Here is a 144179-nt window from a genome sequence, read left to right as displayed (position 1 = left end):
AATTCTGCCACTGATTTGAGATAATTTTAGATATTTAGGTAGGCTGTCTTTGAAATGAAGTTTGGGGGTATATCATTTTGTAATTTGCTGTACACTGTTTCTTAGCTCTATATCCAAACAAGTGGCAAAGGGGTTAAAATCCAAGTGGGGTTTGTTTAGAAGACAGAGAGTAGCAGATCAGAGCTAAACACATTGACAAAGAGAAATTTAACATACTTGCTCTCTGAGTCTTAGATATTCTACATATAGGTGCACAGAAAATTTGGTAAGGTTAATAGTAACATTTAATGAATATGAGACACTGTCTTAATTAACTCATTTAATATTCTCAAAAGCCCTGTGAAACAAGTTTTATTACCCACATTTACATATGAGAAGACTGAGACAGAGGTTAAGTATCTTGCCCAAGATCACTCAGCTAGTGAGTATTATAACCAAGATATAAACTTGGATGGTTAGGCCCCAGAGCCCACAATTTTAACCAATATAATATGCTTTACTGCTTCTATTTATATAATGCATTTGCTCATTTAACCCTTAACTATTTGCTTTTATAGCTGCTGCTGTTCTTAAAGGGTTTTTCAGAGTCGGAGAGGAACAAGCTGGCTATGTTGACTGGTGTTCTTCTGGCTAATGGAACACTTAACGCATCCATTCTTAATAGCCTTTATAATGAGAATTTGGTTAAAGAAGGTAATCAACCTTTAGAAAAGGATGATCTTTAGTTGGCTGAGGGTGGGGTAGATAAGAGCCTGAAAGATGAACTGATATGAAAGTTAAGATATAGTTTATGTAGATTGGACTTGTGTGATAGTCTTAGTTTTTTAACTAGTATCCTTAAATTTAATTGGTTCATTTCAACTCATTAATTATTTAATGTATACCTTTGGCATTTAGGCTTAACGACTTTCTTTAGATATACAGCAAATATCCAGGGTCTAGACAAAATGTGATTGATTGTAAAGTAAAAATAGAAATGCTGTGGAAACCCAGAGAGATATTAATCCCAACTGGGAAACTTGGGAACATCTTGAATAGAGAAAATGGGGAAAATGGCAAGCTGAAAAAGAAAATAAGTTCCCTTTTGTGATTTCCATAGTTAAATTATTCTGTACAGTAATTTAAAAGCTGACTTTTTTTTTTTATTGCTTAGAGTACTGAGTTATTTAACATGCCTTATTTTTATTCTCACAACAACCCTGTCAAGCGTAAGAATTGTTACTGTCATTTTACACATCAGAAAACAGTTTAACTTGACTAACAGTACACAACTAGCAAATGGTAGAGTAGAGAAATTGGAGTGCAATGGTAAGCAGTGGCAGAGGGAAGTTCAGGGGTAAGCTTGGGGATAAAGTGAATAATCCTGTGTGGTGGAACCTCAGAGGGAGGAAATGGGAGATAGTCATTGAAATCCAGGAAGGTACTTCTGTTAATTAAGTAAGCTCTGTTTTTCTGCAGGGGTTTCAGCAGCTTTTGCTGTAAAGCTCTTTAAATCATGGATAAATGAAAAAGATATCAATGCAGTAGCTGCAAGTCTTCGGAAAGTGAGCATGGATAACAGACTGATGGTTTGTAACTTTTCATTCTTCACAGTCTTGAAAGCTTAATAGGCAACTTTCCCATTTTTAATCTGTGAAAAGAGAAAAAGTTTTTCTTAATCTGATTTGAAGACCATTTAACCAGATTAAATTCTCCTTTCAGGAACTTTTTCCTGCCAATAAACAAAGCGTTGAACACTTCACAAAGTATTTTACTGAGGCAGGCTTGAAAGAACTTTCAGAGTATGTTCGGAATCAGCAAACCATAGGAGCTCGTAAGGAACTCCAGAAAGAACTTCAAGAACAGATGTCCCGTGGTGATCCATTTAAGGATGTGAGATATTCTTATTTAAACTATCTTTATATGGCTAAGTTTCTGGCAAAGAACATTTTTACTCATTTGAGAAACTTTAAAGTATTTCACCAGTGAGTTTTAATAATAGCTATAGAATGTTATGCTGGGGCTTTGCCTCAATCTTTTTCATATTCATTGCCTTATGGGTACCCAGAAATCATAACACTTGGGGATTTTTGTAAGGTGCAAGCCAATAGACAGACCTTCTGTTTCCATCTTGGTCTTTTCCTAGGTAGTTTGCCTATGTGTAATACAGGGTTTGAACTAGAAGTCCATACCTTCTCATTCTAAAAGTTCTGTGATTATATGTGGTCTCCTGGTCATTGCTAGTGGCATGGAAAGGTGTTTATGCTTTTGTGAAAGGTCTAAGTTTCACGTGTGTAGTATCTACATATCAAACTTATTTCTGTACTAAATTTGGATTCTTTTGCAGATAATTTTGTATGTCAAGGAGGAGATGAAAAAAAACAACATCCCAGAACCAGTTGTCATCGGAATAATATGGTCCAGTGTAATGAGCACTGTGGAATGGAACAAAAAAGAGGAGCTTGTAGCAGAGCAAGCCATCAAGCACTTGAAGGTATTAGAACTGTGCCCTGATAAAACATTATTCTTGTAAGTGGGGATAAGTGAACTGTCAGTGTACTTTTCTAAAAGGATTTATCACATCCTGTGCTTTCTGGGGATAAACCACCGGTAAGTAGACAAATAACATATTAACTATTGATGATAACCTTTTAAAAAGTCTGATTTGGGCTTTCTTTGGCTCACAGGTTAAAAAGAAATACATGTTTAAAAGTAGATTAAACCTGTAATTTGGTCTTTGCTTCTGAGAGAATATTGGAAAACAGGAGGATTCTTTTTTTTCCCTTTAAAATATTAACATTGTATTCACAATTATCTGGAATCCTTGGCATAGTATTGCTTTTTTGATTTAAATGCTTAATTTTTCTGCTTTACTCTTTTTTTTTTTTAACTTCCACTAAATAGAATATAATTCACAGTGATTATAAAAGATGAGTTATGTTATGTCTTAAGAATTTATAATAGATGGTCATTGTACTAAATGACTAAATCTTTTCTCCCTTCCCTTTAAAAGCAATACAGCCCTCTACTTGCTGCCTTTACAACTCAAGGTCAGTCTGAGCTGACTCTGTTACTGAAGATTCAGGAGTATTGCTATGACAACATTCATTTCATGAAAGCCTTCCAGAAAATAGTGGTGCTTTTTTATAAAGGTAATTTAAATTTTGAATTTTGTGAATACATTTGACAAATATCCTAGAAAACTCAAAATAATTCTAATGAGTAGTTCTCTGAACATCAGCACCCTAAAGTATTTTACTCTAATCACTGGACTGAGTTGTCTCTGATTTAATTAGTTACTTTTGAGTGTGCATTACCTTTAAAACATTTCTAAAGCTTATTAACAAGTTAAAATCTAAAGCCTTCTTGATGAGGCCTCAAACTTTGCCTCCTATACTCCCCCAGTCCTCTTCCCCAGACAGATGATTTTGTTGCGTCCCATATTTTAAACTTAGAGGTCTACCTGCATACCTGCGTCCCCAGGTTTTGTTTGTTTGTTTGTTTTAAAGGATAGGGTAATGAACTCCAAGTACCCTGTGCTTCAGTGATTATCAGCTTGCGGTTAGGTTTCTTTAAAGTGTCTATACCTCCCCTTCCTCCACTCAGATTGTTTAGAAATAAATCTTAGAAATCTTCATTTAATTCTGGAAAAGTTAGTAATTAACTTTTAATTTTATCTATAAAACACATGGACTTTTAAAAATCACAGTACCATTTTCACACCTAAAAAAAAAAAAAAAATTAAGGAATTATCTATCAAATATCCCTGATCATTTATCACAAGATTTCTCAACCTTGGTACTACTGTCTTGGGCCAGATAACTATTTTGTAGGTGACTGTCCTGTGCACTGTAGAGTGTTTAACAGCATCCCTGGCATCAGCCCAACAGGTGCCAGAAGCACCTCTCCCCAGTGTAACAACCAAGAATGTCTGTAAACATTGTCCGATGTCCCCAAGGGATAAAACTGCCTTCAGTTGAGAGAATCACTGGTTTAATAAGGTTGATTTCCTGTTTGTAGGTTCATACATTGGCCACAAGTTGATAAAAAGTTTCTTAATATAGTGTTCTCATTTCATCTTTTCTACTTTAAATTTTAATTCATTGAAGAAACCAGTTAAGAGAGAGTTCTGAATACAGATTTATTTTGTAAGCAACAAAAATATTTGCTTTGCAGTAAGATCTTTTTTTACCATGAAGGCATTTGCACCTTAGGGCAGGGGGTCCCCAACCCCCAGACCGCGGACCGCTACCGGTCTGCGGCCCATCAGGAAGCGGGCCGCACAGCAGGAGGTAAGCAGTGGGCAAGCGAGCGAAGCTTCATCTGCCGCTCCCCATCGCTCGCGTGACTGCCTGAACCATATCTCCCACCCCCACCCCCCATGGAAAAATCTGTCTTCCATGAAACCGGTCCCTGGTGCCAGAAAGGTTGAGGACCGCTGCCTTAGGGGTTTCTAACTCTGCCTTAGTTAGAGAAGTACTGTATGAAAACTCCACGAATGTAAAGGTTGCTCTCTTCTTTATAGCTGAAGTTCTGAGTGAAGAACCCATTCTGAAGTGGTATAAAGATGCACATGTTGCCAAGGGGAAAAGTGTCTTCCTTGAGCAAATGAAAAAGTTTGTAGAGTGGCTCAAAAATGCTGAAGAAGGTAAGTCTTTTCATTTGGGCAGGTTTTCTTTTTTGGTAAAGCCTGAGAACTTATTTTAATGTGACCAAGAGTATGTCCATACATGTTGCCTTCTTTCATTCAGGTACCATTTTGTACCTGAGTACAGATTTTTGTTCATTTATGACAGACCTGCAAAAACTTATTACTTTAAAGTAGGTGAGGAAAACTAGACTTCAGGTATTTTGATGGCTTGGCCATAATACTGTCATTCTTAGGAAATTAGAAAATTTTGAGAATAGTTAATATTTATGAATTTTGAGCTTTACAAATGAATACATTTAATATCCCCTCATATGAGTAGAGCATTATTAATAAAATTCCTTAAATAAAGTTATAAACGGAAGTTTTGCTTTCTGATACCATGTAATGCTTGACTGCACTTTTCCCCTTTTCTAGAATCTGAGTCTGAAGCTGAAGAAGGTGACTGAATTTGAAACTACACCCTCAGTAAAGCAAACAAGAATTGTAGATAAAATGTCATGTCTCATGTGTCCTGGTTCTTACATCTTCCTACCTCCCTATATCAAGCATGATATAAGGGCTTTCATGGCAAATTTTATTTTAACTGTTTCTATGGTTACTGGAAATGTTGGATTTAGTTTCTAAAACCATGTTTTAAGTAGCTACAGGAGCTATAGATTTGAATCTAATGTTGCATTAGTCTTTTCAGTTATCTTCTACCTCCTGTATTTTCTACTGTAATAATGTAATTTAAGGCCTTCCACAATGAACAGTTCACTTTTTCCCTGGGTTTTCTATATAAACAGTTTTCAAGATATGATTTGGTTAAAAATAATTTGTTATAAAAATTCTGTTTGCAAATTAAACTGTAAAAGTATCCAAAGTCTCAGAAGGCAGTGATTTGTGTGATATTTTGGTATGCCCAAAGCCCTGCTCATCAATGAAAATCTCATATACAATAATTAGATTCATTAACATGAATCTTGAGTATTTGGACCACTGCTTGCATGTTAATATTTTCTTGCATTTTTAACCCCAGATGTACTTGAGCTCAATTGTTTGCTCTCTGATTTTCATTCCTTAAAATGAAGCCATGGAGAACAAACTTGAAAGTGAGGTGTTGGGAAATTGTATGTGGCAGAGGTGGTGGGAAGAAAAAAGTTGAGCTTTTACCCATTGAGAAACCTCTGCATTCAGTTTGCTTCTTTCTAGACAAAACAAATGAATATTCTTTTCATACCGCCATTTTCAAATATACCTTGGAAAAGCCTTGTCATTTAAAGTATTTTACAGTTGTCATACACTTAGATTGGTAAGAAAGGACTCATAAAACAGTGTAAGTAAAGCAAATGACTGTACTAAACCCAGAAAATTGTTGAAAGAAAAGTGGTTAGCATGTTCTAATTGGGATTCTAAATATAACTCATATTTCCTGTTGGCTTAGAGTATTTGTTGCAAAGAATGAAGTGCAGTGATAATGATTATCCTACTTGGTCATACTGGGCCAGCTTCATTCTCTTCACAGATTCATGTATGACTCAAGCATCTGCCTATTAATTTACCCCAGTTGCCAATATTTTAAATTGCCATGAGCCAAATATCTCTTCTGTACAGTTGATCCATTTATTTTAATGGCTGCCTTTTCATTTCCATCTTAATTTTCTTGCTGCTAACCATCTTTATATGTAGTCATTAGAAAACAAAATGTGGCAACACGTTTTGGTGGAAAGATTTCATGTTAAAAGTGAACATTTTGAAAGCTTTTTTGATTGGTGAAAGAAACGAGCTTGGAATAATGCTACCAGAGACTGAGTGGGAATTGCCCCTTTCAGAGGTACCATTCTTAGGAGCTAAAAATCAGGTGTTTAAAAGTTTATCTTGAGGGAATAACGTGTAATACAGTTTGAAATAAAGGTATAATAACCTTATGAAGAAGAGCATTATAACTGATACCGTTGCGAAGGGGGTGAAATTGTTAAATGAATGACTGATAAAGCTTTCATGCGCAGACAGAATGTATTCACTAGGTTTCTACATAGTGATCTACTTTTACTTTGTAATTTGTAGTCCTTAAAAGACTTTTTTTTAAAAAATAAAGTCCATCCTTACACTTAGGTTTATATAGGTTAATCTTCTTTTTTAATTTTTAGTTTTTTTGTAATTTCCATGTTAACGCCTACTGGTAACTGTATGTTATGCATTCAGACATCTCTACTATATAAGCATTAAATAATTGCTCTTTTCATCCCTATGACCCCCAAACTGTAAACACCTACACAGAATTCTGATGCAGCAGAAACTACATTAATGTTTCTACAACCAAGTCATTGCATGTTACTGCAGTACAGAGTGCACCTTATTATATACTGTGTATAGTGAAAGTGTATAGTCTTCCAGAACTACATTATGATCTCTGATCACAGTTTTTTCCTTCATGGCAAAGTAGTGTTTACTTACTACAATATTATAGTAAATGGATAAAGTAACCTGTGACAGTATAGTGTAAAGAAAGGGAATGCTATCTAAAAAGACTTCGCAGATTTTCATTTTGAATTTTAAGTGGCAATTTTGAATTTCAGCTGCCAGTGCCAACCTCAAACCTGTAATTCTTAATATAGTTGTTAAGATTGTACTTGTAATTATGATCAGAAAAATGTTAATTGATTTTCCTAACTTGGTGTCAGTTTCTAAGGATAAGTCTCCTCTTAGATGCCATAATTAAATGTGTTTAGAGCTGATGATAAATTTCTTAATCTTAATTATTCTGGGAGTACTGTCCTAGAGACATTATGTTCTTTATGAAAATTCCAAATGCCAAAAATGCCACAGGGTATTTTGACATAGCACAGCGATGGTGGGGAGAAGAAATGCATGTGACTGAGAGATTGACTTCTAATTCAGTGTTTCTTAAAGCTTTTTTTCATCAACCCCAGCCCCAAAGCCTTTTAAACTTTTTTTTTTTTTTTAAATAGTGCCCCAATGAATTTTTTTGGCCACGCCACACAGCTTGTGGGAATCTCAGTTCCCCAACCAGGGATTGAACCCCAGCCCTTGGCAGTGAAAGCGTGGAGTCCTAACCACTGGACCGCCAGGGAATTCCCCCCAATGAATTTTAATATCATAGTATGCTGTATATATATTATATCTGCTTTATACATGAAAAGAGTAAGGGGTTTTTTTGGTCCTGTTTGGGGGTGACACCACCCCCATTTGAGAACGCGTATCCTAATGTATCTTTTTTAAAAGGGGAGGGGACCTAGTGATGATAGACATTTACGTTGGCAGATGTATCTTTATGTGTGTCCAAATCTTGAAGCAGTATTTTTTTCTGCCAGGGTCACTAGAAAATAGAAGAACTTTGTTGTCTGCCAGTCACCATCTTTTAACAGCTGTGCTGTATACCCTTTCCACCATAGGCATCAGACAAATCATTTCCCATTGGCTTTGGAGGTCTTGCCAGATTCTTACTTGACTTATAAATGTATCATAAATAGAATCATTCAGGTTCCTTCTCATCTATAAAAATCAATTAAAATCCTAGGTGAATGACTTACTTTAATTAAAGTTGTTCATTATAACACATTGATAAATGGCATTGAAATTTTACTGATGAGTCGACTGTCATATTCAAGTAGGCTGCTTGCAGGAACTGATAGAACTATTGGTTGATTTAAAATGTAACATAGATGCCAAAGTTCTAGTGTACATGATTACCTAGACTACTGAATTATCTTTGTAAAAATCTCCTCAGATGCTATTTACAGGTGCCATGTAAAATAGGCTAATGTGCATTTCTGAGAATTCTGGTAAACTTGCCTTGCTATGATTTTTCATGTAAAGTATTAGTCCTCTAGTACTGATACAGGGTATGTCTATTCACCAGCCTACTGAAACCTAGTGGTTTGAAATATTATTAAGAAATAAGTTTTTAAGAAGACTTTAAGTGGGCTCTAGAAGATGTGATAAGTACTTTTGACTTTGAAATAATGAATTTATAATTGGCCTCTGTCTAAAGACTTGAATTGCAGTGGATTTGTACCTAAACACAATCTTATGCGTAATTGTATGAAATTTGGTATGGATCAGAAAGGCTTCCAAACTCCCTTTCTTTCCCTCCCCACTTTTTTTCCTTCTATTTAACTATGGGCTATTAGCAGCCATATCAAATCCAATCATTTTAATTTTCCAATGCACCTACAATCCTTTTATCCTTATTCTAAGATTATCATTTCACCTCTTAATGAATTGAAAAAATGGTGAGGATACTTTACAAATTCACTCTACCACTGTCAATTTAGTAACTCTTAATAACCTTAGTTAAAGTAAAAGCTCAACTGCTTGTGCCTACTACAGTGCCGTAGAGGAGACGTGGCAACAACTCTGCTCAGTCCTTTGCTTTGTAGACTTTACCTAGAGGGACCAATATCTTATTAAACTATGATATGATTAGAATGGTTACGGTTGTATTACTGCAGGTCTGGGAACTATGCATCAAATGTGTGTAATGAATTTGGGGTGCTACAAAGTTATCAAATATAACTGAGCTGTTTCATTTCAGGGAATTTCCAGTCAGTGTAACCATTTTAAAATAGGATGAAAATAGTTTAAACCATTTTTTTAAGCTGGAAATCCTGAAGGCTGTGCTTCAAGTTGACTTAGAGGTAAACCTATTGGGGAAATAAGTGACCCCCTTACAGACTGAAGCCTCTATTACTTCAGAAAGATGTTCTACATTTTCTGGCATCCTGAGAATAAAATATTATCTCTGTAAGTACACCTCATTTCCATTCTAGTTAGGACTAACGGATCCTCACGTGGCAAAAAGCTGAAGAATGGAGAAAACTGGATAGCCGATAATCCAGATAGTTCTTGGCACTCTGAACAACCTCAAGTACAGCCATCCAAGCCAGTAATTATATTGCTGCATTATTTCTTTGTGAAATTTGCTTCTTGTCTGTACCCTTGAAATTGAATAAAATTTCATGAGACTCCTTATTAATGTAAAGAGAAAAGCAATGACTTGCACTGGTTGTTGTATGCTAATAACCTTTGAGTGCTGGAGTTGGTCAACACTCAGTCCTTGTCCTTACTGTTTTGCCTTTGTGTTTAAAATACCGTCAAAAGGCCTGTGCCCTCAGAAAAATTTTTTTTCTCCAAACAACGTTTGCTTTTGTTTGGCTCACATGTACTTCAGACTCCTATCCAAACACATACATGTTCAAAAAATGCCAGTGTTTCACTTCGTAAAATGTAATGCCATCTACCCGCTCCAGAAGGCTTCAAGTCCCTTCCCTTTCAGCCCTCACATCTAATAGATCAAATCCTGTGTATTCCAATTATGAAATCACTTCTCTCCAGTGCCATCAGCGTCTATTAACAGCTAGAGTAGTGTTTAAATGCAAGTGTAGTTTTAACAGTTTTAAGGCATTTGCCTTTGCCTGGAGGGCCCTGCATAATTCTTTAACTTAATCTGCCTTCCCCTTATTCACCACTATATACCCAGTAGCCAATATTTGTCAGGTAGTAAGCATTACGTTTTAGTTGAATAAGTGAAGTAATGAGAACAAATCCAGTGTTTCCTGGATTAGAAGTTGAAGGTATGAAAAAATGAACTGAGGGGGATGTTTACATGTAGAATGAAGGCTGTTGTGTGAATTACAAATATTTAAATATTTAGAAGCAACTTTCTTTAGACAAGATGAATCCAAGATTTCTGTTCTGTGGTTAGGGTTGCTATGACTGATGTGGCCAAGATGGATTAGAGGCTGTCAGTCAACAAACAGATGTATGCTGCTGGGTGCTCCGCTGATTTCAGGGCTGTGGAGGTGAGCGGGGCTGGATGCCAGAATTCAGGCCTACAGGAGGAGGCAGGTAATGGAGAGCGAGGTGAGTGCAGAGCAAGGACGCTGGAGGCGCTAGCACATTGGAGAGAGTCCACTTCAAGGGCGGCTGTCATCTACCATTCAGATACCATGAGGGGAAGCTACACTGGACAAAATACGGTTTGCCAGCCCTCAACATCAAAACAGTGCACGCCTACCTGAAACACAGTCTTGGAGAAAGATGTCTCACTCATCTACGAGCTGTGCAATTGAGGCAAATAAAACTCCTGAGCCTTCTTTTCTGCATCTGTAAAATCAAATGATGCACACCTCATGGAGTGGTTGAGACGTTTGCAATGAAATAATCTATTTAAATAAAATAGAGGTGCTTGATGCAGTACTTGTCACATAATCACTCAGTGAATAGTGGCTATTATTTTTATTTGGCAAGGAAGGATATGTTCATGGGGAACTAAGAGCCCTGGCAGGTTTCTTGTTTGATTTGAACTGGTAAAAGGTAAGGGAAGTTCCAACAACCATCAACATCATGCCTGCTTTAGCAACGTGTAGAAAGACCCATGATGACAACTGGAAGCCTCATGGCCTAGTAAGAATGGATGTCATGTTTTGTAAGTGTGGTCAAGCATTCAGAGTAAACGTCCTCCCCAAACTTCATTCTCACCTTTTTAACTCTTACATTTAACAATGTAAAAGTTAAAAAGCTACAAAGACAACAAGAGAGAAGAGTTAATGGCAGATGAAAAATAATCAGCTGTTGGAAGAAGGAAAGCAGATAGATGACCTACTGGCTTGGTTTTAGCTTTCTCTGTTCTAAGCCCCTGTAGCACAGCAGAGAGCTAACAACAATGAGAAGCAGATTGATACTATAGGGCCCAGCAAAGTCTCGGGTGTTGGGACCACTAGTTTTTCTAAGGATGGGAGTAAGGACTGGAGCTGAAAATAGATGAGCTTACTGGGCTCTGTACAGAGGAGTAGCCACCTTCTCTATCCCTTCCCCTTAACTTACGCCACCAGCTCTCTGCCCTTCCACAAGTTCAGCAGAAAATGGGTTACCATCTGGAGAAACTGGGGAGAAATGACAGGAGCTATGGACTGGTTGATACCAGATACAGATGAGAGTAAGCACCGTATTAAAATTCAGAACCAAAAAAAGTTAATAAAATGGGCAGATCCCTAGCACTATACCCCTGTGTGGCAGACATATCATGGTCCCCAATATTAATTCTCTGATTTTTTCTTAGAATCCCCAACTTTTAGCTGGACACGTCTGCTCAGAAAACATCTGCCAGCCTCCCTTGTAAGTAAGTGTGGCCATATGATTAAGCTACAGAGGGTAGGATGGGCTCCTTCGAGTGCCCTTAGAGCAGGGGTCCCCAACCCCCGGGCCGTGGACCCCTACCGGTCCATGGCCTGTTAGCAACCGGGCCACACAGCAGGAGGTGAGCGGTGGGCGAGCAAGCGAAGCTTCATCTGCCGCTCCCCGCCGCTCCCCATCGCTCCCCACTACTCGCATTACCGCCTGAACCATCCCCTCCCCACCCCCGCAAAAACTGTCTTCCACGAAACCGGTCCCTGGTGCCAGAAGGGTTGGGGACGGTTGCCTGAGAGGAAGAGGCTATGTCTTTTTTCCTTCCCTATCTCCTTCCTGCTAGCTGGGAAATGGGCACAATGACTAGAGTTCAAACAGGATCCTTGGACCGTAAAGATGAACTATTTGTGGAGAATTGCAGAGCAACAAAATAGGAAGAGCCTGAGTTCTTGACACACACAGCATTCCATCCCTGGACAACCTACATCTGGACTTCTTTCAGATAATAAAGAAAATTATCTTATTTAAATCATTTTTATTTTAGGTCCCCTAACACATGCAGATGAATGTAATCCTGAATGGTTATTTAAAAATATAAAGGGGGACTTCCCTGGTGGCACAGTGATTAAGAATCCGCCTGCCAATGCAGGGGACATGGGTTCAAGCCCTGATCCAGCAAGATCCCACATGCCGTGCAGCAACTAAGCCTGTGCACCACAACTACTGAGCCCGCGTGCTGCAACTACTGAAGCCCACGCACCTAGAGCCCGTGCTCTGCAATGAGAAGCCACTGCAATGAGAAGCCCGTGCACCTCAAAGAGGAGTAGCCCCCGTTTGCTGCAACTAGAGAAAGCCCACGCACAGCAACGAAGACCCAATGCAGCCAAAAATTAAAAAAAAAAAAAAAAAAAAAAAAAAAAAATATATATATATATATATATATAAACATAACAGACTTGAGGAGAAAATCCAAATAGATCAATCATCTCAGGAAAAGAAATCAAGTGGTAGTGTGTGAGAGATGATGAAGCTATCATCTCTCAGCTCCGGACCCTTTCATCCTATGTGATGCTGGGGCTGGAACTCTGCCGACTACATTTCTTATACGTCATCTGGTTCCCAGTTAGGCTCTGCCTATAGGGGGTTCTAGAGGGAGACTGGAGATGGAGGAAGAACTTGCTCCTTCCTGTTTGCTTCCTGTTCCTGTCAGTGTCACCACAGCAATGGCCCTCACCCTGGCAGTGGCACTTGGTTCCATTTTGCAGTATTCCCATACTATCAGAATCAGTCTTATTATGGTCACTCTCAGAGATACCAGCACCAGCCAGTTGGCATTTTCCTCTCAAAGGTCTGCCCCCAGCTCTGTGAAGTTTGTTCTCTGAGTTCAAGGCTCTAGTACCAGCCAGGTAAGGGCACCTCCCCAAGCTAAATCCCAGCTCTTTGGGCTCTCTTCTAAACCTTTAAATTTTAATAATCCAAACATCTTTCCTTTTTACCCCCAGCCATAGAGATGATTTCTACTTCCTGCAATTACTACCTCTGTGATACATTAGTATTCCCTCTTTGCCTTTTCAATTCTCTAGTTCTTGCTTTAAAATACTTTATATTAAATCTCTCTGTTAAAACAATTAGATTTTCTCTTGTCTCCTGGCTGGAAAGAATGGTACCAGGAGTGGTCCTAGAAAATTCTGAAAGAAGGGTATTTGGGATCTGGTTTGTACTTGAATACACTGCTGAGCTTTTTGTCAGTGGGAAACAGAAGGTGAGGAATCTATGGCATGGAATAGCATCCCAGTTAATCAAATTATTGATGAAGCACTTACAAATGAAGTGTTTGAGGGACCAAGTGCCTGCTGCATTTGGCGATTTTTGCAATAATGGTTACTACAAGGACTGTGGCTTGGAATGGCTGCATCTGAATGCATGAGACACCACAGAGGCCAGAAGGCAATGAGATCACATATTCAAGGTGCTAAAAAAAAAACAAAAAACAATGCCAACCAAAAATTCTATATCCAGCAAATTTATCCTTCAAAAATGAAGGAAAATTTGAGACATTCCCAGAAAAATAAAAACTGAGAAAATCTGTTACTAGAAGACCTGCCCTACAAGAAATACTAAAGGAGTCAGTCCTTTAGGCTGAAATGAAGACAGTGGGGACTTCCCCGGTGGTTCAGCGGCTAAGACTCTGCGCTCCCAATGCAGGGGGCCCAGATTTGATCCCTGGTCAGGGAACTGGATCCCACATCCACAACTAAAATTCCCACATGCCACAACTGAGATCCCGAGTGCCGGAACTAAGACCCAGCACAGCCAAATAGATAGATAGATAGATAGATAGATAGATAGATAGATAGATAGATGATAGATATTTTTTAGAAAAAGGACACTAGATAGTAACTCAAACTTACATAAAGAATGTTGGTAAATGTTACTACATAGGTAAATATAAAAGATAGTATAAATGTATTTTTTGTTTCTAATTCTTTTTTCTCTCCTAATGTATAATACAAGTACCATAAACCAATAATAGTAAAACTGTTGATGAACTTCTGATGTCTAATGATGTAATTTGTATGACAATAATAGCACAAAGAAGACTAGAGAGAGCACAGCTACATAGGAGCAAACTTTTTGCATACTGTTGAGCTGGATTCCAAAAGGTAGTCCCCCAAGAGGGAGCTGCCGAGAGCAGGTGTTCAAGGAAAACAAGAAGGAAGCTTCATGGGCTTTTACGACCTAGCATGACTTCTGCTATAGTCTATTATTTGAAGCAGTTACCAGTGCCAAAGAACATGTGAAGTGGGAGATACTGTGGTAGATATTTTTGGAAAAGTTCTGCCACACCTATCTTACAGAAATACTTGTGTTTGTTAAGAGGAAAAAAAAGCAAGCGGTGCAATCTCATTTGTAAAGTTTAAAAATGTGTACAGATGCAAATGCATAGAGAGAGGACTAGAAGGGCAATGGATATCTACACTGGTTATCTCTGGGATGGGGATGAGGAAGATGGGTGAAGCAGGACTTTTATATATATATATATATATATATATATATATATGTATATATATGTGTGTATATGTATATGTGTGTGTGTGTGTGTATTTTTTTTTTTTTTTGGCCACACCTCCTGGCATACGGTATCTTAGTTCCCTGACCAGGGATTGAACCCGTGGCCCCTGCAGTGGAAGGGCAGAGTCTTAACCACTGGACCACCAGGGAAGTCCCTCATATATTTTAATCTACATTATTTTATATTATTTTGAATCTTCTATTAATGAGAATTGTTAATTTATTATTTGAATAATAAAATATAAAAGTTGAAAATATCAGTTTTTAACAGATAATATAATCTATGGATGCCTTCAATTTACCAGACAAAAGACTAATCTAAGGCAACATGTATATGACTGCTAATACACTGATAATAACATAATACCACCAATTAAGGCTCAGGGATTAGAAACACAGGGGTGTCAGAGGAATCTGAGAAATATGAGGGGAGATTTTCTAGAACCTACAATTCAAGGTTCTTTGTAAGAGCAGAGCAATAAGAGTTATTCCATGCCTGGCTTACCAAATTAATAAATCTAGCAGTACAGTAAATTTCACAGGATGCAGGAAAACTAAGAATTTATGGCAGGCAATATAGATTTACAAATGTTGTAGTTGCTGATCTACATGCAAAATGAAAATTCCAAGTTTTGCTGTCTGGGATAAAGCACCAAGTATTTTGGTTGTTTGTTGGTTTTAACAAAGTCCAAGGGACCCGTCCTATGCTCATCTTTCTCTCCATCAATATCGTATAGCTGGGATTTCTGCTTCTGGCAATGGCAGGATAACTTATTCCAAACAAACTCTCTTACTAAGAGCAACTAGAAAACCTGAATAAAATGTAAAATGTAAAATATATAAGTTGGAAACATTGGGGACTTACAAACAGTGATGACTTGAGGGGCCAACATCCCTGAGGAGGGAAAAGGGAGGTCCAAAGAGGGAACCCCTCAAAATATTAAGGCATTTACCAATGGTGGCTGAGAGGTCGAGCAGAATTTTAAGTGGCTGCATGGGGCTGGGGAGAAAAAGGGTGGTGAAGGCCTGCCAAGGAGGACCTCAGATGTTTCACTTGGGATCCTGCAGCAGACCCACTGGTGCCCCGCCCACTCCTCCTGGACCTCCACATCATAATAAATGGAGGTTAACTTCCAGCTGCCAGCATCTCATTTGCATTGCTGTGTCTGTGAGCCTGACTGTGAAACGCTAATAATGTATTCTCCCCACCACAGGAGTCCTCAACATTGCCCCTTGGGAAGAATATTCTGAGGCTCATTTTCTACACTGGCTCCCAGACTTCCACAGAATTAAGCTCCAGGTATCCACAACAGGAACTTCCTGATAATGCACCCTGTTTTAGCTGCCTTCCCTTCCCTGACGCACTTCACTCTCTTACTGGTGTTTTTTGGAATCACCTCCCAAATAAGCTACTTGCATTTGAAATCATGTTTCAGAGTTTCTGCTTCTGGGGAAATCCCAAACTAAAGCAGTTGGGCCTAGAAATGATCCTACAAGATGAGGTCCTCAAGATGGGATTCCTGATTGGATCACTAACAGACCAGATGGTAACAAGGACAACGTGTCAGGTACTGGTAATCCTTGCATAAAGACGCTCACCTGTGATGAGCTGCGACAGGATGCAAGTGGAATGGGGTTGTGCTGGCTTCTACAACATCACTGACGGTGGAGAGACGGCAGCAGTAATTACACAGACTGAGAGGTTTGTTTTGTTGTTGCTAAGTGCCATAGATGAACTGAAGGAAGAAAATCACAGGTTCGGGTCAGCATCTATCAACTCATGGCCAGAAGCAGAAAAACCAGAAAGGCCCCTGGTAGCATTTAAAGAGAACCTCATCTCCTGCAGCCAGTGACTATGCTAAAAATCGGGCACAGTACTCAACTGTGAGAGTAGCAGAACGCTAAAGAAACCTAAGTTTACAGCCTTTCAATGCTACAGTCTGGACCCTGGTACCCTAGTAGGGGAGTGGGGCTCTGTGACCTGGGATGGGAGGTACTTGAGAACCTTGAAGCACCAGAGTCCCTGAACCCTCTGACATGGCAGAAGCGGCCCACTCTCTCATGCTAGGGGAGAGCGCCTCAAGCTTTTCCTGACGACCATAAAAAGGCCTCACTTAAAGCCCTCAGAAAATGACTTATTTTTCTCTTGAAACTCCATCCTTGCCTTTCCTGATTGCTTCTAGGTGAAAACCAGGATTTTGGCATGACCTATTTGGAGAAATACTATTTCCGTTTTGGGAAGAGAGGTATTTATCAAAAGCTCGGCAGGACCTGACTAATATGTACAGCAGGAACTGGGAGAACATGACTGGAATTGAACTTGAAGGTATTGGAGCAGTGATGGGGGAGGGGCAGGATACAAGGCTGGATAAGGGCGAGTTTGTTGATATGGGGGAATTTTCCCTTGGCTCAGGACTTAACTCCAAGGGCACCTGGAACTTGTCCTAATATGCTGCTGGGATGACACCTTTAAACTCAGTAAAACTAATGTCCTATAATAAAATAAGGAGATGCTGGAACTGCCTTGGCAGAATATTGAGGAAAGGGCCAAAAGTCTCAGAGTGATAACAGATATGCTAAAATGAATTTATTGTTAGACGACCATGCTCCATAAGAGGGCCCCCAGGACATTCTCTTCACTAAATCAATAAAGAACAAGAGACCCAGCATCACTGAGAAGCTTAGAGGTGGCTCTCCCCTGTAGGCCAGGATTATCAGTAGGGGATGCTGGTATGAAACTGGGTTTTTTTGTTATTTATTTATTTATTTACTTACTTACTTATTTATTTATGCTGCGCCGGGTATTAGTTGTAGCACATGGGATCTTCATTGTGGCACACGGGATCTTCGTTGAGGCATGCAGACTTCTTAGTTGCAGCATGCAGACTTCTTAGTTGCGGCATGCAGACTTCTTAGTTGCGGCATGCAGACTTCTTAGTTGCGGCATGCAGAGTTCTTAGTTGCGGCATGCATGCAGGATCTCATTCCCCAACCAGGGATCAAACCTGGGCCCCCTGCATTGGGAGCGCAGAGTCTTACCCACTGGACCACAGGGGAAGTGCCTGGAACTGGGTTTTTTAGTGTCAGTTGGGATGAATGAATTCCAGAATAGCAGAGGCCAGGGTGCGACACTTCAGCATCAGAGGCAAAGTGGATGTAATTATTGTAACATCAGCAAATTCAGGTTGGCAAATAGGGGAGCCCTGACCTGCGTGGATCTGTGATTAACTACCGCACCCCTCCTAGAGTTGAGATGTACATAATAAACAAAAATGTTCAAGAGCAAATGAGCAAGGAACTATACTCAATATTTCATAGTAACCTATAAGGGAAAAGAATCTGAAAAAATATATATATATATATGTGTGTATATATATATATATATATATATATATATATGTATGTATAACTGAATCACTTTGCTGTACACTTGAAACTAACACAACATTGTATATCAACTATACTTCAATTAAAAAAAATTTTTTTTTGGCCACGCCGCACAGCTTGTGGGATCTCAGTTCCCTGACCAGGGATGAAACCGGGCCATGGCAATGAAAGCCTGGAATCCTAACCACTAGGCCACCAGGGAGCTCCCAATTTTTTTTTTTAACGCATTAGGGGAGCTGCTATGTAAAGGTATTCTGCTATAAACTCTTTTGTATAGCCAATAAATAATCCTTGAATTATATTTAAAAAATAAAAAACAATAAAATAGGGGCTTCCCTGGTGGCGCAGTGGTAGAGAGTCCGCCTGCCAATGCAGGGGACACGGGTTCGAGCCCTGGTCTGGGAAGATCCCACATGCTGTGGAGCAACTGGGCCCGTGAGCCACAACTGCTGAGCCTGAGCTCCTGGAGCCTGTGCTCCGCAACAAGAGAGGCCGCGACAGTGAGAGGCCCGCGCACCGCGATGAAGAGCGGCCCCCACTTGCCGCAACTAGAGAAGGCCCTCGCACAGAAACGAAGACCCAACACAGCCAAAAATAAATAAATTAATTAATTAATTAATTAATTAATTTAAAAAAAAACAATAAAATAAAATTTGGCAATCTAAAAAACAAAACAAAACAAAACAGCCAATGAGCAGAAGCCTGACGTCAGCTACCACGATGGAAAATCACAATTCCCTCCCCAGCTGCCAGATCTGAGCTGGCTCTCAGACCAAGAGCCCACAGACTGAAGGGAAGACTGTGTTCCCTTAAGGAAGAACCCTGCAACACCTCAGCTAGTACACACAGTGCCAATTTTCCTATTCTTTCTCCAAAGACCATTACCAAAGTAAGTGTAAGCTGGGGAAACTGGAATACCTAGCACTTTTTAAAAAAATTTATCATTAAAAAAAATTTTTTTAATGTATTTATTTGGCTGCATCGGGTCTTATTTGCAGCACGTGGGCTCTTCGTTGTTGCACGCAGGCTTCTCTCTAGTTGTGGTGTGCAGGCTCTAGAGCGCACAGGCTCAATAGTTGCAGCACGCACGCAGGCTTAGTTCTTCCGCGGCAGGTGGGATCTTAGTTCCCCTACCAGGGATCAAACCCATGTCCCCTGTATTGGAAGGCAGATTCTTAACCACTGGACCACCAGGGAAGTTCCTGGAATGCCTAGCACTTTGGAGGGCCTTTTGGGTCAGGGTCTGCTATAGACAATGCTTGTGTCCCCCCGGCCCCCAAGTTCGTATGTTGAAATTCTAGTCCCCAATGTGATCATATCTAGAGATGGGGCCTTTGGGAGGTAATCAGGTCATGAGGGCGGAGTCATCATGCCCTTATAAGAGATGGCAGAGAGCTTGCTTCTTCCCTTTCTCACTCTCCTCTCTCTCTGCCATGAGAGGACACAGCAAGAAGGTGTCTGCAAACCAGGAAAGGGGCTCTCAATGGGAACCAAATAGATTGGTACCTTCATTTTGGACTTCCCAGACTTCAGAATTATGAGGAATAAATTTCTGTTGTTTAAGACACCCAGGCAAGGGTATTTTTGTTATAACAGCCCAAACTGACTAAGACAGGGTCTGAGCTGATATTGATCCTAGGGAAACCAAAATGTGCAGATGGGGACTCCCCAGGTAGTCCAGTGGGTAAAACTCTGCGCTCCCAACGCAGGGGGCCTGGGTTTGATCCCTGGTCGAGGAACTAGATCCCACATGCATGCTGCAGCTAAGCGTCCACATGCCGCAACTAAGAAATCCGCATGCCACAACTAAGAAGCCCGCATGCCGCAACTAAGAAGTCTGCATGCCGCAACTAAGAAGCGTACATGCCACAACTAAGACCCGGCACAGCCAAAATAAATATAAATTAATTAATTAATTTTAAAAAAAGGAAAGTACATTTTGTAAAAAAAAAAAAAATGTGAGGATGGTTTTCTTTCCCATTTAATGCACCCATTTGGCATCCGCAAAAACAAGATGGATCATGGTGGGTAACAGTAGATTACCCTAAATTTAACCAAGTAAAAGCCCCAATTTTAGCTGCTGTATCAGGTTTAGTCTCTTTATTAGATCAGATCAACACAGCCTCTGGTACAGGATGCAGCTGATCTGGCAAGTGCAGTCCTTCTAATCCCATCAAGACAGAGGATTAGAAGCAAGTCACACTCACTTGGAACTGCCAGCAATACCTGTTCACGGTCTTGTCTCAAGGCTTAATTAGTTCTCCTGCCTTCTGCCACAACATCTGCACAGTCCACAGAACGCCACACCAGCCCACTTGATCAATGACATCATTCTTTTTCTTTTTTTTTTTGGCTGCGCCACACAGCATGCAGGATTTTAGTTCCCTGACCAGGGGTCAAACCCATGGCCCCTGCAGTGGAAGCACAGATTTTTAACCACTGGACCGCCAGAGAAGTCCCTCAATGACATCATTTAAATCAAACCTGAGGAGGTGGCAAGTACTCTAGATGCTCAGGAAAGACACATGCAAGTCAAAAGGGTGGGAAACAAACCCTAGAAAGATTCAGGGTCTGCCACATCAGTGAAGCTTTCAGGCATGCAGTAGTCTAGGGCATGCTAATACATTCTCTGCAAAGTAAAGGACAAGCTGCATCTTCTACCACTGAAACAGAGGAGCAGTGCTTGGTAGACCCTTCATGTTTCTGGAGATAGCAAATATCTCACCTAGGATATTGCTCTTACTCATTTATCAGATGACTGAGAAGGCTGTCAGTTTTGAGTGGGGCCCGGAGTAAGGCTTTGCAGCAAGATAGGCTGTGCTATAAGCAGCCCTGCCTCTTAGGCGAGGGCACTGGCATGTGTTGGAGGATGTAGGGAATGAAAAGTGTCCACCAAACTGAGAAGGTACCTTGAGATTGAAAAACAAAAAAAGCAAGTGGCTCCATATAATCAATGAATCAGTTTATTACAGGGTAATCTACTCACAGGGAGGGTAGGATCAGACAGATGAGAAAAGGAAGGATTTGAAGCTGCATTCTGCACCGCCGAGGGGCCATGGGACCATTTTATAGTTTAACCCAGGGTACGGGGCTGCATTCCTAAGTCAGGATTTATGAATAGGTAACTAGACTTATGGGCACCAGGAATACATCAGCGAAGGTCTTCATCATTGTTTGGAGATTAACCAAGTATAGAGGACACCTGGACCTAAGGTTCATTAAATAATATCTATTAACTACAAAGCCCTTGATGACAGAGAAGAGATTTACTGCACAGTAGAGCCCTAGGTAGGGTCAATGGAAGGACAGGAGGAACTAAACAGGCCCAAGATGGCATCAGTTACGCTAACAGCCATACAGCATGGTACTGGAAGTTTCCATGTAGAGAAGGATGTTGCGGGAAAGCCTCCACAGGAGTGCAGCAGTATAGATCTCTCAGGGTCTGCAGCAAGGCTATACTGTCTGTAGCAGAGAACTGATTTGAAAAGTTACTTTTCACCATTTGAAAAGTAGCTTCTGGCATGCAACTGGGCCCTCACAGACAGCGAGTGCCTGACCATAAGACATCAAGTGCCCACCCTGAGCCGGCTATTCTCAGACACCCTCACCTCCAGACCCACACACAGTCATGAGATCGGGTGGGCGGCAGCCAGCTGTTAAGTCTGCAACTGTGAAGTCTAAGACATTACCCTTCCTGGGTAATCCAGCAAGCCTGACACCCTGTCGTAGTTTTATACACACACAATGAAACCTCTGGATTAGAGAACAGAACGTTTACTCGCACAGCATCTTGTCAGTGCCGGTTCCCCGCACCCCAACTCCCCACAGGCTGATGGGATGAGGGCCAGATGTATCTGCATGGGCAGAACCCTGAAACTTTGAGACTCAGAGCTGATATACGGCGGGAGCACATCTGTGGCCTCTCTCTCGCTCCCTTTGCTCTGGGAAGAAAAAAGACGGTTCCTAGGTTTTTATGGCTCTTAGAATATAAGCAAGTGGCTCCAGGGCGGGTGAGCCTTTAAAGCTTCTGGAGCAATTGACTATCTCTAATTTCTAAAATATGTCTGTCATTCAGTAATTCCTTAACCCAGAGTGACAGTCAGGAAGCCCGGACTGTGCAGAAGCATGAAGGTTTTCATGGAGCATTGTCTTACAGCACGATCTATGGATGGGATCCATTTCAAGCAGGTCGAGGGAGCACAGGTAGGTCACATCATGTACCTACGTTGCAACAGCTCTCCTCCCTCGTCTCACACCTTTGGGTCTTTGTGTTGTGGAGGGAGGGGGTAAGCAGGTGTCGCAGGCCTGTCGTGGATGGGTTACCTCATTGGTTGGTGTAGCTGAAAATGGACTGCTTCTGCATTATAGTCCCACTCAGGGGTGGCTCTGAAAGATAGCGGTGAGGGAAAAATCTTCCAGTGGGCAGAGCTTTGAGCAGTATACCTGGTCATTAACTGTTTTAGGGACAAAAGTGGCTTGATGTAAGGATATATATATGTACTCACACGAGGGACAAATAAATTAGCGTGTAAGTGAGGGGCCTGAAAGGAATAAAATGAAAGATGGGAGTCAAAAAGGTCTGGAGAAAAAGCATGTGGATAGACCGATGGGACTGGGCTGGAAAGGATATCCACTGAGGAGGGGGCACTGAAACAATCAGATGGTTAGGATGATTCATCTATTAAAGGTTGGCCACCCCATTTCCTACACAATGGGCCCTTGGAACTATGATGACAGGGATGGAGACTATGAATGGGCCCAAGAGGAAGCATGGGCTTCCTCTAAGACTGATATCACAGGACTTCCCTGGTGGCCCAGTGGTTAAGACTCTGAGCTCCCAATGCAGGGGGCCCGGGTTCGATCCCTGGTCAGGGAACTAGATCCCGCAGGCTGCAACTAAGACCCGGTGTGCAGCCAAATAAATTGAAAAAAAAAAAAAAAGACTGATATCACTTCTCCACTGTTGTAAGTCTGACCTGTCAGCAGCAGAAACTAAGGCTTCCTTTCAGTATGGTACTTTGCCTTGAGAAGACCAAACAGCCAGCTGGTGGCAAAGTGATGATATCAGACTGCACACCAATTCCTCCTAAGTGGAATTTGACACATATTCCAAACATGGGTTTGCCTTCCTTGCCCTTAGTGCTTTGGCCGACACCACTATCCAAGGGTTTACAGAATGTCTGCTTTATCAGAATGGGATCTTGCAAAAAGTCACATCAGAAACACTTTATGATGGGCTTCCCTGGTGGCGCAGTGGTTAAGAATCCGCCTGCCAATGCAGGGTACACGGGGTCAAGCCATGGTCCGGGAAGATCCCACATGCCGCAGAGCAACTAAGCACATGCGCCACAACTACTGAGCCTGCATTCTAGAGCTTGTGAGCCACAACTACTGAGCCCGTGTGCCACAACTACTGAAGCCCACACGCCTAGAGCCCAGGCTCCGCAACAAGAGAAGCCACCGCAATGAGAAGCCCGCGCAACAAAACGAAGAGTAGCCTCCGCTTACCACAACTAGAGAAAGCCTGCATGCAGCAACAAAGACCCAACACAGCCAAAAATAAATAAATAAAATTGTTTAAAAAAAAAAGAGGGCTTCCCTGGTGGCGCAGTGGTTGAGAATCTGCCTGCTAATGCAGGGGACACGGGTTCGAGCCCTGGTCTGGGAAGATCCCACATGCCACGGAGCAGCTGGGCCCGTGAGCCACAACTACTGAGCCTGCGCATCTGGAGCCTGTGCCCCGCAACGGGAGGGGCCGCGATAGTGAAAGGCCCGCGCACGGCGATGAAGAGCGGTCCCCGCACCGCGATGAAGAGTGGCCCCCGCTTGCCGCAACTAGAGAAAGCCCTCGCACGAACTGAAGACCCAACACAGCCAAAAATAAATAAATAAATAAAGTAGCTATAAAATTAAAAAAAAAAAAAAAAAAAAAAAGAAAAAGAAACACTTTATGACAAGAAGATGCTACCGTGGGCACACAACCATGGGGCTCACCAGTCCTACTATACCACTTCACTCACTAGCTGTTGATCATATAGAATATCGAAATGGCCTCTTAAAAGTACAGCCAAGGGGGTGGAGTCAAGATGGCTGTGTGGGAAGACGCCGAGTTAGCGTCTCCCCCCAACTATGATGCCTGCCAGCTGCTGGTGGGGGACCCTGATGCCGAAGGAGACGGGAGGAACCCCCAAGTGTACCGGTAGGATGTGGGAGAACTGAGCAGGGAGGAGAAGTGGAGGCCAGACAGGATCGGCGCCCCTGAGGCCAGGGAGATCAGGAGAGGCAGGCGGGAGGGGCCCTCTGGGAGGAGCAGAGGGCGTTTGCCCTGCCCACTCCAGTCAGGGGAGCCTGCTGAGCTCCCAGGCTGGTCCCCTACCCTCCAAGGCCCCCCCCCACCCCCTGCCCCCGGCCACATTAGTCCTGGGGGCATAGGAGGAGAGAACGGGAGAGGCAGGCGGGAGGCGCCCTCCAGACGGAGGAGCAGGAGAGGAGAGGAGGGCGTCTGCCCCGTCTACTCGAGCCCAGGAAGCCTGCTGGGTGCCCAGGTGAGGTCCCCTGCCCTCTGAGACCAGGGATGGGGGGCACGCCTGGGCACCTTCTGTTCCTTGAGCCTAAGCCCCACCCCCCACAGCCCCCAGGGCCTATTCCAGCCCTCTGGGTCCTGAGCATTGGCCCCACCCACTGCCCAAACCTTGCCCTTGCTTAGGCCCCGCCCTCCAGAGCCAAGGCCTCCCCCCCCCTTTTTTTTCATTTTTCTTTTTTTCCCTCCCCCTCTTTTTTACTATCGTGGTACTGTTGTACCTTCCAGTTGTTAATTCATCTACATTTTAATTTTTATATTTTTCTAACATATCTGTTAGTTTCCTAGTCTAATTTTATTTTTTACTTTGTTATTGTTCTTTTTTTTTGGCCATCCCACACGGCTTGCGGGATCTTGGTTCACGAGCTCAGGGTTGGGCCGAAGCTCCTGTGGTGGGAGCTCTGAGCCCAAACCACTGGACTAACAGAGAACCTCAGAACCCAGGGAATATTCATTGGAGTGAGGTCTCACGGAGATCCTCATCTCAGCACCACAACCCAGCTCTACCCAACAGCCTACAAACTCCAGTGTTGGAAGCCTCAGGCCAAACAAACAGTAAGACAAGAACACAATCCCACTCATAAAAAAAATGAGACAGCAAAAAAAATATGTCACAAATGAAGGAGCAAGGTAAAAACCTACAAGACCAAATAATGAAGAGGAAATAGGCAATCTACCTGAAAAAGAATTCAGAGTAATGATAGTAAATATGATCCAGAATCTCAGAAACAGAATGGAGGCACGGATTGAGAAAATACAAGAAACGTTTAACAAAGATCTAGAAGAACTAAAGAACAAACAGAGATGAACAAAACAATAACTGAAATGAAAAATACACTAGAAGGAATCAATAACAGAATAACTGAGGCAGAAGAACGAATAAGTGAGCTGGAAGACAGAATGGTGGAAATAACTTCAAAGAAGCAGAATAAAGAAAAAAGAATGAAAAGAATTGAAGACATTCTCAGAGATAACTGGGACAACACTAAACGCACCAACGTTTGAATTATAGGGGTCCCAGAAGAAGAAGAGAAAAATAAAGGGTCTGAGCAAATATTTGAAGAGATTATAGTCAAAAACTTCCCTAACATGGGAAAGGAAATAGTCACCCAAGTCCAGGAAGCACAGAGAGTCCCATATGGGATAAACCCTAGGAAAAACACACCAAGACACATATTAATCAAACTAACAAAAATTAAATTCAAAGAAACACTATTAAAAGCATCAAGGGAAAAACAAAAAATAACATACAAATGAATCCCCATAAGGTTATCAGTTGATTTTTCAGCAGAAACTCTGCAGACCAGAAGGGAGTGGCAGGATATACTTAAAGTGATGAAAGAGAAAAACCTACAACCAAGATTACTCTACCCAGCAAGGATCTCATTCAGATTCAACAGTGAAATCAAAAGCTTTTCAGACAAGCAAAAGCTAAGAGAATTCAGCACCACCAAACCAGCTTTACAACAAATGCTAAAGAAACTTTTCTAGGCAGGAAACACAAGAGAAGAAAAAGACCCACAAAAACAAACCCAAAACAATTAAGAAAATGGTAATAGGAACATACATATCTAATGACCTTGAATGTAAATGGATTAAATACCCCAACCAAAAGACACAGACTGGCTGAATAGATACAAAAACAAGACCCATATATATGCTGCCTACAAGAAACCCACTTCAGACCTAGGGACACATACAAACTGAAAGTGAAGGCATGGGAAAAGATATTCCATGCAAATGGAAATCAAAACAAAGCTGGAGTAGCAATACTCGTATCTGATAAAATAGACTTTAAAATAAAGACTGTTATAAGAGATAAGGAAGGACACTACCTAATGATCAAAGGATCAATCCAAAAAGAAAATATAACAATTATAAATGTTTATGCACCCAACATAGGAGCACCTCAATACATAAGGCAAACAACCATGAAAGGAGAAATCGACAGTAACACATTAATAGTAGGGGACTTTAACACCCCACTTACACCAATGGACAGATTATCCAAACAGAAAATAAATAAGGAAACACAAGCTTTAAATGACACAACAGACCAGGTAAATTTAATTGATATTTATAGAACATTCCACCTAAAAGTAGCAGAATACACTTACTTCTCAAGTGCACACAGAACATTCTCCAGGAGAGATCACATCTTGGGTCACAAATCAAGCCTCGGAAAATTTAAGAAAATCTAAATCATATCAAGCATCTTTTCTGACCACAACGGTATGAGACTGGAAATCAATTACAGGGAAAAAAACTGTAAAACCCACAAATACACGGAGGCTAAACAGTGCACTGTTTAGAAAATACATAGAAAATCCTAAAGATGCCACCAGAAAACCACTAGAACTAATCAATGAATTTGGTAAGGCTGCAGGATACAAAATTAATGCACAGAAATCTCTGGCATTCCTATACACCAACAACAAAAAATCAGAAAGAGAAATCAAGGAAACACTCCCATTCACCACTGCAACAAAAAGAATAAAATATCTAGGAATAAACCTGCCTAAGGAGGAGAAAGACTTGTACTCAGAAAACTGTAAGACACTGATGAAAGAAATCAAAGATGACATAAACAGATGGAGAAAAATACCATGTTCTTGGACTGGAAGAATCAATATTATGAAAATGACTATACTACCCAAAGCAATCTACAGATTCAATGCAATCCCTATCAAACTACCAATGGCATTCTTCACAGAATTAAAACAAAAAATTTTACAGTTCATATGGAAACACAAAACACCCTGAATAGCTAAAGCAATCTTGAGAAAGAAAAACGGAGTTGGAGGAATCAGGCTCCCCGACTTCAAACTATACCACAAAGCTACAGTAATCAAGACAGTATGGTACTGGCACAAAAACAGAAATATAGATCAATGGTACAGGAGAGAATGCTCAGAGATAAACCCACGCACTTATGGTCACCTAATTTATGACAAAGGAGGCAAGAACATACAATGGAGAAAAGACAGCCTCTTCAATAAATGGTGCTGGGAAAACTCGATAGCTACATGTAAAAGAATGAAATTAGAACACTCCCTAACACCATACACAAACATAAGCTCAAAATGGATTAAAGACCTAAATGTAAGGCCAGACACTATAAAACTCTTAGAGGAAAATGTAGGAAAAACACTCTTTGACATAAACCACAGCAAGATCTTTTTTGACCCACCTCTTAGAGTAACAGAAATAAAAACAAAAATAAACAAATGGGACCTAATGAAACTTAAAAGCTTTTGCACAGCAAAGGAAACCATAAACAAGACAAAAAGACAACCCTCAGAATGGGAGAAAATATTTGCAAATGAAACAACAGACAAAGGATTAATCTCCAAAATATGTAAAGAGCTCATGGAGCTCAATATCAAAAAAACAAACAATCCAGTTCAAAAATGGGTGGAAGACCTAAGTAGACATTTCACCAAGGAAGACATACAGATGGCCAAGAGGCACATGAAAAGATGCTCAATGTCACTAATTATTAGAGAAGTGCAAATCAAAACTACAATGAGGTATCACCTCACGCTGGCCAGAATGGCCATCATCAAAAAATCTACAAACAATAAATGCTGGAAAGGGTGTGGTGAAAAGGGAACCCTCCTGCACTGTTGGTGGGAATGTAAATTGATACGACCACGGTAGAAAACAGTATTGAGGTTCCTTTAAAAACTAAAAATAGAACTACCATATGACCCAGCAATCCTACTACTGGGCATATACCCAGAGAAAACTGTAATACAACAAGAAACATGTACCACAATGTTCATTGCAGCACTATTTACAATAGCCAGGACATGGAACCAAACTAGATGTCCACTGACAGATGAATGGATAAAGAAGATATGGCACATATATACAATGGGATATTACTCCGCCATAAAACGAAACGAAATTGAGTTATTTGTAGTGAGGTGGATGGACCTAGAGCCTGTCATACAGAGTGAAGTAAGTCAGAAAGAGAAAAACAAATACCGTATGCTAATGCATATGTATGGAACCTAAAAAAAAAAAAAATGGTACTGATGAACCTAGTTTCAGGGCAGGAATAAAGATGTAGACATAGAGAATGGACTTGAGGACACGGGGCAGGAGGGGGAAGCTGGGGCGAAGTGAGAGTAGCATCAACATATATACACTACTGAATGTAAAATAGCTAGTGGGAAGCAGCAGCATAGCACAGGGAGATCATCTCAGTGCTTTGCGATGACCTAGAGGGGTGGGATAGGGAGGATGGGAGAGAGGCTCAAGACGGAGGGGATATGGGGACATATGTATGCCTATGGCTGATTCACTTTGGTGTACAACTTCACAGTATTGTGAAGCAATTATACTCCAATAAAGATCTATTAAGAAAAAAAAGTGCAGCCAAGACATCAACTTAGGGGTAACAATCTATGAGATTGGGGCACTATCCTTCAAGATGTGTTATATACTTTGAACTAATGACCATCATGTGCTATTGTTTCCCCACTGGATAGAATGCATGACTCTGGGCCAGCAACCCACTTGGGAACACTCCTGAACTGGAGGTTTTGTTCCAAGGACAGGAGGAAACTTCCACAAGCGGACACCAAGTAAGAGTTCCACTAAACCTAAGGCTTTGACTGCTGCCTGATTATTTGGGGCTTCTTATGCTGGCTGACCATAAGCCAAGTAAAGGTGTTAGTATATCACAGGGAAACGGGCCTGATTATTATGAAAGATAGGGCTGCTGCTACAGGGGCAAGGCAGAATATGTCTGGAACTTTAAGGACTCACTCTTGGTATGTCTATGACTTGATAAGTCCAAGTGGGCAACTGTAGCAACCATGGCCTTACAAAGGCAAGGTAAGCAGAGACTCAGTCGCCTCAAAAGGGATGAAGGTCTGGGCATCCCATCGATGAGAAGCAAGCATTCTCAACCAGCAGAGTGTGAATCTAGAATGTGTGGTAGACGAGAGGGTGACTGGCCTCAGGACCAATTATAGCAGTGCAGGCTTTATAGCTTATTCTAATCAACCTCCAGTTACAAGCATTTGGGTGTTTGGTGTGTGTGTGTGTGTGTGTGTGTGTGTGTGTGTGTGTGTGTGTGTGTGTGTGTGTGTGTGTGTGTGTGTTTTAAATTATGACCAGCCACCACCTGGAGGATGCAGTGCCAGGACAGAGTAAACTTAATGTAGGGCCTGAGTGGATGTCAGCAGGGCAAGGAATGGAGTGTAGTATACAATCCTGGTGTCTTCCCTCATCCCAACAGGCCTTACCTGGTCCCACTTCTCCTACAAAAACCTGCATCTTTTTGCCTGAGGTTTTTGCCTGAGCCAGAGCCCACTCTGCCTAAATGCAGAGTCCAGAAGTACCAAGAATTAAGCCCACCCCCTGCTTCCGTGTTTAGTCAGTGCAGCCTAAATCACCACTAGGAGTTACTTAATAGATTTCTCTCTCTCTGGTCTCTCGGGTAGAACAACTTTAAGACATGTTCTACACTGGTTCCCAGAGTTCCTCTGTGGTATTAAACTTCAACTACCTACAGTGACAACTGCTTGACAGTATACCCTGTATTGGCTGTTTTTCGTTTCCTGTCTCACCTCCCCATTCCACAATTGATGGCATCATCTCCCAAATAAACTACCTGCAATCCAATCTTTGTCTCAGGCTCTGCCTCTGGGGGAACCCAAACTAACAGAGACTACCTGAGTACATACCTTAGAAGTAAGAGTAGACTTGTACACAGATTAGCCCTGAAAAAGATTGAATCCCAGTTTCAAATCAGCTCAGTACCTGATTGGATTAAGATGATTTGTCTTTCCTCTACAGGCATACCTAGGAGATATTGCTGGTTTGGTTCTACACAACTGCAGTAAAGAGACTATCACAATAAAGCAACTAACACTAATTTTTTGGTTTCCCAGCAATGCATATACAAGTTATGTTTACACCATACTGTAGTCTATTAAGTGTGCAATATCATTATGTCTAAAAAAGCAATGTAGGGACTTCCCTGGTGGTGCAGTAGTTAAGACTCAGCGCTCTCAATGCAGGGGGACCGTGTTCGACCCCTGGTCAGGGAGCTAGATCCCACATGCATGCCGCAACTAAGAGTTCGCATGCCGCAACTAAGGAGCCCACATGCTAAGGGTTCGTGTGCTGCAACTAAGGAGCCCATGAGCCGCAACAAAGGAGCCCACCTGCCGCAACTAAGACCCATCACAACCAAATAAATAAATAAATAAATATTTTTTTAAAAAGCAATGTACACACCTTAATTTTAAAACTTTATTGCTAAAAAATGTTAACCATCATCAGTGAGCATAATCTTTTTGCTGGTGGAGAGTCTTCCCTCCATGCTGACTGATCAGGGTGTTGTTTGCTGAAGGCTGGGGTGGCCGTGTCAATTTCTTAAAGTAAGACAATGAAGTGTACCACATCAATTCACTCTTCCTTTCACAAACCACCTCTCTGTAGCATGCGATACGCCGTTTGATAGCATTTTACCCACAGCAGAACTTCTTTCAAAATTAGACTCGAGGGCTTCCCTGGTGGCGCAGTGGTTGAGAATCTGCCTGCTAATGCAGGGGACACGGGTTCGAGCCCTGGTCTGGGAAGATCCCACATGCCGCAGAGCAGCTGGGCCCGTGAGCCACACTACTGAGCCTGTGCGTCTGGAGCCCGTGCTCCGCAACAAGAGAGGCTGCGATAGTGAGAGGCCCACGCACCGCGATGAAGAGTGGCTCCCATTCGCCGCAACTAGAGAAGGCCCTCGCACAGAAATGAAGACCCAACATAGCAATCAATCAATCAATCAATAAATCTTTAAAAAAAAAAATTAGACTCGATCCTCTCAAACTCTGCTGCTGCTTCATCAACTAAGTTTATGTGACATCTAAATGCTTTGCCATTTTAATAATCTTTATAGCATCTTCACCAGGAGTAGATTCCATCTCAGGAAACCAGTCTCTTTGCTCCTCCATTAAGAAGCACCTTCTCATCCCTTCAAGTTTTATTGTGAGATCGCAGTGATTCAGTCACATTTTCAGGCTCCACTCTAATGCCCTTGCTATTTTCACCACGTCTGCAGTTATTTCCTCCACTGAAGTCTTGAGCCCCTCAAAGGCATCTAGGAGAGTTGGAATCAATTTCTTCCAAACTCCTGTTAATGCTGATTTTTTGACCTCTTCCCATGACTCACAAATGTTCTTAACGGTATCCAGAATGGTGAATCCTTTCCAGAAGGTTTTCAATTGACGGCCCAGATCCATCAGAGGAATCACTATCTATGCCAGTTATAGCCTATTATTTCTTAAATAATAAAGAGTTGAAATGTTGAAATTACTCCTTGATCCATGGGCCGCAGAATGGATTCTGTGTTAGCAGGCATGAAAACATTAATCTTGTTGTCCATCTCCATCAGAGCTCTTAGGTGCACTGTCAATGAGCAGCAGTATTTTGAAAGGAATCTTACTTCTTCTGAGCAGTAAGGTCTCAACAGTGGGCTTAAAATTTTCAGTAAATCTGTTATAAACAGATGTGCTGTCATCCAGGCTCTGCTGTTCCATTTATAGAGCACAGGCAGGGACTTCCCTGGTGGCACAGTGGTTAAGAATCTGCCTGCCAATGCAGGAGACAAGGGTTCGATCCCTGGTCTGGGAAGATCCCACATGCTGCCAAGCAACTAAGCCCGTGCGCCGCAACTACTGAGCCCGTGATCTAGAGCTTGCACGCCACAACTACTGAAGCCTGCGTGCTCTAGGGCCCACGTGCTGCAACTACTGAGCCCACATGCTGCAACTACTGAAGCCTGTGCACCTAGAGCCCATGCTCCACAACGAGAAGCCACCGCAATGAGAAGCCCACGCACTGCAACGATGAGTAGCCCCTGCTCACCGCAACTAGAGAAAGCCTGCACGCAGCAATGAAGACCCAATGCAGCCAAAAATAAAAAATAACATAGAAAATATAGAGCACAGGCAGAGTAGATTTAGCATAATTCTCAAGGGTCCTAGGAGTTCTGGAATGGTAAATAAGCACTGGCTTCAACTTAAAGTCACCAGCTGCATTAGCCCCTAACAAGAGTCAGCCTGTCCTTTAAAGCTTTGAAGCCAGGCACTGACTTCTCTCTAGCTATGAGAGTCCTAGATGGCATCTTCTTCCAAGATAAGGCTGTTTCACTTACATTGAAAAATCTGCTGTTCAGAGTAGCCACCTTCATTATCTCAGCTAGATCTTCTGGATAACTTTCTGCAGCTTCTACATCAGTACTTGCTGCTTCACCTTGCACCTTAATGTTATGGTGACAGCTTCTTTCCTTAAACCTCACAAATCAATCTTTGCTAGCTTCAAACTTTTTTTCCTGCAGCTTCCTCATCTCTCTCAGACTTCACAGAATGTAAGATAGTTAGGGCCTTGCCTGGATTAGGCTTTGGCTTAAGGGAATGTTGTAGCTGGTTTCATCCTCTACTCAGACGACTAAAACTGTCTCCATATCAGCAATAAGGCTGTTTCGATTCATGTGTTCACTGGAATAGCACTTTTAATTTCCTTCAGGAACTTTTCCTTTGCAGTCATGACTTGGCTGTTTGGTGCAAGAGGCCTAGCTTTCGGTCTCCCTCAGCTTTTATTATTTTTTTTTAATTTATTATTATTTTTTTTAAAATACAGATTTTTTTTAAATTAATTAATTAATTTATTTATTTATGGCTGTGTTGGGTCTTCATTTCTGTGTGAGGGCTTTCTCTAGTTGCAGCGAGCGGGGGCCACTCTTCATCGCGGTGCGCGGGCCTCTCACTGTCGCGGCCTCTCTTGTTGCGGAGCACAGGCTCCAGATGCACAGGCTCAGTAATTGTGGCTCACGGGCTTAGTTGCTCCGCGGCATGTGGGATCTTCCCAGACCAGGGCTCGAACCCGTGTCCCCTGCATTGGCAGGCAGATTCTCAACCACTGCGCCACTAGGGAAGCCCCTCCCTCAGCTTTTGACACGCCTTCCTCACTAAGCTTAATCATTTCCAGCTTGATTTAAAGTGAGAGACGTGCGACTCTTCCTTTCACTTGAACACTTAGAGGCCACTGTAGGGTTAATTGGTCTAATTTTAATATTGTTGTATCTCAGGGAATAGGGAGGCCCAAGGAGAAGGAGAGATGGGGGAACAGCTGGTTGATGGAGCAGTCAGAAAGTTTATCAATTAAGTTCTCCATCTTACATGGGTGCGGTTTACGGTGACCCAAAACAATTACAATAGTAACATCAAAAATCACTGATCGGGGCTTCCCTGGTGGCGCAGTGGTTGAGAGTCTGCCTGCCAATGCAGGGGACACGGGTTCGAGCCCTGGTCTGGGAAGATCCCACATGCCGCAGAGCAGCTGGGCCCGTGAGCCACAACTACTGAGCCTGCACGTCTGGAGCCTGTGCTCCACAACAAGAGAGGCCACGATAGTGAGAGGCCCGCGCACCGTGATGAAGAGTGGCCCCCGCTTGCCACAACTGGAGAAAGCCCTCGCACAGAAATGAAGACCCAACACAGCCATAAATAAAAATAAAAAATAAAAAAAAGACTCACCAGAAGGCCTTTAAAAAAAAAATCACTGATCACAGAGCACCATAAAAATGTAATAACGAAAAAGCCTGAAATACTGTGAGAATTACCAAACTGTGACACAGAAACATGAAGCGAGCAAATGCTGTTGGAAAAATAGCGTCAACAGACGTGTTTGACGCAGGGTTACCATAAACCTTCAGTTTTTAAAACATACTTTGTTTTAGACTTACTGTTATTGCACAATTAACAGACTACAGTGTAGGGTAAACATAACTTCTTTTAAAATTTATTTTTATCTTTGGCTGTGCTGTGCGGCATGCGGGATCCTAGTTCTCCAACCAGGGATGGAACCCGTGCCCCCCTGCGGTGGAAGTGTGGAGTCTCAAACACTGGACCACCGGGGAAGTCCTGGTAAACATAACTTTTATATGCACTTGGAAACTAAAAAACTCTGTGTGACTTGCTTTATTGCAACACTCACTTTATTGCAGTGGTCTGGAACTGAGCCCACAATATCTCTCCGAGGTATACCTATAATAGGAAATGAAGCAATCCTACCCCTCCCAGCCAGGGTGGCACAGAGGCCTAGTAGAGAGCCAGAACTCCCAACTCTGCCCAGCAGTGATGAGAAGTCCCTCTCCAACCCTGGGTGTCAACAGGAGCTGGGTGTCCACCCACACCTAGCAGTAACGAGGTAGTGCCCTCTCTTTTCCGACCAGGGTGGTGTCAGAGGCAGCCTGGTAAAATAGAATATTTAAATAAGACCCGGAGTCTCATAACACAAATGCCAAAAATGTCCCAGTTTCAATAAAAAAATTACTTGTCATACCAAGAATCAAGAAAATTACAACCTGAAAGAGAAAAGATAAACAACAGATGCCAAATAGCGTAAGTGTTGGAATTACCCGACGATGATTTTATTTTATTTTTTGGCTGCGCCACACGGCATGCAGGATCTTAGGTTCCCTGACCAGGGATCGAACCTGTGCCCCCTGCAGTGGAAGCTTGGCGTCCTAACCACTGGACTGCCAGGGAATTCCCACAACAATTTTAAAGCAGTCATCACAATGTTGCTGCAGTGAGCAATTACAAACACACTTGAAACAAATGGAAAACTAGAAAGTCTCAGCAAATAAAAAGGAGACATAAGGAGGAACCAAAAGGAAATTTTATAACTGAAAAACATAACTAAGGGGAAAACTCTCAATGGATGGGCTAAACAGCATAAAAGAGGGGAATGAGGAATTGGTACTCCTGAATAATATAAATTATCCAATCTGAAAAATAAAGAAAATAGATGGAAAAAAAAAACTGACCTGAGGGACAGGGATCTGTGGAACATTAACAAATGATCTAGTATTCATGTCACTGAAATCCCAGGAAGGAGAAAAAGTGCAATGCTGAAAATGTCGTCAAAGAAATATGGCTAAAAACTTTCCAAATTTAACTACAAATTTGAGAAGCTGAGTACACTTCCAAATAGGATAAACCCAAAGAAATAGACACCAAGACACATCACAGTCAAATTTCTGAAAATCCAGCCACCCATTGCCTATCTCTGTAACTAAAAGTTTCATTGGAATACAGTAAAACCCATTTACAATGTGGTCCAGCTCCATAGAAAGTTGGTTTTTTCTTTGAACTTTAAAACTGAAAACATATACAAGAAAAAAAAAATAGTGAACCCTCACTGACCCATCACCCAGTTTCAACTATTATTATCTCAAGGCCAATCTTACTTTTTCTATACTGGCCCCCTTGCCCCCCAACTGCTTCCTCCAACCTCCTTGGATTTTCTTTTTTTAATTTTATTTATTTTTGGCTGCATTAGGTCTTCATTATTGCACGCGGGCTTTCTCTAGTTGCGGCGAGCGGGGGCTACTCTTCATTGTGGTGCACGGGCTTCTCACTGTGGTGGCTTCTCTTGTTGCAGAGCACGGGCTCTAGGCGCACAGCCTTCAGTAGTTGTGGCACACGGGCTCAGTAGTTGTGGCTTGCGGGCTCTAGAGCGCAGGCTCAGTAGTTGTGGTGCACGGGCTTAGTTGCTCCGCGGCATGTGGGATCTTCCCGGACCAGGGCTCAAACCCATGTCCCCTGCATTGGCAGGCGGATTCTTAACCACTGCACCACCAGGGAAGTCCCCTTCCTTGAATTGTTTTTTTGAAGCAAAACTAAGATGCCACAGCTTTTCTGGGAATTCTTTTCTGTGACTATTGAAACAATTTTCTCTCTTCTACTGGGAGACTATAAGCCAGGGGCCGCAGGCAACCATTCCATTCTTGCAACCATGTGGAACTTTCTAGTGACTTTCTATCTCATGCAGAACAAAATCTTTACTACAACAATCTACAAAATCCTATGTGATGTGCCCCCCTAGATCTCTCTCTCTAACCTCATCTCCTAACACTTTTTTCAACACCCATTCAGCTTAAACCACACCGGTCTCCTTGGTGCTCACTGAACATACTAAGGATGCTTCTGCTTCAGAGGCAGTTATTGTTTCCTCTGCCTGTATAGTCTTTCCTGGATTATCTACATGGATCTCTCCCTAAGAACTCTGCTTACAAAAAACCAAACCATGTACATGTACAGCTGATTCACTTTGTTATAAAGCAGAAACTAACACACCATTGTAAAGCAATTACACTCCAATAAAGATGTTTAAAAAAAACCCAAAACAAAACAAAAACAAAAATCTCTGATGTCATAGAGCTTACCTTTCAGAGGTGTAAAAATAGATGCCTACAGAGAAAAATAAAGCAGAAAAGGGGCATATGGATGGTGTTTGCAAGGGAGATTGTGGCAATTTTAAGTAATGTAGTCAGGGAAGCCCTCACTGAATTAAACACCTGAAGGAGAAAGATGGAGACACGTGCATATCTATAAGAGAAAGGACTGTACTTGCCAGGCTTCAGGAATAAGGAGGCCAGTGAGGCCACAGCCCTGCATTAGGAGAAAGTACCTAGCAATGTGGTAACATGGAGTGGCATAGCATACTGTAAAGGTGATTATAAGGACTGTGGTGAAACTGATGGGGAAGCCTTTGAAGGACTTAGTGACTTGATATTTAGTTTTAACAGGCATACTCTGGCTCCTATTAATAGACTGGGGGTAGGTAGGGTGGGTGAGACTACTTACTGATGGTGCAAATTCTCCACTTCTGCCCTTAGGTCACACCTTTTACATAACCTTGTTATACCCTCCCATGCAGACTCTGGGGTCCAGTCATGTGACTTTCTTTGACCAATAGGATGTCAGCAAACTGGCTCTGGGACACCATTCCTGAGGAGGCAGGATAAGCCTCAAAGCCTGGAACTGCCTCTCTTTTAAATTTATGAAAATACAGGCCCTTAAGGGTTGTATCATCTACTCTAACGTATCTTTCAGTCAAACATGTAACCAATGCATTCTAACCCTCAGAGCTTAGGTTAGAAATTAGTACAACTGAATATACAAGTCACCACCTTCAATGTCAAAAATTACACAACTAAAAATTTAAGACTATAATACAGTACATAATTTATGGTACCTAGGTTAAGTAATTTGAAACGTATCAACAATTTAGGGTTTACTCTTACAAAAATTCAGAGAAATCCTCTGCACAGGGAACCTTGATATAATTTTTAAGTGGGAAGTAAATTAAAAGACTATTGCGGGACTTCCCTGGTGGTGCAGTGGTTAAGAATCTGCCTGCCAGTGCATGGGACATGGGTTTGATCCCTGGTCCGGGAAGATCCCACATGCCATGGAGCAACTAAGCCCGTGCAGCACAACTACTGAGCCCACACACCGCAACTACTGAAGCCCGTGCTCTCTAGGGCCTGCATGCCGCAACTATGGAACCTGCGTGCTGCAACTACTGAAGCCTGCGCGCCTAGAGCCCGTGCTCCGCAACAAGAGAAGCTACTGCAACGAGAAGCTGGTGCACTGCAACAAAGAGTAGCCCCCACTCGCCACAACTAGAAAAAGCCTGCACACAGCAAAGAAGACTCAACGCAGCCAAAAATAAATAAATTAAATTAAAAAACAAAAAACACTATTGCATGGGCCAAAGGAAAATACCAAAACACGTGTCCCTTCTTCCATAACAAATAGCCTATGTAGAATCTAGGCCACTATTCCAACCGCGCTTTTCATATATTAAACTAACTTATGCTCCTAACTGTAACGTAAATACTATAATCTTCTGTAGTTTTACAAATAATATAGGCAAGCAGAGATTTAGTGATAGTCCAAGGTCACACAGCTAGTAAGGGCTAGATTTGAATCTATGCAGTTTGGCTCTGGAGTTGGGATCCTTATCTTGGCAACAAGGAAGTATACCATGGATGACAAATCCACTTAAAATCTCTCGGCCTTAATGTACTTTTAAATTTCTAACATTCCTGTCACCCAAAACAAAAACCCTCTTTTCAACAAATGGTGCAGGAATAACTAGACATAAACATGCACAAAATTTAGGGACTTCCCTGGTGGTGCAATGGTTAAGAAGCTGCCTTCCAATGCTGGGGACTTGGGTCCTCGGGGAACTAAGATCCCACATGCCACGGGGCAACTAAACCCATGCGCACTAGAGCCCGTGTGCCACAACTACTGAGCCCACGCACAACTAGAGAAGCCCATGTGCCACAACGAAGAGAACATGTGCAGCAACAAAGAGCCTGCATGCCGCAATGAAGACCAGACATGGCCAAATAAATAAATTTTTAAAAATAGATAAAAAGTCCACATAATCTTAGAGAACAGATGTTTATTATTTGCAACCAGAATGCTTTCGTACTTGATAGTCCTCTCTGGTACACATCTATTAATATTTCACTGGACCAAACCACCTTGGAAAATATATGCTCATACAGGTTCTTTTTGTAAAAGATATTTATGATAGACAACTGTGAACTGCACAGATAGACTAAAATGGAATGTTTCAGAAAGAACTAGGATAAAACAGCATTAGGTAGTAATGCTGCTAAGTCTTTATTAGTGTTACCATGTAAATAATCTGAGTGAAAGTTGCCATTTTATGTGGTTTTAGGATACTTAAATTCAAATTTTTTATTTTTTTAATTTGATTAGGTACGTTTGTAATTTACATTACATTAAAATATTAACGAGGATATGCCATGTATGATTTTAAAAATTGCAGTAAAAATATATCCATACCGCACAACTCTACTGTTCCAATGCTTCCTACAAAGGGGGCTCTTCTACTGGGTTCCTGACCAGGTGTGTTTGCGTGTGGGGAGCACTACCCGAAGTTTAGATCTTTCAGTGTCTTTCAGGATTTAAAAATAAACTGGGGACTTCCCTGGTGGTCCAGTGGGTAAGATTCCATGCTCCCAATGCAGGGGGGCCCGGGTTCCATCCTTGGCCAGGGAACTATATCCCGCATACATGCAGCAACTAAGAAGCCTGCATGCAGCGACTAAGACGTTTGCATGCCACAACTAAGAACTGGTGCAGCCAAAATAAAAATAAATTTAAAAAAATTAAAAATAAATTGTAAGCTAAAAAGAAATGAGCTATAAAGCTATGGAAACCTTCAATGCACATTACTCAAAAAGTGAAAGCCAATCTGAAAAGACTACATACTATACGACGCCAACTATATGACAGTCTAGGAAAGGCAAAACTAAGGACAGTAAATATATCAGTGGTTGCCAGAGGTTGGAGGTGAGAAGAAGGATGAATAGAGCAGATTTTTAGAGCAGTGAAAACACTCTGTATCCTATGCTAAATACATGAGGGATGTGGATAATGCGGGAGGCTATACATGTGTGGAGCAAGAAGTATACTGGAAATCTCTGCACCTTCCTCTCAATTTTGCTGTGAATCTACAATTACTCTAAAAAAGTCTTAAAAAAAAAAAAAAAGCCAACTGCGTAGAATCCTAAGTTCTAAATCCTAAATTCCCCACTAACTTAAGCCATTTGTGGAATCCCACTGGGGGTGACAAGAAAGCAGCAATATTAAATTTGGGAATAAAGGGAGAACAAAATTTTCTTGGCTCATCTCTAGTTCTTTGTATTCTATAACCTGTTTCATTGCATTTGGTTTAGAGAAGGTAGGCATAACTCCCAATGCTGGCAACCCCTAAAATGCAAACAAAGCTAAACATTTCCAAAGACTTAAGGAAAACTCCAGGAAGAGATACACATCCATTCTTACAATAACAGGTAGAACAAAAATGGTGCTAAAAACAAACTATACAGATTCATATAAATTTTATAAGTACAAAAATTTATTCTGAATAAATCATTTTGTAATTACTGAAAAAGATGTTCATTACTTTACTTAGCTGATATTTACTTAAATCGAGTTACCCAAACAAAATAAACATGGCAATACAAAAATGTAAATTTACAAAAGCTGTACAAAATAACTTAATATTTAAAAATTAGACTGATACAGTCCACATGACCTCTTAAGGGAGCTATACAATTATAGATTTATATACTTTTTTTAAGGGGGTAAAAGAAAGGATGCTTTAAGGCTTCTTTAAGAGTAATCCTTTTAGCTGGATCATACTCCAACATTTTCTGAATGAGGTCAAAGAGAAGCTCATGTTCAGCATCTTGAGAAAGCATAAATTCCTGAAAGGAAAATAAATACAATCAACAGCCTTTTCTACTACCACTTATTATAATTTTATTTCCCCACCAAAAAAAGAGGGAAAACTCAAGGTTTTGATCACTTAAGCAATGACCCAGGCTTACCTTCAGAGGTTTACAGCGCCTTGAAACATATCTGCCAGCAGAACTATGTTCATCCCAGTCTAATCGATCATGATGGAAATATTTACGTTTCCTAAGAGTAAGTCCATATCCATTCATGTTTATAATGTTGACAATGAAAACTTAAAACATCTAGCAAAGGTGACTGATGGCACTTACTCTTAAACATACCTGGTTTTCTGTATCATATGTTTTGGCAAAGGTCCAAGAATCCTTTCCATCATTGCCAAATGTTCCTTACTATCGTGTGTCTAAAATAGTAAAGAAAAGTTATTAACTACCTCTATTTGCACATTGTGCTTTGTTCTTATTTAACACAGCTGCTAAATTTTTAGTCCACAGATTACAGGTCACAAAGGAAGGTGATCTCTAAAACAGGCATACTTTTAGCAAGTTACAGCTTAGAAGAAAAAATAATTAAGGCCTACAGAAGTTCACCAACAATTTCCCTAAATAAACAAAGATAACTATTTGTAATATACTTAGAAATGTTTCCAATAAAATGATAAATTATAAAGAAAATACAAATGCCCAACAGCATCAGAATTACATGTGATTTTATTTCTTTACCTTTACCTACAATTAACAGTCTATAATGAGAGAGAGAGAAAAAGCGCTACCTAAATGTGTGTACTTTGTGTTAAATTCATATAAACAGGCAATTTACTTTTGCAAAGTCATTGAAACAGATCATTGTCACTTACTGGAAATACTGTAAACCCAAGGTAATATTCAATAAGAATACATCCTATACTCCAGACATCACATGGTTGGGACCATCCTAGGGCTGCAAAGTAAAGCCAACTGTTAATGAAAAAATCCTCAATATTTCTTATCAACATTTTAAAAAACAAGGATATAATCTGATATTTGAGCTGGAAAGATCCTAAAGGAATCACTTAATCCAAGCTTAAACATAATACGATAGCATAGCATGTAAGAATTAGTTAGGGCTCTGGAGACATCTAGTTTCAAGCCCCAAATCTGGCTTACTCTTTTGGGACTGATTTGGGGAAAAAAATTTTTTCCTAAACCTCCATTTACTAACTTGTAAAATGGGAGCAATCTACACCATGCAAAGACTGACTAGACATGACATGTATGAAGTATAACAGGCATTATATGATTATGTTTTAAAATCCCATCACGGGATTTCCCTGGCGGTCCAGTGGTTAAGACTCCATCTTCCACTGCAGGGGGTGCACATTGGCCATGCAGCCAAAAAATAAATAAAAATAACATCCCATCACATATTACAAATGTGCAAACTGAATTCTAGGAAGATTAAGCAACTTCTCAAAGTCCCAGAGCTGACTACTTGGAATAAGCAAGAGCTTAAAACCCTTAATGTGTTTTACTATACTAATCCCTAAAAGGGAAAAAGGTAGTCCCACAAACACCTAGAACTGTAAATAAATTTTAAAGTTAGCTTCAATAAAGACATACACAGGTCTCAAAGCACAATTAAGAAATTCTTACCTAAGATAACTTCAGGTGCCCTATAGTGTCTTGTAGATACCAATGTACTGTGATGTTCATCATCATATGTTGCACTTCCAAAGTCTACAACTTTAACATCTGGATTTATTAAAGTACGTTCATCACGTTTCTGAAAATCATAAATGATTTAGGAGGCATTACATTAAGAAGGTGTAAAATATTCACTTAAAACTATGAAGATAAAAGATCAAAGACTTACCATTTTGGGATTATATGCCTCTGTGTAGTCAGATTGTACAAATAAGATGTTTTCAGGCTTTAAGTCTGTGTGAGTCAACTTATTACTGTGCAGAACTGAGAAAGAAACAGAAAAAGTTCCTGTATTCGAAAAATCGAAAACCAAAAACCTAACCAAACCCCAAAGCCCTACAACAAAAATCCTCTCTGAATGCCTTTTCATATGTCCAAATAAGTGGTCAACATTCAATAGCCTACTACAAAACCACCAGGGACTAAAACCCATTACCCCGCTAAAAAGTTAGTTCACTGACAGCTAACTGCTTACAAGAAGTATCTTTCTCTTATGAAGATGAGATTTGCCATTCCTTAATTTTAACCCAGTGGTTCTAGATTATCATTTTTAGAAATCAGGAAGGTTAAATCAGTCTTATACAATTTATTATTATGTGCTGGACAATATTCTCTTTACTGAATGAAATGCAGTAAACTGACCAACCGCTTGTAATCAACCACATCTTTCTCCTACCTACACTTAAACAATGTTTTTTTTAATATAATTTATTTTATTTATGGCTGCATTGGGTCTTCGTTGCGGTGCGCGGGCTTCTCATTGCAGTGGCTTCTCTTGTTGTGGAGCACGGGCTCTAGGCGCGCGGGCTTCAGCAGCTGCGGCTCATGGGCTCAGTAGTTATGGCTCACGGGCTCTAGAGCGCAGGCTCAGTAGTTGTGGCGCACGGGCTTAGTTGCTCCGCAGCACGTGGGATCCTCCTGGACCAGGGCTCGAACCCATGTCCCCTGCATTGGCAGGTGGATTCTTAACCACTGTGCCACCAGGGAAGCCCTCTCCTACCTACTCTTAATTAAGTCAGGCCTCTAAGTCATATATGTTAGATTGTATTTTTTTCTTTTCAAAGATTCAAATTGGTCTGGCATTAAAATCAGTCTCCATAAACTCAAGTTTCTGGAATATATGCCAAACACTTACAATTCACAGACTTGCATATCTGATATGCCATCTTCCTGATATGATCCAGTCGAAAGGGCAGAAAACCATTTTCCTTAATAAAGTCATAAGTACTAAGTCCTAGTAGTTCAAACACAATGCAGACATGACCATGATGTTCAAACCACTCCAACATCTGGACACAGCGGCTATAAACATATGAGAAAAAAACTGAGTACAGCCTCTTACAATTCAAATCTACCCGAGGCCATTTTCTAAGTTCTATTTTGATACTTACAATGTTCTGCTGGGGTCTGTTGTATTTAAGTGTTCCAGAACTTGTATTTCTGAGCGAGCAGCTTCACAATATCTATCCACATTTTTAACTATTTTTACTGCTACATGTCTACCTCCCCTGTTAACGAAAAGTTAACATTAAAAAAATGATAACGATGATGTCCAATTCCATTTTTCCATCACTCTTCAAACTGTACTACTTCTATTCTGACCCACTGTATTTGTTTTTTTGAATTTATGGTCTAGCATTCAGTTTTGTCTAATTATATGTAAGTACTCTAACTTCAACTCAGTGTAAGCAACTAGAATGACCTTTGGGCATATGGTAGGGTCGGTAACACATGCTGAATGACAGATTTTTTTCATCAGACCATCACTCACTTGAATTTTTTTTTGGTCCTTTAACTATGTACCAATAGCTCTAATTTAACAATACTGGGACATTATCACCTCAATTTACATTCCAACTAAGACGTAAAACAAGTGTACATAGAGCAGTTTCTTCCTATAATACCAGTCACTGGCTAATAACTCCAATCTTCCTTTGGTCCAGGTTACCAAAAAAGTTGGGATATAGTGGGGATAAAGAGTTCTAGTTCTCAGAACCTTACCAACCAATAGTAGGAAGCCTCCTCTAATAATTCACTTAGAAAAGCTTTGCCATTCCAAAGGGAAAAAAAAATCAAACAGGAAGCAAAGTAAAGAACATTTCTTACACTATGTTAAGAAATTTCAATCAGTTGTTTGAAGGGCATAGATAATTAAACTTATGACACCAATCTCGGAGAGTTCTCAGCTCTAGCTGTGTTACCCCTTATCAATTAGGTTACTTTCTAAAAATATAGGTTCCCAGGTAAACTACCCTGAAGATTTGTTCAATGTCTGGGGTGAGCAGAGCTCCACAGGCTCCTAATATGAAACCAAGGCTAAAATCTACTGATCCAGGGGGAAAAAAAAAAAAAAAAAAAACAATGGCCACAACTGTGCCCAGTGGGACAACAAAAGAATACTTTCTGAAACAATAAAATCTATTCTCAGCTTGTAATTAGAGACTTACACATACTATTAATAGCTACTGCTTAAGAACACAAAAGGCTAGTAACTTTACTGGAGTTTCCTATACATAAGTCAAAAATCCAAGCTAAAAGGGTATAATGATGTGTGTAATTCGTGGCCAGACTATATATCAAAGCTGAATAAATTTTCTATACTGTTCACCTTCCCAAGTGCAATCCCAGGCCAGGAGACTTACGCTTTATGATCAATGCACTCCACGACTTTCCCAAAAGCTCCTTCACCTAAAGTATCAACAATTTCATCTAAAAGAGAGAAATAAAACTCAGTTATACCAAGAAGTGGAAACAGTTTACTTACAATAAAGGCTATCAAATGCAGATTATTCTAGTTGATGCTACAAATTTCCTTAGTCACTAGATATTTTATTGGTCAACACTGCCAAAAAACATATATAACTATTTTTAGGTCTAATTTCATTCTTAAGCTAATTTCATTAACTTGATTTACTGTTTTGGAAGTTCTGCATAACAAACATTAAATTTCTAAAGAAAGTAAAAACACAATCCCCCCCCACCAAAAGAAATGGAAAAAAAACAAACAAAAACAGAGAAAGAAAAAAAGATTTCCAAATCCCTGAAATCTTAATCTATATATAGATTATGTTATCTGAAAAGTTAATAAGTGTTGAAAAATATTCTATACATCTTGCACTTAGTACGTCTCCACTCTGACAGATCAGGTGACCCTCCTCATCATCCTCTACACTCCTGGTTCTTTTCCTTCGGTGACTCTTCTGGAAACGTCAAGTGGGCGGCACCAAGATCATCCAGCCAATCAATATACCCGAGTGAATTCAGGGCAGAATACGAAATTCATTCAGCGGGGAGATATTCAGGCATTCAGATACACGCCAGGCCACAAACGGTTGGCAGGAGCAATTTCAAATTCAGTCCCCAGAAATTCACAGGGCACATAGTTTATGTTAACAGGAGAAAAACATGGCAAGGAACAGATTTTCAGATAAGATACTCAAAGTGGCAAGGCAACAAAACATAATACAATTGTTTTTCTTTTTTAAAAAAATGCTTAGTTGTAGCATTCACTGAAACATAATTTTAAGTTTCTAGTGTCCTAATTTAATGTTGCAAAATTGTAGAATATTTACTTGTCAAAAGTAGACTGTGGCCAAATTATAATTTCCCGGCTAAACTAAGAAAACAAATAACAAAACAGCAAATAAAATTTAAAATCCTAATTTTGGGGAGAAAAAAAAATTGGCATACAAGAATAACACTATGGTATTTAAAATGTCATCTGAGCTTGATCACCAAATTAACCCATAACCCATAACATTCAAATCTGTTTAAGTGGTTTCCTTAGTGAAAAAAGGATTAGAGAATATGCTTTGCCAGAACAAAGAGGCACGCACGGCATAATCCTCAGTCGTACAAATATAAAATTCTACTTCTATTTGTAGTAAGACTTTAATTTAACAAATCACATTTCTTGAAGTACTATAAGAAAACTTTCAAAATATCTTGTAATCCCTGCTATAAACCAACCTAAATTACCTCCTGTCACTGGAATGACAATTAGTTGCCAACTACTAATAAAATCTATTACTATATAACTATACACATATGGTATTTGAAGAATTTCCTATCCAATGTACAAACACAAAGAATCCTGCAAGTTAAAATCGAGACGACTTTATCTTAAACAGAACTTCCTCAAATGATCAAACACAATTTCAAGTTTTCCTGTTCCACAAGGGAAATAAAATTTCCAAAATATTTTAGAAGAGCTCATACCCCATGTGAACGATGATATGAAGTACTGTGGTGAATTCTGTGTTTGCTTTTATAACTACTTCTTCCACTTCTACCAGAGGACTTGCTACTATGGTTCTGATATCTGCTTTCATTATCTCTATGACGATGTCCAGGTTCACATCCTTGATTGTAGTCATTTCTGTATTCATCAATGTAGCGTCGACTATGATAATCCTTCCCATTTATGGATCTGCTTTCCAGATAATAGCTAGAAAAAGAGAAAATGTGTTTTCAATGCTCTATGTTAATCCCAAATATCCTCAAATTCTCAGTAAATCTCTTAAAACAGTACTCTGAACAAGATTTTACGCTTTCCTTACCAAAAAGCAAAAACAAAAAAAACAAAAAAACCTCTCACAATTTTACAACCATTACAAGTTATCACTGGAAACAGAAATGGTAATCAGTTATTTTAAGTTGCCTCTAGTTTTAATCATGAAAATATATTTTTTCCCCGGTTTTACTGAGATACAACTGATATGCAACACTGTAATGAAAATATTTTTATACTGAGACACTATAAATACCCTCATTACCTATCAGATGTTTTAGAGTAATTATATCTGCAGCGCTTGTTCTCCCGCGCACTGCTATGCGATCTCCTCCTTCTTTTATGACTGCCGCTGCTGCTCCTCCATTTTCCATAATCCCAATCTTTTTCATCCCAATCAGGACAATAAGTTCTCTTTGAGTGCCTCATCTACATAAAAGACAAGTTTTTCCCAGTTAAATACTACCCCACATGTCAACACTGTTGCAAATTCACTCTAGTTGTGACGTTTAATTGTTCTTTTAAATCAAAGTTCAAAAATCATTATCGGGCTTCCCTGGTGGCGCAGTGGTTGAGAGTCTGCCTGCCAATGCAGGGGACACGGGTTCGAGCCCTGGTCTGGGAAGATTCCACATGCCACGGAGCCACTGGGCCCGTGAGCCACAACTACTGAGCCTGCGCGTCTGGAGCCTGTGCTCCGCAACGAGAGGCCGCGACAGTGAGAGGCCCCCGCTCGCCGCAACTAGAGAAAGCCCTCGCACAGAAACGAAGACCCAACACAGCCAAAAAAATATATAAAAATAAATTAAAAAAAAAAAGACCTGAAGAAGAAATACATGGTGAATATCTTTCTTCTCTTTAAAAAAAAAAAAAATCATCACCCAACCTGAAATCACTGATAAACCCAATGATTTTTTTTTCTGCTGTCTCAAAATCTAGAGTCTGAACTTTATTCATAGATATTCTGCATTATTTATGTCACGCTCAGATTTACTAGAAGAGTGTTGGAAAAGAAAAACAGAGAGGAGGAAATCCCAATTTCTGAACGTTGGGAAAAATCCTTTCCTGCCAGAAGCACAAATTCCTAACAACTTGAAAAAGACGTTATATAGAAACTTTTCACCAACTACCGTTCATACCAGTACTAACTGCCCGGGCCTCACCTCGTCTCTAAAAGCAACTCGAAATCAAGAAGCTCCAATTGTTCTGGGCGGGGGGCCGCAAAAATACCTTCGGCTAAAGGGCCCCACTGCCCGACTTCTCTCACGCGCTCCTTCAAATACGCCATATTACTTTTCTTTCCTCGATATCCTAAACCTGACTTTTGTTTACACCACTGAAGGCAAAGGCACGCGCCATTTTCCCTGGAATCCTTTAAGACTCAACAGGACATTAAGTGACACCGCCTTACACCAGGTCAACGTGTTCTTTCTTTTCATTTGTTAAGAACACTTCCTCAGAGGAGCGAGACTTAGGCACATTCCAGAACCCGAGTCAACGCCAACGCCCGCAGGCAGCCTTGCCCTCTCCGCCCCGCCGCCATTTTACAGCCCGGCCGAGGCCTCCACCGCCGTGGACAAGATGGCGCCCGTGGGTTCCTGGGCTTGGCCCTCCCCGCTCCCTTCGGGGAAGGCAAACGTTCGAGAACCCCACCCCGCCTGGCAAATTCTATCGCTACCCTCCACTAGTGACTGGAGCGTTGCGGTTCAAACAAATTCGCAGCGACGGGCTAGGCAAAGCATGGAAAACAAGCGAGCCACCTTTGTGCAGCCGGGAGGGTAGGGAAAAGGGGGGTCACCGTGCCGGAGACTGCGGGCGCCCAACAAGCTTGGAGGGGAGCGTCACAAGCGCTCTCGAGGCACAAAAAGAGGCCCTGACACCTGGCCTGCTTCCTTCTGCGTCTTACCGTCCTGGAAAAGAGTCCAAGCCTAAGGAGACAATGCTTGCAACGCGACCACGGAGAAAACGCAGCTGCGTGCTGCGAGCTCCGGCAGCAAAATGGAGCTGACAGCCACCGCGTCAGGCCTCTCCTGGAAAACACGATGACGCTGCAAGCGGGCCTCCGCCTCCGGGCGGGGCGTGCACGCAGGGAGGGCTGAGCCGACTCAGGCTCCGACTTGTGCGCAGGTTCTGGGTCGGGCGCTCAGCGACCAAGGGTGGAGGGAGGGAAGCTGTTGCTGGCCGCCATGTTGGCCCCGCTCTCCGTTCCGACTCTGAGAAAACATTGTAAGAGTTGGAGAGAAGAGACTCGCTCATGGTCACTAAAAATTGTGTTTGTGAACGCTAGAAATGAGGAAAAGTGAGGGAAGCAGGGTACAAAATAGCCTGTGACCTATTGCAACCGCTTAAACGATGCTTTAAAAAAAATTACACCATCTGCATCAAATAGCCCCAAATTGGGAATTGTCTGGATTTGGGCTTTTGTTAAAGTTCTGAGACCTGTTTAAAACTAGTTAAATCTTCAGTGGCTGGGACCCACACGCACTGAACTTAGATTGTAAAGATTTTTCCCGAGGTTTTAAAAGTCGAAGAAATGTGAGAGCAAAAGCCTGGAGACAGAAAATGGAACTCCTCACAAGCAACATTTCCGCGTTAAGCGAGGCCTCTGCGGTGTAAAGGTCAAGCAAACTGTAAAAGGGGGAAATGGAAGGTCATTAGAAGAAGACAATTATCAGGAAACAACCTCTGAACAACAAAAATCAAGCTGCAATTTTTTTTTTCCAAGCTGCAATTTGATGGAAAAAGTAATTGCCAATCCTGACTCCCGCGCCCCGCCCCTTCTCCATTTTGTCACTTGAAAAAAATCACGTACTCATTACAAATTTAGTGGAACGCATAAAATTATCACGCGTTACGGTAAAGCGTAATCTTACTGGTTTTATTTGCACAGGAGAGCAGCGTAGATAACCTGCCCGATACGGATACACAACTACTGTAGTGTAAAGAGATGAGAAATACGCGTTCCCAAAATCCCTGTGGTTGTTTGCATTTCTTAAGCCGCTTCTCAAAATGGATCTGAAGATGCTTTAAAACCATTAATACCTAGATTCTTACATGGGGTCAGGATCACTAAGTACAAGGTAAGTATTTCACTTGTGAGGGAGAAATTTCTCACAGTAACTTGTGAAATTTCCAGCTATTCGGTATATGTTTAACAGCACATTTAAATGTTAGGCAAAACCTAGGGAATCCCAGTCCTTGGAGTATAACAGTTAATCGAAGTCGTTGTGCTAAACACTGTACATAAGTTCTCACTTAATCCTAACAGCAATCTAAATATGGGCATTAGCCATGTTCTGCTATTACAGGTCAAAGTTGCAGTTTGTGCAGACAGCAATTTAGAGTATTTAATTTCTTTAGGCGAAATCCTCACAGTAAAATTACAGGGTAAAAGCCAATGAAAAAATCTTGTACATGTTGCCAAAATTGCTTTCCAAAATGGTTTTAAATTTAGCAAAGCCCACATACAGCCGATTACTGGTTCAGGATATACCCAAAGTTTCATTAATGAAGTTAGCCATTTTAGTGCGTCTGTTAGTGCATGCTATGGGCTGTTTGAAGGGCTGTTCCGCCCCCGCACCCCATATACTCATGTGTTTAAGTCCTAACTTCCACTACCTCAGAATGTGACTGTATTTGCAGTGTGGACTGTAAAAAAATGCACAATGTGAGAGTTGTGAGTTTTATTTGGGGCAAAATGCCTGGGGATATAGCCTCTCAGCGCTGAGGAACTGCTCCCAGGAGGTAGGGGGAGAAGTTAGTGTTATCTGTGATTTTAGTGAAGGGGGATATGTGCAGTCAAGCACACGTTTTGGCAGAGGGTTGCTGCTAGTCACGAGGAGCAGGTAGGTGTCTCCATTAATGATTTTAGTGCTTTTCTGGATATGAGAAGGTGCAAGAAATTGGGCTCCTAAAATCTTCTCCTGAAAATATCGATCTGAAGGCCTGTTCTGCCAGTTTTCCCCAAAGCACAGGGTGCCTCATTCCTGATCTCCACTCTGAACTCCCTTCAAGGTGTGTTGAAGGTCAGTGACTGCGGCGGCTAGTGACTTCACTCTTATACACTAGAGCCAGATGGTAAGCGACAATTTTTAGTTGGCAGTAAATAGGGTCTTTACAGAGGTAATATGATTAAATGAGGTCATTAGGGAGGGACCTAATCCACTTTAGCTGGTGTCTTTATAAAGAGATTGGGAAACACACACCCAGAGGAAAGATGACGTGAAGACAGGAGATGGTCATCTACGTGCCAAGGAGAAGGGCCTCGGAGTAAACAACCCTGCCCACACCGTGATCTCCCAACTTGTCTCTAGAACCGTGAGAAATTTTTCTGTTGTTTAAGCCACCCAGTCTCTGGTACAGTACTTTGTTTTGGCGGCTCTGACTAAATTAGTGCATAACATTAAACATTTTGTTATTTTGGTGGATACTGAACTTGTAACTTTATTTTCTAATTAGTGAAGTTGAACATTTTCTCTTGTGACTTGCCCATTCATACCTTGTTGCTTTTTTGAATGTACAGTTCTCTTTTGTCCTATTTTCGTGCAGTTAAACCTATTCCATCTTTACCTCTGTCAAGTTTGTAAACTGAGAAATTCCTTTCTTCTTCAGAGGAATTCTTTGAAATGTTTTAAGTTTTTCTTCTGTTTTCTTTAAAAAGGCAACTCTTTTATCCATCTGGAATTTTGGTATATCATGTGAGGTGAAATTCTTTTGCTTTTTTTTCTCCATGTCATTTACTGGTTATCCTAACACAATTTATGGGATAACTTTTTTTTTTTTTTTTTTGGCTGCGCTGTGCAGCACACGGGATCTTAGTTCCCTGGCCAGGGATCAAACTCATGCGCCCTGCAATGGAAGCACAGAGTCTTAACCACCACCAGGGAAGTCCCCTCTTCTCTTTTTTTAATGATTTTTGGATACTGCTTTAAATAAACTATGTATACACTACTGTTTACACTCTTTTTCTATTATTCTAGTCTTATCCCTCACACCATCACAGTTTTAATATTGATATTTGCAGCTTTATAAAGATTGGGATTAATTCCTTTTTCATTATATTTTAAAAATTTTCCATTATCATGTATTCTTCTAGATTTGCTTTAGAATGATTATATGGAGTATCACTACCTGAACCACAATTGGTACAAATTGAATTTAAAGAACCATCAATCCATTAGTGAAATAGTAACTGATCTATCCACTTTACTAAACTGATTAAAAGTTGAGTCCTTTGTATGAAAATTTATCTATTTACATGTCTCTTAGGTCCTCAGACTGTGCTCCCATGGAGTAGACAGTGTCCGATGACCTTTGTATCCAAACTTGGAAGAAGCTCAATAAATTACTTACTAGTTTTAGTTGTTCAAACAACAACAAAAAAACATGTCTTCAGAAATACCCACCATAGAGATTATGAATGTGTTGCTAAATGGATTTGGAAATTTCCAAGTTCAACCAAGGTATGAATTACAACTATTCGATTTGCCATTAACCAAAAGGTCTGCAAGCCTTCTACTCAAGAGCTCCGAACGAGGATCTAACAGGACTCAAGAATTCTAATGAATTCAGGTACAATTCAAGAATGGTGGCTGCAGCAAAAAGAGCCATGAAGTCTTCCCTCCCCTGAGAGCAAGGGAGACAAAGGGAGCAGCGAGCAGGCAGAGGAGCAGCACAGCCGGCCCTGAGTTAATCGTGTTGCGATGTAAATAGAAGTGAGAGTTTTCTTTTTTCTTCTCCTGAGAGCAAGGGGGAAAAAAGGAGCATCGAGCAGGCGAAAGAAGCGGCACAGCCGGCCCTGAGAGAGTTAATCACTCCTTGTTTAACTGTCACTAATTTGTAGTAACTGGATTTGTACTTTACAAAGCGAAACTCACTCCCTGACACTATGTAATTTACATTCGGCACCCATCACCCCTAACTCTGTGAGTTACATACCCCGCCTTTCACTCCCGGCACTTACATTCTTCTATACGCCCCTCGTAACAAATCACCCCCTATAGTTTTTGCATTTCAGAGACAAGGTCACAGGCCGATAAACCAGAGGCAAATGGACGCAGTTACCAGACTGCCGGACCCCAATTACCAGGCAGCCTGACGCCAGCTATGATTGTTTTGAAATAATGCAAAGAAAGGAAGCATGCAAGACCTTCACTACTTCGATCCTTATCATATACCCCGGGCTGTGAGCCCCACATGTAAAATCTCCCGATTCCCTAGGAGGGGGCGGGGCACAGTTCTTGAGGCGCTAGCTTGCTGTGTCTTCCCTTCTGCCTAGCAGAAAAATAAAGCCATCTCTCTCTTCCTCCAAAATCCCTGTCTCCGTATTTCTGTTCGGCCTCGGTGCACAGGGAAGCCGATATTTCGGCAACATGGTGAAGAAGGTTTCAGGCATAGTTTGTTTATACTATCCCTTAAACCCATACAACTCCCTTTGCTGTGAAACCATGATTATTTGGCAACTTCTGATAGTCTGGGTCAAGGGTTGGCAAACTTTCTTAAACGGCCGGAGAGTAAATATTATAGGCTTGCAGGCTATTTGGTCTCTGTCACAGCCAATCATTTCTGCTCTTGTAGCACAAAAAAGCCAGGGCCACTGCATAAACATGGGAATGGCAGAGTTCCAAGAAAATGTTATCTGCAAAAACAGGTGGCCAGCCTGAGGGCTGCAGTTTGCCAACTTCTTGTCTAGTTGGGGAACCACTTTACTTTCGTTTTAAAGAGAATTTGGGTTGATCAGCAATATTCTAGTCTTCTTAGTAGTTTATACTTACTGCCAAGTAATACATGGAACAGAATGTCAATTACCCAACTGCTAATGTGATCAGTGAACCAGTCAATTCAGTGTGAGTGGACAGAAATCAACGTTCTGGATTTTGATCCTCATGGTAGCCTATGAGAGGCCCAAGGGGGCAGCCAGTATACCTCCCTATCTATGAGATCCTTATGGGTACAACTAAGCAGACATAAGAATAAGACATAAGAATGAGCTCTAAGAACCCAAAAGTCATATTTGTACCACTAAAAAAATGGCACAGTTTGGAATAAAAATTGAGGCAATGTCGGTCAGTACAAAAACTTCCTGACAATCAGTAAAATACTCTTAAGGGTGGTGATAAAAATTCAATGACATGTTTGGAGAAGAAAGATATCAAGTATAAGAAGTGGCAAACCAAATTCTGGCCTAAAAGAGGCCTTAATACTAATTCTAGAAACTAATGGTTAAATTAAAAGGGTGAAACAAAACATGAGGGCATTAGTGTAACTGGCCCCTCAGTTTAGTGTAAGGTATGGAAGGTACCAAGAGTAACAAGAGAATAACTGCAAGCTAACTCCCAAATTGCAGTTAAGAAAGAATCAATTAATTAGATCAGCCATCTGCAGAAATGATACAAATGAAGAAATGTTTGGTATCGGATTTAGGAATACCACAAATCTAACCTAGGTTAGATCTAGACAGTGACTGGGACACAGTTCTTGAACAAATCAATGGTAGAGCCTGATAAATGGCCTGATTAGGTGAGAGCCCTGATATGGTTAAGAGCACAGCTTCCATTTACTTGCTACAGAACACTTAATACATGCCAGAAGCTTTATACACACTTTCATTTAATCCTCACAAGAGTCATGTGAAGGATTATTTATGTATGAGAAAATTAAAGCTTGGAGATGTTAACTTGCCTAAAGTTAATAGTAGGGGGCAGAGCTGTGATTCAAACCCAGACCAGAATTCTACAACTAATTGTATTTTTCAAATGGATCATCTGTAGAACTCTATCCTGCATTATATTTATTTATTTATTTTTTACCCTGCATTTTGAAAAGATATATTCTTTTTTTTTTTTTTTTTTTTTTTTTAACAACTGAAATGTATTCTCCTGCAGTCCTGCAGATACAGGTAGAAATACAAGTTAAATTTTTTTTTTTTAACTTTTTGGGTTTATTTATTTATTTATTTATTTATTTATTTTTGACTGTGTTGGGTCTTCGTTTCTGTGCGAGGGCTTTGTCTAGTTGCGGCAAGTGGGGGCCACTCTTCATCGCGGTGCGCGGGCCTCCCACCATCGCAGCCTCTCTTGCTGCGGAGCACAGGCTCCAGATGCGCAGGCTCAGCCAACTGTGGCTCACGGGCCCAGTTGCTCTGTGGCATGTGGGATCTTCCCAGACCAGGGCTCGAACCCGTGTCCCCTGCATTGGCAGGCAGACTCTCAACCACTGCGCCACCAGGGAAGCCCGAAAAGATATATTCTTAAAAAATGTTCCATGGGCAAATCAGTCGGGAAATTCTGAGTGTTTACTGTACTTCGAGACTTCTCTGAGCCTTTACTATAAATTTAAAGACCAGGGAAAATAGCAACTGGACTGACTGGCCTTTCTAGGCCATCTCTTTATTTGTCCTACCTCTTTCTAACTGTACAAAGTAAATAATTAATAGAAAATAATATTTCCAGAATGTGGACTACGTATGGTAGGAGCATGTAATTAGGCTGCTCAACAATGCCTGGATTTGAGACTCAGCATTTAAAAATGAATATTTATATGGAAAAACAAAATTAAACATAGGGGTTTTTTTTAAAAAAATTAAAGAAATGCGTTAGATAATAGTTACAGTAGAAGATGGCGGAGTAGAAGGACGTGCTCTCACTCCCTCTTGCGAGAGCACCAGAATCACAACTGGCTGCTGGACAATCATTGACAGGAAGACCCTGGACTTCACCAAGGAGGATACCCCACGTCCAAGGACAGAGGAGAAGCCACAGTGAGACGGTAGGTGGGGCGCAATCAGAGTAAAATCAAATCCCATAACTGCTGGGTGGATGACTCACAGACTGGCGAACACTTATACCACAGAAGTCCACCCACTGGAGTGGAGGTTCTGAGCCTCACGTCAGGCTTCCCAACCTGGGGGTCCGGCAACGGGAGGAGGAATTCATAGAGAATCAGACTTTGAAGCCTAGTGGGAATTGATTGCAGGACTTCGACAGGACTGGGGGAAAGAGTGACCCCACTCTTGGAGGGTGCACACGGAATAGTGTGCGCATCGGGACCCGGGGGAAGGAGCAGTGACCCTGGGGGAGACTGAACCAGACCTACCTGCTAATGTTGGAGGGTCTCCTGCAGAGGCGGGGGCTGGTTCTGTTTCACCGTGGGGACAAGGACACTGGCAGCGGAGGTTCTGGGAAGTACTCCTTGGCGTGAGCCCTCCCAGAGTCTGCCATTAGCCCCAACAAAGAGCCCAGGTAGGCTCCAATGTTGGGTTGCCTCAGGCAAAACAACCAACAGGGAGGGAACCCAGCCCCACCCATCAACAGTCAAGTGGATTAAAGTTTTACGGAACTCTGACCGCCACAGCAACAGTCAGCTCTACCCACCATCAGAGCCTCCCATCAAGCCTCTTAGATAGCCTCAACCACCAGAGGGCAGACAGCAGAAGCAAGAAAAACTACAATCCTGCAGCCTGTGGAACAAAAACCACATTCACAGAAAGACAGACAAGGTGAAAAGGCAGAGGGCTATATACCAGATGAAGGAACAAGAAAAAACCCCAGAAAAACAACTAAATGAAGTGGAGATAGGCAACCTTCCAGAAAAAGAATTCAGAATAATGATAGTGAACATGATCCAGGACCTCGGAATAAGAATGGAGGCAAAGATTGAGAAGATGCAAGAAATGATTAACAAAGACCTACAAGAATTAAAGAACAAACAAACAGAGATGAACAATACAATAACTGAAATGAAAACTACACTAGAAGGAATCAATAGCAGAATAACTGAGGCAGAAGAACGGATAAGTGACCTGCAAGACAGAATGGTGGAATTCACTGCTGCGGAACAGACTAAAGAAAAAAGAATGAAAAGAAATGAAGACAGCCTAAGAGACCTCTGGGACAACATTAAACGCAACAACATTCGCATTATAGGGGTCCCAGAAGGAGAAGAGAGAGAGAAAGCACCAGAGAAAATATTTGAAGAGATTATAGTCGAAAACTTCCCTAACATGGGAAAGGAAATAGCCACTCAGGTCCAGGAAGCGCAGAGAGTCCCATACAGGATAAACCCAAGGAGAAACACGCTGAGACACATAGTAATCAAAGTGGCAAAAATTAAAGACAAAGAAAAATTATTGAAAGCAGCAAGGGAAAAACGACACATAACATACAAGGGAACTCCCATAAGGTTAAAAGCTGATTTCTCAGCAGAAACTCTACAAGCCAGAAGGGAGTGGCATAATATACTTAAGTGATGAAAGGGAAGAACCTACAACCAAGATTACTCTACCCAACAAGGATCTCATTCAGATTCGATGGAGAAATCAAAAGCTTTACAGACAAGCAAAAACTAAGAGAATTCAGCACCACCAAACCAGCTCTACAACAACTGCTAAAGGAACTTCTCTAAGTGGGAAACACAAGAGAAGAAAAGGACCTACCAAAACCAACCCAAAACAATTAAGAAAATGGTAATAGGAACATACATATTGATAATTACCTTAAACGTGAATGGATTAAATGCTCCAACCAAAAGACACAGGCTTGCTGAATGGATACAAAAACAAGACCCATATATATGCTGTCTACAAGAGACCCACTTTAGACCTAGGGACACATACAGACTGAAAGTGAGGGGATGGAAAAAGATATTCCATGCAAATGGAAATCAAAAGAAAGCTGGAGTAGCTATACTCATATCAGATAAAATAGACTTTAAAATAAAGAATGTTACAAGAGACAAGGAAGGACACTACATAATGATCCAGGGATCAATCCAAGAAGAAGATATAACAATTATAAATATATATGCACCCAACATAGGAGCACCTCAATACATAAGGCAACTGCTAACAGCCATAAAAGAGGAAATCGACAGTAACACAATCATAGTGGGGGACTTTAACACCTCACTTACACCAATGGACAGATCATCCAAAATGAAAATAAATAAGGAAACAGAAGCTTTAAATGACACAATAGACCAGATAGATTTAATTGATATATATAGGTCATTCCATCCAAAAACAGCAGATTACACGTTCTTCTCAAGTGCGCACGGAACATTCTCCAGGATAGATCACATCTTGGGTCACAAATCAAGCCTCAGTAAATTTAAGAAAATTGAAATCATATCAAGCATCTTTTCTGACCACAACGCTATGAGATTAGAAATGAATTACAGGGAAAAAAAACGTAAAAAACACAAACACATGGAGGCTAAACAATACGTTACTAAATAACCAAGAGATCACTGAAGAAATCAAAGAGGAAATCAAAAAATACCTAGAGACAAATGACAATGAACACACGACGACCCAAAACCTATGGGATGCAGCAAAAGCAGTTCTAAGAGGGAAGTTTATAGCTATACAAGCCTACCTAAAGAAACAAGAAAAATCTCAAGTAAACAATCTAACCTTACACCTAAAGAAACTAGAGAAAGAACAAACAAAACCCAAAGTTAGCAGAAGGAAAGAAATCACAAAGATCAGAGCAGAAATAAATGAAATAGAAACAAAGAAAACAATAGCAAAGATCAATAAAATTAAAAGCTGGTTCTTTGAGAAGATAAACAAAATTGATAAGCCATTAGCCAGACTCATCAAGAAAAAGAGGGAGAGGACTCAAATCAATAAAATCAGAAATGAAAAAGGAGAAGTTACAACAGACACCGCAGAAATACAAAGCATCCTAAGAGACTACAACAAGCAACTTTATGCCAATAAAATGGACAACCTGGAAGAAATGGACAAATTCTTAGAAAGGTATAACCTTCCAAGACTGAACCAGGAAGAAACAGAAAATATGAACAGACCAATCACAAGTAATGAAATTGAAACTGTGATTAAAAATCTTCCAACAAACAAAAGTCCAGGACCAGATGGCTTCACAGGTGAATTCTATCAAACATTTAGAGAAGAGCTAACACCTATCCTTCTCAAACTCTTCCAAAAAATTGCAAAGGAAGGAACACTCCCAAACTCATTCTATGAGGCCACCATCACCCTGATACCAAAACCAGACAAAGACACTACAAAAAAAGAAAATTACAGACCAATATCACTGATGAATATAGATGCAAAAATCCTCAACAAAATACTAGCAAACAGAATCCAACAACACATTAAAAGGATCATACACCACGATCAAGTGGGATTTATCCCAGGGATGCAAGGATTCTTCAATATACGCAAATCAATCAATGTGATACACCATATTAACAAATTGAAGAATAAAAACCATATGATCATCTCAATAGATGCAGAAAAAGCTTTTGACAAAATTCAACACCCATTTCTGATAAAAACTCTCCAGAAAGTGGGCAGAGAGGGAACCTACCTCAACATAATAAAGGTCATATATGACAAACCCACAGCAAACATCATTCTCAATGGTGAAAAACTGAAAGCATTTCCTCTAAGATCAGGAACGAGACAAGGATGTCCACTCTCACCACTATTATTCAACATAGTTCTGGAAGTCCTAGCCATGGCAATCAGAGAAGAAAAAGAAATAAAAGGAATACAAATTGGAAAAAAAGAAGTAAAACTGTCACTCTTTGCAGATGACATGATAGTATACATAGAGAATCCTAAAACTGCCACCAGAAAACTGCTAGAGCTAATTAATGAATATGGTAAAGTTGCAGGATACAAAATTAATGCACAGAAATCTCTTGCATTCCTATACACTAATGATGAAAAATCTGAAAGAGAAATTATGGAAACACTCCCATTTACCATTGCAACAAAAAGAATAAAATATCTAGGAATAAACCTACCTAGGGAGACAAAAGACCTGTATGCAGAAAACTATAAGACACTGATGAAAGAAATTAAAGATGATACCAACAGATGGAGAGATATACCATGTTCTTGGATTGGAAGAATCAACATTGTGAAAATGACTATACTACCCAAAGCAATCTACAGATTCAATGCAATCCCTATCAAATTACCAATGGCATTTTTTACAGAGCTAGAACAAATCATCTTAAAATTTGTATGGAGACACAAAAGACCCCGAATAGCCAAAGCAGTCTTGAGGGAAAAAAACGGAGCTGGAGGAATCAGACTCCCTGACTTCAGACTATACTACAAAGCTACAGTAATCAAGACAATATGGTACTGGCACAAAAACAGAAACATAGATCAACGGAACAAGATAGAAAGCCCAGAGATAAACCCACGCACCTATGGTCAACTAATCTATGACAAAGGAGGCAAAGATATACAGTGGAGAAAAGACAGTCTCTTCAATAAGTGTTGCTGGGAAAACTGGACAGTTACAATGTAAAAGAATGAAATTAGAATACTCCCTAACACCATACACAAAAATAAACTCAAAATGGATTAGAGACCTAAATGTAAGACTGGACACTATAAAACACTTAGAGGAAAACATAGGAAGAACACTCTTTGACATAAATCACAGCAAGATCTTTTTTGATCCACCTCCTAGAGTAATGGAAATAAAAACACAAATAAACAAATGGGACCTAATGAAACTTCAAAGCTTTTGCACACCAAAGGAAACCATATACAAGACGAAAAGACAACCCTCAGAATGGGTGAAAATATTTGCAAACGAATCAACGGACAAAGGATTAATCTCCAAAATATATAAACAGCTCATTCAGCTCAATATTAAAGAAACAAACAACCCAATCCAAAAATGGGCAGAAGACCTAAATAGACATTTCTCCAAAGAAGACATACAGACGGCCACGAAGCACATGAAAAGATGCTCAACATCACTAATTATTAGAGAAATGCAAATCAAAACTACAATGAGGTATCACCTCACACCAGTTAGAATGGGCATCATCAGAAAATCTACAAACAACAAATGCTGGAGGGGGTGTGGAGAAAAGGGAACCCTCTTGCACTGTTGGTGGGAATGTAAATTGATACAGCCACTATGGAGAACAATATGGAGGTTCCTTAAAAAACTAAAAATAGAATTACCATATGATCCAGCAATCCCACTACTGGGCATATACCCAGAGAAAACCGTAATTCAAAAAGACACATGCACCCGAATGTTCATTGCAGCACTATTTACAATAGCCAGGTCATGGAAGCAACCTAAATGTCCATCAACAGACGAATGGCTAAAGAAGATGTGGTACATATATACAATGGAGTATTACTCAGCCATAAAAAGGAACGAAATTGAGTCATTTGTTGAGACGTGGATGGATTTAGAGACTGTCATACAGAGTGAAGTAAGTCAGAAAGAAAAAAACAAATATCATATATGAACGCATATACATGGAACCTAGAAAATGGTACAGATGAGCCGGTTTGCAGGGCAGAAGTTGAGACACAGATGTAGAGAACAGACATATGGACACCAAGGGGGGAAAACTGCGGTGGGGTGGGGATGGTGGTGTGCTGAATTGGGTGATTGGGATTGACATGTATACATTGATGTGTATAAAATTGATGACTGGACTTCCCTGGTGGCGCAGTGGTTGAGAATCTGCCTGCTAATGCAGGGGACATGGGTTCGTGCCCTGGTCTGGGAAGATCCCACATGCTGCAGAGCAACTGGGCCCGTGAGCCACAATTACTGAGCCTGCGCGTCTGGAGCCTGTGCTCCGCAACAAGAGAGGCCGCGATAGTGAGAGGCCCGCGCACCGCGATGAAGAGTGGCCCCCGCTTGCCACAACTAGAGAAAGCCCTCGCACAGAAACGAAGACCCAACACAGCCATAAATAAATAAAAATAAAAATAAAAATTATAAAAAAATAAAAAAATAAAATTGATGACTAATAAGAACCTGCAGTATAAAAAAACAAACAAACAAAACAACTAATACTAAACTTTCATTGGGTTATTTGTATGGAAATATGTTAATATAAATGTTTCAGACATTACATGAAATTTCTAAAAATCTTATATGTTCTGGTATAATGTTATAAGTCATAATCCTAGTTATTACTTTAAAATGTATATCTCAGAAATAACTAATCTTCTTGTCAACTGCATTATTATGAACTTTCATCAAATCTGTAACCGTGGTCATTTTTAAGTCTTTTGTCATTTACAGACAGTTCTGGGTGTACTCTGATGCTTTTGCAAATATGTTCCTATAAAAGGGTTTCATCTTCAAGAAATTCATGGAAAAGACTCTGACAAGTACAGGTTTCTGGTAACTGACTGTACTGCTGAACTGAATGAATAAGCATTTTCAGAACTCTAATGAAAAACTGATGAACTCATAAAATTGCTAACAAAAGATCACGATGAAAAAAAAATTAATTACATGGGACTGAGTGAACTGATGAGGATGAGTATAATTTTTGTGACTTTCTGTTTGAATTAAAAAAAAAAAATCCCACAAGGACTCAGAGGCAAAGAATATACAAATCAATTTTTACTGCAAAGTAAAGGAGCTGTTACAGTGGAGGATTACTGGACTGAATGTCAATATTATGACATAGTATGAGTGTGTTTCATGTTTGGTAATTGCAATCATTGTTGCTTTTGTTGTGGTCATCCCTGTACAATGCTTGGTGTCAGTCTATTTATCTCTTGTAAAAATAAAATACAGTGTGTGTGTGTGTGTGTGTGTGTGTGTGAAAAAAAAAAGTTACAGTAAAGAATATCCTCTAAGAATAGGAGTTAAAGCTGTTTGGCTTCCCTTGGTACCACCAACTCATAGAAGATCTTAGCTGTAAACAAGTAGATCTTAGTTGTAAACAAGTTGTATAATGATGCAATCTCTGACATAATTAAAACTGGGTAAACCATAATAGGTGTGTTCCTTGAGTAGTTTGCCAAGTATTTGTCCAGGTCTATTATAGCTACTGAGCAAATGGGTTGGCATGAATAGTTATGTCCTTAATGTGTACATCATTAAGAGGTCGATATGTCTTCTCATTTACTGGTAACTTCTCCAGTTCATCTAGAGTCTCCAGACCATCTATTACCCTGAAAGAGAAACAATATAATGTTGGAAAATATCCTGAGATGGAAACATAATATCCAAATACCTATAGCAATTACAGTCTCTCACCATGTCTCATAGTTCTTTGAATTCTCCAGTTGAGTGTACAATAAAATATCGCTTTGATTTCCTGCCATAGGTAGGGGCCAAAATTCAGAAACAAAAATTCATTTTTATGCCTTTAGACAACAATAGCAATGGGCAGGAATATTCCCACCAAAGTATCTAAACATTGCATTCGGCCTCATTCACATGGAATAGCTACAAATGGGGCCAATATAACCAGTCATAAGGTTTTCTTTGTTATAGGAAAAACCTGGAGAAAGCATGTAAGGATGACACTAGTATTATCAGTACTGCCCTACACTGAAGGTCTTGAAGTGGGTGGCCTCTTTGCACTTTATTGTTTAAATACGGTGTTTTTATTTTTTGCTTCTGGACAACAAAAAACAATATTCAGAATAGGAGAAGAGAAGATCAACAGTTAAGCCCACTTCCAGCAAGCCCACTTCATGTTTCTATCAAGAAAAAATATATATATATTGAGAGCTATCCTTCTAATATGTTCTAGAAAGTTAGTCTAAAACATTTGCTAAGAAAAAGTGGCTTTTTAGATTATACTTCCTAGTGCAATTCAAATCAATTCCTAAGACATACTATGTACTTAAAAAAAGATAAGATTTCCATTTTGTTTTACATTTCCACTAAAGTGATACTATAACCAAACCTTTGGATTTTACACCCAAATGTAGGACAATTAAGGTCTTGAAATTATAAGTTTTAAATGCTTTCCCATGGGAAGGAAATCTAAAAAAGAGGGGATATAAGTATATGTATCATTGATTCATTTTGCTGTACAGTAGAAACTAACACAATATTGTAAAGCAACTATACTCCACTAAAAACTAACTAACTAACTAAATAAATAAAGGCTTTCCCACCTTCTGGGTCAGTAAGAGAAAAAGAGGGTACAAGAAACAGATCTCAGGCAAAAAAGGGCATGTAGAACTGAGGCAAGTAAGCCTAGTTAAGTATCTGGGACATGGGCCCCTTTGAGAACCAGTGGAAAGCTATGTACCCTTTTTCTCAGAAAAATGTATGTGCATATATACAAAACAATTTCAAGGAGGTACTGGACCAAAGATTAAGAATCCTTATTCTAAACTCTACAGTTTTTTTACCAATCCAGTAAGATAAGTCCTGGTAATTACTAATCAATAATTCTGAATGGTGGGTTAAGGGAGAAAAGAAAAAAAAGGGAGTCTGGTGCTCGCTTCGGCAGCACGTATACTAAAATTGGAATGATACAGAGAAGGTTAGCGTGGCCCCTGAGCAACGAAGACACGCCAATTAGTGAAGCCTGTGGAAGTTTTAAAACTATAAAAGATTAGGGCCTAAAGGCTATAATATAACTACTAAAGGCTATAATATTCCTTTTCATTGATTATTATTAATCTATAAATTAGACCTGTATATGGAATAGAAAAGAAAAGTTGTAGACTCTTCTATTTTTAATTAACCTAGCTTGGCATTCAAAGTGTTAAATAAAACAAACTCTAAAACTGTGCCTTGGTTTATTAAGCATAGTAAATATTTGTTGACAAACTGACTTTCTGTTGATTTATAAAAGCAATTCCCAGGTAGAGTGCTTGTAATGGATATTATTGCAGAGACTGCTAAACACTCCCTAGGATCCAATCTCCCCTTCTTCTTATTCACAGAGGCCTGGTTTTATTGCGAGTGGCAATACGTCTGGCTAAGAAACACTGCCTACCCTCCCTTGTAGGTAAGTTCTGGGCTTTCCAGGAAAGCTCTTGAGAAAGGGGCTGACTCAGCTGGCCAGCACCTTTGCACTTCCTCCTTCTTCCTGACTGGAGTACAACTGTTCCGACTGGGGCTGTGCTGCCCAAGTTATGGCCATGAAGTGAGCTTCAGAATGACAGCTAAAGACGGTTGAGAAGACAGACAGAGGCACCTGGAACACCGGTGATATAACAGAACCACCATCCCAGTCCATCTTGTTTAAGCAACTGTTTTTCAGATGTGTTAGTTGATGCAAGATGCTATTCTTAATGAAAACAGATACATACTGTTAACTTGCATAATGATCCTGAAAAAATAGTACTGGCCCTTCTTTTACAAAATAAGAAAACTGAGGCTCAGAGAGGTTGTAGGTTTCCCAAGGTCACAGGGCTGTTACGTGGTGGACTTAAATTTCAGGTACGTTTAGCTCTCATACTGCTCTTTGAGTATTAGTTATGCTATGATCACAGCCACTCATATGCATCCTTTGCATTGAAATTCCAAAGAAAACCATAACCAGAATACTCACTTTCCAAATACTGTGTATTTCATGTCCAGATGTGGCTGCTTCCCATAGGTGATGAAGAACTGTGATCCATTGGTGTTTGGGCCATTATTAGCCATAGATACAACACCTCTAACGCTGTGCTGAAAAAGAAAGACCAAAGTATTAACTGTTTTTACATAAGTATTCCAAATAAAGGACTGAAACAAGACGTGCACTCTACCTTCCCAGTATTTAAGGGATCAAGAAAACATGTAATCAGCTTCCAGCAGGGCTAATCCAAATGTTCAGTTTCTGTATTATCTGTACCTCTGGAAACTTGTATTTAAGTTGTTATATATCAAATCATATTCCCCAATTAATTTCATCTTTGGAGAAGCAGAGCCACAAACACTTTTGGCAATACCAATGTATAATAGAAATAATCCTTACATTTATATTAAGGAACAGTGTGCTGGCATGAAATGATCAGGCAGACAACAAAACCAAAATCCCCATAATCTCTTCACATATACACTGGACTCTGGCTAGTTTCTTTATCTGTAAAACAAGGGAGGTTGGACTAATTCAGGGGTTTATTCATAATTCAAATGCTCACAAGGGTTACCAGATAATAAATTGATAATTGGGCAGAATGTAAACATTAGGGAATGGTGGAGCCTGGCAAAAGGAATAGTGTAGCTCTTGCCTCATGACGTTTACAATTTTTTTAAACCAATGGCCATAGAGAATGCATCTGTGGGTCTTCCATCCATGGGCAGTCAGTTTATAACCCCAGGACTGGATGATCTAAGGAAGGCCTTGTCTAGCTCTCATATTCATGATACTATTTGCTATACAAGGGACTGTGTACAGGAATTAAAAGGACTTTACTGATAAGATTGAAGACAGACAGAACTGTCTTACAGGGAGATGCCCAAATATAAAATACACTATAAGTAACTCCAATGATTACTCTATCTTTAGCTATTCATCAGGCGACACTAATGAGACAAGCTACAGAGATGCAGCTTCATAGAGATATTAATGCTTTACTGTTCCCTAAAAGGTGACTACTAATAACATATGTAGTGTTTGATACATACATAAGAATATATGTACCACTTACAACTTAATAAAATAAGCACCCATTAACCTATTTCCAAGTTTTAAGAATTAAAATTTACCAAACTGTTGCATATGCCTATGTGCTCCTCTCAGCTATTACTTCAGCCTCTCCAAGAGGTAACCTGTGTTCTGATATCTTTACATTCAATACATGCCTATACAATATATTGTTTCCTTTTGCTTGTTTCTGAGCTCTATAAAATAGTATCATACTATTTGTAGTCTTCTGGGAAATGATTTCTACACTTAACATTATGTTTCTAAGATTCATACATGTATACATAGCTGTAGTTCTGATTTCTTTCACTGTATAACATTTTACTTCTGAATATACTACAATTTGTCCATTCAAAGATCAACAGACATTGTTTCTAGACTTTTGTTATTACCAATAGTACTCTAGGAACACTCTTGTACATGCTTCCTAGTGCACATGTACATGAATTTCTCTAGGGTAAACATGTGGGAATGGAATTTCTGGGTTAGAGTACGTGAATATTCAATACGCATCCTCAAGTCTGGTATATAAGAAAATAGTTCTTAACCTTGTCTGTCTAGGAATCACCAGGGAACCTTAAAATACAACCGAGGTCCTAATCAGTTCTACTGACTTTTTCTCTAGACTTAGGGAGGTAAGGCCCTAATCTTTTACAGTTTTAAAACTTCCACAGGTGAATCTGTAACAGCAAAGTTTGAAAACCACTGGCATAGGATGACAGATTACTACCAAGGAAGCAGTCATTCATTAATGCCTAAAAAATCATTTCATTTCCAATTCAGAAAAAGGATGACTTTTTAAACAATCTATCACCTCCTAACCCCAACTCTGTAACAATATTTCTTCATGATAGAAAAGCAAAAGGATAAATTACTCCTAGGCACCATCCAGAGATAAACACTGCAACGAATATTTTTCAGAAGTTTTGCTGAGTATATTTTACTATAACTGAAAAATAACATACAAAATTACATATTCTGATTGAGGAGAACTGATGTCTTTTTTTCTAATTATAAACTTATCATTCTATGCAGATACAAGTTTGAAAGGCCACACAATAAATTGTTAACTCATGTCATCTCTGGGGAATGGAACTGATTTTTTTAAAAATTGGCATGTACTAGTTTTTTAATTTTTAGAAAGTTTGAAAAATACAAAAAAAAAGGAAGTATAAATATCTAATTTTACTATGATGAAGATTTATTTATATGCACTTCTCTTTGACCTAGTTGAGATCTACCACAGACATTAAGTTAATACAGGATTCAAACATCTCAGAGAAGATGGTAAAAGTTGGAGATTGGTAATAGGCAATATTGCAAGCAGGAGGTCTGATAGTCTCTCCTCTCCACTCTCAAAAAAAAATGCCAATGAGGGACTTCCCCGGCGTTCCAGTGAAGACGCCGCCTTCTAATGCGGGAGGTGAGGGTTCGAACCCTGGTTGGGGAACTAAGGTCCTGCATGCCACAAGGTGCAGCCAAAAATTAAAAAAAAAAGGTCAATGATTCATGTCATTCATGTCATTCAACATGAATTTTATAGTGAGGCATTAAGCCCCTTAGGTACATTGCTGATTAAACATTTCAGATTGGACCCAAAGATGAGCTCACTTAATGTCAAGATTCATGTGATGGTGAGATTCCAGTATATATTAGGCTAGAACTGCTACTTATATTTTCTCCCTGACATCACTTATCAAGTGTGCAAAAACTACAAAAAAGTATCTTTACTAATTATTTTAACCTGTATTATTACAACATATGTATCAAAGTTTCCAAGTATAAACGCAGCATGAAAAAAAAGATTTTGAAGTATTTTGGATTTACCTTAAGATATTCACTGTATTCATCTTCAAATTTCTTGCCCCAGATACTGCTACCTCCTCTTCCAGTACCTACATTACAAGATGAACAAATGAAAAAAAGTATTTAATTAAAGTTGAAAAAGGGTTCATTTTCTAAACATAAGGGCTAGTTTATATAGCATAACCCTTTAAATACAAATAAAATTTGGTATGTCCTCTCTTACTTACCAAAATTGAACTTTAAAAACCATAAAAATAAAATATCTCTACAAAAACCAAAAACCGTCCTTATCAATATTGTTCATATTTTAGGGCTTGGTGCTAGTAGCTTCTGCTTAAAAATTTCTCGCTAAGTTAAGTTATAAAAACCCCACATGCTTTTATTTTTCTATTCTTTGTCTAGTCTCTTCTTCACACTACATACCCTAGGTATATACCCTAGGTATTACTGGAATAACTTACCTGTCGGATCTCCTGTTTGAACCATGAAACCCTTGATATTTCTATGAAATATACAGCCATTGTAGTAATTACTGGCACAAAGAGCCAAGAAATTCTGAAGAGAATAAAAACAATGATTGAGAAATGATGTAGCAGAAGATAAGAACCATTTAAGATTTAAGAATATTTAAGATAAAGAACCAACTGTAGGGACTTCCCTGGTGGCGCAGTGGTTAAGAATCTGCCTGCCAATGCAGGGGACATAGGTTCGAGCCCTGGTCCAGGATTATCCTACATGCCGCGGAGCAACTAAGCCTGTGTGCCACAACTACTGAGCCTGCGCCCTGGAGCCCGCACGCCTAGAGACCATGCTCCACAACAAGAGAAGCCACTGCAATGAGAAGCCCACTCACCACAACTAGAGAAAGCCTGCGCACATTAACAAAGACCAAACACAGCCAAAAAAAAAAAAAAAAAAAGCCAATTGTATTTACTGAAAACACTACAACAACCTATTTAAATGATATCTTTTAGGCATTACTTTGGATAATGTCACTGCCTAAAACTCTTCAATAGCTTCCTTCTGTTCTTGAAATAAAATGCAAAATCCTCAGGAGAGCCTAGCAAGCCCTGCATGACCTAGCCTACTTCTACATCTCATAATGATAATAACCCCTTCCCTGCTGCTTACTGTGTTAACCCCATCAGGCTTCTGAAAATTCATCCAAAAAACACAGGCTTTCCCACCTTAAGGCCCTTGTACCTGCTATTTCTATACCTGGAATGTTCTTTTTATAAGTTCTTCCAGAGAGATGCCTTCATGACCCTTCACACTCAGTTTTTAAAATATCACTTTCTTGGCTAGGCTTGCCCTCACCTTCTTTTAAATAAATCCTTTCCCATTATTCTCTATCTCAAAACTTTATTTCCTTCAGAGCGTTATTACCCTCTAGAATTACTTTTTTTCTAGAATGAATCTGCCCCCTTGCCTATCTTCCTGGGTAGAATACTAGCTCCACAATAGCAAGGAATGTCTCTTGTTCATCACTGTAGTTCTAGTTACTGGCAAGATAGCCTTCCATAAATAAATTACTTAATGAATGAATATATATAGCTGACTCTTTTTCCTTCTTGTGTCTCTCTCTTTTTTTTTTTGGCTGAGCAATGAAGCTTGCAGGATCTTAGTTCCCCGACCAGGGACTGAACCTGGGCCGTGGCAGTGAAAGCACCAAGTCCTAACCACTGGACCACCAGGGAACTCCCTCTTTTTCCCTTGTTTAAATGACAAGGATAGAACCTTGTCATTTAAACAAGTGAAATAATGTATGGAACAGTTCTCTTACCTAATATCTAATGATTATTTACATTTCTTGAGGAAAATGAGCCAAAAGAAAAAGATAACAGCCACTCTATGGTTAGAGAAAAATTCTCTACCCTTTCTTTGATCCACCTTTGACATCAGAAAAAGAAGTGTAAATTAGACCAGAAATTATCATTGCAGGTTTTTCTTGACAATAGTTTTATAGAAACTTGTTTTTTGGATGTTGTTTAAGTTAGATGACTCAATTTCAAAGTGGTTATCCTGTTGCATTAACTCATCTTTTATACATACATTATGGTACTCACTTCACAAGTTCTGGGTGTCCTCTCACAGAAGACTTCTATTTTAATATCACCTACATCTGTATGCAGTGTCACCGACTAAAAAGGAGAGAAAATGTGAGAACAAATGAGATTTCTTCAGGTGACTTTGTGCACTGTATCATTTCCCTAACTAGATATTAAAGATGACTATCTGAATAAAAACAGAAAGGAACACCATTTCAGAGATGATCCACCCACACAGTAACTCTGAAAGATAAGTTGTATTTCTTCAAAATTTATTTCAGCAGTAGAAAAAAAATTCCAGAGGAGAAATATAAATGTTAAGTTAAAATGATATCTATGATAAAATATTTGGGAGCAAATATTGTGATGGAAATAATCATTTTAAGCTTGAATTTTTCATCAATAAAAACAGTTTTTTTTTTTTTAAACATCTTTATTGAAGTATAATTGCCTTACAATGGTGTGTTAGCTTCTGCTTTATAACAAAGTGAATCAGTTATACATATACAATATGTTCCCATTTCTCTTCCCTCTTGCATTAAAAACAGTTTTTATGTTAGTATTACTGACTTAAATGGCAATTCACTAAGTCATTAATATATATTGAAAAATAGTAAGAAAATGACTTTTACATAGTTTCCACCATTTCCCTTATGTAATTTAATGGCGAGAGACTTAAAAAACAATTTCTTTCTCCACTAAAGACAACAGACATAAAAAGCGTCAGTGTTTTCAGATCGTAAATGTGCAGAGGTAACCAGAGTACTTCTTCTTGCTTGCTTTTTGTTTAATCTGTTGTTTTGATAGCTAGAATGTTCCTTTTGTTACCCCATTCCAGAGACGGTGGAAAACTTCTGAGGCTTCCTTTTTAAATTCTCTTCTTACAATAGTATCTAGCAGTCAGAGCATGACCAGGTTGAAGACAGAGGGCAGGAGGAGGTGTGTGTGTGTGTGTGTGTGTGTGTGTGTGTGTGTGTGTGTGTGTTGGGGAAGGGGCATGTGCTGTCTTTCTGTCTCAGGCTCTAGTTGTCCACCTTAGATCAAGAGCAAAAGGATCCAATTAAAATGATCACAGCTGGCTATGCTCTTCTGACCCTGCAACACCACCTTTCCATCTCTATCCATCTTGTATCAATCTTTTTCCATAAAAGGTAAATTCTGTGTGTTTTAAGTGAAAAACATAAAGAATCTGAAATCGCTTTACACTGTATGCTTCTACAGATTATCATTGCTCTGTTTTGTCACTGAAATTTCCATGCAGTTTTATTTCCCTTGACTGAGTTTCTAAAAATTACTTATAATGAAAGACATTCATAAGAATTCTGTAAAAATTTACCATTTTTCTTCTTGATGCTTTCAGGAAGTACTGTTACTTTCTCAGTTTACTGAGAGAAGTTCAAAAACGGGCCTCTATTTCCAAAAGAAAAAAGAATTAAATTCATTTCCCTCTCTTAACTCATACTTGCTCATTTTACCGCATATTTAAGAGAAAAAGTCTCCATGAGCACCCATCCTGCCCCAAGTAATAAAAAACCGGTTATGGAAGCGATCAGGCGATACTACTCGTCTCAAGCCCCTCAACTCCTACTTCCACTCTTCACGGGCCGGGTACATTCCCGCCTTGGGGTCTAGGCACTGGGTGTTCCCCTTGCTTGGAACACGTACACTCAGACATCTGTACGGCTATTTTCCTCATCTCCAAGTCTCTTCTCAAAAGTCTGGTCTGGACCTGATAACTCTATTTAAACCTGCCTTAACGATTTCCTTTTCCATAGCAGTTGGCACTAATATACTCTATGCTTTACTAATTGTCTTATTTCAACAACACCCTCCCCGTACAGAATACTCACTGGAAGCAGCCCAAGAACTAACATACACAGCGCTCTGCGAGCATTTGAGTTAAGTGAATGAAAGAATAACTGACGTTACCCCATACTTACTTAACCACTTCGATTAGCACAGCGGTTGTTAAAAGAGCAAAGGTGCAATCGCAGTTGCCCGATTCGAAGTTAGTTTCTTCAGGCCACCGGAAGTCGAGCAAGGGACCCATTAGAAAGAACGCCCCTCACCTGCTCGCCTCCTCCCTCCCCCCCGTCTCAAACCAAAACGACTAGAACTAGGGAGACACTAATTTCTCCCCACCAGGAACACTTTTGACTATGAAAGGGTCATAATTATCTTTTAATAATTACACTAGGACAAGAAGCGTAACTCTGGTCAACCTCTAGAAGCGCCTTGAGCTCAGACGCAAAATCAGCAGGACGACCTCCGGCAGACTCCCCCGCCCCGCCCCTTTCACGAAGCCAGGAAGTTCCGCGCAGGACCGGAAGTAGCGCTCGCGGAGTTCCCGGGGCTGGTGAGTCTTGGGCGGGTTAAATTCCAGCGTGGGTAGCTGAGGTCTTGGCGGCGGGCTGTGGTTTAGGGTCCTGCTGCAGCGAAAGGTGGCAGGGGAGGAGATAGGCGCAGAAAACCGGCTTGCCGCGGGAGAGCATAGCGCTCTAGAGGGGCCGGGGACTTAACTCACGGACTTAATCGGTCGTGCCACCTGCGCTCTTCATTGTCCTAGAAAAGGCCTGAAGTGGGACTGAAACAAGAGGGCGCAGTTTGCAGGCTGTAAAGTGGGCCTTGCTAATGAATCTTAATAACAAACAGTGCAGACTCTAGGCCAGGCACTGTTCCCAGCTTCACGGTTAAATCTTGCAACCACGCTGGGAGCTGGGCACTATTATTTGCATCCTTCAGAGGTGGAAACCGCGGAGGTAGAGTCCTCTGAGACAGCTGTGGCTTTGGGAGTCAGTCTGGTTTTAGAGTCGGTGCTCTTCCCACCATGCTCTGCCGCCTCCCATTCTCATTCTCTTTAATTGTGACTTCAAGCTACTCAGGAAATGGGAAGAGGAAATTTCGTAGGAAATGGGGAGTGTTTTGTTACTTACAAGGGCTCCTTCAAATGTAACAGTAGGTAACAGAACCGGCGTGGCGGCCCACTAGGGCTTCCTTTTAGGGCTTGCCAGATTTAGAAGAGTCTGGAGAGTGGAGTAGTATCAGGACGTGGAATCTGGAGAGTGGAAGTGGTATAAGGACCCTTAGAAGATCTTCCAAGACCCCAGGTTCGAGTGGTTCCACCTCACTCCAAACCGTATATTGAATAAGTGCATTAAATATTAAATATTTCTTTTTTATTATTTTATTTTACTTTTGGCTGCGTTGGGTCTTCGTTGCTGCACGCGGGCTTTTCTCTAGTTGCAGCGAGTGGGGGCTACTCTTGGTTGCGGTGCGCGGGCTTCTCATTGCAGTGGCTTCTCTTGTTGCAGAGCACGGGCTCTAGGCATGCGGGCTTCAGTAGTTGTGGCTCACGGGCTCTAGAGCGCAGGCTCAGTAGTTGTGGCGCATGGGCATAGTTGCTTCATGGCAGGTGGGATCTTCCCAGACCAGGGCTCGAACCCGTGTCCCCTGCATTGGCAGGCTGATTCTTAACCACTGTGCCACCAGGGAAGTCCCAATGTTAAATATTTCTGCGTACAAATACTGAAAAAAATTTGCTTTTGAAATTGAGTTGAGTATTTCATTAAATTTACAATTAACTATGCTTTCTTGTTAATTATTTTGCATACCATGAAATGCTTTTCTTCAAAAACAAAAGTGTTCATAGATAACTAAATTTAAGAATGCAGCTGACAGTGTTATCTTTTGTGTTGGATATAGATGTCTACAAGGCTTACAGACTTTGTGGGTCCCTACATCTTCACCTCTCCCACCTCTTGATTCTGGCCTTTGTGTGGCAGGTAGCTGTTGGCTCGGGGACAGCAGCTCCTGCCCTTTCCTGCCTTGACCCTACCCATTCACAGAGTGACTCACCTGTGCATCCCATGGTTCTGGCTGCTGATAAAACACTTAACTATTTTTTTTTTTAACTCATTTTTTTTTTTGAATTTTATTTTATTTATTTTTTATACAGCAGGTTCTTTATACATATTAGTGTATACATGTCAATCCCAATCTCCCAGTTCATCCCACCACCACCCACACCCCGCCACTTTCCCCCCTTGGTGTCCATACAAAACAATTAACTTTTTAAATATGTTATTGTTACTCTTTTGATAAAGCACTTTTTAATGTCAGTATGTACCACCCTAACTCCAAATTCTGCTATGATGGGGGAAGGGGGACTGTGTCAGTCTGTATAGTAAGCATTTAGTGCTGGCCTATGTTGGTGATGCTGAGATATAGAAAAGATAGTTTCTGTCCTCCAGTAGCTTTAGTGTACTGGGGGAGACAAACAGGAATATAATATTATGAGAATAACTAGTGCAAAAGCAGGTGGAACAGGGAGAGGGAAGACACTGAAAGGGAAGGTTTGTCAAGAAAAGCTTTATTTAGGAAGTCGAAAGGGTCTTGGAAGGAAGGGTAATATTTAGAGAAATGGAGAAGGGTGGTTGAAGCACGGGTGGGGAGAACAAGAACAAGGGTGTATGGGAGGGGGCAGGGAGGAGGGAAGGAACATAATTGTGTGTTGTGCACCAGGCTTGTGCAAGGTGACTTAAACATATTAATCCATTTACTCCTCCAGACGGCCTGTGAGGTAAGTTATAGTGTCTCCATTTTGTAGATGAGAAAACAAGCTCAGAGAGGTTAAATGACTTACCTGTGATACCACGTGCCGGTAAGTGGCAGAGCCAGTATTTGAAGCCAGGCACGTAGGACTACAGCTCTTTTGCTCACATGCTTTGCTGTCTCAAAGGTCCATTTTCTGTGTTTTGACTTCAGATACTCAGTTTTACCTGACTTCTGCATGTTGTCATCTCGTGTACGCCTGGTCCCCACGGCAGTCCGCCTAGTCCATTCCCTGATCCGCGGTTCTTCCCGTTCCTTCATGGATCTACAGGCTCTCCTTTCCTCCTTGAATGACTTTGCATCCCTCTCATTTGCTGAGAGTTGGGACAATGTTGGATTACTGGTGGAACCAAGCCCACCACACACTGTAAACACGCTCTTCCTAACCAATGATTTGACAGAAGAAGTGATGGAGGAGGCGCTGCAGAAGAAGGCGGATCTCATTCTCTCCTACCATCCGCCCATTTTCCGCCCTATGAAGCGCATCACCTGGAAAACCTGGAAAGAGCGCCTGGTGATCCGGGCGCTGGAGAACAGAGTCGGGATCTACTCTCCTCACACGGCCTATGATGCTGCTCCCCAGGGAGTCAACAACTGGCTGGCTAAAGGGCTTGGTGAGAAGCCTCTTGTTCTTTCACATTCAGGATTTTCCCTACCAGTGCTTTGAAATTTTAGAATGTCTTTCCAGTAGTGTTTTAACTGTTTTAGGGATGGGGACCATTATTCTATTTTTATATAATATATTTTAAAATAATCTTGCTGAAATCTGGCAATTAAATTGCATTTGAAAAATGAAATTTTTATCCTTAGTGAATAAGGACAGCATAGGAAATCTTCATTTTTGATGGAGCTTTATGATTCCTTACTCATGTGGCACAGTGCCTGGCACTCAGGCACTCCAGAAACGCTTATTAAACTGAACTGAAAGCTCAAACCTCTCCAAAGTATTCTTCATATGTCAATCAAATAGAGTTTTATTGAATTAGTCCTTATGCCCAGCACAATGAGGGAATTCAGCATATGTGTTTCAGCTTTTAGTAAGTCTTTTTAGTTTACTCATTTTGGGCTGAAGCTTCTGTGATGATATAATCTGGATTAATGTGGTCAAGTAAATTATGAGCATTTGCAACTTGAATCATAGTTTACATGAGTAAATTTAGGCAGTCACAATTCTATATGTTATGTAAAAATTCATGAGTCAGTCTTGTCCAACTTTTTGTGATATTTAAGAGTCTTATGGAAAAATCTGAAAATAAATTTGATTCTGTATGTCTGTACTAAATCCCTAAATTACAGGGATTGTTGGATGTATATATAAGGGATATGTATGTGTGTGTATATTATGTAAGCATCTGAGAATGAATCTTTTCAAAAATACTCATTTCTTAGAAGTTTTGCCCATAGTGGTTTATCTTTCTAATTTTTTAATAAACCCACAAAAACTCCAATTTCTGACAATTTTTTTTTTCTAGGAGTTTGCACCTCCAGACCCATCCATGCTTCCAGAGCTCCTGACTACCCCACAGAGGGAACACACAGAGTAGAATTCAATGTTACCCACACCCAAGACCTGGACAAAGTCATTTCTACAGTGAAAGGAATTGCAGGTGTATCTGTCACTTCTTTTTCTGCTAGGTACAATATCGTTTCCTCTTTTTGTATATATTAATTTGTAAGAATCTTTCTTACAAATTCTATGACTCTGTTATTTAAGTTTGCAGCAAATCACTTTCCTAGGGTGGGTTTACAAAGCAGCATACTTCTCATTTGCCTGCGGGTCCCTAAGGAGAACCATGGGATCTTTTCAAAGCAATAAAAATGATAAGTAATACTTATTGACTATTTTCTATGTGGGAGGGACTATACCACACATCCTACAGTATTTCTAATCTTCCTGGCAATGTTGAAAGTTATTTTTACCTTAGGGTATACAGATATATCCGAGTTATATGCTGATAACATAGGTTTACTTTTTTTTTCTTTAAAGTTAATTAATTAATTTTATTTTTTTTGGCTGCTTTGGGTCTTCATTACATGCAGGCTTTCTCTAGTTGGGGCGAGCGGGGGCTGCTCTTCCTTGTGGTGCGCGGGCTTCTCATTGCCGTGGCTTCTCTTGTTGCAGAGCACAGGCTCTAGGCACGCGGACTTCATTAGTTGTGGCACGTGGGCTCAGTAGTTGTGGCTCGCGGGCTCTAGAGTGCAGGCTCAGTAGTTGTGGCGCACGGGCTTAGTTGCTCCGTGGCATGTGGGATCTTCCCGGACCAGGGCTCGAACCCGTGTCCCCTGCATTAGCAGGCAGATTCTTAACCACTGCACCACCAGGGAAGTCCCCATAGGTTTACTTTTATCAGTTCCCAGCAAATGATGATTCCCAAACACTTGAAAAGAAAAATACATTAAAGTGCCTCTTGGAAGGTCAATCATTTATTTAATTAGGGCTGAGATACCAAAATGTTGCTTCAGGGACGTCCCTGGTGGTGCAGGGGTTAAGAATCCGCCTGCCAATGCAGGGGACATGGGTTCGAACCCTGGTCCGCGAAGATCCCACATGCCGTGTAGCAACTAAGCCTGCATGCCACAACTACTGAAGCCCGCGCACCTAGAGCCCATGCTCCGCAGCAAGAGAAGCCACTGCAATGAGAAGCCCACGCACCGCAACGAAGAGTAGCCCCCGGTTGCTGCACAGCAACAAAGACCCAGTGCAGCCAAAAATAAATAAATAAATTAATTAAAAAATAATAATGTTGCTTCATTAGAGATTTTTTGGGGGGCTGATTTACCCTAATACCTACTAAAGCATCGTAAAAGACAAGTTATATAAAACTAGGACTTAATAATTGTTAAAAAAAAAAAAGATAGATATAATGACTTTTTTATAAAGTGGAAATCTATTGCAATAATCGCACCTTGGGTAAACCCCATTGGCTACGATACTGCCACTGCACAAAGCTAAAATGGAAATCTATATCGGGCTACACCAAAAAGTGACTCTTTGATAAGTGGTTTTTAAGTGTAGATACATTATAGTAAAATCATAGTAAACGTCCTCTAATAATATTGGGGAATTCCAAGAATCTTAAGAAAAATTGTTTATAAGATTTTGCATAGGTTCCAGTCATGGTGTCTTTTACCATACTGAAATACTGTGCAAATACTGAAATTAAAACTATACAAATAAAGCATGAAAAATTTAAGCAATACAAAAGTTCTCCTTGTCCCCTCTACTCAATCCCGGTATCTTCAACTCAAGTTGTCTTTTCCTTTGTTTTCAGAGAAGTGGGTATCTTTCCAAACATGTATAGGGACACAAAGAAATGTGTAGTTTTGTCTTATTCATTGCTTTCTTAATTAAATGGTATGCTGTATTTGCCTTTTTAACTTAAGATGTCTTAGAAATCTTTCCATGTACATCTCTCTTTTTAATTGCTACGCAGTGTTTATTATGAATGTACTGTAATTTCTTGAAGTATTCCTCTTCCTAACTGATGGACTTTTTAAAAAACTGATGCACATTTAGTTTGGTTCCAGTTTCTCCATATTACAGGTAATATCTGGGATTTACCATTAGATTGGGGGCCAGGCATTGTTTTTGCTTTTTCTTTTCAAATCTCTGCAGATGGTTCCAGTGTTGAAACTACACTTCCACATTATCTTGTAAGGTGTCTTAGTTCTAGAATTCTATGATTATATTTAGAGTTTATGGTTAAATATAAAATTTTCTTGATGCTAGTTTTTTTGGAGAAGCTCTGGGGCATTGGTTTTTTGGTTTTTTTTTTGGGCTGCGCCCCACGGCTTGCAGGATCTTAGTTCCCCAACCAGGGATCCAGGGATTGAAGGGGTTGAACCCGGACCTCAGCAGTGAAAGCACCGAGTTCTAACCACAGAACCACCAGGGAATTCCCAAGGGCATTGCTTTATTTATTTATTTATTTATTTTAAAATTTTTTTTTAAGGGCCTTGCTTTTTTAAGGGTGATTCAGGGACCTCTGAATCATTGCTAACGGGTGCTTATGAAAAATGCAGATTTTTGGCTTTATCCTAGATCTGTGTAATTAGAATGGGGTTTGCCTGAGAATCTGTCCAGGAGATTCTTGTATTCAGTGATGTTTGAAAACTAACTTTTCTAGGGCTTTACAAAAATTCAGTTTGCCCCAGCCCCATTCATAGATGTTCTGTTTCACTGGATCTATAGAAGGGTCCAGCAGCTGTTATCTTAAGAAGCCAGCAGGAGATTTCTGATGCACAACCAGGACTGAGAACTGTTCTAGAACAGGGGTTTCAAAGTGAGGTCCCTGGACCAGCCACATCAGCGTCACCTGGAACTTGTTAGAAAGATCAATTCTTAGCCCCCACTCAGACCTACTGAATTAGAAACTCGGGGGGTAGGGCCCGGCAGTCTGTTTTAATAAGGCCACGAGATGATTCTGATGCATGTGAAAGTTTGAGAAACACTATTCTAGAAAATAGTTTGGCTTGGAATTAAATCCTAAATTCCATATAAATCCAATCTCCTATTATAGGAGGTTGTAAACTATGGATTCTTTTAAATACATTGTTTATATTTATCCTAAACCAGGAAGTGACTTTTTTTCTAGGAGTGATGATGAAGAACAAACACGGCTCAGTCTGAATTGTACTCAGCAAGCTTTGATGGAGGTGGTGGCTTTTCTTTCCCAGAACAGACAATATTATCAGGAGACTGAAATTCTGTCACTGGAGAAGGTAATAAAAAATATGTTACTGTGCATTTTTGACAAACTCATATGTAAATTATTAGATACAAAGTGGTGATTGAAGGCATGTCATGCCCTGGAGAGTATATTTAAAATGGGAGACGTTTCAGGAATAAGAAAATGTTGGAACTTGTCTTAGTCCATTCGGGCTACTATAACATGTTTGGACTGCTATAACAGAGTACCACAGACTGGATAGCTTATAAACAACAGAAAGTTATTTCTCACAGTTTTGGAGGCTGGGAAGTCCAAGATCATGGCACTGGTAGATTCGGAGTGGTTTCTGTTGGGAGTTCACTTTGTGGTTCAAAGATGGCGCCTTCTCTCTGTGTCCTCACGTGGTGGAGGGGACTAAGGATCTCTCTGGAGCCTCTTTTCTACAGCACTAATCCCATCCTTGTAGGTTCCAGCCTCATGACTTAAGTACCTCCCAAAGGCTACACCTCCTAATCCGTAGGTTAGGATTTCAACCTATGAATTTGAGGGGGACAGAAACATTTAGACCATAGTGGTACTTCTTCAGGATTAGAGACTCAGTTACAGGTTCAGTCTCTTATTTTATACCCTCTGCCTGGCCCATTTTTATTCATTCCTTTAACTTGACAGCCATTTGTATGATGATTCCTATGTCTTTACTTCCTGTCTCAGAGTGCTTTCTTAAGGTAAAAAATTTTAAAAGAACCTATATTTCCAGCCACTTTCTGAACATTTTCCACTTATGACTCTTACAAGTATTTAAAATCCAGTATATACAAGTATTGACCTTATCCCCATAACACGCCTTTAAATACCACTTTTTTCTGTTTTATTGGTGGCGTCATCATCTATCTTATTTGCGGTTTGCACAACTCTCCCTTGCCCCTGTAAATCCAAGCCCTGCTGATTCTGTCCCTAAATCTACAAAATGTTTCTCCTCTCCGTTTGCTTCGCCACCACAGTAGTTGAAACTCTCATCTTCTCTCACTTGGGATATGAGTAGTCTCCTGAGTGGGCGCCTGCAGGAGACAGTCCAGGCTTTTTAGCTTAGAGTGTGAAGCCCTTCATGACTGGCAAGGACCCCTGTCTCCGCGTCTTCTCCATCCGCATCCCTTGCTCTGTATACCAGCTACACTGTCTGCTTTTCCATCTGCCCTGTGCGGTCTCTCCCACCTTGGCACCTTTGTACGTGATCTCTCTCTTTAGAATGCCTCTCCACATCTCACCCTGTCCCTAACCCACCACACTGCCCTTGATATCACTCCTTTTTTAACTCCTTTCTGGTCTGTCTTTGAGACCCAAGTTGTTGTAGAACCTTGTTTGACTCCACTTACTCCAAGTACCCCCCTCCCCTAGTCTCAACTCATTTATTTTGTCATTCCTTTGTGCTCCCATAAAAAAACAATACCTACTTTGTATTTAAAAACGCTTTTATTTTCATTGTTTAAACATCTGCCTTCCCAGGAGACTGAGCTCCTAGAAGTCAGAGAATGTTTTTGTCAGGTTTGCATCCCCAAATTTTAGTCTGGAGCTGGTTTTATAGCAAGCTGATTGTATGCTTGTTTTATTGATCTCGGCATTTGCTGTTTGTTCTATGGATTTGTTTTCTAGGACTGATGACGTACAGTTTTTCTAATTTCTGTTTCTCTTCAGCCTCTGCTTCTACATACTGGCATGGGACGGTTATGCACACTGGATGAGTCTGTCTCCTTGGCAACCATGATTGAGCAAATCAAAAGGCACCTGAAACTGTCTCATGTTCGCCTTGCTCTTGGAGTAGGGAAGACCTTAGGTAAATATGTCTCCTTTATTTGTCCAGTATACTTACTGATACTGTTGGGCAAACTTGAAACTCTTGGCTGTGTCAGTATAGATGATAGAAACGTGTCACAGCTCACAGGAGATGACTGCTTTACTTTATCGATCAGGGTGGTTGAGGTTATACTGTGGTATACATCTCATTGGCCTAAACAAGATTTATTTCTCAGGCACACTCCACATTCATCTCAAATCGACGGGGGAAATTTGCTCCTTGTAGACTGGGCACTTTTGCAGAGGGAGGGTCTCAAACCATCAGTTAAACATTCCGGTCTGGAAATACATATTCTGTTCAACTCATTGTCCGGAATTATTCAACCCAGGGAGAGCATGAAGTGCAATCCTACCAATATCCAGGAAGAAAGCTGGAAATTGTGATTGCTCCAGTTACAATGCAAATCTTAAATTTTACAATGCTGGCAGTATTTTATAGTGAGGTAGTGCTAAGTGATGTGATCCAGTGCAGTTTCTGAGTTTTGTAGCCACTGCCTTTCCTCTTGGCTTTCCCCAGTATTTTGGGTAACAAAAGGAACAGACAGAACATTTGTTGGACCCCTGCAGTGAGCCTAGCACTGTACCTAGTGTCCTGAGTGTGTGAGTTCCCACTGTGAAGGCGGCGAGTGGAGCGCAGGTGTTATGAGTGTGGAATCTGAACGCCTTGGGTTCACATTTGTCCTGTCTGCTGCGTGACTTTGACAGGCTATTTAACCCCCTGTGTCCCGGTAGCCTCATCTGTAAAAACTGCAGAAATAATAAAACCTAACTCATCGAGGTGGTGGTATAATTCATGTGACTGGCACACATTAAGTGCAGTAAACGCTAGCCGTCGTTAGCTGTCTGGGAGGTGTCGTTATTCCCCTTGTATAGGTGAAAAAAATTGAGGTTTGGAGAGGAACTTATCCAAAGTCCACAGCTGGATCAAACAACTCATGAGGGTTCGTTTCCAAAAAGGGTCGGTGGCAGAGATGGGATTGGACTTCTGACCAGCTCCAGTGCCACTCTTTTGAAATACCACTAATGAAGTGTCCATTCTAGAAACCTAAGTGCTAAACACTTGGATTTTGGCTTGAAAGAGTCTGTATTTCACTCTTCAGAGGATGCTCTTTTAGGATAAATACGATATTTAAAAAAATGTGTGTCAAATCCATTTGTAGCATCCTCTAGCCCTTTTAGTTCCTTAGCTTCCTTACCTGGGAACAGAGAGTTACCTGCTTACCTCTCACTGTTGCCTGGAGACCCAGGTGAGGTTGCTTTACTGAGCAGCATTGCAGTAAAGCCCAAAGCCTAGTGCTAATAGTGGTTGATACTATTCAGGGGTGCCTTATGTGGGCTTCTGCAGCAACATACGTCTGAAGGAATGATAATGCTGCCTTGGGTTAGCTCTGCAATGCCAAGGAATAGTCTGTTTGCCTATGTGAAGATGTGTTTTATTATTTTTTAAAACTTGGTAAGCAAAATTCACGTACTGGTGATGAGACTAGGAGTGAAATCTGCATTACATTTAGGATTCTCGGTACAAATTATAATATTAAAATGAAGGGGAATTATAAAGTAGTGGCCTCTTGTTTCCTTTATCTGGAAGAGTCCCCAGTCAAAGTCGTGGCCGTGTGTGCTGGTTCTGGGAGCAGCGTCCTTCAGGGAACAGAGGCCGACCTCTACCTCACAGGTAGGACAGCCTTTGGATCTTTTTTCTACCCTTTTCTTGTGCATCCCTTCCCTACCTTGCTTTATTTTCTTTCAAGTTAAAAACCAGCATATTTTAGGACAGCATCTGACATATAGATGGATCTAATAATAGCAGGTTTTAGGACAGCATCTGACATATAGATGGATCTAATAATAGCAGGTTTTAGGACAGCATCTGACGTATAGATGGATCTGTTATTTGAACCTGAAAATAGGGACTATGCCAAAATTGGGAACATACCATATTCTTTGTGGAGGGGAAAAAATCATTAAACAATTAGATTATCTAAAAAACTGATGTTCAGCATTTATTTAACCTAACTTCTTCCTAAACATGATTTCTCTCAGATTTCATATGTAAGTTAATGGGACACTTTTTACCTTGTCGTCTTAAGTAGAAAATGGTTCCTCTTAATCAGCCCTAAAGACAATCATCAGTTTCTATCAGTTATAACTCCAAAACCTTTCTAGAACTTTTCCCTGTATCTCCATCCAGGCATCCTCTACCTGAAGTACTTCATCAAGCCTCTAATCTTAATCTTCCACACACTCCCCCAAAACTAACTTTAAAAAGTACAAATATGATGGTGTATAATATTATCCAGGCTAAAAACCCTTCAGTGATCTCCGTCAGCTGTCCTGGTGAAGCCTAAATGTTTCATCCTCTTTCAGGCAGCCTTTGCTCATGCTGTTTTCCCTGGCTAAGATGTCTTCTCTTTGCCACTTTCTTAAACTTCTAGTGGTAAGCTCAAAGATACCTCCCCTGAGAAGCTTTTACTTGACAGTGTCCAGCTCCTGCCCCTGATGGTCATGACTTCCTCTCCCGATTCCTGTCACTTTGTTCTTAACCTACAGTATGCATTTCTTATTGGACATTAATTGTTTGGCTCCCAGGCTTTATACTCTGTCCTTGTGGGTAATACCTAACTGGTAACTTGGCCCATCATTCCTCCAAGGAGTTGGAGGCACTTTGTACACTGCTGCTACCAGCGGTATTTCCACCTCTGCGCCTCCTGAGGGTTAGGAGACTGGGGGTTAAAGATTACTTTTCCCACTTCTAGGACTAGACTCAAGGGTCTTAAGGCCCCCCCCTTTCCTTTGGCTACCTCTGGGGCCCTCCATTACTAAGGCCTCTCCTGCCACCCACACCCATGCCTTATTGTCTAGCACACCCCCTTACAGAGGCTGCTGCACTTGAAACATTGTCACATCGCTAAGTATAGAGGTGCAGCATCTGAGCAAGCATGATGTATTTTTTGAACCAACTAAAAATGTATGTGACCATTATCTGTTTTCTTTTCTATCCTTCTAAAGATGTAAGATATTTATACCAGATTGAAATAAACTTTCAGTGTATAGGCAATTTGATATCTTACAACATGGTGTTTCTATCTTAAAATTTTAACATTTTACTTTGAAGGAATTTTAGACCTATAGAAAAGTTGCAAGAATAGTACAATGAACTCCTGTATACCCTTCACCTAGATTACTAATGGTTATATTTTGCCACATTTGTACATTTTCTCTCTCTCTGTAACATATCATACAATATATGTGTGTATATATTTGTGTATGCATAAGTATATTTATATATTTACATGTTTCCTCCCAAACAGTTTTGTAATAAATTGCAGATATGGTGACCTTTTACCCCTAAATACCTCAGCATTATATCTCCTAAGAACAAGGACATTCTCTTACATGACCATGTTGTGATGATTTCAGGTTGATATCCAATCCATGATCACACACTACCTCTGGAATAGTTCTAAACTTTGTCTTCAGAGCATTGACATTTTTGAAGAGTGTAGGCCATTTGCTTTGTTGTATATCTCTCAGTTTGGAGTGTCTGTTTCTTCATAAATAATGACTTTTTTTTAATTAGTTTTTTTATTATGAAGCAATATGTACATAAGATAAATTCACGCAGTTCCAAAATGTTAAAATGTCCTTCCTATCTGGTTGGGGAAACAGAAAATATCTTCTTATCTGGCTAACTTAAGATGTCTATGGTCTGTGAGGCATCACTTTGAATATAACTTCAGGGATGGGAAGCGCCAGCCAAAAGACCAGTTTCATCACCCTTCCTTTGAGCTTGATGTGTTAGGTCATAAACGGTAATAACCCAGAAAGACCAGCAGATGGCGAGCTTGCTCCTTGCAAATATAAATTGTCTTTCATTTGCTTTTTCTTTCCCATAGCTGCCATCTGAGCCAGCCTTTCTTTCCTTTGTCTTCTGGTGTTATTGCAGGGTCTTTATGGATTTTCCCACTTCCATGCCTTCTCCAGCCAGTGCATTTATAATAGTCCAGGCAGCCAGATTGTCTTTCCTAAAGCATGACTTCTAAGTGAGCCACCCTAGTGTCTTTTTCTCCGTTTACTTTTTCTCTACTGTTACATAGATTAAGATGTTTTAAAAGGTGCCTGAATAAAAACTATTCCTTATAATGAAATGATGCATATTTGGGTAGGGGGGAGTGTGGGGAATTGAAGATTTGGGCAGGGGGGATTTTTTTTCTAAGAACCTTTTTATTTAATGCCTTTATGTCTCTTAAGTATATTTCAAAATTATGTTTTTTATGAACAAGCCAAATTGTGCATAATATATTTTTGCTCGTAAGTTGGAAGTCATCAGATTCATAAATGGTGTTTTTTAAAATTCAAAACATTTGAGTTTTCCCAAAATCTTTTCACAAAAGATGAGATCCTCTTCCACCAGTAACTTCAGAATTTCTAGGCGTTTTGCCTAAGTCAAAGGAAAATACCTTGCTTTTAATTTAGAAATAACCTTAAGTTCATTTCATCCTTATGAATTAGACTACGGTTGATGCTGAAAATTTTGGTACAAAGTGTAAAGGAGTCTCTGGGAAGTAAGCCTAGGATTTTCTTTTCTTTTTTTTTTTTTAAAGATTTATGTATTCATTTTATATTTTATTATTGCTGCATTGGGTCTTTGTTGCTGCACACGGGCTTTCTCTAGTTGCGGTGAGTGGGGGCTACTCTTTGTTGCAGTGTGTGGGCTTCACATCGCGGTAAACCTAGGATTTTCTTGAGGTATTTGCTATTTAATAGTTACATAAGAAAGAAACTTTTTGAAAGCCCCATTTTACTTAGCAATGGTCATTTATTTTATTGTGGAAACGTTTTGAATGGGTGTTCCTACAGGTCTAGTTATGGCAGTATCAGATACTGTTGGATGTGTGTATTTGGTTACTTGCCTTGGGTCTGCCAAGGAGAAAGAATTTGGAATTCTGTATCTCTTTTTAAATTGGAGGACATGTAAGAAACATGCATATAACTTTCTAGATTTCTACGTAAAGTTCTGCTGTATTACATTTGCTGCATACAGAATGCAAAGTTGGTATTTCTGCTGTTATGGTTCAGCATTCCACAGACTCTGTGTCTAATATTTAAGTATTTGTTCTTTCTTTTGTTGGCAGGTGAGATGTCCCATCATGATGTTCTGGATGCCGCTTCCCAAGGAATAAATGTGATCCTCTGTGAACATAGCAACACTGAACGAGGCTTTCTTTCTGATCTTCGAGATATGCTGGGTGCTTACTTGGAGGATAAGATTAATATTATCGTGTCAGAAATAGACAGGGACCCTCTTCATGTGGTATAATGCATGCAGGAACAACCAGATGACACAGTCTACAAATCGAATGGCTCCCAACTCAAATGCATAACATGAATCAGTGGGGTATCCTTCTGAAAGAACGTCTTAGAAGGTACATTATCATTTCTGGTTTCTTGATCTGCTTCACCAGATGTTCTGTAGCTCAGAAGGTAAAAACAATAATGTAATTACCGTTAAAGAACAATTATTATAAAGGACAAATTAAAGAATATATTGTATATAATATGTATTCATTATAACCTCTAGGAAAGATGGAGTAAACCTGTTTACTTAACATTCTTGGGAAATATCAATAGCTCAAGTAATCATCTCCTTAGCTTAATTATAGATGGGATGTGTCATTCTATATCTCTCTGTCCTTAGTTATTTTAAAAATATACTTTTCCAAAAAATATATATATATACATGTAAACTTTAAAAACTTGGGATTAGAACACCTATATATAGGTAGTAGCCTCTGGAGGGTGATAAGGTCTGTCTATATGTTTCTGTTCCTAGATCACTAATCTCCCACCTAAATTTCAGAATCAGGATGAGATTTATCAGGATGAGTTTTTTTTGTTTTTTTTTTTTTTGCCCATGCTGTGCCGCATGCAGGATCTTAGTTCCCCGACCAGGGATCAAACCAGTGCCCCCTGCAGTGGAAGCACAGAGTCTTAACCACTGGACTGCCAGGGAAGTCCCTCAGGATGAGTTTTGCTTTTTGTTTTAAATATACATGATCATTATTCATGTAATTATTGCTTTATTGCTTTTTAGGTAACTCACCTGTAATTTTATTAGTAATGTATTCAATATAAAGATGGTTAACTTTCAAAATAATGTTAGTGAGTACTCATACAGTATTAATTTTGTGCCAGGCACTCTTCTAGGTGCTTTACTTTCAATCCTTTATAAACAAGCATATAAGTATTGTTACTCCCATTTTACAGATGAGGAAACTGAAACAGAGGTTAAGTAGTTTGCCCAAGGCCACGTAGCTAGGAAGTGATGGAGTTAGGACACAAACTCAGGCAGTCTGGCTCTGGAGCCTGTGTGCTTAACTACAGTGTATCTTAATCAAATACATTGATGACAGAACTGATATAAGAGGTATGGAAGAAATCCTGAAGGGAAAAAAAACCCCATTTTAACTGTGATTTTCTCTGGGGGGTATGATGAGAGGTGTCTTTTTTTTTTTTTTTTTTTGGCTGTGTTGGGTCTTCATTGCTGCGCGTGGACTTTCTCTAGTTGCGGCGAGCGGGGGCTACTCTTCATAGCGGTGTGCAGTCTTCTCATTTTGGTGGCTTCTTTAGTTGCGGAGCACGGGCTCTAGGCAGGCAGGCTTCAGTAGTTGTGGCACATGGGCTTAGTTGCTGCGCAGCATGTGGGATCTTCCCGGACCAGGGATCAAACCCATGTCCCCTTCATTGGCAGGCGGATTCTTAACCACTGCGCCATCAGGGAAGTCCCCGAGTTTTTTCTTTTTAATGCTTTTATATGTATTTCCAATTTCTCCACTGAGCATGTTAGTCTGGTAATGGCAAAAGCAAATCTTTTTTTTTTGAAATGCATCCTCTTTATTTATTTATTTATTTATTTATGGCTGTGTTGGGTCTTCGTTTCTGTGCGAGGGCTTTCTCTAGTTGCAGCAAGCGGGGGCCACTCTTCATCGCAGTGCGCGGGCCTCTCACTATCGTGGCCTCTCTTGTTGCGGAGCACAGGCTCCAGACGCGCAGGCTCAGTAATTGTGGCTCACGGGCCCAGTTGCTCCGTGGCACGTGGGATCTTCCTAGACCAGGGCTCGAGCCCGTGTCCCCTGCATTGGCAGGCAGATTCTCAACCACTGCGCCACCAGGGAAGCCCAGCAAATCTTTTAAAATACTATTTGTCTAAGATGAGAAAGCATAGAATTTTATATTTCCTTTGTAGGATCCTTTTCCTACCAATCTTTTTTTCTCCTGGAGGCTTTGGGATCCTAACTTATAAATTATTCTTGGTGGTTCATCTGTAATACTGATTCACTACAGAAATAACCAATAGGAGTGAGCCTTATGAAATGCCCCCAGTTAGAGTTGGAGGAGCCACCAAGAAAGGTGGGAGAACAGCTAAGTGTCAGAAGCCAAGAAGTAGAAAGCTTCAATGAGATGGTCAGCTTTGTCAAAGTAGAGAGAATGAGATAGCAGCTTTGAGAGACTGTCTTAATGGTATTTGCTTCATTCATTCATTCATTGTTTGCTTTCTGTGTGCTGGGCCCATAGAGATGTGGGGAGGATAGGACAGAAATTTGGATGACGGTTACAATAAACTCTTAAGTAACTATGATAAAGATATGCATAGGGTTTATAGGGAAGGTCTTCTGGGGAAAGGGGGTAGAATTCAGTCAAGAGGGACAGCTTGAACAAGTGCACTAAGTAGAGAAACAGCACAGCACATTGAAAAACCCCAGTAATTAATTCATTATTGTCACGGTGGAAAGCACAACGCAGGGAAGGTATGGTCAGAGGTGATGATGAAGAAATAAACTGAGGCCAGTAGCTCTCAAACCCTCCTTTTTTCTTTATAGCACACTCAAGGTGTGATGTGATTTCATCTGTAACAGTGACTGACGACAGCAGTAAGGATCTCAATGGAGCTGAAGTAATTTTATGTTAAATCCAGTTTCTTTACTGGCATGCTAGCATTTCTAAATAATTAAAAATACCCCCAAACACATCCTATGCAGGATTTATTTTTATTTTTTATTTTTTTCTTCCTGTGCAGTTTTTAAAATATAAAGTACCACTCAAGATTATTTACTTTCAGCTGTCAAATTTTCTGAACTGTTAACTTTAACATGTTGATCGCTTAGTTGTATATACCATTGCTTTTCAAACTTTAATGGGTACCAGAGCATCTGGAGATTTAGTTAACATGCAGATTGATTCAGATGCTCGAGTAAGGGCCCAAGCATTTCTTAAGTTCCCAGCAGATGCTGATGCTGCCATTTTGAGGACCACACTTTGGGGAGCAAAAGTAAAGATGCTAAAGCATTTAGGTGACCTAAATACTTAAGACTTGAGGCCCAAGTGATATATGCCAAAATAATGAAAATTTGGTAATAAGCTTTGTTATACTCATGCTTAAAGTTATATTTTCCATAGCATTAGTTATTTCAAATTTACTTTATTCAACACATTAAGGATACTGTAATTTTTAATGCTGTTAAAACCTCAACTAGATATTTCACATCACATTTTCATATTCTCTCAACTGCCTAGCACAGAGCCTTCTACTTAGTAAGTTCTCAACAAACATGAATTAACATGGCTTAACAGCAATTTGAAAAATTAAAGAGACTCTCCCAAGGGAGAGAAATCAAATAATTACAAAAAGCCTGAGAAAGTAATTTACATGACAGTTTATTTATCCCTTGGCTTTTAGGAGACACAATCTGTGATGAGGCAGACTCTCATGACTCACTGTTAGATCTGAGAGCTACTCAGGACTAAGCTGGAAGAGTCACCTTACCTCCTAGAATGTAGGAAAATACATTGTGAACGTGCTACTGGCTCCAGGTTTGAATTGGGTGGGGGGAAGAATACAGTTGTCCCTTAAACAATGTGGGGTTTAGGAGTGCTGACCTTCTGCACAGTAAAAAATCCAAGTATAACTTATAGTTGGCTCTTCCTGTGTAGGCTCAGTTTCTCTTTATATATCCGTGGGTTCAACCAACCGTGGACTGTGTAGTACTGTAGTATTTACTATTGGAAAAAATCTGCATTTAAGTGGACCCACACAATTCAGACCTGTGTTGTTCAAGGGTCAACTGTAGATTTCTAAAGTTTTGTTAGTAATTTTTTTTTAAAGTAAAACCTATGCACCATCCCTCAAACTTACTGATCTTTTGTATGAATGACATGTTCATATATTAAAATGACAAACATGATGCTAAGAAAGTTCGGTTTCTGGAGTATCACAAGAACCGTTTTAGAACTCCCTGCCTAAGGAATTCAGTATTACGCCAAGTTTGTAGAGTGTTAACTGTCTGTCCTGCATCCCCTGTGCCTTTTTTGGCCTATTTTAGCCATTTTGTTAAGAGAGGCCAGAAAAATCTTTCAAGGCTTCAGGTCTGTTCAATCTTGCGAGAAGTGAGTAACAGCAGAAGTTTGGAGCCTTAGCAATCAAACTGATAGAGCTTAAGCAACACTGATGTTGAAACAAGGTAATGAAGAACGTATAATTCTGCCAAGATCACCATCAGAACTGTAAGATGCACTCATAAAACTTGTGAAGCACTTCAAGATATCTTTAGTAAAAAAACCCAGTACTATAAATGAAAAAAAAAATGGTTATATCCAAATTGGTTTCTTTATTAATAGTAAAGACTATTCACATATACTGCTTGCAAACAGTATAGACACAAAAATTATAAAAATAAACCAGTAGATATTTAAGGGCAAATGCAAAGTTTGCACATTAGTTCATTAAAGATTTCGTATACTTTTTTATACTGTAAGTTATTATAAACTAAATATATTAAGCAAAAAACAAAAACAAGGTGCAAACCAGCAAGTATCATATGCCACCATTTGTGTTTTTAAAATGAGAAATACAGACAAATATCCTTAGATGTGCATAGAATACCTTGGGAAGAATGCTTAAACTGCTGTCAATGGCTGCCTAAGGGACTGGATCAGAGGATGGTAAGGAAAATCACTTTTCATTGAATATCCTTTGGTACAATTTAAAAATTTTAGAATCCTATTCATGTATAAATTTAAATATTTTGACTAGTAATTATGCTTAAGACTAAACCCCTTAATACATGGATTTAAAATAAAATTCATTATATGACACAAAGAAATGATTTTAAAAATTCTGATCATTTTGGGAAATACTTTCATAAAAGGGGTTTACAAGATGAGAAATGAGTGAGAAATGATGATGCAGTATATTACAGTGATATTTTAATGAAGAATTTCATTTCCAAGTATGAAATAGTTCAGGGAGTATGTGAAGACTATCAGCTGACTACAGTGGCCAAGATTAGCCTTCTTTTCCTTCCTAAGAGAAAAAAAGGCTTGAGTATTTAGGAGGTTTGAAATTGTCATTTTAAGAAAAAAAACTGAAATGTCTTACAGTGAATTTTAGGCCTGCTTGATAGAGAAATCAAATTCATTTAAAGCCAGCCATTAATATGCTGCTCATCTGCATGTTATTCAAGAAAAGAAAAACATGTTGATATACAAGAATAGTTAAATTTTTATTTTCTGTTGCCTTGAAAAAATAACTAAAATGAAATTCAGGTTTGTGTTTCTCTAGCCTGGCTTCTAACTTGTATCATGAAGGTGACGGCACAGACGTTAACTGTCCTGAGCAGCGCGATCTGTTACTGTTCATGTGCTTGCTGGGATGGGCATGCACCCTATCTACGCTTCATGTTTTTCCTACTCTCCCAACTGAACAGCATCGTGCTCCTTCCTCCTCTATCAATCAATCAGCGTGTAGCCTAAATCCAAAAGGAGAAAGCTGAATCACCCACTTTACCCCCAACCTTACACCTTTTGTTAAGCCATTTCAGAAACAGTAAGAGATGATCTGCCTTCTCTGTTATACTCTTCAATTCTGACACATGGAATAGCAAATAAAGCCGATTTACGTGATGCTGCAGTGTCTTTGTACTTCCACACTCTGGAACAAGCACATTTGCAAATAGCTCCAGGAGTGTTAAAAGGCCCTCGAAATATTAGGAATATCATCTCTGGTATAAAAGAATTCAAAACATCCAGTTCCAAATAGTCCCTGAGCACACTGTCCCTTCCAGCAAGGAGTCTCCAGAGAGGTAATGAATGAAAGGCACGTTGTCTCCAACTTGAGGACCACTGCATAGTACTAGGATGGTACACCAGCCAGGCTAATAATCAAGGTTCTAACTGATGACATTCCCCCTCCCAATTTTAAATCTTGTACATTGGAAAAAGAGTCTAACATTGGATGTAAACACAACACTTTAGACTAGAGGAGTGGCAGCTGGGGTACAACTCTTCCACAGAAGATTCAAGAGTACAGGAGAGCTTCAAAATTCCTCTTCTTCCTTCTCCAAGAAATCAGTCAATGTTCCATTGTCAACAGGAATTAATAAATATTCCACTCCATCAGTTCCCTAAAAGATGTAAGAATACCCTGGATGTTAGTCATTCGTAAGAGATATATTTGAATCCTATTGTAGGTTAAACAAAAAATTGACTGGATTTCATTAATATTTTATATAAATGTAAAAGTATAAAAATTGAGGCCAGAGGGCACACAGGCATATATATCTATTAAATACACGGAATTTATAGTTAAGCCGCTTTATAGTGGAAAAGACTAAAGGATGAGAAGGTGGGTATTTTATTTTCCACCTGCCTGCTCTTTCTAAAATCTTATACCACTGATTTCTCTTTTAGTCCCCTTTCAACTGGATCCTTCCCATTGGCTAGAGGTTCGGGTATCTCCCATTTTAAAATAACCCTCACTAGATTCCTCATTCTTCTCCATCCGTCATATAACCCTGGCACCTTTCCAGAAGAGTTGTCTATAAATGGTGGTCTCCATTTCCTTGCTTTTCACTCAACCCAGGCCAACCTACCTACTGCCACCATTATCATGTCACCAGAAGAGCTTTTGCTTAGCCCACCAAGGAATTCCAGTTTCCTAAATTCATTATGTATCTTCAGTCTTTGTCTTTTTGGCCTCTCGGCAGCTCCTGAGACTGCTGACCTTTTTTTTTTTTGGCTGCACCACGCAGCATGTGGAATGTGGGATCTTAGTTCCTTGACCAGGGATCGAACTCGTGCCCACTGTGTTGGAAGCGTGGAGTCTAAACCACTGGACCACCAGCGAAGTCCCTGACCTTTCTTAAAATATGCTTCTCTTGGCTTCTGTGACAACGTAGTTTTCTTGGCTCTGTGGCTGTTTCACCTCTGCAGGCTTATCTTCTACTTGGCCGTTAAGTGTCACGCTGCTAGGCTTAGTTCTTGGCCCTCTAATCTCACTGTATGTCCTCTCTCTAGATAGTCTCACCAATGCCTGGTTTCAGTTATAACTTAAATATGTAGGAATCATAACCTTGTATCTCTAGCCCAGATCTTTTCTCTGGTATCTTGTCCCAGGAATCCAAATGCCTAGCTGACATCTCTACTTGGAAATCTCAGAAGAACCTCAAACAGAGGAAGTCCAAACATATAAGACCATGAACTCATGCTATGTCTCCCCCAAAATGTAGCTCTTCCAGCTTCTCATCCAATGATCCCACCGTCTCTCTGGTCGTGCAAGCCAGAAACCAGGAATCACTCTTGACACTTTCCTTTCCCTTGGCTCCCATATCCAATCTGTCATCAATTCTTGTCAATTTTGAATCCAACTACTCTTCTCTCTTTACCCTAGTCCAGATTACCATCATCTCACCCAGGCTACTAATACCTTTCTAGCTGGTCTCTGTGCCTTGACTTCCGGCAATCACCATCTTACCCTGCCCCATTCCACTCTCCATACCATTGTCAGAACAATTTTTTAAATGACTTCCCATTATTTCAGAATAAAGATTAAAACCCTTTCCTTGGCCTAAAAGTCATGCATAGTCTAGCCCTTACATCACTATCTTTTCAGCCTCATTTGTGTCATGCTGGCTGCCTTTTTGTTCTGGGGCCTCTTTACATGCTGCTCCTGCCTAGAATTCTCTTCCCTTCCCTCTCTGACTAGTTTTCTCCTAGTCTTCCTAGGCCTCAGCTCAGTGGTCTCTTCTGATACCCATAACTAGGTCAGATCCACCTATTGTCATATGCTCTTTCAGAACCATGTCCCTTCTGATCACAGGACTTACCATGGTTTAAATTTTACGTGTGTGTGATTATTTGGCAAATGTCCATCTCCTCCATTAGACTTTAAGCTTTATGAGAAAAGAAATTAGGTTTTTGCTAACTTCTGTATCCTAATGCTTAGTGAAACATCTCATATAAAGTTAGTGCTCAATAAATATAGACTGGATTAATGATAGGGTAGAAGGAAGAGAGGGAGAAGGAAATAGGATTATTTGACTCGTTTCTAATGGCCTGTTACTCTGGACTAGAAGTCATAAGTCTTCTGATCTACTCTGAAGCAGAGTACTTTTACCTTCTGTCTGTCTACAGAACTCAAATGGCACGCTGCCTAAATGGATCCTTGTGACCCATCAAGCAACCTCAGTTTCATAATCAGGCATACTTGTCCTTAAGTAAATGAGATACACTAATCCTGGCACACAGTGCTACAGCAGCAAAGTCTCACCTTCTTTGTTCTTATAAGCTTGTGGTCCCTAAATTCAGTTAATTGGGCCCGAAGTGTCAGATCACTATTGACGAGGAATGCCTCCCGACACTGCTGGTAAAAGTCTTGAAAAGAAAGTCCTGGAGAGTTCAAAAGATAATGTGAACATAAGTCAGTATTTAAGACATGACCCCATATATGGATACCCATGCCGAAGAACACAGAAAAAAAGTGCTATTACCAAAGTATGTCAAAGCAGCCAGTAAGTGTTGAAGTAAGTATCTCTGGAAGAAGCAAAGCTAGGGAATACTTAGGTGTTATGTACTGTGGCTTACATTCTTAAAAGAGAACTGATTGGTTGAAAGCAGTCAGCTGTGGCCAAGTATGACATAATCCCATGGGCAGTTTTAAACAGCGTGAATAAAGTTGACTTTTTTTAAAAGAGGGAACTAGTAAGTCAAATGAGAGCTGAATGATTATTATGATTATTAGAATGTGTGTTTAAATTTAACACATTATTTCACTCAAGGGGAAGAAAATCTAAGATGCCCAGCATATGAAATATATGTAGTTGGTAGACACACATCCATAGGTAGCACAGGAAATCTTAAAAGTAAGCTGGATTTGTCTTTCAATTTGTACTGGCAAACAGCCTGTTCAGCAGTGTATCTGTAGGGCTGCTTGAAAATTTTTGATATGGCAGACACGATATCACAGAGCAAACCATTTATTCACTGCTGTGAAAAACTGCAGTGCTATTATTAGATTCTAGAAAAAAACAATTTATGGGATGAAACAGAAAGTCACACAATTTAATATCATAAATATTGGATACCATGGGGCTTCCCTGGTGGTGCAGTGGTTAAAAATCCACCTGCCAATGCAGGGGACACGGGTTCGAGCCCTGGTCCAGGAAGATCCCACATGCCATGGAGCGGCTAAGCCCGTGCGCCACAACTACTGAGCCTGCGCTCTAGAGCCCGTGAGCCACAACTACTGAGCCCACGTGCCATAACTACTGAATCCCACGCGCCTAGAGCCCGTGCTCCCAACAAGAGAAGCCACCGCAATGAGAAGCCCGCGCACCACAACGAAGGGTAGCCCCCGCTCGCCGCAACCAGAGAAAAACTGCGCGCAGCAACGAAGACCCAATGCGGCCAAAAATAAAATAAATAGAATAAAATAAAATAAATTAATTAAAAAATATATATTGGATACCAATGTAAGAAGGGTTATCCTGGTTATCCAGCTGATACTTTATTAGTAGCCTGAAAATCCCCCTAAGGAAAAAAACAAACAAACAAACAGGAATTCAAATCCACAATGTTAGCATTCAAAGATAACAGCTAATAGTAAAATACACAAAGAGTGTGAAACACCTGGCCTGTCTGTATTACCTTCTGTTCCTTTCTCAAGGAACATCGTATCCTGGTCTACTTAAAAAGGAGAAGCTTTTTTATTTCCTTTTAAAGAAAAACTAGGAGTACAGCTGACCCTTGAACATCACGGGTTTGAACTGCGTGGGTCTACTTATGCGTGGATATTTTTCAACAGTAAACACTACAGTACCACACAGCCCCCAGTTAGTTGAACCTGCGGATGCAGAGGAACTGTGGATATGGAGGGCTGACTGTAAGTTAGGCACAGATTGACCCCCACGTTGTTCAGGGTCAACTTGTTTTTTTTTAGACTACAGGTTGGTCCACTATAGAAAACTTGGAATATATAATAAAAACTAAAGAGGAAAATATTAACCCCATAACTTTAAAATAACAGCCACTAACATTTGATGTGGAGATCATACGTGCATATGCTGCTTTCTCAAGTTTTTGTGGAACAAGGCAGTGTGAAAACATAAATTCATGCATTTACATATGGTATACACCATTTTATACCTCTCTTTTTCACTTATTGATTTTCCCATGTCTTTAAAAATTCTTCCTAAAGTTTTTAATGTCTGCTCATCTATCGTACCACAAACTGACCATTTCCCTACTGGTTTTGGATGTTCACATTACTTCCAATTTTAATTAATAAAAAATATTAATTTATTAAATTAAATACAATTGTAAATAAATACTCTTTCATATTTTGGATTGTTTCTGTAGGAGTGTGTACCAAGTAGAATTATTGGGTTGGAAGCAGTGTTACATAAACTAAGTTCCCCAGAAATCCCTGGATTTGGCAAAAATTTTAAACCTTTTGCATTTTCATTTTTATGACAGTCTAGAAGATAATTTCTATAAGCATATTTTGGATCATCTGAATGACCACTTTATAACTAAGTACTACCACTGACTACACTGCTGAATTTTGGTGACGATTTTTTGATCAATCACATTCATACCAAGTAAAGACTAAATTATATTGGAGTATACAGAATGAACCAAAAAAGCATTGGAGACTAGCACACATTTAGGTATGCCCAACTAAAAAATAATTGCATTAGAGCATTTACATTGCATGGATTCCCAAGTTTATATGTAATAACTTGCAATAGTCCATTAGGAGTAAGCATAATAGTAAAATTAAATGAACACCTTTTCTATTCCCAATTCCATCAAAAATTTTGATTAGATATTCATTTAATACATATTTCACTATTACTGCATGATAATCTTCAAGTGTACAAAAACAGCTTTATAGAGTAACAAAATTCACTGAAATTAGCATTTGAGGGTTAACATCACAAGGAAGTCTTGTGATGATAAAGTTGCATATCTTGATTGTGGTAGTTACACAAGGCTACACATGTGACAAAACTGCACAGACCTAAACACACACACATGCACAAATGGGTGCACATATCAATGGTGAAATCTGAATAAGCTCTCTGGATTATGCCAATGTCAGTCTCCTAGCTTTAACACTGCACTGTGGTATGAGGTACTGGCAGGGGGTGGTTGGGAAAGGAATGCTCAGGACTCGCCTCTTAACGTTTCTCTGTGGCCTCCTGTGAGGCTACGAAACACCTTTTTTCAACAGGTTAATTATGCAGTTTATTTTTTGCTGGCTTATGCTGTATACAACTTTCCTTAGCCTTTATTAATTAGCTTTTATTAATTCAGATATGCCTCTTGGTTAGGCTGCTGAAGGGCTTCACTGGAGACACTCTACAAAGATGTTCGAGATTTAAGAGCATGAGCTTTGGAACCACGCAGATTTGGGTCAAAATCTCTGTGCCCTTTACTATCTACCTTAGAGGAGCTGTCAAGATCAAATGAGCTGTTTCATGTAAAGGGCCCTGTGTTTGAATCATAATGTTCAATATGTAATTAAAAATAACTATCAAATTTAAGTAAAATCCATCAAAATTCTAATTTTTCCTCTATGATGAACACTGAGATGCTCTTACTCAGAAACATAAAAATCTATTAAAAACAAAAATGCTGGTACTCCTGCTTTATTATCGGGCAATTTGAGACTACTACTGAGTAGTCTGCCTAATGCATAACCCAATACTGGCAACTATTATTACTACTATTTCTCTCAATCCTGCAAACTAAGTAAGGACTTTAGTATCACCATTAAAACCTAGTATGGCATATCTTAAAATATATAGAGTTTTTTGAAAAAGAAACTATAGTTTTCATTCTTACCTTGCGTTAGGGGTAAGGCTTCGTAAGACATGAGTTAGGGAACTAAGTGGTAGTGATCCAGATTGTTTAACCAGAAGAGAATTCTCATAGGAGGTTTCTTCAGTATAATGACTATATGTAGTAGTTTCATACCAGAGCCAGTTATAAAGACTCTGCTTTGCATGATCCCACACTAGAGTACATGATCAAAGAAAACAAGAATTACTAATTATTTTCATATTGTCTTGTTACTAGATTCCGCTCTAGGAAAGAACAAGAAAGCATTAAATAAAAAGTGAATCCTGAAAATTTTCATTTTTGCTATTTCCCCATCCAAATCAGTACCTCACAATCTAATTTCACTGTCAATCAACATCTGAATCTTTATTTGTATATTAAATACAAGTTAAAATATATTAGCACTACCAAGGCATTCTTTTAAAAATTTTAATAATTTAACATTTTGTTTTATAGGATTATCACAAAGTCTGAATTAAATACATAAAATAAACGTTGCAATTCCACAAAGAAGAGTAGAAAGAAACCAAAATAATAGTTGGGTCTCCTCTCCTTCATGAAACTTTAGCTGTAAAACACACCCTTTACTATCTAAATTTTTATTTCCAAGAATTATGTTCTAAATCAGATTGAGGACACCTATATTTTTGGCAACTATGTCTTTAAACACGCAACAAAGGAAAAGCATACTTAAAAACAATAAAAATGCTGTGACAACATTAAGAAAATTAATTTTCAAAGACTGATATCTCAAGAAGGAAAAATAGTAATATTTAACTTACTGAGAGGAGCATTGAGGTGATCAATAGATGCTATAAGGTATATATTACGTAAAGATGACAACTGTCCAATAATCTGCTGGCTTTTGTCTCCTCTCAACATTTGGCTATCCAAATTGTGGATAAGAAGAAAGAGTTCTAAAGAAGACTCTAAAAGGAAAGAGAATGCAATTATTATTTTCAGTGAGTACTTGTGAAGCCCCCTACCACATGCAAGGAATGTATTAAAGAATATATCAAAGTAGCACAGGACAAAAGAACTATTGCTTAGGGGTATGCAATTTATTTGAGAAGCTATGTCAGTCACTCATAAAACAGGCAAGACATTATTATAGTCTTAAAAAAAAAAAAAGAAATTCATTGGAAATCAGTAGACACTGGAGCAGTTAGAGACTTAACTGGAATGGTTAACACTTGAATCAGACCATGAAGAAACCAGTTTTAATACGGCATAGGAAATAAGGCAAGATACATATTGGATTGGAGGTGAATCTGTGCATGTTGAATTGCAAGGTGGGATAAAGGAGGGAGTGGTCCCCTCCTCCAAAAAAAAGAGTTCTCATTAAGCATTAAGAGAGAATATAGAAAACTCTGGTTATCACAAAAGCCAAGAGACAAAAGAAGAGAAGGGGAGAGGCTTAGGATATTGCCCAAAGCATGAGGAAGGTCAGAGAAGTAAAATATCATAAAAGCCAGTGAAGGAAGAATTCGGATGATGGAGATGTCAACACCATCAAATACTGGAGAGATCAAGATAAACAAAGGGTGAGGCAAGGTCAGTGTTTTTAGTATGAAAAAAATTACAGGTGATCTTTAAGCATACAATTCAGGTAGCACAGAGGCAAGAAATTAAGAAGGAAACAAGTAAAAAGTAGAAGGCAGGACATGTCTTCAAAAACTCTCAAATCATATTGAAATAGGGAAATAAAATAGAGTGAAAGGGCAATAGAATCAGGTAAATATTTTTCTTAAGATGGAAGAAGTTCTATACATGTTTAAAAGCCATTGCTAAGTCCCTCAGGAGCTGGTAAGAAATGGGACATTGGCATTTATGACAAAAGATGAGCCTTTTAAAGAGAATAAGTACATTTCTCTTCCACTGGGGATACAGGGACAAGAGAGACAATATAGTGACAAAGATTCTGAGATGACACATTTTTGAAAGTCCAAGGTTCCTTAAATTCTAGAAGTCACCAAAGTCAGTATTTAAATTATATGTAAACAAACATATAATTATTATATTACATATGTAATATACAATTATAATTTATATAATTCATAATTATAAAACATTTATATTATATCTATGTAAAAACATATGATTTATATAATTATAAATTATTTAATATAAATATAAGTTATATTTAGATAATACAGATTATATAATATATAAATATTTATTATAATATGGATTATATATAAAATGGAGTAACTACATATAAATATATATAAAAAAATGACTTAGGCACCTATTTTAGTGAGTGTACAAACAATATCAAACTCATCCATTAAATCATTAAGCATAACCAATTACTCCATTTAATTGTTAAGCAATGACTAAATGACAATTGTTAGACCCTAAATAATTTTATTTTTAATTTTCTGAAATGCTCATATAACAAAAACATTCACACCAAAAGAATAACAAACATATGTTTTTTTCCCCATTTCTCAGATTTTAGTATATGAAATTATTCAAATGCATTGATATTTACTCAGGATAAAGATAAGAATGCTTTATAAACATATTAAACAATATAAAACTATCGGACATAGAGGTACCAATTAACTGGAAACACTTTACACTGGCCAAACAAAACTTGAAAATTATCCTGAAATAAAAGGTTTTGGGGGACAAAAAAAGAGGCTTTGGCTATATAAATTCAAGGTAGCAGGAGTAATTCTTTCCTGTTAGGTAAGTGAAGTTCACAGAAAAAGACAGGACAAATTATTTTAAAGAAATCAAAATCAAATCAGCATTGAGAGAAGTGTCATTATTAAAACAATCCTCAATTTTATGTGTACTAGTACACAAATAAGTGTACGCTTAGCTTCACCCTAAAACTACAGAGCATCTCCTTCACGTTACCTTCTTTAAATTTGTTTATTATCCAGTCTAGCTGATCCACCACACTGCGGAAAGTACCCATATGATTAAGGACTTCTTCTGTTATAGAATTCAGGATCTATGTCATAAAAGTGCAAGAAGTACATCAGTTATAACTTATTCTGTCATGTAGGATAAATACAACTAGCAAACCAATCCTTTTTTTTTATAAATTAAAAATAAATTTGGATTTCCCACTAAGTCTGAAAAATCACTTCAAAAATTCTACTGGTACTTAAGTACATCTAATTCATTTCTTTGCATAAGTTATCGCTAAAAGGAAACAGGGAAGAATAGCAAAGTTGTAAAGATAACATAAGCAGGTAGTAAAAACAAAACAAAACAAAAAACTAACAATATGAGAAATATTAGAAAACTATAGATTTATCAAATGAAAGAGGACCCAAACATTAAGGACACTTCTAAAAAGGAATATTACATCGGTTAATATCCAGAACTCAAAAGGTTTAAATTAATTTCCAAATGATGAAGAGATATGAGCATCTGGAGTAAAAATGATCAAAGAACTATAAACCATCCTTATATTTTTATTATTTTTAGAGCACTAAAGTGACATAAAAGCATAATAAAATTGAAGTCCCCCATAATCCTATCCTTGAGAGAAGTACTGTTGGTATTCAATGTAGTAAACAAAGCTAACATTTCCCTAAGATTTAATACATTATCAGTTACCAAACAGGAAATTCAAGGATGGGGATTCAAAGCTAGAACCCTCTGAGTCCGAACACATGATCTTAATAAGCACTGTGCAATCTTACTAGTGTGAAAACTATTGCCAATAAAAACAAAAACTGAATGCTCCAGAATATGAAATAGCATCCTCATTAACATGGGGATATGGATTGGCAGGGGATATGATGTCATTCCTTTTAACATTTTAAAAACTTACTGATTTCACACTGATTCCAGGAAAGAAGCCATTGATGACAACATGAATACAATCTTGCAGCATGGTGGTTCGAAATCTTTCCAGTAAATCTCTCTTAGAACCCAAACCATAAAGCACAATGTTGAACCCCAGGCTGTAATAAAAACAGCACTCATGAAATTAAAGTTCAGTACTTCTTATTGCCAATTTTATAATCAACCAGTTTCCTTAATTTAAGCTTATAAAGAATACAGGAAGAAATGGCATGGCTAAATAACTATATTGATTCCCAACTTATATAAAGCAAAAGCACAGTTTTATTATCCATACACCAAGCTTGCAGTTCCAACTTTCTCTCAAGCTCCTACTACCTTTCAAGTAATAAGAGGCAAGGGAGAACACGGCACTAGGTACAAGACACTAAAAAGTCTTGTAGGCTGAAGCAGAGTTTTAACTGATAGATTAAACTGGAAAAGTAATCAGGGGCCAGGTCACAAAGGTGTTGTTAAATCAACTAAGACATGAATTGGATTTTATTCCAAGGAACATGAGCATTTAGAAGTAAATAGTCAGGTGTTAAGTGAAAGGTTTTAATAGGAAAGTTAACATGATCTTTTTAGAAGATTACATTGACTGAGTGGGGGAATGGATAGGAAGGAGGGTAAAACCACCAAAGACTATGGACTTGAATTAGGTGTCATGGAGACAAATGTGTCAAGAGCTTTATACGTCAAATCGGTTGGATTTGGAGAGTGATTAGACACGGAAGGTTAAGTGAAAGGGACTACTAAGAATAGCTCAGTTTTTTGGCATAGACTACATGAATGGGGTGCATCCACTATGCGAGGTAGCTGGGGCAGGTGGGATTGAGGGATTTAAGATAAGTTAAATTTTATGTATTTTATGTATATTGAATTATTTACACTTCCAATATACATTCACATCTGCTGCTGAGGAGTGAGATCTGGCTGGGCTGGAGATATAGTTACGGCAGTTATTCACATACAAAAAGCAACTGAAGCCAAGGGAGTAAATGAGACAACCCAGAACACCAAGCACTAGGGGTCAGGCTAAAATTCAACTCCATGATTTTTTAACGGAGGTCAATCAGAAAGAGTATTTATGTGATGCTCTGTAGCAAGGCAGGATAGCCTGGAAATAGAAAAGAAAAGAGATAACCCCCGAAGGCAGAGATTAGCAAGATAGAAGCAGCAGAAAAAAAGAAGCAAGGGAGTTCAGAGAGCTAGCAATTCTACTAAAGTAGCTGACTATGAGGTCTAGGCTGGGAAGCAAAGCAAATCAAGTTATCAAAGTTGACATATGGGAAGAAAGAAGAATTGGTGGACTGGGGGATGGGACAGAGTGACGATCTGCCTTATAAATTCAAAATGAACAGATCCATAAATAGTTATTGAGAGAAGGTGAGGTCCTAACAGGGAAGATAATTATTTTCTTACTAGCATACTCCTTTGATTTATTATTGGCAAAGAAAACCAGGATCAATTGGGGAAAATTGTGGCAATTTTTATGTTCTTACTGCACCATTCACATTTTAGCATAAAATGTGAAGCACTTCTTTATACTAAGGTCCTTCTAAAGCACGTTAAGCACTTCTTTATACTAAGGTCCTTTCAAATACGAATATAAAAGTAATTACAGAAAAAAATTACTATGTTTTAATCTTTATCATTCTTCTAGGTGTTTTAATGGAAATTTAAATTTAACCTGAGGTATTTGAAAAATGATAAAATTAAAAAAATATTCTAAGAAACAATTTTAAAATGGTAAAATAATGTTTAGAGAACAGATCTCATGAAATTCTGAAGGTCTACAGTACATGTAAACAGGATGAGATTGAAAGAAAAATATATATTCTTTCATTTTAGAAACTCTGAATTAAAAAAACTGAATTAAAATCTAACTGATATATTTATCAATCTTGACAAATTATATTTTCAAATATTTTTATAAGTAATAATTCATAATTCTAAGAAAGGCTATTTTACACAATAGCTTTCAAGTCTGATTAAACTTAGAAAAGACAAATTTCTTGAAAATTGTAATTTCTGAGAAGAGTCATATAATAATATGACATTTCTACATCTGGGTCATAAAATTGGGAAAACACCTGTTTTTCAAATTTTTACATATAAATAAAAATACATATCAAGTTCATTGCAAAAAGAAAATTAAATGTCAAACTGCTTTGATTTTAACATAGATATGTAAATGTATATTATTCTTTACTTTACAAAGGTTTACAATGATAATAGTACTTACTGTAACTGCAACATCCATTTATGAAATAACTGTTCATATTGTTGATTTAGTTGTTTAAGTTCAGCAGAAAAGGAAGGAGAAACCTTGCTCAATAAGTTATGCAAAGTTTGCTTTAAAAAAAAAAGGAAGAAGGAGGGAAGAAAATCACTCTCAATCCACATACATCACAGCAATCCACACTAAAAATATTTCCTTAGAGGTAGAGGTTAGAAGAGGCCATCAGTGGAAATATTACTTTAATCAGGTTTGGCAATGAGTGCATCTACTGAGAATACACATAATATTTCAATATTTCTTTCTTAAAATGTTTTATACATTCTTTAAGTACAAATATGTAAAACAGTAAAGAATTTGCTACATTTTCTCTAGAACCATTTACATGACTATAAATTCCAAATATCAATATAAGTCTTTAATTTCTAAAACAATTGTTACCATAAGGAGACGATTAAACCTGCCTCCCAGCTTTGACAACAAATCCAGACACTCTTTTAAAAACCTATGGATTTGAAAAAATGTAAAAGCTTAAGGTAACAGTTCAATATTAATTCTCAGAAAACAGTCAAGTTTCTTTATAATTTACCATTATCATTAGTAAAATTCACTGCTCCTCTTTAAAAGCTGTTTCTAACAAATCCTTTATCTTTCGTAAGTATGGCAAAGTTTTTAAAACAATAATGTAAAAATAAACTGAGGAAGATACATTGCTCTGCACCCAAAACTTGGAAATTCATGCTAGTGACTCAAACACAGCTCACTTCTTGAAATGAAAACTCTAGTAAAAAGCTGTATATGCATTTTTACCCTGGCACTACTGTGTTTTCATGATTCTATCCTTTAAGTAAAATATTTTTTTAATACTGAAGACTAAAGCAGCAACCAAGATTCCAGGCACTCTAGCCTATACAGTTTTTATTCATCCATATACTTAAAGAGAAACAGGACAAATTCTAAGTAAAACTGTAAAGTAGTAGCTTTACAAAATTTCTCTCTCCATCTGATGTTTTTTTCCCTAACGTCTAGGGCCCTGAAAAGCAGATAAAGCACTAGTGTCATTTTCAGTAGTTATTTATACTGGATTATCAGAGCATACTCACACTTAGTGTGAACTCTGAAATGTTATGTCACCTATTCACCTTCATTTCAAACTTTAGTATCTGTGCAGAATTACATTATTAGCCCCAATACTTGCCCCTTCTCCTATCTGCACCCTTTGCCATGTGACTTTGCAATCCCTCCTACTAAATGGGTGGAGTCCCGTGTTCTGTGACTTTGTTTTCAGCCACGTGATTTACTGTGGCCACTAGAATGAGGCAGAAATAACACTGAGAAAGTTTGAGCCCAGGCTTTAGGAGGTCTTTTGTTTTTCTACTTCTTCTGTCTCTGACATTGTTATGAGAAGAACATGCCTCTGCTAGCTTTCCAAGGAGGTCCAACAAGGAAGACAGACATGTGGAGCAAATCCTAGATCAGCCAACTCCCAGGTGACCCGCAGACATGAGAAATAAATGCTTATTGACACATGTTACTATGACTGTATCTGTCAGCTATGTCCACAATTAATGAAAGACCTCCCTTTCTTCACTATCAGTAACAGGTGTTTCTTTCATCCTCCAACATGTCTTTTTGTCTCTAGGTCCTATGAAGTCCTACTTTGACCCTAGATCCACTTCTCCTTCCCCCATGTTGCTTATATAAAAATACGTGCACTAAGGAAGAAGCAAGAGGAACTACAATCCTGCAGCCTGTGGAACAAAAAACACATTCGCAGAAAGACAGACAAGATGAAAAGGCAGAGGGCTATGTACCAGATGAAGGAACAAGATAAAACCCCAGAAAAACAACTAAATGAAGAGGAGATAGGCAAGCTTCCAGAAAAAGAATTCAGAATAATGATAGTGAAGATGACCCAGGACCTCGGAAAAAGAATGGAGGCAAAGATCGAGAAGATGCAAGAAATGTTTAACAAAGATCTAGAAGAATTAAAGAACAAACAAACAGAGATGAACAATACAATAACTGAAATGAAAACTACACTAGAAGGAATCAATAGCAGAATAACTGAGGCAGAAGAACAGACAAGTGACCTGGAAGACAGAATGGTGGAATTCACTGCTGCGGAACAGAATAAAGAAAAAAGAATGAAAAGAAATGAAGACAGCCTAAGAGACCTCTGGGTAAAACGCAACAACATTCGCATTATAGGGGTCCCAGAAGGAGAAGAGAAAGAGAGAAAGGATCCGAGAAAATATTTGAAGAGATTATAGTCGAAAACTTCCCTAACATGGGAAAGGAAATAGCCACCCAAGTCCAGGAAGCGCAGAGAGTCCTATAGAGGATAAACCCAAGGAGAAACACGCTGAGACACACAGTAATCAAACTGGCAAAAATTAAAGACAAAGAAAAATTACTGAAAGCAGCAAGGTAAAAACGACAAATAACATACAAGGGAACTCCCGTAAGGTTAACAGCTGATTTCTCAGCAGAAACTCTACAAGCCAGAAGGGAGTGGCATGATATACTTAAAGTGATGAAAGGGAAGACCCTACAACCAAGATTACTCTACCCAGCAAGGATCTCATTCAGATACAACGGAGAAATCAAAAGCTTTACAGACAAGCAAAAGCTAAGAGAATTCAGCACCACCAAACCAGCTCTACAACAAATGCTAAAGGAACTTCTCTAAGTGGGAAACACAAGAGAAGAAAAGGACCTAACAATTAAGAAAATGGTAATAGGAACATACATATAGATAATTACCTTAAACGTGAATGGATTAAATGCTCCAACCAAAAGATACAGGCTTGCTGAATGGATACAAAAACAAGACCCATATATATGCTGTCTACAAGAGACCCACTTCAGACCTAGGGACACATTCAGACTGAAAGTGAGGGGATGGAAAAAGATATTCCATGCAAATGGAAATCAAAAGAAAGCTGGAGTAGCAATACTCGTATCTGATAAAATAGACTTTAAAATAAAGACTGTTACAAGAGATAAGGAAGGACACTACCTAATGATCAAAGGATCAATCCAAAAAGAAGATATAACAATTATAAATGTTTATGCACCCAACATAGGAGCACCTCAATACATAAGGCAAATGCTAACAACCATGAAAGGAGAAATCAACAGTAAAACAATAATAGTTGGGGACTTTAACACCCCACTTACACCAATGGACAGATCATCCAAACAGAAAATAAATAAGGAAACACAAGCTTTAAATGACACAATAGACCAGGTAAATTTAATTGATATTTATAGACCATTCCACCTAAAAGTAGCAGAATACACTTTCTTCTCAAGTGCACACGGAACATTCTCCAGGATAGATCACATCTTGGGTCACAAATCAAGCCTCAGTAAATTTAAGAAAACTGAAATCATAGCAAGCATCTTTTCTGACCACAACATTATGAGATTAGAAATCAATTACGGGGAAAAAAAACCATAAAAAACACAAACACATGGAGGCTAAACAATACATTACTAAATAACCAAGAGATCACTGAAGAAATCAAAGAGGAAATCAAAAAGTACCTAGAGACAGGGCTTCCCTGGTGGCACAGCGGTTAAGAATCTGCCTGCCTATGCAGGGGACACGGGTTCGAGCCCTGGTCAGGGAAGATCCCACATGCCGCGGAGCAACTAAGCCCGTGAGCCACAACTACTGAAGCCTACATGCCTGGAGTCCGTGCTCTGCAACAAGAGAAGCCACCGCAATGAGAAGCCAGCGCACCACAACGAAGAGTAGCCCCGCTCGCCACAACTAGAGAAAGCCCGCGCGCAGCAACGAAGATCCAACGCAGCCAAAAATAAATAAATAAAATAAGTAAATTTATTAAAAAAAAAAAAAAAAGAGTACCTAGAGACAAATGGCAATGAAAACACAAAGATCCAAAACCTACGGGATGCAGCAAAAGCAATTCTAAGAGGGAAGTTTATAGCTATACAAGCCTACCTAAAGAAACAAGAAAAATCTCAAATAAACAATCTAACCTTACACCTAAAGGAACTAGAGAAAGAAGAACAAACAAAACCCAAAGTTAGCAGAAGGAAAGAAATCATAAAGAACAGAGTAGAAATAAATGAAATAGAAACAAAGAAAGCAATAGCAAACATCAATAAAACTAAAAGCTGGTTCTTTGAGAAAATAAACAAAATTGATAAACCATTAGCCATACTCATCAAGAAAAACAGGGATTGGACTCAAATCAATAAAATTAGAAACGAAAAAGGAGAAGTTACAACAGACACCGCAGAAATACAAAGCATCCTAAGAGACTACTACAAGCAACTCTATGCCAATAAAATGGACAACCTGGAAGAAATGGACAAATTCTTAGAAAGGTATAACCTTCCAAGACTGAACCAGGAAGAAACAGAAAATATGAACAGACCAATCACAAGTAATGAAATTGAAACTGTGATTAAAAATCTTCCAACAAACAAAAGTCCAGGACCAGATGGCTTCACAGGTGAATTCTATCAAACATTTAGAGAAGAGCTAACACCCATCCTTCTCAAACTCCTCCAAAAAACTGCAGAGGAAGGAACACTCCCAAACTCATTCTACCAGGCCACCGTCACCCTGATACCAAAACCAAACAAAGATACTATAAAAAAAGAAAATTACAGACCAATATCATTGATGAATATAGATGCAAAAATCCTGAACAAAATACTAGCAAACAGAATGCAACAACACATTAAAAGGATCATACACCATGATCAAGTGGGATTTATCCCAGGGATGCAAGGATTCTTCAGTATACGCAAATCAATCAATGTGATACACCATATTAAGAAATTGAAGAATAAAAACCATATGATCATCTCAATAGATGCAGAAAAAGCTTTTGACAAAATTCAACACCCATTTATGATAAAAACTCTCCAGAAAGTGGGCAGAGAGGGAACCTACCTCAACATAATAAAGGCCATATATGACAAACCCACAGCAAACATCATTCTCAATGGTGAAAAACTTAAAGTATTCCTAAGATCAGGAACAAGACAAGGATGTCCACTCTCACCACTATTATTCAACATAGTTTTGGAAGTCTGAGCCATGGCAATCAGAGAAGAAAAAAGAAATAAAAGGAATACAAATTGGAAAAGAAGAAGTAAAACTGTCACTGTTTGCAGATGACACTATACACAGAGAATCCTAAAGATGCCACCAGTAAACTACTAGAGCTGATCAATGAATTTGGTAAAGTTGCAGGATACTAAATTAATGCACAGAAATCTCTTGCATTCCTATACACTAATGATGAAAAATCTGAAAGAGAAATTAAGGAAACACTCCCATTTACCATTGCAACAAAAAGAATAAAATACCTAGGAATAAACCTATTGAGGGAGACAAGAGACCTGTATGCAGAAAAGTATAAGACACTGTTGAAAGAAATTAAAGATGATACCAACAGATGGAGAGATACACCATGTTCTTGGACTGGAAGAATCAATATTGTGAAAATGATTATACTACCCAAAGCAATCTACAGATTCAATGCAATCCCTATCAAATTACCAATGGCATTTTTTACAGAACTAGAGCAAAAAATCTTAAAATTTGTATGAAGACACAAAGGACCCCGAAGAGCCGAAGCAGTCTTGAGGGAAAAAAATGGAGCTGGAGGAATCAGATTCCCTGACTTCAGACTATACTACAAAGCTACAGTAATCAAGACAATACGGTACTGGCACAAAAACAGAAATATAGATCAGTGGAACAGGATAGAAAGCCCAGAGATAAACCCATGCACCTATGGTCAACTAATCTATGACAAAGGAGGCAAGGATATACAATGGAGAAAAGACAGTCTCTTCAATAAGTGGTGCTGGGAAAACTGGACAGCTATGTGTAAAAGAATGAAATTAGAACACTCCCTAACACCATACACAAAAGTAAACTCAAAATGGATTAAAGACCTAAATGTAAGATCGGACACTCTAAAACTCTTAGAGGAAAACATAGGAAGAACACTCTTTGACATAAATCACAGCAAGATCTTTTTTGATCCACCTCCTAGAGTAATGGAAATAAAAACAAAAATAAACAAATGGGACCTAATGAAACTTCAAAGCTTTTTCAAAGCAAAGGAAACTACAAATAAGACGAAGAGACAACCCTCAGAATGGGAGAAAATATTTGCAAATGAATCAACGGACAAAGGATTAATCTCCAAAATATATAAACAGCTCATGCAGCTCAGTATTTAAAAACAAACAACCCAATCCAAAAATGGGCAGAAGACCTAAACAGACATTTCTCCAAAGAGGACATACAGATGGCCAAGAAGCACATGAAAAGCTGCTCAACATCACTAATTATTAGAGAAATGTAAATCAAAACTACAATGAGGTATCACCTCACACCAGTTAGAATGGGCATCATCAGAAAATCTGCACACAACAAATGCTGGAGGGGGTGTGGAGAAAAGGGAACCCTCTTGCACTGTTGGTGGGAATGTAAATTGATACAGCCACTATGGAGAACAGTATGCAGGTTCCTTAAAAAACTAAAAATAGAATTACCATATGATCCAGCAATCCCACTGCTGGGCATATACCCAGAGAAAACCATAATTCAAAAAGACACAAGCACCCCAATATTCACTGCAGCACTATTTACAATAGCCAGGTCATGGAAGCAACCTAAATGCCCGTCGACAGACAAATGGATAAAGAAGATGTGGTACATATGTACAATGGAATATTACTCAGCCATAAAAAGGAACCATATTGGGTCATTTGTAGAGACGTGGATGAATCTAGAGACTGTTATACAGAGTGAAGTAAGTCAGAAAGAGAAAAACAAATATCATATATTAACACATATATGTGGAATCTAGAAAAATGGTACAGATGAACCGGTTTGCAGTGCAGAAATAGAGACACAGATGTAGAGAACAAACGTATGGACATCAAGGGGGTAAGCGGTGGCAGGTGGGTGTGGGTGTGGTCGTGGGTGTGGGTGTGGTGGGATGAACTGGGAGATTGGGATTGACATGTATACACTGATGTGTATAAAACTGATGACTAATAAGAACCTGCTGTATATATGAAAAAAAAAAAATACATGCACTACGCAGATGTTAGTGCCATCTCTTCCTTGAACAGCTTGGTTTCTTGACACATGTTTTCAGCTAGTCTCTGATCTGAGTTGCAATACCTATGAGACAGGTGGAAACAAACAAACAAAACAGAAAAAAAACAAAAACCCCCAACCACACAGCACCATGTCATCCAAGCCATAGAGGTTTACCCTATGGTAAACCTCTCTTCTCTCTTTTCTATAGCTGGAAAACTCTGTCAAAAGCCCTGTATACCTTAGGAAATTGCACTGAATTCCTATTTCAGATAAAATCTTGATTCTCTCTGAGTCAATAACAATCTCTTCATGACTTAAATTATCAAGCCAGTTTCTTTTTTTTTTTTTTCCGGCTGCATGGCTTGTGGGATCTTAGTTCCCTGACCAGGGATTGAACCCATGCCCCCTGCAGTGGAAGCACGGAGTCCTAACCAAGGATCGCCAGGGAAGTCCCTCAAGCCCAGTTTCTAATGAAAGATTTTCTTATTCAGATGGTTCTTTGTCCTCTCTTAGTGAGGTATCTGTCAAAGCCCTGAGTCTAACTGTATGGTATTTTTTTATAAAACGAGACACTGGAACCATAGTATATAGCAACCTTGTTACCTTACTGCAGTGGGCAGGCTTTCCATAATAGCAAGAAGCAGAATATCCTCTGCTTTTTGCAAGGTTTTTAACTGAGAGTCAGGTCAGTCTTTGTTTTATGACCAGTGTGAGGTTCAATGAATATGTGGGTTAAACTGATAACAGAGATTAATGGTACATGGATATCAAAGAAACTATGACCCTGCACAGGGAACTATATTCAAAATCCTGTGATACATATATATACAATGGAATATTACTCAGCCATAAAAAGGAACGAAACTGAGTTATTTGTAGTGAGGTGGATGGACCTAGAGACTGTCATACAGAGTGAAGTAAGTCAGAAAGAGAAAAACAAATACTGTATGCTAACACATATACATGGAATCTAAAAAAAAAAAAAGAAGAAAAAAAGAAAATGGTCAGAAGAACGTAGTGGCAAGACGGGAATAGAGATGTAGACCTACTAGATAATGGACTTGAGGATACGGGGAGGGGGAAGGGTAAGCTGGGACAAAGTGAGAGAGTGGCATGGACATATATACACTACCAAACGTAAAATAGATAGCTAGTGGGAAGCAGCCGCATAGCACAGGGGGATCAGCTGGGTGCTTTGTGACCACCTAGAGGGGTGGGATGGGGAGGGTGGGAGGGAGGGAGATGCAAGAGGGAAGAGATATGGGGACATATGTATATGTATAACTGATTCACTTTGTTATAAAGCAGAAACTGACACACCATTGTAAAGCAATTATACTCTAATAAAGATGTTAAAAAAAAAATCCTGTGATAAACCATAATGGAAAATATGAAAAAATATATATACAGGTATAACTGAATCACTTTGCTGTACAGTAGAAATTAATACAACATTGTAAATCAACTATACTTCAATAAATTAAAAAAAAGAAACTATGACCCTGATGATTATAGATCCTGAAGAAACAATAAATAAGAGAAAAATATGTAATTATATATGTACAATTAGAGTATGTCAAACAATTCTAATCCAATGAACCAGTTACCATTTACATAATAAAATACGCAATAGTGATGTCACACTAATTTGTGTTTCATTTGATCAGGATAGTATTCTGCTATGTACACTTACTCTTCAGATTTGCTGCTTATGTACTGTATTTTTCAGCTCACAATAAGAACAATTTACAAATAACACTCCTTGCAACATACCTGATCCAGTTTAGCCCTCTTTAGTTTCTGCAGTGTTCTATCAGAGGTTAAAACTTTTGAACTGCTGTGGGCTTCAAAATATTCTTCTACTAAGTCACTCTGAAAGTGGACGAAGCAAAGTGAGTTCTTAGTTTCAGATATTTGTTTTATATGAGGACTAGACAGTAATATTAGCATAAACAGGATATGTGAAATTCTTTACTTGGCAGTCAGTATTTTCTTTTTGAAGCAACAACACAGACTAAGGACCAAACAAATTTAATTCCAGTAATAAAACTGAGTAACTCTTAGGATCACAAAAGTTGAAGAAAATCACTAGATTGAAGTAGTCTGCCCAAAAACGATTCCTAAATTCCAACATATAATTCCCATTTAGACTGGGGAAAAAAAAGGGTTTTACACATCAGGACCTTTGTTTTGCCTCACACACTCCTAGCAAATCCTTTAATTAGTACAGTTGAAGGACTGTGGAAATGAGAAAGACATCAACAGCAAGGTAAAAAAAGACTTGCCTATTATTCCAGCAAAATGACTCACCACGTGTTCTACTGATTTGAGGCAGGACTGAGCTGCGTGGTGGTAAGGAAGGAATGGAAAGTCATTCAAGCAGGAGGCTTCCTAGACTGCTCTGAGTCTTTACAGAGCACGCTGGGATAATTAGCCTTTTCTCAGGCCATAATAGGTGCAGTGTTCTCCAAACGACGCAACATGGGTCCATAGTCACATCATTTATTACTTACACTGACTTTACATCAGCAACGTTACAAAAATGAAACTATATAAAAAGGTATACACTGAGAAGTCTTGCCTCCAATTATCCAATCAATATTTATTTAAAAGCTCTTTTTATTCAACTGAATTGTCACCTTTAGCATATACTATGGTACTGATACATGAATATGGATACAGAAAGGCCAGGATACGAAGTCCAGAAATAGACACAAATATATGCGGGAATTTATGTGAAAGGCTGAGAAAATGTAGAAAAGTGAAGAAAAAAAATTATGTTCATTCTCCCATTTAGATCTCTTAGGTAGCTTATCTTTGAGATACTACTGATTTTTCTTTAAAGTCTCTCTCTTCACTTACTGTTTTATCTCTTTTCATTTTCTTAGAAGGCGTTTCTTTGCAAACAGGAGCCGAAACTACTCTATTCTGAGCTTGAATCTGTTCGCTCAATATGACTTCATTAGTGTCCTCTTCATATTCCTGTGCAACCCCTTCATCGTCCTCCGAGTTGGAAGCAGAATATTCACTTTCACTGTCAGAATGAGACCTTGGAACTGTGTGGGGAGGAAGCAATTGGGAAAATTGGACAGTTTGACAAGAGAGGCATTGTGGGGTATTAAGAAGAGTGTGGGCTTTGAAGTAAGAGATTGTGACTTCTGGTTTTGTCATTACTTGCTGATGATTTCACCAGAGCTAGTTATGTAAGTTTTCTGAGCACCAGTTTCCTCACTTATCAAATGAGGCTACCAGTGCCTAATTTAATAAAGCATTGTGAAGATTACATTGAAATGCATGTAAAGCAACAAACAATGCCTAACACATAGGAAAGGTGGCAGAAATTGTCAGTCATACCTAATACCTAATCCTTCTTCCTTGCTAATAGAATTCATTGTAAAATGTGGCAATGTGCTCCACCCTAAGGGATAAATAATCACAGTAATTTAATTGTCTTTTCCTTTGCCAGATATGTGCTCTCTCAGCCTCCTTTGCAACTAGAGTTGGCTATGTAAACCTTTAACCAATGAAACTTGAGGGGAAATTTGCTGGAAGCTTCTGGGAAAGATTTTCCTCACTTATGGAAGGAAAGCCCCTTACTTATACCCATAGCTTAAAGCTATGGAAGCCATTTTGCAATACAAAATATCAAAACTAAAGATGAAAAATGCCAGCAGCAAAGCGAAAAGATAGGAAGAACCTGTATCCTTCATGACACTGTTGAGTCACTACATCAACCGTGAACTGTGTATCCCTAGACTTATGATGTGAGATACTTCAGTGTCCATGGCTTAAGCCATTGTTATAGAATTTTCCATTGCTGCCTACTGAAAATGCCACCCTAACTGATAGAGCACTCAATAAATGACAGCTACTACTTTAAGTACTACTAATACATATGCACAATCCATCCCATAGTAGATATAAGAATTATATTTTTAAACAAACCGTAGCCACCCCCACCACTCTCCAGAAATAATAAAGCTAGTTTTATAATCATAAAGTAAGGATAAAACTTACACTCAACAAAATAAGTATAAAACTATCATAAAAGGTTAACTTCCAAACTATGAATGAAATAATTTTAAGCAAATCACTCTTTATTTTGAAGAGCATATTTCAGAATATCCAGAGTCAGCATATAACAAATATAGATACTGAAAAAGAAAAAGAAAAAAAAAGGCTTGATTTTGTGGGCATACATAGCTTAGCAGATTCAGATTTGCACTGATTGCTGCCCATGGTAGATGCAAGGGTTAGAAGTGGTAGGAGGTACCAGACAATGTCTTTACCCTATTTACATGAATACAACACACATGTTGATATATTTGTTTGGTGGTGATTGAGAAGGAGAAGGAAGTTCACCTTCTCTCTAAAAAGGATTCTTCTGTGGGGTAAGGAGTAAACTTAAGATGTGGGATGTATTTGACATAAAATAATAATAATCAATTGCATATATCATCTTTTATTGCTTCAGATATACAATAATTTAGTGCTACAATTTTTATGTTGATTAAAAATGTATTATCAACTCTATACCTTGAAACAAAAAGAGCTACAGGGCATAGATTTAACAATGCTAGCTAACATTATTGTCAAGGGGTCAACCCCAAGAAAGGAGTTGACATCTTTCAGAAATATAAAGGTCAAAAAGTCATTTGCCCCAAAGTTAAATATTTAAACCCCAAACCAGAGAGTTCCCTGGCAGTCCAGTGTTTAGGACTCAGCGCTTCCGCTGCCATGGCCCGGGTTCAACCCCGGGCTGGGGAACTAAGATCCCGCAAGCCACGTGGTGTGGCCAAAAAACCACCCCCAAAACATAAAAAAAACCCAAAACCATTTATAATTTTCCCAAAGGCGGGAACCATGTCTGTTTACTTGGCTTTGTATAGTATTCAGTACAACTGTAAATATTTAAAATTGTTTCAATATATTGATAAAACTTCTAAATAAATCAACAGAACCATTTCTAAAACTGTCTCAGGCAAATAAACTAAAAGGCATGTTATTTTATTGAAGAATTTTAACTAACCTCAATATCCATTGACTATAATGTAAAGACATAGTGCTAAGTGTTATGAGTTAAAATATAAGATATAGTCCTTGCCCTTAAGGAATCTACAGCTTAATTGAAGACATGAACATATCCTTTCTTTCTTGAAAAGAAATAGCAATAAGTAGTTATAATAATAAAAGGTAATAATAGCCAACACCTGTTAAGCACATACCAAGGTCAAGCACTACACTAAGCGCTTTGACATCCTTTATTTCAATTAATCTCAAAATAACTCTGAGGCTGGTACCATTATTATCCCTATTTCGCAAACGAAAAAAATTGAGGCATAGAGAGGTCCCTGTAAGTGGCAGCCCAAAGATAAAAAGTAAGCATTCTAAGACCAGAACCTGTATATTTAACCATTATTGCCTCTTGTTTAGATGCTTCTTTTTATAAAAACTCAGTGTAAAAAGAAATACACACCTATTAGTCTTTTCCTTAGCCCACGAGGTGCTGTTGACAGAAATTCACTTTTATCATTGTTCTGTTTAAAAATAAAAAAGCAATATAGTTTAAATAGTCAAATAATAATGATGACATGAAAATTAATGATGTCTCTGAGTCAAAGAAAGGCTAGAAAGGAAGAAAAATATTTTGTTTTCAATAGACATTAGAACCAGATGAGCTCCTTCCTAGACCTGGAAGACAACAATATATGAATTTGTTGCGGGGGGAGAGTATGACAACAAAAGTGATACAACGAATTCCGAAGGATTCCTAGAGTGGTTCTAGAAGTTGTATTCCAGACACCTGCGAAGGATGCACTTCTATTATTATGTAAAGAAAAAGCTTATCAGCCTTTGAATCATTCTTCACCCATCAGATTAGAATATTTTTTCTAAAACAAGGTAATACTGTCCAGGGATGATGAGTAAGCAAGGAAATGGGACTCCTATACTTACTGCAGTGGGCCTTTCCATGTACGAGAAATTTACTGGTGTTAAAGTAGTCTGTGAGAAGGAGAGAAAAAAGATTTCTACTTTTTACTTCTGTATTTTTAACTTTTTAAACATTTTACAGAGTATAACGCACGTTTTTCTTTTCCTTACAGAATACAACACTTTAACACCATTCAATTTCTAGCACAATATAATGCCTACTGGTGTATACATGATAACTTAACAGTACTGATAAAAAGATAAAGTACCCTGTGTTTTTTTGGCAACATGAAAATATGACAAAAAATTTAAGTCTGTTATCTTGTGATAAGTTGTGGGTGCTAGTTACAAATATTATAACTAAATTTTGATTTGGGATATTAAGAATACTATTATAATAGGTGATCTGATCACCTACTGGGTTTATAAAGTATATCACAGTATATTTCAAACTTCTTTGGTCCAGATCCTTATAGTTTTTTTTTACGTTTTGCCACCTTGATCCAGTACACATGTGCATATATAACTTAACCAAATTATAATTAAATAATACTTATAAAATAGAAATTTTCTAATTTATTCTATTTCATTTTTTTAAACTGTAGATCATGCCCTACTAAACTGATTTCAACACTGAGAGTTGAGACAACCTCTATCCATATAGCTTAATTATCAGGTCTGAGAATATTTGTGTCAAAATAACCATTTCAGAAAATTCTTGCTCAAAAAGATAAGGCTATAAACTATTAAATAACTTCACTGTTTGCTACAGAAATTTCTGCACACTAATTTATCTTGACAGTTTGCTCATTTGGGCAACCTATTTTCCCATCAGAACAACAGACTACTTACCAGGGCAAACAGCTAGCTTATCAAACATTGGTTTACTTATCAAAACTCAATTCAAGACCCTCTCCTCACTGTGTCCACTACTCCTAAAATACTATGCCATGAATTCTGTCTAATACAGATCAGTTCTCCATCTTGATAGATGTGCCTTAAACCCCTCGAGTCCAGATCCCCAAGCCCTATACATATTCTCTCCTGAACTCCCCCTTCTAAGACAGTGCACTAAGACTCGCAGACTGATGTTCTCTTTTATTGTGGTATGTAAATATAATACCACTGACTAACAGGTTTTCTGATCGTCTCTTAGGGAATAAACAAGATCCACTAATGTGCTGTGATCCACAACTTGAAAAAGAATGCCAGAAGACCCAACACAGCCAAAAATAAATAAATTAAATTAAATTAAAAACAAACAAACAAACAAACAAAACACCCAGGGATAGTTCTGACATAGAAAAGGCACAACAGGTGGGTCCAGAAGACCTAGCTTCATTTTCCAGCTTTTCTCCTTCCTAGTTTGGTGAACTTAGACAAGCCACTTCACCTCTCTGAGCCTCAGATTCTTTATCTGTAAGTTAGGTATTTTAATTGGCAAATACCTATAAATGATAAAAGTATTATCTAAATTAAGAGATGAAATGGATATTTTTCATCATGTCTTAACTTTGTAACACTAAGGGTTTTCCTTGTTTTTACTCAATTGCTTACCTTCAACTGAACTTTGTCTGAAGCAGAATGCCCTAAAGAATGAAACAAAAAGCCATTACTTACTACAAATACTTCACTTTCCATAATAGCCTAGTTTCATTAAAAGCAAAGGTGCAGGTTCTACCCAGAAGCCACTACATATTATTGAATTCTCAATTAACTGCATCTCCACTAGAGGCTGAACTGTCACTATTAATTTTATGATTTCTCCCATTAATGACATTTCTGTAGCACTCATGTAACAAGAAAAAATGGAGTCCTTTTCATTGTTCATTATTTTAAAAGTACACTATTTAATCTAGTTAGAATGGGTCATTCAAAAACAACTGCTCCACAATTCTCCAAACTATAAGACTTCCAAATCCCCAAAACCTTATTTCCAATAGTATTTGCCAAAGCAAATCTTCCACAAACATTTGGCTAACTCAAGCAAATGACAACAGGATTTAAGACTGTTTCTAGTTGGCCCTGTCAATCTGTACAACTTCAACCCACACAGATCTTTTCCCCTTTTATTGATAGCTAAATATGGGTATGCTAAAGCACACAGGCTGGGGTACTAACTGCATTTACTGAATGAATTTTCAGAACAGAAAAGAAGAAAATATATAAAAATGCACTTAGACAAGAAAAAAAAGTAACATATTATAACTTTGAAGCAACTACGAAAACTCTCTTGAAAGAAGTGAAGTAAAATCTTACCCTTGCTACACTGAGGAATGTCTATGGTAATTTCAGGATCACTCTTCAAATTGGATGAAACACTTTTTCTTGGTGTTTTTGCTAGTTCTGAAGCTGTAAACAGACAAAAGAAATATATAAAAAAAACTTTTAATGGACAACAGTAGATTAAGAGGGGAAATAGCCTTATTTCACTTACATAAATTAAAAAAAATAAGAAACCTGCTGCTTCTAATATCAGAAAGATAAATAAACCTAGCCATATTAAGAGTACTACTGCTTTCACCTTTACTCACTGTGTTCCAAGTATCTTCCAAGTCTTCCTTCAGTTATCCACAGGTCTCGCAAAAAAATACAAATAAAGAGCTAACTTTAACCTCGCTGGTTTCTCCAATTATCACACACTCTCCCTCTCTCTTCTCCATTGACAGGTTTATACTCCTTCCATTTCTTTTTTTTTTTTTTTTTTAATTTATGGCTGTGTTGGGTCTTCGTTTCTGTGCGAGGGCTTTCTCTAGTTGCGGCAAGTGGGGGCCACTCTTCATCGCGGTGCGCGGGCCTCTCACTATCGCGGCCTCTCTTGTTGCGGAGCACAGGCTCCAGACGCGCAGGCTCAGTAACTGTGGCTCACGGGCCCAGCTGCTCCGTGGCATGTGGGATCTTCCCAGACCAGGGCTCGAACCCGTGTCCCCTGCATTGGCAGGCAGATTCTCAACCACTGCGCCACTGGGGAAGCCCCTCCTTCCATTTCTTTACCATATATATTTGAGGCACATCTTTGCTAACAGTTAAGAAAGAATGGCCAGAAAGTGGGATTTAAAATCAACTGAAGGGCTTCCCTGGTGGTGCAGTGGTTGAGAATCCGCCTGCCAATGCAGGGGACACGGGTTCGAGCCCTGGTCTGGGAAGATCCCACATGCCGCGGAGCAACTGGGCCCATGAGCCACAACTACTGAGCCTGCGCGTCTGGAGCCTATGCTCCGCAACAAGAGAGGCTGTGATAGTGAGAGGCCCGCGCACAGCGATGAAGAGTGGCCCCCGCTCGCCGCAACTAGAGAAAGCCCTCGCACAGAAACGAAGACCCAACACAGCCAAAAATAAATAAATAAATAAATTAAGTAAAATCAACTGAAAACTGTGTATATTTAAAATTATACTTTTAAAGCTCTTAAGTCTCCCATAAAATGTGGTTTATTGTATGACTTGTGCCTAAAACCCTAACACATATTAATAATGTATAAAATATGATATAGCACTGAACAGGTAACATTTCATTTTCATTAATATTTATTTATTTATTCATTTATTTGGCTGTGCTGGGTCTTAGTTGTGGCACGGGGGATCTTTAGCTGCGGCATGTGAACTCTTAGTTGCAGCATGCACATGGGATCTAGTTCCCTGACCAGGAATCGAACCCAGGCCCCCTGCATTGGGAGTACAGAGTCTTAGCCACTGGACCACCAGGGAAGTCCCAGATGGCATTTCTTCAACTGAGCATCAGATGAAATAATTGGCTTCTGAATAGAAGGGGCCAGGACTTCCCTGGTGGCGCAGTGGTTAAGAATCTTCCTGCCCATGCAGGGGACACGGGTTTGAGCCCTGGTACGGGAAGATCCCACATGCCACAGAGCAACTAAGCCCATGCGCCACAACTGCTGAGCCTGTGCCCTAGAGCCCGTGAGCCACAACTATTGAGCCTGCATGCCATAACTACTGAAGCCCGCGCACCTAGAGCCCGCGCTCAAGAGAAGCACTGCAATGAGAAACCCACAAACTGCAACGAAGAGTAGCCCCCGCTCGCCGCAACTAAAGAAAGCCTGCGCGCAGCAACAAAGACCCAACACAGTCAAAAATAAATAAATAAATAAATTTACTTTTAAAAAAGGGGGCCATTTAAAATGAAAAATACAATGTTTATCTTTAAAGATGCTCACATTCTCACACTGTGATAGGCATATGGGAATTGAGTCTAACTGAAGGAAGAGATTTACATTTCCCCAATTAACATACCCTAAGAACACTGTTCACTGAGAACACTATTTAAGTTCTCGTCCATCTTTTCTTTTTTTTTTTTAAAGACAAAGTATAGTTGAATTTGTGTAAATTAAGCCACTTTACTGACTCAAACTCTTTTTAACCTATTTCACACAGCTTTATCCAATCTTGGAACTGACCCAAGATATTCATGACAGTCCCTACAAATGCACTGGTTTCTTTTTTCTTAACCTCCTTGATCTTCTGTATCATTCATTACAGTTTTTCATATCTTTCTTTGAAATTGTTCCTCCATCTGGGTTCCTTGGTATTAGCCTGGTCCCTGGCTACTGCTGGTAGTTATTCCATCTCTACTTCACTGCCCTCATCCTCCCAGGCATTCTAACCTGCAGGTACCTAAAGCTCAGGCGTTGGCCTTCTCTTTATACCAGAAAAATATGCCATGTTTGGATTAAAGGCTGCTGATCCACAGGATAGGAAAAGAACCTTCACATCAACAAAAAGCCACAAAAGTACAAAGTAACTTAGCTGACATCATTTTGGTTTTATATTGAAACAAAAATTCTCTGCTTTTAAATAACTTTAAACTACAAAAGGAGAAAGGAAGAAAAAGGAAGAATTGAAGAGGAAAGGAAACAAGAGACAGTCATCCATGTATGGATATTAATTTCAATAATAAAAAATTGGGGCAAATATTTTATTTAATTTTCTAATTCATTTGTATTATATTTCACACAACAACTGGTCTGCAACATATTAGAAATTTTAAAATAAAACTCCTCTTTGCCTAATAATAACTTCTCATCAGGTTATTATCTGATCCTATCTAGCCAATCTAGTTTCAATTTCCTTAAATTCATCTCTTTCTCGAAGCTGGTCAAACTCCTTACTGTCCTTGCCCTTTCTATGTGGTAATTCTACCTTTGCTCTTTCTTTGCATTTACTTACTCATCCTGGACGTGTTCTCTGTGTTTTACAAAGCCTTCCAATCTAACTCTTGCTCTATTTCTAGCCCTATATCTTGGTTAGTCCAATTATATTTAATCATCTTTTATACTCAGAGTAATATATGATTTTCTGACAGATCATAACTTATTTTAAAATATTAAGGCATTCTATTTTATTGATATATTTAGATGTAAACACAATTAGCAAAAATACTTAATAAGTCAAAGAGCAACATAACTAAACACAGGTCTTAACTAAACACAGATTTTGGAAAGTATGATCAGTCTTAAACTATCCAGAAAACTATCTTTTCATGACTATATTTCTTTCAGATCTGATGACAGAAATGCCCAACATAACAATACTTAAGTTCCTCACAGCACATATAGATATGAGACATGTATCACTACAGTTATGTGCATATTGACTATCCACTCAGGGAACTTCTATTTGATTACTCCAGTGAGGTTCCATTTTTCTTTTCACTATTAGTTCTCCTTCTCCAATGCTTCTCTGTCCTTAGGGTTTCACTTTGGCCTTGGTGTCTATCTGATCTTTCCTCTAGTAATTATATTAGCATTTTCCTCTGGTGTCCCAGAGATCCTATACAGAATTCAGTCATTTTTACAGATCAAAAATTTTTTAATTTTTTTTAAAATTTATTTATTTTTCATTGAAGTATAGTTGATTTAAGGTGTTGTGTTAGTTCCAGGTGTACAGCAAAGTGATTCCATTTTTTTCAGATTCTTTTCCCATATAGGTTATCACAAAATATCAAGCATAGTTCCCTGTGCTATACAGTAAGTAGATCCTTGCTGTTTATCTATATTCTATATAGTAGTGTGTATCTGTTAATCCCAGACTCCTAATTTAAACCTCCCCCCACTTTTCCCTTTGGTAACCATAAGTGTGTTTTCTAGGTCTGTGAGTCTATTTCTGTTTTGTAAATAAGTTCATTTGTATCAAAAACTTTTTAAATTTCTTTATGTAGATAATAAACTCTAAGAAACACATCAATTAGTGTAAATTATTGTATGTACCATGTTAGGTTCAAAATTAATGATGCATATAATATTATATTATACCTTTCAGAAAAACTGAATTTTGCAAATGCTTAAATTGTATTATGTTCAGAAACACAGGTCTTATAATTACTTCTTTTATGTCCCTCATCAGTGTCAACACTCAACAAGTGTGACATTCATTTGACTTTGAATGTTTAAATGATCACTGGCTACAATGACTGCATAAAAATACACCACTTAAGACACATATATAGATGTTCTATAATTATAAGATTATAAGTCCTCTTGTACAACGACTACATTTTGCCAGGTAGTTAATTATTATTCCCTTGCTCTTAACTTTTTGGTATTCCCAAACTTCCATATACTTATGGACGTCCTTAATTTTAAAGTGCTTTCACATGTTATTTCCTTTCCTCAAAGCTTTCAAAACTGATGACCCCTCATGCCACAGGATCCAAGAATAGTGCCACCTGAATTTTTAAAAAGAATTAAATTGCCAGTTTAATTTTAATGTTATATATAATTTATTTAAGTTTAGGTCTCTGAAAATCAGTAATTCATGTGTAATTAGTATAAGTGGTAACCTGGGTAAGAAAAATTTTAGAACAGCCCATTCCTAACAATTTTACATAAATAATTTTCTATAATACGAACAACTCTTTTCTTCTACATACAGTGTAAAACTCTTATTCAATAAATTCAGAATATCTCTGTGTGACTTAAGTCACTCGTTTACGTAACAAAAATTTGTTAAGAGCCTATGCTAGATGTTGTGGGAAGGAATCTAAGACAGGGTCTCTACTATAACCTTAGAACCTAGCTAAGAACAGAAGACATCTGAGCATGAAAAAAACTAATAACTTTAAGTATGCTTGAAAATAAAATAACATCTCTCATTCATTCTTTTAGTGAATGCAATGGGGTGATAACAGTGGGAAATGTGGTTAAATACACCTTCTTAGAAAAGGCGAATAGTGCATTACAGAAGTCAGAAAAGCAACATACCTAATTTAGCCATCTTTTCAGGGTGTTTTCTATTCTGAAAAGAATAAACTTTATTCCCACCATCTGTAGCAGAGCCATTTTTCAAGGATTCTGAAAGAAAAATGCAACATACATTTAGGAAAAATGGGTGAGGTTAATTAATAGGAAAAAAAAGACAGAATTTTAACAAAAACTTAGGATTTGTACCCCTCACTGTCTTGCATAAATGTTTAACAATACATATTTATAAATAAGATATCTAAAATACACAGTAGACTATGATACTGTTTATATAAATTTTAAAACACAGAAAACATGTTATTCACAGATACACAAAAATATATAAACAAACACAACAACAATAAAAAGCCCACTAAAAAACACTCCAGATTAGAGGGATATGCATTCAATTCATGATAGAAGTTGCCCCTGAGGAGGGAGAACAAGAGGAACTTTATTAGTTATGCTTCTTTCTTTTTTTTTATAAATTTATTTATTTCATTTATTTTATTTTTGTCTGCGTTGGGTCTTCATTGCTGCATGCGGGCTTTCTCTAGTTGTGGCGAGCGGGGGCTACTCTTCGTTGTGGTGCATGGGCTTCTCATTGCAGTGGCTTCTCTTGTTGCAGAGCATGCGCTCTAGGAGCGCGGGCTCAGTAGTTGTGGCTCGTGGGCTCCAGTCCACAGGTTCAGTAGTTGTGGCGCATGGACTTAGTTGCTCAGCGGCATGTGGGATCTTCCTGGACTAGGGCTCGAACACATGTCCCCTGCATTGGCAGGCAGATTCTTAACCACTGCGCAACCAGGGAAGCCCTGAGGTTGAGATTTAAACAGTTGTTATATGATAGAAGTTCTCTTACTCTCAACTAAGACCCTGACTTAATTTCATTCTTTAATCCTCCCTTTAAATAACAACTGCTACCTACAACATACTGGACACTCACGGCTAGTAGTCTACTTGCTATCACAGTGATTCTCAAAATGTAGTCTGGGGCTCCCCTGGTGGTGCAGTGGTTGAGAATCTGCCTGCCAGTGCAGGGGACATGGGTTCGAGCCCTGGTCTGGGAGGATCCCACATGCCACGGAGCAACTGGGCCCGTGAGCCACAATTACTGAGCCTGCGTGTCTGGAGCCGGTGCTCCGCAACAGGAGAGGCCATGATAGTGAAAGGCCCACGCACCACGATGAAGAGTGGCCCCCGCTTGCCGCAACTAGAGAAAGCCCTCGCACAGAAACAAAGACCCAACACAGCCAAAAATAAAATAAATAAATAAAATTAAAAAAAAAAAAATGTAGTCTGTTGCAGGGTGGCGGGTAGGGCGTCTCTGAGGTCCCTGAGGCTGAAACTGTTTCATAGTAACACTAAGACAAGATCTGACTTTCAGACCCTCAATCATGAGTGTATGTTGAGGTAATCCAGAAACTACATGATGTGTGGTGACATCACCATCCTGTCAGCTAACAGAATGCGTGAGCAGATATGAAAATCCAGCTGTTGTCTATTAGGTCAGACATTAAAGAGATTTGCAAAAATGTAAAACTATGCCCTCTTCAATAATTTTTTGAAATAGATGTTTTTCATCAAAATACATGTAATTTATGTTAACATGTAATGGGTTTATTATTGTGCCAAACTTTTTTAAAATTTTTTTGTCTGCATTGGGTCTTCATTGCTGCCAGTGGGCTTTCTCTACTTGTGGTGAGCGGGTGCTACTCTTTGTGGCGGTGTGCAGTTTTCTCACTGTGGTGGCTTCTCTTTGTTGCAGAGCATGGGCTCTAGGCATGTGGGCTTCAGCAGTTGCAGCACGTGGGCTCAGTAGTTGTGGCACACAGGCCCTAGAGCGTGTGGGCTTCAGTAGTTGTGGCACACAGGCTCAGTAGTTGCGGCCCGTGGGCTCTAGAGCACAGGCTCAGTAGTTGTGACGCACGGGCTTAGTTGACCCGTGGCATGTGGGATCTTCCCGGACGAGGGATTGAACCTGCATCCCCTGCACTGGCAGGCAGATTCTTAACCACTGTGATGCTAGGGAAGTCCCCAAACTTTTAATGAGTTTATTAAAGTGCCAAACTTTTCCAAAGTCAGTGTTTGCTCCCTTTACTGCTTAAGAGTTCCCATTGGTGTGTATATGCACGAACACTTGGTATTATCTAAACTCCTTAATCTTTGCCAATCTAGTGGGTACAAAATGAATTTCACGGGCAAAAGCATTTTAATCTCCTTTCCCTAGTCACTAATGAAGCTTAACACCTTTTTACGGGTTTCTTATTTCCAGAAGAAGAAATATCTTCTCTATCCTGTGTCTTGTCTTTTCACTTCTTGATAATGTCATTTGATGAAGAGAAGTACTGAATTTTTAAAAAAGACTTTATTTTTTAGAGCAGTTTTAGGTTCACAACCAACTCAAGTGGAAGGTACAGAGATTTCCCATGTATCTCCTGCCCTACATAACCACAGCCTCCCCCCATTATCAATATCTCACACCAGAATGGTACATTTGTAAAACAACAAACAAAATGAATAAATGATTAAAATTAAAACAAACAAACAAACAAAAAACAGAGTGGTACATTTGTTAGAATCGATGAACCTATGTTGACACTTCATTATCATCCAGAGTCCATAGTTTACATTATGGTTTACTCTTGCTGTTGTACATTCTATAGGTTTTGACAAAAGTATGATGACGTGTATCCATCATTATAGTATCATACAGAATGGATTCACTGCCTTAAAAATCCTCTGTACTCCATCTATTCATCCCTTCCTTACCCCGACCCTTGGCAACCAATGTCTTTTTTTACTGTCTGTATAGTTTTGCCTTTTCCAGAATGTCATAGAGTTGGAATCATACAGTTATGTAGCCTTTTCAGATTGACTTCTTTCATTTAGCAATATGCATTTAAGGCTCCTCCATGTCTTTTCATAGATTGATAACTTATTATTTTTTTTTTAGCATTGAATAATATCCCACTGCATGGATGTATCAGTTTATTTATCCTTGGTTGACTTCTTGGTTGCTTCTAAGCCTTGGCAATTATGAACAAAGCTGCTACAAACATCTGTGTGTGCAGGTTTTTGGGTGGACAAAAGATTTCAACTCATTTGAGTAAATACGAAGGAACACAACTGCTAAGTCACATGGTAAGAATATGTTTAGTTTGTAATAAACTGCCAAACTGTCTTCCAAGGAGCTGTACCATTTTGCATTCCCACTAGTAGTAAATGGGTTCCTGTCACTCCACATCTCTGTCAGCATTTGGTGTTCTCAATATTTTGGATTTTGGCCATTCTTTTTTTTTTTTTTAAGTTTTTTTTTTTTGATGTGGACCATTTGTTTTAGTCTTTATTGTATTTGTTACAATATTGCTTCTGTTTTCTGTTTTGGTTTTCTGGCTGTGAGCCATGTGGGATCTTAGCTCCCCGACCGGGGATCGAACCCGTACCCCCCCACACTGGAAGGTGAAGTCTTAACCACTAGACCGCCAGGGAAGTCCTGGATTTTGGCCATTCTAATAGATGTGTAGTGGTATCCCACTGTTGTCTGAATTTGCAATTCCTTAATGACATATAATGTTGAACATCTTTTCATATGCTTATCTGCCATCTGTGTATCTTCTTTGGTGAGATGTCCAGGTCCTTTGCCCATTTTTTAATCAGGTTGTTCGTTTTCTTACCGTTGAGTTTTAAGAGCTCTTTGTATATTTTGGGTAACAGTTCTTTAATAGATATGTCTTTTGCTATATTTTCTCCTAGCTGTGGTTTGTCTTCTTGAGAAGTTCTGAATTTTAATTAGTTTGTCAATCTTTTCTTTTGATTACACATTTTTAAAGAAATTCTTCTATAATTAAGACCAAAGCCATATTCTCCTATATTTTCTTGTAAAAGCATTTATAATTTGCTTTTCATGTGTAAATCTTTAATTAAGGTAATTAAGTTGTTTATGATGGCAGTTAGGAATCCAATTTCTTTTTTTCATAAGGATACTCAATTGTTCCAACACTATTTATTGACCAGTTCATCCTTAGCCTAGTGATCTGCAATGCTACCTCTATCATATATCTATAATATGCACATATGGATAAGTCTGTTTATGGAGAACTTGTTACTGTAATTATGTAAATTAAATGTTTGGCACACAGACAAAATATGAATAAAAAATATCAAGTAGTTTCTATGTAAACTAAATTAAATGCTTTAGAAAGACTTGATAAAAGTTATTAACTAAAACAACTGATTTCAAATTAGGTATGGATGAGAAACCATAAAAGATGTAAAAAAAAATTGAAAAACATAAAAGCACACTACATTCAGACTGCATGAGAAGTGTCTTTAAATGATCAATCTAATGGAAGGAAATAAAACTTGAAATCCTAGATAATACATTATGGATATGCTATCTAAAAAAACCCAAAACCAGAACAAAAAGGTGCTGCTGTTCTTCAGCCAGCTGACTGGCAAATTTATATTTAAAGAAAAGACAATGATACATAAATAGCTACATATATGTTCATATGTAAAACAAAATGTTTACAGTATATAATTATTTTTATGATTTCCTTGTTCTGATATTTTGATAAACTGACCAATTAACAATGGCTAATCACACTGGCCAACAGGGACTTAGTATAATACATAAATAAAACTTTTTAATAGTTTTAAAATTACTCAAAATAGACAATACCAAAAAAACTATGAACATACAATTCACAGAAGAAGTTAAAATGGCTAATAAATAAAAGAAAAAATGTTTAATGCTGATGAGGGATCTTAATACTAGTTGATACAATCTTCCTAGAAAGTAATTTAGCAATATGTAAGCCTTATAAAGTTCATATACTTTTTTTTAAAATTAAGTTCATATACTTTCACCAGTAATTCTATTTGAGGAATCTCTGATGAAAAAAATAAGACATCTGAACAAAGATTTATGTTCAAGGGTAATCACTACTACATTAGTTATAATAATAAAAACTTAGAAATAATTCAGAAGTCTAACAGAGGAAACTATGTATTATTTATAGGTTAGAATATATTATTATTCAGTTATTAGAGTTTTTTTTGTCCAGAGAATAATCTCTAAGAATTTAACAGTATGTTAAATTTAGAAAGAAATAACACTACTACTTCACACACATTGGGATGGTTATTATTAAAAAAACAACAACAACAGAAACAACATGTGTTGGTGAGAATGTGGAGAAACTGAAACCCTTGTGTATTGTTGGTGGAAATGCAAAATGATGTAGTTGCTATGGAAAACAGTACGGTGGTTCCTCAAAAAATTAAAAATAGAATTACCATACGATCCAGCAATTCCACTTCTGGAAATATTCCCAAAAGAATTCAAATCAAGATCTCACAGAGATATTTGTACACCCATGTTCCTAGGAGCATTATTACACTGTACAGCAAAGTGAATCAGCTACATATACATATAGCCTCTCTTTTTTGGATTTCCTTCCCATTTAGGTCACCACAGAGCACTGAGTAGAGTTCCCTGTGCTATACAGTATGTTCTCATTAGTTTCACAATAGCCAAAAGGCTGAAGCAACCCAAATGTCCATCAACAGATAAACAGATAAACAAAATGTGGTATATACATACAATGCAATATTACTCAGCCTTGAAAAGGAAGGAAATTCAAAAAAAAAAAGGAAGGTAACTCTGACACTTGCTAAACATGGATGAACCTTGAGGACATTATGCTAAGTGAAATAAGGCAAACACAAAAAGACAAATAGTGTACAATTCCACTTATATGAGATACCTAGAGTAGTCAAATTCACAGAGTCAAAGGAAGTAGAATGGTGGCTTCCAGGGGCTGGGGGGAGGGGGGACTGGGTAGTTGTTTAATTGAGTACAGAATTTCAGTTCTGTAAGATGAAAATAGTTCTAGAGATCGGTTGTAAAATAATGTGAATATACTTAATACTGAACTATATACTTAAAAATGGTTAAGATGGTAAATTTTATATTAATGTATATCTTACCACAATATTTTACCACAATTTTAAAAAATAGATTTTTAATTTAACCACAATTAAAAATCTGACATCACCCTTAAGTTCAAAAATGGAACGCTGAATAAGCCTAAATTAAAAATACTATGGATTGGGACTTCCCTGGTGGCACAATGCTTAAGAATCCTCCTGCCAATGCAGGGGACACAGGTTCGAGCACTGGTCTGGGACGATCCCACATGCCGCAGAGCAACTAAGCCCGTGTGCCACAACTACTGAGCCTGCACTCTAGAGCCCGCGAGTCAAAACTACTGAAGCCCGCACGCCTAGAGCTTGTGCTCCGTAAAAAGAGAAGCCACTGCAATGACAAGCCCGTGCACCACAAGGAAGAGTAGCCCCTGCTCGCCGCAACTAGAGAAAGCCCGCACACAGCAATGAAGACCCAACGCAGCCAAAAATAAATAAATAAAATTTTTAAAATACTATGGATAAACCACATATTTGTCTCAGAATTTTCTAACAGCCAACTTATAATCAATTAAAGAATTATTCTGTTCATAAAATTAAAAAACAAATCAATTGTTTAAGAGAAGCATCAATAAGACAAATTGCTCTTGAGGACACCTGTCTGATTGGGGGAGAACTTTCGGAAAACCTTCTGTTTAATGCCTGAGATCACCTAGCACCTCCATGCAATGATTTTTCACCAGAGTGAATGGATTAATAGAATATAAGAGTTATGCCAGGTATGTCAAGATATGTGTTGCTTATTAAGAAGCAGCTTATACTTCAATAGTAAGTAAAGGGATTGATTAATAAAGTATTTAAAGGTCCTTGTTGAAAAGTTTTTTTCCTTTTAAATATTCCTTAAGATTCTTTGTGAAATGTCTCTCTGTGTTTTAAAAGTAATGCTTATCGGGACTTCCCTGGTGGTCCAGTGGTTAAGACTCAGTGCTTCCACTGCAGGGGACACAGGTTCGATCCCTGGTTGGAGAACTAAGTAAGATGTGTGGCCAAAAAAAAAAAAAAAAATCCTTATTGTCTTCTGTTTGTAATTAAGGATTAGGCAGAAGCTTATTGTTCCGTATCTCAAAGTTAAAGAAGATGGTAATAGATGTCACCTTTTCTTCCCTAAAGAAAACATTAAAAGAAAACTAAGGGGGCTTCCCTGGTGGCGCAGTGGTTGAGAGTCTGCCTGCCGATGCAGGGGACACGGGTTCGAGCCCTGGTCTGGGAAGATCCCACATGCTGCTGAGCAACTGGGCCCATGAGCCACAATTACTGAGCCTGCGCGTCTGGAGCTTGTGCTCCGCAACAAGAGGGGTCGCGATGGTGAGAGGCCCGCGCACCGCAATGAAGAGTGGCCCCCGCTCGCCACAACTGGAGAAAGCCCTCGCACAGAAACGAAGACCCAACACAGCCATAAATAAATAAATAAATAGGGCTTCCCTGGTGGCGCAGTGGTTAAGAATCCACCTGCTAATGCAGGGGACACGGGTTCGAGCCCTGGTCTGGGAAGATCCCACATAAAAAAACAAACAAACAAACAAACAAAATAAATAAATAAATAAAAACACACATTTTAAAAAAAAAAAGAAAACTAAGAAAACTCTCTTTCCTACACCTTATCTGAAACACCACTCTCCACCTCATACACATTTTGGCAAATAAGAAAAAACAAAGCAAAACAGGAAAAGTCACGTTTGCAAGACTTAACTGTAAGTTACGGGCTCCTCTGTCGTACATGCCCATAGCCAAATGAACAGCCCCATTTCCTGGACTCGAGACAAACTTATGTGTGTGCATGCATGTGCAGACAGACAGATACACACCAAACTGTCAACAGGTCCATGTTCTTCTTTTAAAAATTAATTAATTTATTTATTTTTGGCCTCGCCAACGCTTCTTCGTTGGCTGCGTCTTCGTTGCTGCGCGTGGGCTTTCCCTAGTTGCAGCGAGTGGGGGCTACTCTTCCTTGCAGTGAGTGGGCTTCTCACTGTAGTGGCTTCTCTTATTGTGGAGCACGGGCTCTAGGCGTGCGGGCTTCAGTAGTTGTGGTGCACGGGCTCAATAGTTGTGGCTCGCGGGCTCTAGAGCGCAGGCTCAGTAGTTGCGGCGCACAGGCTTAGTTGCTCCACAGCATGTGGGATCTTCCTGGATCGGGCTCAAACCCGTCTCCCCTGCATTGGCAGGTGGATTCTTTTTTTTTTTTCAGTTTACTTTTTTTTTTTTTGATGGAGTATAATTGCTTTACAATGTTGTATTAGTTTCTGCTGTACAACGAAGTGGATCAGCTCTATGCATACATATATCCCCTCCCTCTTGGACCTCCCTCCCACCCCCACACCCCCCAATCCCACCCATCTAGGTCATCACAGAGCACCGAGCTGAGCTCCCTGTGCTATACAGCAGGTTCCCACCAGCCATCTATTTTATGCGTGGTAGTGTATATATGTCACTCTTAATCTCCCAATTCATCTCACCCTCCCCTTCCCCTCTGTGTCTACATGTCCGTTCTCTACATCTGTGTCTCTATTCCTGCCCTGCAAATAGGTTCATCTGTACCATTTTTCTAGATTCCACATATATGCGTTAATATACGAAATTTGTTTTTCCCTTTCTGACTTACTTCAGTCTGTATGACAGACTCTATGAACTTTTAAGAGACCACAGGTTAAACAACCACAAAAACAGCCTGGCCTTATCCAGTAAAGTTGAAGACACCCATATCTTATGACCCTGAAATTCCACTACATGGGATATATTCTAGAAAAACTAGTACGTGTGTATACCAGGATAGATGTATATTCATAGCAACATTGTTATGACTGATAGCTAAATGGCAGGTAGATTCTTAACCACTGCGCCGCCAGGTAAGTCCCAGGTCCATGTTCTTAAAGCATGCATTCTCAACAGGAATAATACTGCTCTTGATGCAATGGAAATGGCTCTTGGTGGGAGGAGGGGGAGTGTGGAAAACATCTTAGATATTGCAATGGTCTGTTGCCCTCCAAAGAATCTTAGTACATAAAGAGACATACAGCATATATGTAGTATTAAAATTTCATGGGTGGGGGGTGATAAGGAGAAAAAGTCTAGAAAGGTTCCTTAGGGGATAATAATTTTAAAAAGATTGAGAAATACAGCTTTAAAGCAAAGTTCCCCAACCAGTGTGCAGAAATTAAAGACATGGGTTACAGGTGTGCTGAGTATTGATCCTCTCAGGCCTCTGAGGATGCAGTCAGGGCCTGCAAAGGGGGTGGGAACAGGGGTCAGAAGCCCAAGGCATTTATCCTCGGTCTGGAGCATTTTCCTCTTTTCTTTTTTCTTTCTTTTTCTTTGGCTGCACCAGGGATTGAACCTGGACCACAGCAGTAAAAGCGCCAAGTCCTAACCACTGGCCTGCCAGGGAAATCCCAAATTTTCCGCTTTATTTCAGTGTGCCTCCAAATATCATTTGCTGTGGGTGCCGTTACGAGAAAAAGGTTGGAAGCACTGAGTTTCTACTACAGATATGTATTACCATTACAGTAAGAAGCTATTTTAAAGAAAACACTTAGAAAAAATATTTTTTTCAATGTCTTCTTAGGTCTAACACAATAGTCAAGAATCCAAAGTTCTATTCAGAATATGCCCTAAGGGCTTCCCTGGTGGCGCCCGTGGTTAAGAATCCGCCTGCTAATGCAGGGGACACGGGTTCGAGCCCTGGTCTGGGAAGATCCCACATGCCGCAGAGCAACTAAGCCCGTGCGCCACAACTACTGAGCCTGCGCCCTAGAGCCTGTGAGCCACAACTACTGAACCCACATGCCACAACTACTGAAGCCTGCACGCCTACAGCCCATGCTCCACAACAAGAGAAGCCACCACAATGAGAAGCCCGTGCACGGCAACAAAGAGTAGCCCCCGCTCGCCACAACTAGAGAAAGCTTGCATGCAGCAACGAAGACCCAACACAGCCAAAAATAAATAAATAAATAAATAAATAAATAAATAAATAAATAACAAGAATATGCTCTGTCCAGTAAGCCTGCTGAGGGACAATGGTTGTTTTGTATATCATATCATTTAACACTGGGAACAAATCCAGAAGCAGTATCACTCAAGAGGTGACAAAAAGGTTGGGAGTAGTCACAGTGGCCATTTATAAGTCAAATATGAGAGAGTAAAAGACACGTACATGAGGGAGACAGGTGGCATAGAGAGAACAGAATTGATGCACAGAGATGACATGAGGGAGACCACGAAATATGTGAAAGCAAAGTCCCTCATTTCTTAACATGCTCCCAGCTCCAATGCCCCTAGTGCCCAACAATACTGATTTTGTTCCTTGATCTTTATTTTTTTAAGTCAACTGAAGTATGTCTATTCTCCTTACACCCTAATATAAATCTGTGCTCTTTGAGCCCTAAGTAAATTATAATTCAAGACTAAGATTTTTTAAGCACAATCTGGCAGGAATCCGGCTTAGGTGTAAAAAAACATAACACTAGTATGCCTAGGTTGGAACACATTACTTCTTGGAATCTTCCTTCTAACTATTTCTGTAAAGAAGATCAAGGTAATAATAAAGTGACTTGCTTTATGAAATTATTTCAAATTAGTTAAAAGTACAGCTATCTTAAAAAAATAACTTTAGAGTGCTTGGTCTGTAGACTATCTTTCTAAAAATATTTAAGCACCAGACTGGTTTTTTTTTTTTAAAAAAAAAAAAAAAAAGAACTATGTATAGATTAAAAAACCTACAGTAGGAACTCAGTGCTTCCAACCTTTCCAACTGTAGAGAAAAAATCTGAAGCAATACTCTTCTTTTTTTTTTTTAAATTAATTTATTTTATTTGTTTATTTTTGGCTGTGTTGGATCTTCGTTGCCGGGCACAGGCTTTCTCCAGTTGCAGTGAGTAGGGGCTACTTTTGGCTGCGGTGCGTGGGCTTCTCATTGTGGTGGTTTCTCTTGTTGTGGAGCACAGGCTCTAGGTGCACGGGCTCAGTAGTTGTGGCTCATGGGCTCTAGAGTGCAGGCTCAGTAGTTGTGGCACACAGGCTTAGTTGTTCCACAGCACGTGGGATCTTCCTGGACCAGGGCTTGAACCCATGTCCCCTGCATTGGCAGGCGGATTCTTAACCACTGCGCCACCAGGGAAGCCCTGAAGCAATGCTCTTCTGATGAGAAATAAAATAATATAGCACACCACACAAAAAGTTTTGGAGGTGGATGATGGTGATGGTAGCACAACATTATGAATGTATTTAATATAACTGGACTGTACACTTAAAAATGGTAAAGATGGTAAATTTTATGTTATGGGTATATTACAATTTAAAAAACTGGGAAAGGGACTTCCCTGGTGGTCCACTGGGTAAGACTGTGTGCTCCCAGTGCAGGGGGTCCAGGTTCGATCCCTCGTCAGGGAACTAGATCCCACATGCCACAACTTAGAGTCCACGCGCCACAACCAAGAAGTCCACATGCCGCAACTAAGAGCCAACATGCCACAACAAGGATCCTGCATGCCGCAACTAAGACCTGGCGCAGCCAAAATAAATAAATAAATATTAAAAAAAAAAATTGGGAAAAAAATTGTAGCACAATGTTGCCTAACCTACCAGACTACCTTTATGTATCCTGCAAAGCAATTTCGGCCACCCACAGAAATATGAGCGTACACTCCCAACTCCAACAACCACCACCCCCCTAACCCCACAAATACCTTGAACATGGCGTCCTAAAACTTCCACATAGTTCTGATCTTTTAAAACTTCCTGGTCATCTTCCTCCAAATCATATTCTGGCTTCTTTATTATTTTTTTTGTGTTGACCAAAAGCTGGGCTCGCTCCTTTTTTATTTTAGCTCCTATAAGAACATCCAAAGAATTAGAACATGACAGGTATAAATTCTTTCTAAACACTACATTTAAATAAATAAACTATACTATTACATAGTCATTACTTAAAAGCTGGAAAAAAATTCAGTGTTTTCTCTTTGATTCAAGTACAGATCTCTCTTCCACAGTTTATAAGTTAAAAAAACAAAACCTTGAAATTATATATTTTGGGGGGTCAAAATAACTACACATTTTAATTACAATGGGTGGTTATCACTTACCACCACTACTAAGCATTTCACATTAGATGAGGCTTTATTATTTTTAATTTTCAAAACATTTTGAATGGAATAAACTAAAAATTAAGGTTTATTTGCAGTCTTACTAGATCAAATATTCTGTGCTGTATTTTCAAAATAGAAGATTAAATTATTTTTAAAGTGAAATAATACATAACCATTATATGAGCATCCCTTCAATTGTATAATCATTCAGTACCTCCTTCTCTATCAAGAATGTGATTAAGAACATCATCATCTCCAACAAACTGAACCTCCAGCATCTTGTCTTCCTTTGATTCCAGCTTGCTCATCATTGCCAACCTAAACAAAAGCAATAAAGCACTCAAAAGTGATGAAAAATTCATATCAACAGCCAAATAAACATTCACATAATGAATGCATAATAGTTTTAAAAGTCTTTAAGTATGAAAAATACATTATTCATTATTGTATCGATATTGTGTTTTTGATAATAAGTAACTCAATTCTTAACTGAAAAATGGAAGAGAGGAAGAAGTGCCTGAGATTAGGAAAAAGCCAAATCCAATCAAGGCAACTAAAATATAATGACAAGAAAACAATTCTGCCTGTAAAGAAAGCTCTAACCAATATACAGAATAACAACAATATTAGAAAGGGGGAGGTTAATACATGAGAGTTTAGAAAAGGGGCAGCCAAACAAAGAATAATGGTTTGGTGGATTTTCATATCTGTTCACTAGAAAGATACAGTCCACTGGGGGAAGTCTGTGTGCTTCACTGGTGTACCAAGCCTGGATCAAATAATCTTCAAGCATCCCCCTTTACTATTAAATTGCATGCTCACCAAACAACTTGACAATCATGAATATGGCTTTCTAGGTATCTCGGTAACTAAAGAGTAAGCATGAATCTTTCCAGTACGTTAGAGTCAGTTCTTCACTGAACAAATTTCAGATTTGGCAAGCAAAAGTTTGATCAACTCTGGCTATGCTGACAAAATTTAGTTTCAGAACTTATAATGCTAATGCCTGAAACAAATAAACGATTCCAACTAGTTGTCAGCTAATCAGTTTACTCAAAAAATGAATTTTTTTCTCTCTTCTCTCTCTCATAAATCCTATTTATGCCTTTTCCCCTGACAAGAGGATCTACTGATTGAGTCCCCCATGAGTCAGTTATCTGCATGCAGATAACTTACTAAATGTTGCCAAGTTTTCTTTTGTAACTAGCACACTTAAATGATTTGTCTCAGTTTTCATTTACCTTTAAAGGTACTACATATTCTGCAGCTGGGAAATTCAAGTAGAGTCACCTGTAATTGGAAAAAGAACTCAGTCAGGCCAGCTAACAGGAAAACAAAAGCAACCAAAGAAGTTCATGAGTTTTAACAAACAAGATGAGTAGATAAAGGCAGATCTTACAAAGCCAAAGTTGTTATGATGGCACAGTAAAGGGCAAAATCACCATTACCATTTTGGCCAGGGAGCCTTAGAGACTGAGAAGATCTAACTTCTGGGGGCAAGGAGGTGGAGGGAGGCCAAAATGTGAGCACTTACTATGTGCTAGACACACTTCTGAATATTCTATATGTATTCTCATTTAATCCTCACAACAATTCCATTAGGTTTATACTTTGTGTACAAAGATTATACTTCATCTATAATTTATATGGCCACTGCCAGTAGAACATATCCATTTGGACCAACCTTCTAGTCATGATACTGCTTCTTATTATGGGGAATTGGGTGTATTAGAGAATAAGTTTAATGCATCTATGTGACATTTATACAAAATTAAGAAACACAATTTCTTTCTATCTGTATAAAATAAAGTTTTTTAAGGGGCTGTTTGTCAGGCACTGTATTAGGCACTTTTACATATACCAGATCAATAAATCCTCAGATTCTCTGAGATGGTTAAAATACATATAATTCCCCCAATTTACAGATGAGTAAACTGAGGTTAAAGATTAAATTACTCACTCAAATTCACACAATTAGAAAGTGCGTTAGGGCTGAAACCCAAGTTTGACTAATTCCAAAGACCCTGATCATTTTATTAAATGACACACTTCTCCTGCCATTAAATACAGATCTGTTATCCTAAATGCTTGTCTTGACCTCTGGAAACTATTCATAATATGTTTAGTCATTCTCCACACAGCGGTTCAAATATCCAAGAACTTCTACAGTTCCTCTAGGTTTCTAGTTCATTAGGTTAAACATCACTAGTTCTATCAAGCATACTTTTAAGAGAAGCATAGTCTACATTATTTAAAACTATATACTGCTGTGTTCTACAAAGGATTTGAAGCAATGACAATAAGCAGTGCAATACAACAAATGATAAACTATACACACTAATAGGGAATCTGGATCAGGGAAAATATAAAGAAAGGCAGAAAAATAAAATCATACAAAGAATTTGGGCTCTTAGCTTCCTGGCAATCAAAAGGAGTAAAGGTCAGTTACATTACCTCTTATTAGCAAAAGTTTAGTAGTCCCTTCAGGGGGAAAAAAAAAGATTTTCAAGGAAAACTTAAAAACAAATATTCTAGACAACTTAATATTGTCCTAGGCAATTTCCGTATGGTATTTTATGTAAGAATTGTCTGGACAGAGGCAGCCTAACTTAGTCTTGTTTGTAGCCAAATGCATTTATATGTAATTTCCTTTTCCAGATTTTAAGGCATCTTATTATACAGTACAGAATTAAAAAATTGAAATTTCTACAAAAACCTTGAAAGAAACCTTTCCTTCCTTCTTCTCCAACATTTTCTGAAAACAAAAACAAAAAAACCCCAGTACAATCTCATAATAAAATGAAAATATTTAGTGACCACTTACTCTTCAAGGCACTGTCTTGGTGCTTACTTTTAAGTAGGCTCTTTTCAAGGAGTTAACAAGGTAATACAGCACCACCAAATGAGTATTAACACAATACACTCTCCTTTGAGAGCAAATAAAAGATTTGCTAAAATTAAAAAAACACATAATCCTTTAAAAAAAGAAGGTGGTATAGTTTAGTGGCTATGCACCAATTTTAATATCAGATAAACCTGGGTTCCGATCTTAACTCCACACTTACAACTGTGTGACTTTGGACAAAGTTGTGACAATTAAATCAGACCCTGTGCTTGGCCTATGAAAATGCTAACTAGGTTCCTTACTATGGGTATTTTTACTTTAAATTTCAACCTAACCATGCAGATCTCTTGTACAACTCCATATCCCAACTAATGCCTGACGAAATAAAATTCATATTTTATGGCAAGACGATTTAAACATATTTAAACATAAACATAAAATTTTTCTTTGCCTATTTGGGCCTCCTCCCTCCACTTTAGTGTGTATTGCGCATCTGCATTAACCAGACCTCTTTAGGAGATAACTTCCTTCTTATCTTGTAAGGGGCCACGATGACCCATGACCCACTATCTGCTTTGTATGTGTAGATTTGGATTGTGTAAACTGTCAATAATATGCCATCTAATGTACAGCCCACAGTCTCAAAAACATCTAACAGTGCTTTGACTTCTAACAAACGGAACAGTTCTTAGAGCTTTCTGAGAGGCTGTTCTCGGAGTTATAACCCTGTTTGGCTCAAATAAAATTTTCCACTTCTTCCTTAGATCGACTACTGATCAATTTTCGTCAGCACATCTAACAGAAAAAGTGCTCAATAAATGCTGAATGAATGATGCCCATTTAATGTGCAGTGCCATCACACAAAGGTGTAGGGCCATGCTATTTTTCTTCAGATTGCAATTTAACTAGGGGAAGGTGTAGTGGTTCTATTAGGATTTCAGCTGTAAAGCGAAAAATAATGCATCAACTTGTTTTAACTTAAAAAGCTCTACCAAAGGAGCCTGGTTTATCAACATTTTACAACCAAGCACTGTCCCAGGGTGACCGTGTTCAGTTAGGAGGATTCATTTGGTGATTCCAGGCTGGGATGACATCAAAGGGTTCTCGCTCCAGTGGTAGTTCTGAGACAAGATCTCTTCCTCCTCAGCGCTCATTGTACCTGCTCCTCTCCCAGGACACCTTACTACTTTCGGTATGGATTTTTACAGTTCTCCCTCTGCACGCAGAAGGCTCATCGCGCCGGGAAACAGATACGTTGGTAACAGACACCCCTTGCACAGAAGGCCCATCACTGCTGGACAGAGGAACGGTCTTTAAAGAGGGAGCCTCTCACCTCAACCAGTATTTACTGACTTCGGTCTGGGCCTCGCGCAACTGACCAGCTGGCCGTGCTCGGCCAGCCGAGGGTCCTCAGGCCGGCGGGGCCGGAGGCAGCCTGGGGAGGGCAGAGAGGGAGGCGCAGCGACCCTGCCCGGAGTGCTGAGGCGAAGGCCGGGGACTGGGTGCACCTGGACTCACCTCACAAGCCCCGAGCTAAGCAGGAGAGGGAGGCAGGCTGCCCCGCCGCCCAACCACGCACCGCCAGGTCTCCGGGTGGCGCGGCGGCGGCCGCCTCGTGCCTGCCGGACGCTACCCCGCTGAATGGTCGCCGCTGGAAAGGCGGCTTCGGCCCCAGCGGGAAAGGCCAAATTCTTTCAGGCAGTGCAGAAGCAGGGTTGCCGGGTCGCAGGGTCGATCAGGGGCGCTCAGGAGGCCGGTGGCGGGGGGGGGGGGGGGGGCGGGGGGGATGGGCAGCCTCCCTGCTGCACACCGAATCTCCCGCCCTGCTCAGGAGGCGGAGCCCCAGGGAGCCAATAGGAGGTGGAGTTGGCTGAGAGCGACGGCTCTGCCCTCCAGTCGGCGCCGGTCTGATGACCTCGCCCACAAGAAACCCGAAGAAAACGAATCCCTAAGCGCTGGGTTCTGGGCTTTGCTTTTCCTCTTTCCGTTTCCGGTGAAGGGAGAAGGAAGTGTTGGTTAGATCTGAGGAAACTGGAGGAGTTGTAGTGGGCTTAGTGGGCTCCCTCTGTCTTGACGCAATCTTGAAAGTGTTCATTGGTTTCTCTTTATACCTTCTTTTGAGGAAAAAGATAATGGGAATGAATTTGAGTTTATTTATTTATTTATTTATTTATTTATTTATTTATAACTTTACCTCATTTGCCGTGAAAGGTAGGATCAAGTGCCTCTCAGGGGTTTGGGGTGGGGAGGCGGGGAGCAATGCTCTCTGGTAAGAAGAGAATTACGGCTGGGGCACTGAATGTGGAGATGGGAATCAGACTGCTAATAGGATGAAGAGACAGGGCAAATAGAAGGAATAGACGCGGAGAAAGCTGAGGAAAAAGATAATGAGGAAGAAAAGGAATGAACCTGCTGGGGTAACAGTGTTACCCACTAATAATACGATTTTATTCGGATTCATTCATTCATTCAAAACAAAACCTGCGTACAAGATACTAACGTTACACTTTTGAGCGAGCTGAGCACGGTCTCTGCCCTCACAGTAGATCCTATAGGGGAAGATACTGAATAGACAATATAGAGAAAAATGCTACGATTTGGGAAGTCCAGTGTTTATCGAACCACTGGCAGGAGTATCTAATTAAAGTACAGCAGGATTCAGGAACAATTTTCTTGGAGGAAGAGATATTTAAACTGAAACCTGAGGATTGAGTAGCTTTAAGCCAGAAAAAGAGGAGGGGTGAAGTTTTCCAGGTAGAAGGCCCAAATCAATATAGTGGGTGTATAAAGGGCCAAGAGGCAAGTGCCAAAGTTGGGTCTGTTGTTATGAAGGGCTAGTTTGGCCCTTAGGGCACTAGTCAGATTTGTATTGAAAGATCATTCTGGATAAAGGAGGTAAAGAGAGGGAGCAGAGGGAAGGAAGAGACAGATGGAGTCACACCATTTTGGAAGCTGTTTAGGACATCAGATTGGGAAATGGAAATGGTTGTAGCTGTTTAGGACATCAGATTGGGAAATGGAAATGGTTGTAGCCTGGATAGCTCAGTATTCCATTTTGGTTAGCAGGATTTAAGAAAACAAAAGAGAAAGGTAATTTTCTCTACATTGGAGATAAAGAATTTGGGGGGTTGAGTAGAGAGAAGATGAAAGAAAACGTAGCCAACAGTTAACAGTGAAGTGCTTGAAAAGTTCTTAAAAATGTGAAGATCTGGGAGTATTTAATATTCAACTAATATGTTCTTTATGTTTCTATGATGTAAACTCTCTTCCATCTCCCCCTCAAATCTTCACTGAAGTCTTCTGCAAACTCAAAGGAGTTGGTGTGATTTTGTTTTTAATGGTATATGTGTGGAAAATAGAGGGAAGGAGCTGAGTTTCCCTTCTAGATTGATACTAGGCTAGATAAAAACAAAGAGCCATACCATTCAGAATGGAGATCCAGAATTCAGAAGTGGTAGGAAGTTGAAGATAGAGGTGATCATAAAATGGCAACTCCCACATGTATTCACACACATTTTGTGTAGAACATTAGATTTTTCCAAGAGAAAGAGAGGACCAAGTCAATTTTGTGTATATCCTAAGGGGGTAGAGATGCCAGCAGTTAATTGGGTTATAGTTTGAAATTTAGGGCCAGGCTTTAAAAGTCTCTAATAGAATCTGATTAAACATGGTGAATTGAACACTGTCTTGAAATGCCACTAAAATAACAGAGTCAAAAAGATTTTTTAAAGTATAAACATACACACAAAAGAACAGGAAAGGAAGTGAGAGAAGTTAATAAAATTTTGGAAGATGTATGGTGATCAGGCAAAGCAGAGTAAGCTGAAACCCAGGCCAGCAAAGGATGACGACAATAAGTCTCTTCCTGTCCCAGAACTCCAGTTAGTCTCAGGAATTAGTGTACAGGAACCTCTGAAGTCAGAAGAGGAGAATGGGACTGAGAACTGGAGGACTGGTCAAAGTCTGAAACAAGGAACAATTAGATCCTAGATCTCTTGTCATACTTAGCATAATAGCAGGTGTTTACAAGGTGAACCAGAGGATTGAGACTCGACAGAGTAGAAATGAGAAGTCATACTGAATTTGGGGGTGGGGGTGGAACTGGAAGATTATGTGGGAGACTGGGAATTTTCTCTTGTTTGGCTCCCAGAGAGCACTGGCAACTAGTCATTTATTTAAACACTTCTTCTTCAGGAGACTAATCAGAAGATGAGGAGACCCCAATGGGAAAAGCCAGTTGATCTGCTGATCCACATTGAAACCTGCTAACTGATAATCCCTGCCCCTGCAGGCAGACTTTCCAGTCAATTTTTGCTTCACCAAACTTTTGAATAAAGCCTCAATTCTGAAAGAGACAAAAC

General features: G+C 39.2%; 5 protein-coding genes, 1 long non-coding RNA gene and 1 other non-coding gene across 14 annotated transcripts in view; 4 read left to right on the top strand and 3 right to left on the bottom strand.

Moving 5' to 3' along the window:
* The window catches only part of BZW1 (basic leucine zipper and W2 domains 1), a 16696-nt gene extending 7092 nt beyond the window's left edge, over positions 1-9604 (top strand). For 2 of the 3 annotated variants that reach the window (XM_059928485.1, XM_059928486.1), the window contains 7 exons: positions 558-693; positions 1459-1568; positions 1702-1872; positions 2327-2473; positions 2993-3131; positions 4505-4627; positions 5045-9604. In XM_059928485.1, coding sequence (XP_059784468.1) covers positions 558-693; positions 1459-1568; positions 1702-1872; positions 2327-2473; positions 2993-3131; positions 4505-4627; positions 5045-5076 — 858 coding nt within the window. In that variant the 3' untranslated portion in view covers positions 5077-9604. Of the gene's footprint in view, positions 1-557; positions 694-1458; positions 1569-1701; positions 1873-2326; positions 2474-2992; positions 3132-4193; positions 4272-4504; positions 4628-5044 lie in introns of all 3 variants that reach the window. The other variant, XM_059928483.1, reaches the window with a different exon arrangement.
* A 30939-nt stretch (positions 9605-40543) lies between these two features.
* Positions 40544-49113, bottom strand: CLK1 (CDC like kinase 1). 2 transcript variants are annotated; one of them, XM_059928470.1, is made up of 13 exons: positions 49005-49113; positions 47364-47527; positions 46807-47035; positions 45698-45788; positions 45231-45297; positions 43980-44096; positions 43724-43890; positions 42758-42852; positions 42538-42667; positions 41763-41845; positions 41230-41309; positions 41041-41131; positions 40544-40917 (listed from the first exon to the last, which is right to left on the bottom strand). In XM_059928470.1, the coding sequence occupies exons 2-13, from the start codon at positions 47525-47527 to the stop codon at positions 40774-40776; spliced, it is 1458 nt and encodes a 485-aa protein (XP_059784453.1). In that variant the 5' UTR covers positions 49005-49113; the 3' UTR covers positions 40544-40773. The 2 variants fall into 2 exon arrangements, with proteins under 2 accessions (XP_059784453.1, XP_059784454.1); XM_059928471.1 differs by lacking the exons at positions 45698-45788; positions 47364-47527; positions 49005-49113 and having other exon boundaries at positions 46807-46832.
* Positions 49114-50968: 1855 nt separating this feature from the next.
* LOC132369147 (uncharacterized) lies at positions 50969-53410 on the top strand. The gene is made up of 2 exons (XR_009504272.1): positions 50969-51415; positions 52367-53410. It is a non-coding gene; the product is annotated as an uncharacterized LOC132369147 (long non-coding RNA).
* Positions 53411-62451: 9041 nt separating this feature from the next.
* Positions 62452-72598, bottom strand: PPIL3 (peptidylprolyl isomerase like 3). Of its 3 annotated transcripts, none has more exons than XM_059928480.1 (7): positions 72534-72598; positions 71648-71721; positions 70330-70404; positions 68725-68818; positions 68285-68352; positions 65378-65496; positions 62452-63029 (listed from the first exon to the last, which is right to left on the bottom strand). In XM_059928480.1, exons 2-7 carry the CDS (start codon positions 71648-71650, stop codon positions 62903-62905), a joined length of 486 nt encoding a protein of 161 aa, XP_059784463.1. In that variant the 5' UTR covers positions 71651-71721; positions 72534-72598; the 3' UTR covers positions 62452-62902. The 3 variants fall into 3 exon arrangements, with proteins under 3 accessions (XP_059784463.1, XP_059784461.1, XP_059784462.1); XM_059928478.1 differs by having other exon boundaries at positions 72252-72597; XM_059928479.1 differs by having other exon boundaries at positions 72504-72592.
* Positions 64312-64418, top strand: LOC132369449 (U6 spliceosomal RNA). Its single transcript, XR_009504423.1, has one exon. It is a non-coding gene; the product is annotated as a U6 spliceosomal RNA (small nuclear RNA).
* Positions 72599-72637: 39 nt separating the features above from the next.
* Positions 72638-92399, top strand: NIF3L1 (NGG1 interacting factor 3 like 1). 3 transcript variants are annotated; one of them, XM_059928473.1, is made up of 7 exons: positions 72638-72667; positions 75076-75536; positions 76395-76557; positions 79518-79644; positions 81285-81423; positions 83032-83115; positions 86576-92399. In XM_059928473.1, exons 2-7 carry the CDS (start codon positions 75101-75103, stop codon positions 86758-86760), a joined length of 1134 nt encoding a protein of 377 aa, XP_059784456.1. In that variant the 5' UTR covers positions 72638-72667; positions 75076-75100; the 3' UTR covers positions 86761-92399. The 3 variants fall into 3 exon arrangements, with proteins under 3 accessions (XP_059784456.1, XP_059784455.1, XP_059784457.1); XM_059928472.1 differs by lacking the exon at positions 72638-72667 and adding an exon at positions 72693-73418; XM_059928474.1 differs by lacking the exon at positions 72638-72667 and adding an exon at positions 74870-74890.
* On the bottom strand, positions 91682-141573 carry ORC2 (origin recognition complex subunit 2). The gene is made up of 18 exons (XM_059928469.1): positions 141337-141573; positions 138215-138263; positions 137188-137291; positions 136575-136718; positions 124924-125013; positions 119969-120061; positions 119267-119298; positions 117255-117315; positions 114641-114834; positions 113552-113650; positions 104674-104783; positions 102415-102547; positions 101487-101583; positions 99401-99547; positions 98622-98793; positions 96241-96302; positions 95044-95162; positions 91682-92899 (listed from the first exon to the last, which is right to left on the bottom strand). The coding sequence occupies exons 3-18, from the start codon at positions 137282-137284 to the stop codon at positions 92813-92815; spliced, it is 1737 nt and encodes a 578-aa protein (XP_059784452.1). The 5' UTR covers positions 137285-137291; positions 138215-138263; positions 141337-141573; the 3' UTR covers positions 91682-92812.
* Between the last annotated feature and the right edge of the window lie 2606 nt (positions 141574-144179).

This window comes from Balaenoptera ricei, chromosome 7 (genome assembly GCF_028023285.1).
Source record: "Balaenoptera ricei isolate mBalRic1 chromosome 7, mBalRic1.hap2, whole genome shotgun sequence".
Lineage (NCBI taxonomy): Eukaryota > Metazoa > Chordata > Mammalia > Artiodactyla > Balaenopteridae > Balaenoptera > Balaenoptera ricei.
Note: the sequence above shows the minus strand (reverse complement) of the source record. Positions and strands in the feature narration are given on the sequence as shown.

Coding starts and splice junctions, on each gene's coding strand:
- CLK1 (XM_059928470.1), bottom strand. CDS start 47,527: ATGAGGCACTCAAAGAGAACTTATTGTCCTGATTGGGATGAAAAAGAT. Junction 44,097..45,230: donor GAGTGCATTGATCATAAAGC/GTAAGTCTCCTG, acceptor TTTCGTTAACAG/GGGAGGTAGACATGTAGCAG. Junction 43,891..43,979: donor ACAGACCCCAGCAGAACATT/GTAAGTATCAAA, acceptor ATATGTTTATAG/CCGCTGTGTCCAGATGTTGG.
- PPIL3 (XM_059928480.1), bottom strand. Junction 68,353..68,724: donor TCAAACAGGAGATCCGACAG/GTAAGTTATTCC, acceptor CTTGTAATGTAG/GTACTGGAAGAGGAGGTAGC. Junction 65,497..68,284: donor AATACAGTGAATATCTTAAG/GTAAATCCAAAA, acceptor TTTCTTTTTCAG/CACAGCGTTAGAGGTGTTGT.
- NIF3L1 (XM_059928473.1), top strand. CDS start 75,101: ATGTTGTCATCTCGTGTACGCCTGGTCCCCACGGCAGTCCGCCTAGTC. Junction 75,537..76,394: donor CTGGCTGGCTAAAGGGCTTG/GTGAGAAGCCTC, acceptor TTTTTTTTCTAG/GAGTTTGCACCTCCAGACCC. Junction 76,558..79,517: donor GTCACTTCTTTTTCTGCTAG/GTACAATATCGT, acceptor CTTTTTTTCTAG/GAGTGATGATGAAGAACAAA.
- ORC2 (XM_059928469.1), bottom strand. CDS start 137,284: ATGATGAGCAAGCTGGAATCAAAGGAAGACAAGATGCTGGAGGTTCAG. Junction 119,299..119,968: donor CATTCCTCAGTGTAGCAAGG/GTAAGATTTTAC, acceptor TTCATTCTTTAG/GGCATTCTGCTTCAGACAAA. Junction 92,900..95,043: donor AGCTTATAAGAACAAAGAAG/GTGAGACTTTGC, acceptor TACATCTTTTAG/GGAACTGATGGAGTGGAATA.